Source organism: Vombatus ursinus, unplaced genomic scaffold (assembly GCF_900497805.2).
Source record: "Vombatus ursinus unplaced genomic scaffold, bare-nosed wombat genome assembly UNPS02005659.1, whole genome shotgun sequence".
Lineage (NCBI taxonomy): Eukaryota > Metazoa > Chordata > Mammalia > Diprotodontia > Vombatidae > Vombatus > Vombatus ursinus.
In genome coordinates, this window is record NW_020945437.1 from 18,388,258 (window position 1) to 18,532,436 (window position 144,179).

At 40.2% G+C, this 144,179-nt stretch overlaps 3 protein-coding genes across 4 annotated transcripts; 2 read left to right on the forward strand and 1 right to left on the reverse strand.

The window, feature by feature from the left end:
* The first annotated feature begins 18,279 nt into the window (after positions 1-18,279).
* On the forward strand, positions 18,280-60,152 carry ALG8 (ALG8 alpha-1,3-glucosyltransferase). 2 transcript variants are annotated; one of them, XM_027848251.1, is made up of 13 exons: positions 18,280-18,388; positions 20,479-20,557; positions 25,958-26,151; positions 31,529-31,638; positions 35,296-35,363; positions 36,842-36,968; positions 38,349-38,452; positions 42,178-42,298; positions 45,435-45,574; positions 52,816-52,955; positions 56,554-56,651; positions 58,427-58,499; positions 59,441-60,152. In XM_027848251.1, exons 1-13 carry the CDS (start codon positions 18,291-18,293, stop codon positions 59,667-59,669), a joined length of 1,581 nt encoding a protein of 526 aa, XP_027704052.1. In that variant the 5' UTR covers positions 18,280-18,290; the 3' UTR covers positions 59,670-60,152. The 2 variants fall into 2 exon arrangements, with proteins under 2 accessions (XP_027704052.1, XP_027704053.1); XM_027848252.1 differs by lacking the exons at positions 42,178-42,298; positions 45,435-45,574.
* An 18,248-nt stretch (positions 60,153-78,400) lies between these two features.
* Positions 78,401-88,980, forward strand: LOC114032702 (NADH dehydrogenase [ubiquinone] 1 subunit C2-like). The gene is made up of 4 exons (XM_027848084.1): positions 78,401-78,423; positions 78,778-79,133; positions 86,126-86,269; positions 88,785-88,980. The coding sequence occupies exons 1-4, from the start codon at positions 78,401-78,403 to the stop codon at positions 88,832-88,834; spliced, it is 573 nt and encodes a 190-aa protein (XP_027703885.1). The 3' UTR covers positions 88,835-88,980.
* A 12,015-nt stretch (positions 88,981-100,995) lies between these two features.
* THRSP (thyroid hormone responsive) lies at positions 100,996-106,707 on the reverse strand. The gene is made up of 2 exons (XM_027848331.1): positions 106,248-106,707; positions 100,996-101,773 (listed from the first exon to the last, which is right to left on the reverse strand). The coding sequence occupies exon 1, from the start codon at positions 106,690-106,692 to the stop codon at positions 106,273-106,275; it is 420 nt and encodes a 139-aa protein (XP_027704132.1). The 5' UTR covers positions 106,693-106,707; the 3' UTR covers positions 100,996-101,773; positions 106,248-106,272.
* Between the last annotated feature and the right edge of the window lie 37,472 nt (positions 106,708-144,179).

Below are 144,179 nucleotides of genomic sequence, written 5' to 3' on the forward strand. Positions count from 1 at the left end.
CAGAACTAAATTTCTTTTTTCTTTTGTAAAAAAAAAAAAACTTTATTTGGTACATACATGTTTAGTACAATAAAGTTATTAAATCTTTATCAGAGCACAGTCAAATAAATTAGTGAGATCCCTGATTCTTTCTCAGCAATAGCAGTTTTATTATCAGTATAGTTTTTGAAAGAGATACCTGCATATTGTGTTCGACCTCTAATTTGTTTCTTGCTTTGGATTTGATTGTGAATTCTGATTTACAGGAAGTTTTTATAAATGTTATTAAAGCCTTTTGAACATGTTTAGTAAGAATGAGACATGCTTCTCTAAGGGTCAACATAAAATTTTAAAAATTCATTTATTGGAAATCAGCTTAGAGTCTGTTTATTATCGAAATCCATTAACTTATATTTAACTGAATTGTTGCTGATATTTTTCTAGGTCAGTATGAAAAGTATTTCCTTTTCAAACTTCTTTCATTTGCTTTTGTTCAGTAGAAACTATTCATTTAACTGTCTTTTTCAGATTTATTATATGTACTATAATGTAACTCTCCCCTTCCTGCTTCACTTCTCTCTCTTACCATTCTTTCTCTAATCCATGTGTTTTTCACTAGTACTACTACTTTTGGAATATTTCTGTAGGATAATAAAGTTATTTCCCAAGTATTTCTTATATCTCCCTGATAAGCTTCTTATACTCACTGAGGGTGATATAGATACATATATATATATACACACACACACACGTTGGAGCCCATACTTTATCTTACTAGCACATACAGAGCTTGCAGTCCACTAAAATTGATTCTTGTAGCTATATGTATATGTTTATTTATAGCTATATATATATAATATACACATACATATATATATACACATACAGCCTTCTGTCCTTGTCTCTCTCATTCAGAATTTTTGTAGTTGATTTTTTTACTCCAAGTACAATATTTCATGTTAATTCCTACTAAGTTTCATATTTTATAATTCATACTATTGTTCCAGTCTGAGATCTTTTGTATTGTGACTCTGTTAACTAGCGTATTAACTGTCCATTCTAGGTTCATGCCATTTGCAAATTTGTTAAACATTCTCTTTATACTTTCACCTGAGGCACTGATAAAAACATTGATGTGAAATCAACACAGACTCATAGACAACAACAAATGTTCCATTACACTCAATTTCAAGGGTTTTTTTTAGCCATTCTCCAATTAAAAGGCATTTACTTTATTTTTAATTTTTTGCTATCACAAAAGATGCTACTATAAATATTTTAGTGTATATGGGAATTTTGTTTTTATCATTGACCTTTGTGGGACGTTAAGCTTAGCTTTAGTCAAATAGTATGGACATTTTAGTCAAATTTTTTTGCTTAATTCTAAATTGCTTTCCAAAATGGTTGTGCTGATTTCCAGCCCCACCAACAAGGTACACTATCGTATAATGCTTATCTTCCTACAGTCTCTCCAACATTGACTATTCCCATTTTAACAATTTGTAGGTGTGAGATGAGTGTAAAGTGTAACACAGGTGTGATAACATTGCACACTATCGATTAGTTTTGTTGATTTTTTTTTCTCTTCAAAAATGTTATTTGCTATGCAGGTGGCTTTCTGGAGGGAAAGGGGGAGGGATGCTGGGGAAAATTTTAGTGATGTAAAAAACAAACAAAAGACCTCAGTAAAAATTTATTTTTATAAAAAGGTGAACATAGTTGGTAGAATTGATTCCTAACTATACTTGGATAAGTTGTGAGATGAAGAGAACTAAAAGTCTGAGCCAGTTTCCTCCCTCAAAATAAATCCAATTTTTCATTACTGTTTAGTTGATTCTTTTCCCTCACTTTTTCTACTAGGTAAGTTATATACACTAGCAGCATACAAAAGGCAAATACATAATACAGTAGACTAGATAAAAAAGAAAGTTTGGCAGGCACATACAACTTAAATAGGGAAGTAGTGTGCCAGGTACTATGCTAAGCATTTTATAAATATTAAAGTACTTTACACAGATTATCTCATTTGATTTTCATGACAACTTTGAGAGGTAGGTACTATTATCACTTGCATTTTGCAGTTGAGGAAACTGAGACCAACAAAGTTTCAGTGACTGGCCAGGGTTACAGAGCTAGTAAATGTCTGAGGCTGCATTTGAAGATAGGTCCTCCTCACTCCAGGTCCATCATTCTGTCCAATACGCCACCAGTTGCCAATTCACTCCAAATACAGCACAACCACTTTGAGTTTGTCCTCAGGGCCTTAATTCTGTAATGGCTGACCACAAAGTCTGGCACTGGTTGCACTCCCAGATGTGACTAAGCTTCTTCACTTTTCTAGTCTTCTTACACTTTACTCCTGACATGTCCTCTTTGATTCAGTGACACTGGCTTCCTGGCTGATCCATGAACAAGAGAATCCACCTCTCAGCTCTGGACATTTTCTCTGGCCTTCCTCCATGCCTGGAATGCTTTCTCTCCTTGGCTCTGACTACTGACCCTCCCTGGCTTTCTTTAAGTCCCAACTAAAATTTTGCCTTAACTCAGGTGCTTCCCTCCATTTTTCCTAGAACTATATTTCTAGCCCTAATCTTCCACCTGAATTACAGTCTTGCATCATCACCACCTGCCTCTTATATATAGAAGAAATCTCACAGATTGTCTCATACAACTTATATCTAAACAGATATCCCCTCAGCAGCATCCCTGAAAGGACTTATTCAGCCTCTGCCAGAAGCCAACAGTGAGGGAGAACTCTCTACTTCCTAGGGCAATCCATTCCTCTTTGAGATAGTGCTAATTATTAGGAAGTTTGGGACTTTGTTTGGAAGAGATCTGTTATTTCCTTACAATGAGTCCAAATCTTCCTCTTTACCACATCCACCCAATGCTCCCAGTTCTGCCCACCCAGGCCAAGTCAAACAAATGTAATCTCTCTGCCACAAGAATACAAATACTTGAAGATAGTTATCACGTTTCCCACCAGTCTTCTCTCCTAAAGACTAAAGATCCCCAGTTCCTCCAAGTGATTCTAAAGAGTTAATTATATAAGTAATCCTTTCTTTAGAATCCAAGATGGCTTTTATGGTCTACACTAATGTACAAAAGCTGAGGCTGCAGTGACAACAGAATCGATTCAGAGGATGGGAAGAGGTGGAAGAAGACAATTTTGACCCTCTAATGACTTTTAGTCTTACTGTTCAGGCTCTACCTGAAGAAATTTGAAATGAACATTTAGACTCTTTATGAGCAAGGCAGTTCCCAGGACATACCTGTCTTTCTGCTCTTTGTAACCTCAGGCTCCCTTCTTCCACACGCGTCCGCTGCCTACTCACTCACTCTCCATAAAACCTTCCCTATTTGATAGGATCCTCGCTCATACTTCACGTAACACTTGGCTTGCACCTCTCTAATACATGTATCATATATAATGATGACAACAACAACAACAATAAAAATTATATTAGGGAACCAGGTGACTCAGTATATAAAGTGTTGGCCTCAGAGTCAGGAAGCCCTCAGTTAGAATCCGGCCTCAGATATTTACTAGCTGTGGGAATGCTAGGTAATTCTCTTATTTTTGTTTTGTTTTGTTGGAGGTAATTGGGGTTAAATGACTTGCCCATGGTCACACAGCTATTAAGTGTCTGAGGCCAAATCTGAACTCAGGTCCTGCTGACTCCAGGGCCTATGCTCTAACCACTGTACCAACTAGCTGACCTTGAGCAATTCTCTAAACCTCACCCAGCCTCAGTTGCCTTGTTTTACAGTAAGGACAATAATAGCACCTACCTTGTTGGGTTGTTGTAAGCATCAAACAAGATGCCTTACATTAATCACTTTGCAAAGCACTCTATAAATGTGAACAATTATTATTATCAAAGATGGTGATAATGATGATGATGATGATGATGATGATGATGAAAGAGTGCTTTAAGGATGTCAAAGTGCTTTGCATGCCTTCTCTCTTTCTACTATACTATGATACCTTCCCTCATTTAGTCACTTATAGAATCTCAGAGTCAAAAGGGAAATCAGTGGTTATCTAATCCAGTACCAAACTGAGTAGTAATTTCTTCAACAACATCCCTGACAACTGGTTGTTCAGTTTCTGCTAGATCTCCAGTGACAGAGAGCTCACTACCTCATCTAAAAAGTCCATTTCACTTTCAGAAAGTTCTAATTCCTAGAAAGTTTTTCCTTACCTTAAGCTGAAATTTGAAAAACCCAAAGACCCCAAATACTAAGGTAAGAATTCACCATTAGGCAAAAAATGCTGGGAAAACTGTGAAGCAATATGATAGAAACTACATATACACCAACTTCTCATACCTCATTCCAAGATGGGCTCCAAAGGGTATATGACTGAAACAAAAAAGGTGACTTTATAAACAAATAAAAAGAGCAAGGAAACATTACCTTTCATAACTGCAGAAAAATAAGCATTGTTGAGCTGTGAATTGGACCAACCATTCTGGAAAGCAATTTGGAACTATGCCCCCAAAGTTACTAAATTGTACACACTCTTTCACCTACTGATACTACTAGTAAGCCTACACCCCCAAAGAGACCAAGGAAAAATAAAAAGTATCCATTTGTGCTCAAATAGTGGTTTCTTTTGTGTTGGCACATAACTGTAAACCAAGAGAGTGTCCATCAATCGGGAAATGCCTGAACAAGTATATATGAATGCAATGGAACCCTGCTGTGCTTTAAGAAATGATGACAGGCATGGTTTTGGGGAACCTGGGAGGATTTTATGAACTGATGCAGAGAAAAGTGGACAGAACCAGAACAATCTGTGCGATGCTAAAAACAACACTGTTAAGACAAACAACTTGGAAAAACTTAAGAACTTTGACCCATGCAATGACAAACCATGATTCCAGAGGACTAATGATGCATGCTAATCATTTCCTGAAAAAGAGGTGATAGATTCAAGATGCAGAATGAAATGTACATTTCTGGATGGGACCAATGTGGGAATTTGTTTTGCTTAACTATACATATCATTACAAAGTTTATGCCCTTAATTAGAGAGGGGGAAAGGAGAGAAAATAAATACTTGTTAATTTTCTTAATTGTAATTCAACAAATTAACATATATGAATGTAATGGAAAACTATTGTGCTATAAGAAATTATGAAAGAGCCAGACAGTCTCAGAAAAGTCTAGGAAGACTTAAATGAACTGATGCAGAACCAGAACAATCCATATAGCAATATCATTATAAAGACAAACAACTTTGAAAAACTTGAGAACCCTGATCAGTACAATGACCAATGCTGAGTCCAGAGAATAGATGATGAAGCATGCTACCCACCTTCTGAAAACAGTGAGGTGCAGAATGAGAAATATTATTTGGATATAGCCAAAATAGGAATTACTCTTGCTTGACTATGCATATTTGTTCTGAGGATTTTGTTTTCCTTTTTTTCTTCAAGGGGAAGAGATAAAATGGATTTTTATTCATTAAAAATAATTTAATTAAAAAAAGAAAGATAGTAAGTTTTGTTTTGGATATGTTAAGTTTGAGATGCCAATAGGCATCTCAATTCAAGTTGTTCAAAATGTAGTTGGTGATGTATGACTAGAGCTCAGGAAAGAGATTAGCGCTGGATCTATAGCTCTAGTAATCATCTGCATAGGTATAATGATTGAATTCTTGGGAGCTGATGAGATCACTAAGTGAGGTAATATAAGGAAAAAAAGAAAAAGAGATCCCAGGACAGACTCTTGGGAGAGACACATGGTCAGTGGGCATGAGTTGGCTAAAGATCCAGAAAGGAGTCTGTGAAGAAGCAGTCAGACAACTAAAAGAAGAACCAGGAGAGTAAAATGACAAAAACTTAGAGTAGAGAAAGTACCCAGAAGGAGATGGAGACTGACAGTGTCAGAGGCTACAGAGAGGTAAAGAAGGGTGAGGACTGAGAAAAGGCCCTTGAGTCTAGCAATTGAGAGATTTTTGCAATTATTTTATTTTATTTTTAGGCAATTGGGGTTAAATGACTTGCCCATGGTCACACTTTGACCATGATTTTGAACTCAGATCCTCCTGACTTTAGAGCCAGTGCTCTATCCACTGTGCCACCTAGCTGGTCCTGATCACTGCAAACTTTGAAGAGAACAGTTTCAGTTGAATGCTAAGGTCAGAAGTCAGATCACAAAGGATTTAGAATCAAGTGAAAGGACAGGAAGTGAATGCACTTAATGCAGATCGATTTCTCAATTTTAGCTGAAATTTTATCTCTCCTCAGAGACATAAGGTGATAGCTAGCAGGAACTATCAGATCAAATGTGAGTTTCTTAAGGATGGGGAGGCATGGGCATTATTGTAGTTAGCAGCGAAGAAGGAAGTAGATAGGAAGAAGTTGGAGATAAAAGATAGAGTGGGGATGATAGTAGGGGCAATCTGTTGGAGAAGATAGTGAGAGAAAATGTGTAGGTAGAAAAATTCTAATCTGTTTTCCTCTCGAAAATCCCTCCGATACATGTAGATAACTTCAAATTCAAAACTCCAAGCCTTTTCCTCTTGTAGGTAAACATCTGTAGTTCCTCCAACCAATCTTCAAATCTTAAAGTCTTTCATCATCTTGATGACCTCTACTAGACAGAAGTTAACTGAATTAAGCTCAGCTTATCAAAATATCCCAATAATCACTTCAAATGTTCTTTTTATGAACATCTGTAGCATCCTGGTTACCCCCCACTCAACATTGTTCATCATATCAATATCCTCCCTAAATTTGACTTAACAAAGGCAGAATACAGGGGAGATGTCACCTCTTTTCTTCAGGACATTGTATGTCTCTAAATGTAGCTTTGACAGCATTAGCTTTGGTAGCTACCATATGAATTCAATTCATTTTGAGCTTACAATCCACTAAACTTACCAGATCTTTTTCATACAAACTCTTATCTAGCCATCTCCTCCATCTTGTACTTGAAGCTAATGTTTTGAGTCCCAGCATAAAACTTTACTATTTTTGCTATTAAGTTGAATCTTCTTATATTTGACCCATTGGGTTTTTTCTTTCCTGTTGAGATTTTTTCAGATCTTGGTATTATTTTTTAGTGATTTAGTTATCCCTTTCAGTTTCATGTCATTTTCAAGAATTTACTGAGCCCCTCAGGAAATTTACAGTATGCTGTGAGGTTACTCCTTCTTCTTAGGCAGCTACTTCTACTGCTAGATATAATCAGAGCCTTAATTATAGCTCACCTTTCTATATTGCTGGACAGTTCAATTTTCTCACAATTCTTTGCATATTGACACTGCAATTATTATTATTATCTCACTCTGCAAGTAAGGAAACTGAGTTTAAATGACTTAACTAGGGTTACACAGTAAATGTCAGAGTCAGTTTGCAAAGTCAGGTGTTTTGTCTCTAAGATCAATGCTTTTTCCACTACATCCCTTAGAGGCACACTTTCAGAAATGATATTGCTCAAATTATTCCAAGCCAGCTCATATCAACAACCACTGATAATTATTCCTACCTTCCCCCAGACACACATAAGCCAACTGGCTCCCACTAAGAACCCATATTCTCCTAACTCACAAAGAATGAATCATTGGACCAGTTTCCTGGACTGGAAAAAAAACACACACACTCAAAGAACAAAGGGAAAGTGGGCAAACCAATGCATACTTCAAGGATAGAATTCCTCAGAACAGATTATAGTTATTAACATTACTATTATTATTAATAGCTAGCATTTATTTGGAACCTACTATATTCCAGGCACTGTGCTAAGCTCTTCACAAATATTATCTGTTTTGATTCTCACAAAAACCCTGGGAGGTAGGTGCTACTGTTATCCCAATTTTAAAGTTGAGGAAACAAAGACAAACAGAAGTTAAGTGACTTGTCCAAGCTTATGTAGCTAGTATCTGAGGCTGGATTTGAGCTCAGGTGTTCCTGACTCCCTTCTCAGTGCTCTATCCACTGTACCACCTAGCTGCCAGATTAAGCTCATTGATGCTTTCTTACTCTACATTAAGAGAGACAAGCACTGGCCCTAGAGTCAGGAGGACCTGAGTTCAAATGTGATCTCAGACACTTGACACTTACTAGCTGTGTGACCCAGGGCAAGTCACTTAACCCTGATTGCCTGAGAGAGAGGGAGAGAGAGAGAGATTGCTAGATTGCTTCCAGGAATGAATTCCTTTGTACTTTCCTCAGGTCAAACTACATCTAAGGTATTATATTTAATTCTGGACACCACATTTTAGGAAGGCCATTGATAAGGTGGAGAACCTTTAGAAAAGGGCAACTAGGAAATGGATTGGCTTTGAGTCCATATCATAAAAAAATTAGATGAAAAAACTAAGTGTGTTTATCCTAGAGAAAAGAAAATGCCAGGGGAACTGGAGAGCTGTCTTTCTGTCCTTGAAAGGCAATCTTATGAAAGAAGGATTATGTTCAGTTTTGTCCCAGAGGTCAGAACTAGAAGTAAATGCCTCAAAGTTAACAGAAGGTAAGTTTAGGTTCAATCTCAGGACAATTTCCTAAAAATTAGAAATAGGTTGACTTGAAAAATATCGATTTTTTTTCCCCTTCCCCTCCTGGATATCTTCAGACAAAAACTGGATGATCACTCACCTCTTTAATTCAATTCTAATAAATAATATCTTTTAAGGATCTACTCTGTGCCAACCCCTGTGTTTAGTGCTAAAGATACAAAGATGGAAAACTATTTAATCTTTGACCTTGAAGGAGTGTACAATTAAACAGGAGGGACAAAGCCATATACACAAATGGATATGATAAAAGATAGAATGTAATAGTGGCAAAAGGAGAGATCCAGACAAAGTGCTGGAGGTTTTAATGGACTATAAGCTGAACATGACTCAGCAGGGTGCTTTGACTGCCAAAAAAGTGAATGCTATGCTAGGCTGCAGAATGCGGGGGAGGGAGCAGTAATCATCCTTTGTTGTACCCTCTTTAGACCACATCTGGAATACTGTATTCAGTGTCTGGTGCCACATTTTTTGGAAAAACATTGACAAATTGTAAGACATACAGAAGAGGACAACCAGGATGTCAAAGGCACTAGAAATCACAGATCAATTGAAGAAACTAAAGATGCTTAGAGTACAGAAGATTTAAGGGGGACATAATAGTTGTCTACAAGTATTAGAAGGGCTATTATATGGAAGAAGTATTTAGATTTGCTCTCTTTGGCTCCATATGGAAGACCTAGTAATGATGGGTAGCCCGTGCAGTCACAGGTTTTGACTCAAAATAAGTAAAAAATGCTAACAATTACCAAAGTAATTACCCCAAAGTAGAGCAAACTACCCTCAGTGTAGTAAGCTCCTCTTTACTTTGGTTCTTCATGCAGAGCTCGGGTGACTTCTCATCAGAGATTTTGTTGTTGTTCAGTTGTTTTAGTCATACCCAACTCTTTGTGAGCCCATTTGGGGTTTTCTTGGCAGAAGCACTGGAGTGGTTTGCCATTTCCTTCTCCAGCTCATTTTACAGATGAGGAAACTGAGGCAAACAGCATTAAGTGGCTTGCCCAGGGTAACACAGCTAGCAAGCGTCTGTGGCTGGATTTGAACTCGGGTCTTCCTAACTCCAGGCCTGGCATTCCATCCACTGTGCCACATAGCTGCCCCTTGTCTGAGATAGTGCAAAGAGAATCACTTTCTCTTTCCTAGTCTTAATTTCTTATTTGACTCATCTTGTGTCTGACTTCAAAAGATATTTCACTTTTCTCCTCCCATCTTCTCTTTAGTCCTCCAGATGACAGTCCAGTATGTTTCTTTTCCTTTTTTTTTTTTTAAGAATTCTTCCTTCAAAATTTTTAGACTTTGTTTTTTAATAACCCCTTTACTGGGTATAATTTGAAAGCTTCAATGGATTTATTATTTCCTTATATCATCTTAACATTGAATCATCCTTTACATTTTATTTACTTTTTAATTCTCGATTACTTTGTTTCCTATCTGCATCACCTTGGGCAAGACATTTAACCTCACTGGGTCTCAGTTTCCTTATCTATAAAATGAGGGGGATGGACTACACTGCCCAGACAATAGCTCGGTCTTGATGAATGCCTTTTTGTTTGTTTGGGCAAGGCAAAGGAGTTAAGTGACTTGCCCAGAATCACACAGCTAGTGTCAAGTGGTCACATTTGAACTCGGGTCCTCCTGACTCCAAGGCCAGAGAGCTACCTACTGTGCCACCTAGCTGTCCCAATAAATGCTTTTTGACCTATTAGATTGCCTCTGAAGTTCCTTCCAGCTCTATATCTATGATCCTATGTTCTTTTCCTAGTTCTAGAGTTTTCATGAGGAAAAAAAAATTAAAGTTTCAGATTTTATTGAATAATCAGCTTTCATCCTGATAAAATATGCTCAGTTTTGTTAGTTAATTTATAGTGGGATGCAGGCAAATTTCCCTTACTTTTTAACATATGGCATTCCAGCCCTTTCTTTTATTTCTTGTCTTCCTTGAGAAGTGTTTGGGCCATTTGAATCAATGTTAGTGTGTATAAAAATTGCTTCCTTCTGGATGCTTATAAAACTCATTGACCATGAAGTTCTAGAAATTGGTGATTATAGTTCTGGATGAGATTCAGATTCCTCTCTCTCAGAATCCCATAGATCCAATCAATTTTCACTCTTCCCTCTGTTTCCAATATTTCTAAACAGTTTTCTTTTATTATTGCCTAGAATACTGTATTCAGTATGTTTCTTTATAATTTTCTAGAATACTAATAATTCTTTTTATAAATTCTCTTAATAATATTTTATTTTTTCTAATTATATGTAAAAATACTTTTTAGCATTCACTTAAGAATTTTTGAGTTCCAAATTCTCTTCTGCCCTCTCTCCCCTGCCCCTCAGACAATGAGCAATTTGATGTGCAATCATGCAAAACATATTTCTATATGAGTCATGCAAGAAAACAGATACAAACAAAAACATAAAGAAAGTGAAAAATAATATGTTTTGATCTGCATTCAGACTCTATCAGTTCTTTCTCTGGATTCATCATGAGTTCTTTGGAATTGTCTTGGATCATTGTTTTGCTAAGAATAGCTAAGTCATTCACAGTTGATCATTGTACAATATTGCTGTTACTGTGTAAAATATTTTCCTGGTTCTGCTCACTTCACTCTGGATCAGTTCATGTAAGCCTTTCTCGGTCTTTCTGAAAGCATCCTGCCCACCATTTCTTAGAGCACAATAGTATCCATCACAATCATGCACCACAACTTATTCAGCTGTTTCCCAATTGGTGGGCATCCCTTCAGTTCCCAATTCTTTGCCACCACCAAAAAAAAAGTTGTTTAAACATTTTTATATAAATAGGATTCCAATTATTCTTAAATCAGCTCCTAGGGCTTTGTCCTACCCTACTACTTCCCCACTTTGCATCTGCTGCGCTGCCTGGCTTCAACTTCACAGAACAAGATGCCCCCATACCAGGTACCCCCTGAGTCTCCCCCACCCTATTTTCCTGCCTCCTTTTGTGTGTGGTGTCCTTCACCATTAGATTGTAAGCTCCTTCAGGGCAGGGACTGTCTTTCTCTTTATTAATTACATCCTTAGTACTTAGCACAGTACCTGGCACATAGTAGGTGCTTAATAAATATTTACTGGATTGGATTGGAGCGTCCTCTAGCGATGCTGCTTTGGTTCATACCAATCTGAGCTCTCCTTTATAGATTTTGCTTCATTATTTGTTCACTTCTGTATTTTTTCATTCTGCTTGACCAGGCTATTCCTGAGTGCTTCCCTGTTTCACTGTGATCTTTCCACTGTGTTTTCTACTTTGCCAATTAGCATGTTCATCTTCTTGAATTTTCCCTCTACCAATATTACTTCTTCTCTTATAAATACTAGATCTTTATATCTCTTATTGTGATTCTAAACCACTCCAGAGATCCTTGAAATCTGTACATTATCTTTTCTAGAAATGTAGTTGTTGCTGTGGCAGTCCTGTTCTCTCCTTCTGAGTATTTCTCCTTGGGGTAGCTAGGTGGCACAATGGATAGAGCCACGCCTGAAGTTAGGAAGACCTAAGTTCAAATCTGGCTTTAGACACTTACTAGTTCTGTGACCTTGGACAAGTTTCTTAAACTGATTTGCCTCAGTTTCCTCATTTGTAAAAAAGGGATAATAATAAGCACCTACCTTGAAGAATTGTTGTGAGAATCGAATGAGATAATAATTATAAAGCTTTCAGCACAATGCCTGGCACATAGTAAGCACTATATAAATGTTAGCTATTACTATTATTTTCTTTTGCTCCATACTATTTATTGACTCCTGGAGTCAATTACTTTTTTCCTATTAATTTTTATGTAATATTTTTCTCTAAATTAATTTTTTCCTATTAATTTTCATGTAATATTTTTCTCTTGAGAATTACTTTCCTTTTTCCTCTTTCCTTTGTGGATATTATTTTACTCTTTAAGGCATTTGTTTAAGGCAGTCCTTAGAGTATTTTAGAAATGGGAATGCTTATCATAAAAGCCATTACCCTAAACTCTCTGAGGGTAGAGCCAATGCCATCTTCTTTGTATCCTCCACAGTGCTTCCTGCACTGCCTTGCACAGGGTAGGTGCTCAATAAAGGACAGCTGAATGAAGGAAAGCTGGCATTAATTAGATGCAGGGGAAACATGTTGAGTATAGCTTTCAAGCAGTCTCATCTCTAATTTTTAATGAATGCTGGAGGAGGCATGGGAAATTATTACATAGGCTATACAGACTAGATCCAAATCCTAAAAAACAACAACAAAAATCTCTATACAATCGAGGACATTGGGCAGTGAGGGCTTTAAAGCATGTTCACTAGGCTTTGCTTGGTACCAACCCACAGGGTGGCTTGGTAAGCCTGCTTTCAGACAGAGGTGATGCTGGGGCCCTCTCCCTCCCCGCTTCAGACACTGCGCAAGCATTCTGTTTCTTGTTGGTTCACTAAATGCTGTCTGAGCAGAGAGGGAGGAGTGTTCAAGCCTTTCATAAGCCCACTCAATTCTAGCTCAGCAGCCAGTTAGAAGGCTTTTCTTCCAGGTAGTTAATATACCCAAAGGAAACATGATGTCAGAGGAGATCTGCACATGCTCTGAGTTGGGGAGAAAGGGCCCTTCCATCACCCATTTCCAGAAGCAGATTCACCAACATTTCACATAGATTCCTATTAGGCAGCATATCACACATATAATAAGAATGAGATTCTCATTAGCCAATGCCTTGCATTGAATATAAAAATGATTCCATATTTTTGTAACAGAGCCATAATTAGCCACAACTGCAGCAAAGTCAAGGATGGAGGCACCCAGGGCAGTCGCATTGCAGTGCAATCATGCTGGAAAATTACTACCTTCAACCCCAAAGGAATTATGGAGGAAGACGGGCCTGGGAGAAGGGCACTAATGATTGGTGGTCAAAGAACAAATATACTTTACACTTCTAAATCAGAGGTAACAAAATGCAAGGGTGGTGGTTACTGCACTTAGGAAGTATGTTGTCCAGACTTCTCATTACTATAGTGGTGAGTAACCCAGTCTGTCACAGGGGAGACTAGGGTTTGATTCCTTGATGGGGAGATGTCAGTTACTTTAGATAGAGCACTGGACCTGAGTTTGAATTTGGCCCTATACACTTGGACATTTAATCTCTATTTGCCTCAGTTTCCTCAACCATAAAATATAGATAATAATAGAAGCTATCTTTCAGGGTTATTGTGAGGATCAAATGATGTAGTATTTATAAAGCACTTAGCACAGTGCCTGGCACAGAGTAGGGGAAATATAAATATTTATTCCCTGGTTCCCCTGCTTTTGTCCCCAGGAGTATACACAGACCACAAAGACACATAGATGTTAACTCACGGGGTCAGATCCCTATTTTCTGAGTGCTAGGCCTGAGAGCTCATGTGGCTCTAGGTGAAAATAGAACCTTTTTTTTTTATCTATCAATCAATAATTAATTAATAATCAATAAAATGTGTCCATTTCTTCTTTGGGCCTTGCAGCTCTCCTCTGTAAAACAGAAGAGTTGGACCTCTGAGGTCCCTTCTACCCTACGTTTTTGTGATTTCTGCACTCTCTTCCTGGCTCCTGTTAACCATGAAGACTGCTGGCAGAAAACTATTACTGGACTAGCTGGTACTTCACAACAGAACCCTGAACTCAACACATAGAATGAATGAATGAGCATTTATTAAGTTCTTACTATATGCCAAGCACTGCACTAAATGCTGGGGATACACTAGAAAAGAATAAACCAGTGTCTGCTTTCACGGAGCTCACACTCAAACTGAGGGAGACAACGCATAAAAAAAAAGTTCAGGATGGATAGAAGAGCCCAGCTGTACTAAGGGTTCAGCACTGGGGCAAATGACAAGCCCAAGAGTCCTTCAGTTACCTCTGTGGGTCAGATGACAGTTCCAAGGACCAAAGGGCATAAACACAGGGCAGATGGTAAGGCCTGGAGGACCTCGGGAGGCAGCATGGCAGGGCAGATGGTCAGATCTGGTGATCTACTGTCTCACCGAAGGAACAGAGCTGCCATGTCAGCTTCTAAGCAGTTTGGTTGAGTTCTGGGCAGCCCCAGCCGGGGAAGGGAGAAGACAAAAGGAGAGACTCCTCAGTGTGGAAGCCAGTCTTCCCACTAACCAGCCATCTCAAATGGAATCATGCACAGTACTTTGTCAAAACCCTCAAACATATTAATTACTCCCATTTTCTTAGGGCTTTAAGGTTTACAAAGATCTTTTACTCACAATAACCCAGTATGGAAGATTAGTACAAGCACAATTAGCACCATTTTACAGACGAAGAAACTGAGTTTCTGAGAGATAAAGTGATTTGCCCATGATCACACAGCTAGCAAGTGACAGAAGCAGAAATCAAACACAGGTTTCCTTAATGCTAAGTCTTGCATAGTCTCTGGTACACAACAAAGCAACAGGAACATAATGAGGGCGACATCCTATAATGGAAAGATTCTTGTATTTGAAGTCAGGAGACCTGGGCTTGAATACTGACTCAGTAATTTACTAGCAAGACTCTTCCCTGCCACAAATCTCAGATTCCTCCTGTATAAAAGGAAGATAATAAGGTTTGCATGACCTACCTCCCTGGGTCATTTTGAGAAAAGATTTTCAAAAACTTTCAAGCACTGGAAAATGAGAACTATTTATGAAGGTTTTTAGCAGCCTGCAGCTTCAATAGAAATGCCAGCCCACCTCCTTAAAATGATGTCATATTCTAGAGTATGTTATCCAAAGGGACTTAGAGGAATCTAGAATCTGAATTTTCCATTTGCAGTGTTCCTTGAGATCAATCCATCAAGCTGAAAGCATGGCCCATATTAACCTTCTTTCCAAATACTGCTAAGAAGGACTATCCCTTCCCAAAGGTTATTGTCTAAGATATTTATTTAGCACAAAACATTATTTTTTTTTCCTCTTTCGCTTTTTTAACAGCAAGTTTCTTGAAATCAGGGAGCACATTTTTGTGACCCTTACAGTACAGTGTTGTGTACCTAACTGACATTCAATAAACATTTATGGAGTTGAATAAATGGAAATGCTATATGTCAAGGGCATCCATGTTTTTCAATTTTAGATTGTATGATCAGAAATCCCTTCAATGTTTTAAAAAATTATTAAATTATTGCTCTGTACAGAGCTCTATGCTAAGTTGAAGGAAAAACAAAATTTTAATTAAGACATGGTCCCTATCTTGTAGAGTTCATAGCCTAGGAAAGCTATAACTAAGACAAGGTGACTGGGGCTTTATTGCAGGGTACTAACATCTACAAAATTACACCAGGAAGCCAGTGGAAAATTACATAGTAAGAAGGGCCACTGCAGGGAAGAATGTACAATATTATAATGCCAATGCATTAAAGAGGTGCAAAAAAATAAAATGTCTGGGAAGTACAAGGGAGAAAGGTCATCACTGACACATATGATCAGAGAAAAAAATATATTTGGACTGCATGAATTTAATTACATAATTACCTACATTCAGCTTTGATTATAATTCTTTATTCTCCTACAGGTCGTGCCTCTAACTCTACAGACTTCTCTTGAAACATTCCTCCACCATGACAAGGCCTTCTCCCATTGGTGAGTTCCTTGGGGCAGGAGAAGAGTCCATTTTGGGGATGGATCCAGGCTAGTCCTGCTTCATTCCTCTTCCTACTGTAATTCTGACTCTATTGACTTGGCCTTTATGCACCCACGTGAGTATCTTCACCCACCTCCCAGCTTTTCGGCTCTCTTATAGGTATTGTCTTCCACCTTAGAATGTAAGCTCCATGAGGGCAGGGGCTATCTTTCTTCTTGCTGGTTGTGTCCTTAGCACTTAGCACAATGCCTAGCACTGTCTGCCCCATTGCTAGTTGATCTACGCCTTCTAAAACGATTCCTGGTAGCAATCCATGACATAATGGTAGCTTCAAGAAAGTGGTTATGATGGGGCGCTTGGGTGCTTGTGTTCGGGTGCTTGTGCTTGGACTTGGACCCCAATTTCTCCCTAGTCTCAGAAACACTGTCTCTGATAATTTCTTCCCAGCCCAAGGACACTGTGCCTAACAATTACTCATGAGTGGGCCCCAGCAAGACCCTTATCTCTCTCCCTGGTGCAGCTACACAAAGCTGGGTGAGAGAGTGCTGAGCCGCTCAGGCCCCAGCCCTAAGATCAAGTCTCTGGAAGCCTCCTAATTCCTTAGTAAGCTCCTGTCTTGTGAGAAAACTTTCCATTGTCGCAGAGCAATCAGGACAGAGAGAGAGGTGTGTCTTGTCTGGCCCAAGGAGTCCTGTCCCTGGCTGGCCCAAGGACTCTTCCTCCTGCCGGATTCCCAAGATCCATGCCTCTGACGTCTCCCTCCCCGTCTGGTATACTCCCTACACTTTCCCATCCATAGCTCCCAAAGACACCTAGACCTTTGGATTGCCTAATCAGTATCCCTGGCATTCCTTTCCCATGCCCTTTTCCCTATAAACCCTAGCTCCATCCTCAGTATCTCACAGGTTCCTGCTGAAAAGCATAATAATAAACTTTTTGCCAACTTGACTTAAAAAAGCTTGAGTCTGTGAACCCATTCCAGATGACCCCGTCCTATACTTTGGTCTTTGAGGGGCCTCAACCTCTCAGACTGCAACAGTTAGACCTCCATTTAATATAGTGCTTTGAGGACAGCTAGATGAGTCAGAGGATAGAACACTGGGCTTAGAATCAGGAAGACTCATCTTCCTGAGTTCAAATCTGGCCTCAGATACTTTCCTAGCTGTATGACCCTAGGCAAGTCACTTTACCTTGTTTGCCTCAGTTTCCTCATTTGTAAAATGAACTGGAGAAGGAAATGGCAAACTATTTCAGTATCTCTACCAAGAAAAACCCAAGATGGGGTCACAAACAGTCGGACACAACTGAAAAGACACAACAATTCAGTGCTTTATGTGTGCTAGCTTATTAAGTTAAAAACAAATTCGCAAATATTGAAGCCATGGGCACACACTGAGGTCAAGGAGAGATATTAGGACCCCAGGGTTCACAGATGCCCATCCTCTAAATTAATCCCTTTGAGTTTAGTCTTGAATGGTCACTTGAGTGTATATTTCTGAATTTAGGTCATCCTACATCCAAATCATCAGTCAGTCAGTAAACATTTAGTAAGCACCTACTGCGTGCCAGGCACCGTGCTAATCACTGTGGATACAAAGAAAGGCAAAAGATGGTCTGTGGGCACAGTGGGGTGAAGGGGTGATGTGTTGTATTTATGTAAAATCTCAACCACCCCACATTTCACTCCAACAGAGCCGAAAGGCTGTGGATTTAGAGGCAGAAGCCCTGGGTACAAATACCAGCTTTTCTCCTCACTGTGTCCTTGGGCAAGCAAGCCTCAGTTTCCTCATAGGCAAAATGAGGTGGTTGGACCATACGGCCTGCAAAGACCGTCGCAGCTCTAAACCTATGATCTCCCCGTAAAGGTCGGGGTTGCGTGAGTAGAAAAGGGGATGGGAAGCACCACCGAGAAGACTGCGATGACTTGCGTCTGCAGCTGCAGCCCAGGGACTGCGCAGGAGTCACGAGGAGGCCCAGGCGCAGGTGCAGCGGAGCCCTTCTCTGACGGGGCTGAACCGAGGTGGGGGATGGGGGTAAGAAGGAAAAGAAGGGAGGGGGCTGGTCAATGCGGGAAATTCAAAACAGCCCATCCCCCCCCTGCGCCCGCTAAGAACGTTTCTGCGCATGCGTCCAGGCTGTCTCCTGGGCGCTGTCTGTGTTCCTGGGAGCTGCTGATAAAGTTGATTGAAAGAGCGGGAGCGGGCCACAATGGCGGCGTCCGGGGCCGCTGTCAGAGGCGGCGGCCGGGCTTTCTTGTCGCTGGCGCTCGGGGTGTCTCTGCTCAAATGCCTCCTCATACCCGCCTAGTAAGGGGCTCGGAGGGAGAGCGGGCCGGGTCCTGAGGGCGGGAAGGCTTGGGGCTAGGGGGCCGCGGCCCGGCCCCACCCTCACCCCTGGCTCCTGGGCAGGGGAGGGAGGGGGAGGGACATCCGGGTGAGGGGATGGAGACCCTCGATCCTCGGGGGCCGCAGCGTCTGCCCCCCAGTGTTCCCCGGCCTCCCCTGCCGCTTGCCGAGGAGGTCTTGGGTTCAGATCAAAAGCTATCAAGTTCCGAGTCCTAGGTTTACAAGCGGGAAAACTGAGGCAGGAAGGTGAAGTAACCCATTAAGCCCAGGGTCACACAGCTAGTAAGTGCCTGGGGGTCGCGTTTTAATCCGGGTCTTCTTGAGTCTAAGCCCGGCCACACTAAATTGCCTCAATTTTTTGCAATCCTGCAAGCATTTTATTAAGCCTTTGCTGTATGCCAGTGCCCTAATAAGCCCCGGGTACAGACGAAACCAACTCTGACCTTCCTCCATCCAAGCTCCCTCCCAGCGCTCACATTCCACGTTGTAAACTCCCTTTTAACTCTAGTGCTCCACCTTCTAAGGCCCCTCCCAGCTCTGACACTATTCAGAGGGCCCTTCCAGCACTATCCAATCTGTCAGTAAGCATCTATTAAACACCTTTGTTTAATAGGATTGTAGAGTGCAAATTAGCCTGAAGAGATAGGTTAGAGCCAGACCATCAAGGGCTTTATTTTTCTTTTTTACATTTATTTTGCTTTTTTAGGTAATTGGAGTTAAGTGACTTGCCCAGGGTCACACAGCTAGTAAGTCATCAGTGGCTTTAAATGCTAACTTGAAGAATTCATATTTGACCCTGGAGTCGATCCGTGTATATAGTTAACCTCATTAGGCCACAATTTCTTCTGTAATATGACTATGTTGACTTGGATGGTTTTTTGCAACCTTATCGTGGTCCATGACTTTTCTCTCTTTCCATCAGCCCCCACCTCTAATGAGTTGTCAAATCTTTTCAACCTACATAAATATCTCTTGCATCCGCCTACCTCACTTACACAGCCACCACCATCCTAGCTCATCTCTTCCTCACCTCTAGCCTGTACCATTCCAGTAACATCCTAATTAGATTACATGCTATCTGTCACACTGACATTTCTAAAACCATATCTGACCATGTCACATTTCTCTTGCCCACCAGGGTAAAATACAAGTGTCTCATTGTGGCATATTTAAAGCCTTCCACAATCCATCACCCCCTGAATTTATAATCTTATTTCATATTACTCGTCATGCATCTGTTTCAGCCAAACTGGCCTGCTAGCTAATGTTCCTGTACCACATTCTGTCCTCTACCTTCATACCTCTGAACAAACAGTTCTGCATATGTAGAATTAATTCCTTTCCAACATCTTCCTCTTAAAATCCCTAACTTCCTTAAAAGGGCCTTCTTCCTACTTTAAGCTTTATATAATTTTATTTAACTTATGTCTTTAGAGGTTTTTGAAGTGTGTAGGCCTGCTTGCTCCAATGTGAAAATAACCCCAGACCGCTGTGCTTTTAGTCCTTATATCTAATTTTGTAGGCTGTTTTCCTATGCTTTTACTGTCACCTGACACTTCTCTGTACAGCAAGATTTTTTTATTCCTAGCTTACTGTATACTAAGAAACTAATAACTAAGCTTGTCAGAATTGTGCGTAAAATAGTATGACTAGCCTTTGAGTGAAAGCCCTTCACTTGGAATGAAATGTCTGGGATTTATGGTGGTTGTTTTGCCTGGTTAAAGGCAAAAACCCTTTATTCATGGGTTTATGATTAGGTTTTAGGATGTTGAGGTTGCCCCAAGTCTGACCTTTAGATAAGTGAATTGTTATAGTGTTATATTGCAAAACTAGTTATAAAGCTAGATATATATATGTATATGCATATGTATATACATGTATATATATTTAATGTCTTTTTTATAGGAGAATAAATTTTGTATTAGGAAATATTATAGCCCCTTAATGGGAATATGAAACCAAAGTACAGTATAAGATTCTTTATCATAGGTCTAATTTCTTTATGAAATGGCTTTGTTTTGTTGTTGGTTTTTTGTTTGTTTGTTTTGTAGTTATTCTACAGATTTTGAAGTACACAGGAACTGGCTTGCCATCACTCACAGTTTACCAGTATCACGATGGTACTATGAGGTAAAATTTGTTTTGTTTTTAAATGTTAAGCATATGTTACCTTTCTTCCAGTGGGGGATTTGATACAACCTAAATATGCATAAATAAGGAGAAAATAGTCTCCAGGAATACCTAATTCAGTTACAGAACCTCACAATTTCTGAGTTGGAAGGAATCCGTAGTTGATACCTGAGCGAGAATACCCACAAATGGCCAACTAGCCTCTACTTGAAAACTTCCAGTGAGGGTAAACCTGTTTACTCCAAAGATAGCCCGTTCCACTTTTGACAAATTTTTAGAAATTTCTTTGAAACATCGAGCCTAAATTTGCCTCCATGTAACTTTTACGTGTAGCTCCTACTTCTGCACTTTGGGGCCAAACAGAGCAACTCTAATTCCTTCATGCCAGCCCTTCAAATATCTGAAAACAAATACCATAAGATCATAAATCTAGGAAGTGGAAGAGACCTGAGTCTAGTCCAGTTGCTTCATTTTACAGATGAGGAACGTGAGGCCCAAAGAGGTTATATGACTTGCCCAAGGTCACACAAGTTAAGCCTCAGAGGCAGGATTGGAAATAGGTCTTTTGAGTTTGGAGTCAGTCAGCTTTCCCTTTATTGTGCTGCTGTTTAGCATGCTTTTATATCCTCTCAAGTCTTCTCTTCTCCAGACCAGGCAGATTCCGTGCCTTAAACGAATTCTTTTTTGAACATGGATTCAACCTCCTTCATTATTCTAGTTATCCAATTTCTCTTCCATTAAATAACAAAATAAAAGTTTAATTTGGTTCTTTTCAGGATTCTGCTTCTGAGTAAATCACTTCAAAATTTCTTAATAATTAAAATTGAAAAAGTAGGGGCAGCTAGGTGGTGCAGTGAATAGAGCACCACGAGGACCTGAGTTCAAATTCCGCCTCAGACACATAACACTCAATAGCCATGTGACTCTGGGCAAGTCACTTAACCCCAATTGTCTCACCAAAAAAAAAAAAAGTGGAAGAGTAGTAACATTTTGCATTCTGTCTTCATTCTTGGATAAGGGGGACTGTCCTTGAACTTTATTGTTGAAGCGTCATAGTTTGCAGTAGAAAAAGCAATGGTATACACATGAGGAGGCCTGGGTTTTAGTCCTGATACTGCTAATAACTAACTGCATGACTGTGAGTGAGCTACTTTACTCTTCTGGGCTTCAGTTTGCCTTCTGTCTCCAGCCTTCACCAAGAGCTCTTCTTCCTCATTGCCCTTCTGTGTATTCCTGTGTTTGGCATCTTTATTTTAAAGAAGCCTAGGGCTTTCCCAAGAAACTAGCTCCTCTTCTCAGAGGTGGCCCAGGGGACTTCACCTCCCGCTGTAGGGCTCTTTTTACCCTATAAAATCAGGCAATTGGATTAGATATCCCCTAAAGCAACTTTGCATCTGACAGTCTCTGACTTTCCAATCTGTGTGGTCATTTGTAGTATTTTTAAAAAAATTTAATTAACAAATATGTATTTTCTCTCTTTTGTATCCCCCTTCCTGCATTGAAAAAGAGAGAAACCAAACCCCTTTAACAAATATGCAGAATCAAGTAAACCAGATTCTTTTATTAGCCTTGTCCAAAAAATATATGTCTCAATCTGTACCCTAAGTCCATTACCTATCTTTCAGGAGGTAGGCACTATGTTTTGTCATAGATCCTTTGGAATTATGATTGGTCATTACGCTTATCAGATTTTTTAAGTCTTTTGAAGTTGTTTGCCTTTAAAATGTTGTTATTATATAAATTGTTCTCCTAATTCTGCTCACTTCAATCTGCATCAGTTCCTATCACTTCACAATTATTCCAAAGTTTTTCTGAAACTATTCCCTGCATTTCTTATAGCACAATAATATTCCATTGAATTCCTTTATCATCAGCATCATCATAGCTAGCATTTATGTAGGTTTCAAAGTGCTTTACAAAGGTTATCTCATTTTATCCTCACAAAAACCCTGGGAAGTAGGTGCTATTATTATCTTCATTTTGCAAATGAAGAAATTGAGACTGAGAGATTAAGTGACCAATTTCTTCAACCATTTCCCAATTGATGGACACCTCCTTAGTTTCCAGTTTTTGGTTACCTTGAGAAAGAGCTGCTTTAAACATTTTTGTCCGTATAAGTTCTTTTCCTCTTTCTTTTATTTCTTTGGGGTATAAACCAAGTTGAGGTATAGCTGGGTCAAAGGGCACATACACTTTGGTGGTAACTTTTGGAGCATAGTTCCAAATTGCTTTCCAGAATGACTGGAGCCATCACAACTTCAATGGTATCTTAGTATGCCTTTTTTCCTGCAGCTCCTACAACTTTTGTCGATTTTCTCTTTTTCAAGAACACACAGGGAGGCCAGGTTGGGGTACAAACAGCAAATTATGTCAGCTTTGGGAGAGAGAGGGCTGTCATCCTTGACACATCCAGAGCCTCTTGCATACTCTGGGTCCTGTGTTTCTGGGAAATATGGCAACTCAGAAGGACCAGTTCAGGGGACCCCTTAATATTCATTAACATTCCCACCTGTTGGTCAAAGGTGACCCCTGGATACACCAATGACCATCAAAAGAGCACTTGGTAAAACATTACCATGGGTACTACCTGGGATAGTCCTGATTACAAAGTGAGGTCAGAACCATTAATTGAGCACAGTACAAGCCATAGTAAGAATGTCCAAAATCTCTTTTCTCTCTTTCTCTTTCTCTCTCTTCCTCTCTCTCTCACTCTCTCTCTGTTTTTCTCTTTCTCTCTCTCTCTCACACACACACACACACACACACACACACACACACAGCTAGAGTTAACATAAACTATATATCTATAAGTAACATGTATACAATTCAGGTTCTACTTATTTTGTTTTACATGCATTAAACGTTTTAAGGTCCTAATATACCTCTTTGTTCCCTAAAAGAGATAATCATTTAGATACTATTGTCTTTTTTAATATATTGCCTTTGCCGCTCCATGAGCAATTAGCATTTCCGTAGTTATTTAGGTGTGTCTTTAATTCTGTAAACAGTATTTTGTGGTTGTATTCATATAGATCTTAAACCTATGACATCCTATACCTGTGGTTCTGTGACCATTCTTCACAGTTTGGAAGTATGTACACCTTTTTTTTTTTTTTTTTTGAACTGTAAATTTAAACAGATTAAGTTTGTCAACAAAAAGAAACATACAAAATATCTTCTATAAAACCCTCAGCATTTAACAAGATAGAACTAAATTAATGAACATAAAACAAGCAGTTTGTTGGTATCAATATAGTTCAACACAACTCTGAAACTTACATTGTCTTTTTTAAAAATTCAGTTTTATTTTACTTTCAGTTCTAAATTCTCTTTTCCTTTCCCTTTCCCAACCTATTGAGAGGGCAAGAAAAACAAAATCTATTACAGTATGTATAGAAATACAGAACAAATTCCTGTATTAGCCATGTCCAAAAAAAGAAAGAAAGAAAGAACAGAAAATACATTTCAGTCTTTACTGAGTCCACTAACTCTCTATCTGGAGATAGATAGCATGTTTCATTAGGAGTCCTTTGAAGTTGTTATTGGTCATTGTGTTGATCAAAGATCCCAAGTCTTTCAAAATTGATTATCTTTTTGCATAAGTTCAGACAAGTCGTTCTAGGTTTCTCTGAAACTATCCTTTCATCATTTCTTACAGCACCATAGAATTCTATCACATTCCTATGCCATGACCTATTCAGCTGTTCCCCAATCGATTGGCATCTCCTCAGTTTCCAATTCTTTTGTACCACAAAAAGAGCTGTAATAAATATTTTTATACATATGGGTCTTTCTCTCATCTCTTTGGGGCATATAATAGCATTGTCATGGGATTTAAGGGTATGCACAATTTAATAGCTTTTTCAGCATAGCTCCAAATTGTTCTTTGGAATGATTGGACCGGTTCACAACTCCACCAACAGTGCATTAGTGACATACATTTTTGGATATGGACAGTGTGGAAATTTGTTTTTCTTGACTATGCTTATTTGTTAAAAGGTGGTATGTTTGTTTTTTTTAATTTTTCAAAGAGAGGGAAGGTGGGTGGCAGAAAAATTCTTGATAATTTTTTAAAATTCGATTTTACATAAAAATGGGAAAAGGACCCACGTATACAAAAATATTTATAGCAGCTCTTTTTGTGGTAGCCAAGAATTGGAAATTGAGGGGATGCCCATCAATTGGGGTGTGGCTGAAGAGGTTATAGTATATGAATGTAATGGAATACTATTGTTCCATAAGAAATGATGGGGCAGGTGAACTTCAGAAAAACGTGTAAAGACTTACATGAACTGATGCTGAGTGAAGTGAACACAACCAGAATATTGTACACAGTAACAGTAATATTGTGTGGTGACCAACTTTGATAGACAGCTCTTCTCAGCAATGCAGGGATCAAAGACAATTCCAAAAGACTCATGATGGAAAATGCTGTCCACATCCAGAGAAAGAACTATGGAGTCTGAATGCAGATAGAAGCATACTATTTGATCTCTCTCTTTTTTTGGGGGGAGGGGGATGTTCTTTCTCATAGTTTTTCCCTTTGGTTCTAATTCTTCTTTAACCAACATGACTAATGTGGAAATATGTTTAATATGAGAGTACCTTTATAGCCTATATCAGATTGCTTGCCATCTTGAGGAAAGGGGAGGAGAAAATTTAGAACTCAAAATCTTATAGAAGTGAATGTTGAAAACTAAAAATAAATTTTTTAAAAATTCAATTTTAAAAAATGTCATAGGGTCCTAGAATGTTAGAGATGTTACTGGGTGCCATACAGAGTTTGGATAAGATATAGTCTCTGCCTTCATAGAGTTTAAAGTCTAGTTGTGGGGTAAGGCACAGGTCAACATAAGACATATAAAAAAGTGTAGTATAGTGGAAAGTGCTGGACTTAGAGTCAGCAGAACTAAGTTCAAACCCTGCTTCAAGTCCTTACCAGCTCTGTGACAGTGGTCAGGTCACAGTGGTCACAAAGTTCTTTCACCGATAAAATGAAGAAAATAATGTTTATACTACTTACCTCGCAGAGTTATAATGAAAATACTCTTGACAAATCTTAGAATGCCCTGTATTGCAGATGTAAGATTATTGTTACAACAACACAGTTTTACTTAAGGCGTGCATTGGTCCTAAACAAGTACTCTGTGACATCTGAAAGGGAAAGTATCACTAAATGAGATCAGGGAAGGCTTCCTGGAGGACATGGCATTTGCATTTAACTCTATGAGGGGCTTGCATTGTATTGGTTTATATCCTACTTAAAGGTAGTTTGATTTAATTTTACTTTCTAAAAAGTGATGTATTTTTAAAAGATTTCCACTTTGCTTTTATTTTTTTCATGTCTGATTTTGAGTGTCTGTTTGTGTGTGTGTGTGTTCTCTCTCCCTTTGACTATAGGCAACTTCAGAGTGGACTTTGGATTACCCTCCATTTTTTGCATGGTTTGAATATACACTGTCACACATTGCCAAAGTTTTTGACCCAGAGATGCTGAATATACAGAACTTGAATTATGCCAGTCCTAGAACAGTCCTTTTCCAGAGATTTTCTGTCATCTTTACAGATGTCCTCTTTATATATTCAGTCTACGAGTAAGTCTAAGTATTATATTCTTGTGTGGTGGAGGGAAAAATAGTGTTTCACAGTTTAATTTGTTCTGATGTCATATGTTTTAACAACAAAGTTCCTGTGGCAGCAAGGGCTCCAGAAATTCTAAACTATGTGGTATATTATGTAGAACGTGTAGTTGAAGTAAAAAAAAAAAATTTGTAAATTTGTATTTGGTGTAGGTCCCTGCTCTAGACATTTAGCTGGATAAATTAGACATAAATGAAAATAACAAGCTGTTGAAGGATGTGACACAAATTCAGGTAATGATATTCAAAGTAGAAAATCACAAGGACTTAAAAGAAGTAGGGCGGGGGCAGCTAGGTGGCGCAGTGGATAGAGCACCGGCCCTGAAGTCAGGAGGACCTGAGTTCAAATCTGGCCTCAGACCAAACTCTTGACACTTACTAGCTGTGTGACCCTGGGCAAGTCACTTAATACCAATTGCCTAAAAAAATAAATAAATAAAAGAAGTAGGGGGAGAAGTGCTGTATAAAGTCTAAGAAAATTATTAGTGTTTGATCTCAGCTTCGAGTGTAAAATGTCAGAGCTGGAAGGGACCTTAGAAAACATCTAGTATACTCCCACCACCCACATTTTGCAGGGAAGAAAACAGAGGCCCAGAAAAGGGAAATTACCCATGGTCCAGCCCATGGACACATAGTAAGTAACAGAGACAGAATTTGAGCCTAGGTTAGGATAATAAACCTCTTACCCTTTCCAAGCATGCCATACAGCCTCTTCCTGGAAAAGGCTTTTTTTTTTTTTTTTACTGGAGGACTATAGTGAAAACGACAAAGGAAAACAAAGGAAAAGAAAATGTCAAGTATGGTCAACTTTGGCTAGTGACATCATTTGCTTTTTAGAGGGAAATTTTCCTTTCAACTTATGAAATTACCATTCCATATACAGTGTCTCAGTAGCTGGAAGGAATGGGGTCTGAACTTTCTTCTTCAGTCAAGTGAAATTAAGGCAGCTAGGTGGTATAGTGGATACAGCCATAGGCCTGAAGCCAGGGAAGAATTGAGTTCAAATCCAGCCTCAGACACTTACTAGCTATGTGACCCTGGGCAAGCCACTTAATCTCCCATTACTTCTTTTCTTCATCTGTAAATGGGGATAATAATAACTTCTACCACCCAGGGTTATTTTGGGGATCAAATGAAATTTATAGAAAGAGCTTAGCACAGTGCCTAGCATATAGTAGATGCTATATAAATGCTAGCTATCATCATCATTATTATTACTATTATTATTACAAAGTATGTATGTATGTTACAAACCTTTAAAACACTATATAAATATAAGCTATTATTTCTTTTAAACCAAAGATCTTGATTTACCTCCCTGGGAAATTATACATCAGACAGCAAATACTCATTCATTTTTATTCAACAGATATTTTTAAAGACCTACTATGTGTAAGGTCCTATACTAGACACTGGTGAAGAAAACAAGATAAATAAAATATGGTCTGTGCCCTCAAGGAGCTTACAGTCTAGAAGAAAGCTAAGACAGGTCCACAGCTAACTATAATGCAAAATAGAATATGAGTGAGTATACTAGGGAATTATAAAAAAGGGGAAATCAAAAGTCATATGCTACTACTAGCTAGAGGGATCTAGGGAATGCTTTCATGAAGAAGGCAGTAATTGTACTGACCTTCAACTACGTTGAATAACTTTAAATGTTTTTCTACCCAACAGTTAGGATAAATTAAGCAAAGGAGAAAATAGAAATAATTAAATTAATGTGTAGTGCCTCCAAAATTTAAAATTATTTTGTTTGAAACGTGTAAGTTTCTAGAATATATAGCTACAAAAATCCATTCTACATTCAAGTATAAGTGATTTGGATATTATTCAGATAATCCAGAGTTGACAATATGTCCTGTTCTTAATTTTGTCAGTATAACTGTAAAGTAGTCCGTGATAACCTGTTTTTCCACATTTTCACTTTTAAGAAGATACGAAACATACTGTGCCTTCCAAATTCTCAGAATTTTATGGTTAGTTTAAAAATAAAAAGGTCTATGTTGAAAATATTCATTAGAGGCAACATGGCTTAGAAAAAGTAGAGTAGAATTGTTTCTGAGGTCTTTTTCGGTCTTCATTACTGACTAATTGGACATGTTAGGTCATCTTTTCAAATCATCCTTGAGCCTCCATGTGACCAATCAATAGAAAAAAGGAATGGAGGAGCTATTTTTAAGGAAGTAGTTCACTTAGATCATAGGATTTATTGCTGTTAGAGACCTTAGAAATCATCTAGTTCATTTTCCAGATCAGGAAATTGAAGCCTAATAAAAAGAATGATTTGCCACAGATCATGCAAGTAGAAAGTAACAGACCTGACATTTGAACCCAGGTCCCAGGATTCAGCTATCCATATATCTTCTTGAAATCTCCCCCAATTATCACTAAAGAGCGGAGCTGTTCTTAAATTTGTGACTTACCTTGAGGATAATTTTACTCTTCAAAAGGTAGAGGAATCAATAAGGCTTACTCTTCATTAACAAGGAGAAACTGGTTGTTTAAGAAGGAATTGTTGAATATAGGAATTTTGGAGGCAAGTGACCACTCTATCATAGATTTCATGATAGAGAAGGAGTGAAAAGCTATGCGTAGTCTTATGTGCGTCCTAGATTTGGATAAAACAGATTTCCAAAGGTTCAAAATAAAGATAAGGAAGACTTGATGCCTAATATAATTGTGTCAAACCCAGATATATTCAGGGACCACTAAACCATACATTTGGATCTCTGCAGGCTGCCTCTTAACTTGGAAAACCATATATTAATATTATTTGTGTTTTCTTGTATTATTTATTTATTCTCCCTGCCCCCATTACCTTTTAGTCTGGCATGGGTCACACTTGGCAGTGTAGTAGATTGCATTGCATATGGGCCACTTTTTGACACCTCTGGCCTAATATTTTGCACAAGAGGTTGATTCAGGTGGAATAATAAGTTTTCTCGAGATTGAATTCTGAATTCACATGCAGAAAGTATTCCATTGAGAAGAGAAAAGGATAAACTCTCTAAAGAAACCAATGTGGATGTACAGGAGATCCATCAACAAACTCAGATTTTAAAAATATATGTAGAGAAAATGGATGTAAAAAAGAATGAATACAAGCAGTAATACAGTGTTATGAGAATTGTGTTATTAGTGCTAAACCACAGGAAAGGCAGAAGCTGGTGACAAGTCTACCAATAAGGAGTTTTTTTGTTGTTGTTGTTTTTTTAGTTTTATTAAAGGTAAGAGAAAGATCAAAGAGAGGACAGGATCACTGCTTTAGGTGGACAGTAAATTATAGAAAATGGTGAGAAAGGAAACTCTTCAACTCTTATTATTTTGTTTCTGTTTTCTCTTACAAGGAAATTGGTCCTTAGTTGAAAAAGAACAGAACAAAAATGGTTAGCATGTATTGAAAACCCACCAGAATACTGCCTTCTATGCATTGGCCCAGACAAACTACATGCTAGAGTACTGAAAAAAAACAGTTAGATGGGATTGCTGAGCTAGTTGGTAATTGCTAAAAGGTTTTGAGAATGGCACATATGCTACAGAATTTAAGAAGGGCAAATGTCTCATTTCTCAAAAGAGGAATACAAAGTGAACTCTACAAATTATAGACCTGTGAGTTTGACTTTTAAAAATTTTTATTGATATCATTTGTATTTCCAAATCTATCATTCATGTTTTCCCTTCCCCGGACAGCCATACCCTCTGACAAAGAATAAAAAAGAAAACAGTTTGACAAAACTAACCAATGCATTGTTAGAGCATCATATCTTAGATTAAGAGCTAGAAGAGACAATCTGATAGTACATTGTGTTTCACGCTCATATTCCCCACAAATTGAGCAAAGAAGAGATGGTGGCACCTTTTCTTTTTTCTTCTTTGGTGTCAGAGCTTGTCTTTTTCCTAGTAGAATTCCAGAATACAGTATTTCAGTGATTTGTAAGCACTTAGAAACTGAGGAATCTCTGGTTACTAAAAGTCAGTATAGCTTTATCAAGAACCAGTCAAGCCAAACTAATCTTATTTCCTTTTTGGGATAGGTAACCAAACTGGTAGGTCAATAGAATACCTCAGATATAGAATAGAATGCTTAAATCTTAGCAAGACATTTTATAGTCTTTTTATGCATATGGATTAAATGGAGATATATGGAGTAGAATATAGTGTAAAAAAAACATTTTTTTTTAACTACTGGGCAAAGAAAGAGGTCAAAGAAAGGATTTGAAAACGACTCAACTAAGAAGGGATTTGACAAGTACCCCTATTCAGAGGAGTGGGCCTTAACAGTTGGTGGAGAAAAGAAGTAACTCTTCAAGTCTTATTTTGCCTCTCTTTTCTCTACCTGAATGTGAACTGAACCCCAGAGTACTAAAAGAACTGATAGTTGTGATTACTGAACTTCTGTCAAGTGATCTTTCAAAGGTCATGGTGTAGCTCACTGCTGAAAAATCATGAAGAATGGGAGACGTGCTATAGGACTGAAAAGATCCTGGGAACAGAGTTGAGTCTATAAATTTTAAACAAATAAGCTTGATTTCAGTTCCTGGAATTGGCTGGAAGAACTGGAGATACTTAACTTGAAGACTCAGAGGGGACATCATAATAGCTGTCTTAGGTGTTTAAAAGAGTAATAGATGGACTTGCAAAGAGGAAAGTTTGGGTTTAATATAAGGAAAAACTTTCTAAAAATTAAACCCATGCAGAATTGAAATGGACCACCTCAGAAGTCAGTGAGTTCCCCCTCATTGGAAGTCTTCAGGCAAAGACTGGATATTTTCTTACTGGTCATGTACAAGTTGGACTAGGTGACCTCTAAAATCCCTTATTGCTTTTCGATTTTCTGATTATTTGACTCCAATTCCAGTGACTTTTCCATTATGCCCGGCTACTTCTTAAGCATTTATGTTTCCATAGAAGCATTTAAATGTAAATTAATTAAAAGCTAGTTGACTCCTTGTTCAGAATTCATGATTTGGATAGAAGTGGGACTGGAAAATCTCTGAGATTTAGTGAGGTATAATGGAAACAGTCCTAGACTTAAAAGTCAGGAGACCTGAATTCCACTCTGAATTTGGACATTTCCATGCTCTATTGCTTTGGGCAAATCACTCAATTTCCTCATCTGCAAAATAGGGATGATAATATTTGTACTATCCCCACAGGATTGTTGAAAAGAAGTAAACCTCAAAAGCTCTTCAGAAATATGAGTTGCCATAAGTTTTTCCTTCTAATTCTAAAATCCTGTCATCCTGTAAATTCTAAAATAATAGCCTGTTTTTATAATAATGAAGTCATTGATATTTCTGCCTTATTCCTTCCAAATATTTTCCTGTAGGTGCTGTAAATGCATAGAGGGGAAAAAAGCTGGGAAAGAACTTACAGAGAAGCCAACATTTATTCTTTCAGTCTTACTTCTATGGAATTTTGGATTGCTAATTGTGGACCGTATCCTTTTAATTTTGTATATGTTTCCTTCACTTATCTTATGTACACATTGGGTATAAGATTAATACTTTCTATTGATGATCATAGTGAAATTTGAGATTTTTCTATTGGATTATTGAGGGTTAGTAGGGTTGGGTAAGTTTCAGTTTTCTCTCATCACCAAAAATGTAGTAATTATTCATTATGTTTATGTCAAAAATTTTATTACCGGATCTAATGCAAATCAAGCAGATGTATTTTCCTCCTACCATCAAATGGGCTGAGGAGGTTGAGGTCAAAATTTCTGGTCTAGTGGGGCATAGTGAATAGAGTGCTGGACTTGGAGGTGTGTGACTTTGGGCAAGCTGCTTAAAACCACTGTGAACCTGTTTTGTCATCTGTAAAATGGAGATAAATAGCACCTACCTCCCAGGATTGTCATGAAGATCAAATGAGGTAACATGTAAAATGCTTTGCAAACTTTAAGTAGTATATCAATGTAGCTTAACACGTTGTTGTTACTATGGTTAGCTATCAGCAGGAAGAGCACTGCATTTGATTTCAGTCAATCTGAGTTGAACTCCCACTTAGTAGCTATGTGACCATGGGCAAATTGCCTTAGATTTGTCCCCTGCGCAAAGATAATGAATACTTGTATTACTCACTTCTCAAGGCTGTCATGAGGAAAGTGTAACTATGAAGTGCTCTCTCAATGTAAGCTATTAATATTCCTCTCAAATTCCGAGGCCTGCCGATGTTCCCGCTGTTCTTGGTTGAATGGTGACAGGGTAAAAGTGGAGTCATCCTGTTGTACTTCCCTGCTATCTTGTTGGAGCAGAGCTATGCACAAACTTCCCTTCTCGGCTAGTCTTTAAATTTTAAGAACAAAGAGTGGTTGGACTATGAGGAAGAATACACTACAAATCTTTTGGTTCTTTCGATGAGAGGTATACAAGGTACCATCAGGAGTGCTGTGTCCCTGCTGCACTGGTTCCTTATGTGAGGTTTAAGGCGAGGAGGCCTGGGATCCAAGGCCAGCTGTGACACTCAATGGCTAGTTGGCCGTTGGCAACTCAGCCCAAAATGGGGCAATAATATCTGAGCTCTCTACCTAAATTATGAAGAAAGCTATTAATGTAAGCATTAAAGTGAAGTGGAAATGTGAGCTAAAGAATGGGTGGTGAGGCCAGAGTCTAATTCTATAGCAAGTAAAATGTCAGCATCTAAATGCAGACCTCCTGCTGTATGATTTCCCATGTGGACCAAAATTTTGCAATGAATGGAGCTATTTTTTCTGCATTTGACTGTGATTAAAAATAATGTGTTTTCTACATTGGTTATTAGTATCAGTTGTTAAGTTTGTCTGACCTTTGAAATAGGATCCATAGAGTTATGGATCTAGAGCTGGAAGGGAGCTTAGAGATCATAGAACCCAGAGCCCTCATTATACCAGAAAGGGAATTAGGGCTTAGAGAGATCCATTCATCGTAGGGAGGTCCGTGCAGTTGTGTGCCTACAGTTTGACTAGCAGCCTCGAGAGAGAGAATGCCAGCCCTCTGATTCCAAATCCTGGGTATTTCCACTGTGCCGTACTGTTAATAATAGACAGCATTTCTGTAGCACTCTTCAAGTTGGCAACAACCCTGTGAGGTAGATAGTTTAAGTATTATTATTCTCGTTCAGCAGCTGAGGAAATTGAGGCACAGATGGATTAAGTGACTTACCCACAGTTACACAGCTATTAAGTGTTAGAGGCAGGATTCAAACCATGTCTCTTCTGTCTCTACATCCAGCTCTCTTTCTACAACACCATAGGGTTTGTTAGTGTCAGTGGCATTTTAGCCTTCCTGTGAAGGCAGTCATTTTGCTCTGAATCTTGCTTACTCTTTGTGTTGGCAGAATCAGTCTATATGTTTCTCTTATGTCACAGTTTAGTACTTAAAGGTTCCCTGATTTAATCAGTTTTGAGCTTTCCTTCCATTAATGCAGTTTGCCATTCTCTCCACTCCTTAGCAGTGGGCAGCTAGGTGGCATAGTGGATAGAGTGTTGGGCATGAAGTCAGAAAGATTCATCTTCCTAAGTTGAAATCTGACCTCAAACACTAACTAGCTGTATGACCCTGGGCAAATCACTTCACCCTATTTGCCTCTGTTTCCTCATCTATAAAATGAACTGGAGAAGAAAATGGCAAAACCACTGTAGTATCTTTGCCAAGAAAACCCAAACGGGATCACAAAGAGTCAGACACTGCAGAAAAACGACTGGGCCCTTCCTTAGCAGAAGAGGGTCTTCATAAATTGCTGTGACTAACCCTTCTTTGGTTAGGAGCTTATCCGTGTTTACATAGATTACTCCTCAGACACCAGATTAAAGCCATTCTGTTGCTGGTTCCATTTTCAAGGTTTTCCACACTGAGGAGGACCTGCTAGAGCTTGTGCTCTACTTGGCTTAGCCTTCCGGGGCAACTTCCACACCATGATCATTCATTGGAGGAGGACTTAATGGAGGCATAATTGTTAATACCATTGGCAGAAAGTGGGAAATTTTGTTCAGTGTGTCCCTTGTGACTCCTGTGTATTTCCCAGGAGAGCAATTGCTTTGACTTCCTGGTCCCCATGCATTATCATTATTAGATCAGCCCAGATGAAACGGAAGAGCTAAGTGATTTACCCTAGGGAGTGATCGGTCTAAGAAAAGGTTAATTGCCATTTACCAGCTGTATTACCTGGGGCAGAGGGTATCTTAAACTCACGTCTTCCCACTTCAAGTCCAGTTCTTCCACTACACTGTAAGGCTTTGATGGTGGACCAGCCTGTGATCTCAAAACTGAATGAAGTAGAATGATTATTCAAATCAAATCAGTCAAAATATGGAAGGTAGAAGGAAACAGTAAGTTTGAGGACAGTAGGGGAGGCAGAGATGATGATATAAATTTATTAAATAGAGATGATGATATAAATTTATTAAATTATGTATCTAAAGAGGCCATATATAAAGAGTCAAAATGAGACTGTGCCCAAACTTGTATATTAAAGGTTTATTATTAATCAAAAAACACTTTTTGATTTTGACAAGTCAAAATCTATTGATGCTGAATTTAAGAAAGTCAGAATTGAGACTCTTTGTTTTTTCTTCTCTGAACTGAAATCTAAGGAATTTATCAGATAATTGACCAGAATTCAAAATATTTTGCAAGGAAATTCAGAAAGTGGAGTTAATCTTTACTCACATTTATATAGTATTTACAGTTGACAGAGCATCATCCTTATTACAAATCTGTGATATAGGTTATTTATTATCCTCATGTTAAAAAAAAAAAGGAAGTGGGGTTCAGAGAGATCATAGGAATTAGAGATGTGAGGACCTTAGAAATCATCGTCTAGTCTAGGCTGTGACCTTCCCAAGGTCTCACTGTTTTGGGGAGTTTTCTGAACTTTGGTCCAAATCCAGTACTTTTTCTCTGCCATCCCTGTCATAAGATACAAACTAGTCATCCAGGACTTCAAGTCAGGTGTTCTTGGCCTTAGTCCAATACTAAGTAATAGTTTTGTGTTTAAGATGATCTTTAAAAGCCTATGTTATTGCTGTTCATATTCCTCTCCATTATTTTGGGCATTATGGCACAGTTCATTTTGAATTCAGGATCTCTCATACTCTTTCCTTAATCCAAAATCCAGATATTCACTTTCAGTACAATGGTTTCTTATTTGGATTAATGCTGCTTTCAGTTGCCCGATTATTTCAGGTAACTATAAAATGGATATGGAAATGTATTTTTCTTTTCTTTTTCAAATACAGCTAAGTCTTTTTTAACTCTTAGAGGTTCCAGTGAGGAGGAAGCTCAATAAATTTAGTCAGTGGATTCAAGAAAACTTGCAAAGCTCTTAATGGCTATCCTTCCCAGTGTTCAGATCGGCACCAACTCCTCATTTTTGCGAAGAGGGACTTGAACTACAAAGGGTTTTCATGCCAGGGCAGGTCCTGAGCGTTGATACTGTAGTATTCAGATTTAGGATCCTGTGCTGCTTTTGCATTCGACATCTTCAGGGGATGTTGAACAATGGAAGAAACCAAGACCCTGGTGGTTTGCTATCCCAGTCCCCTACAAAGTATTCTTATAAGCTGTCTTTTTTAAAGTTATTTTAAATAAATATGACGGTTTGGCTCTAAAACTCGGTTATAAGTCTAAATCATAAAATTAGTGAAGAGACAATTGGAAACTTCCCAGTTTCTTCTCTATTGTACTTCTCCATCTTATTTTGGTCAGATTGACAGGAGAGTGAGAATAAATGAGAAGTCTCATTGTCACATGTTACAATTCTGTTGAGTTCCAAGACTATTAACTTCCTCTCTTTTAGAAACCATCAGCTTTGTTAAAAAGAATGGAAAAAAAGAGTACCTTCAGTTCACTCCCAACATAGTGAGGTACCAGTCTAGTCCTTGGGCTTCAGATGGTTATGGAGATTGTCTAGTAATGTTCTCTGCCTCTGAATCAGTGGCCTGTGCCAGACAAACATCAAGTGTCATCTTTGCCCTGAAAGAATTCAGAGAGGAGATGTGTCCTCAGAGAGGAGATGTGACCCCTACCCAGCTGTAATAGAAACACAGCCTGGGAAGGGCATGAGCAGGGTACAGAGTGCTGTGGGAGGAATGAGGAAAGGTGATTTCTGTCTGAGGAAATCTGGAAAGATTTCATAGAGGACAGGGCATTTCTGAAGGAGGAAGAGAATGGAAAATCCATTCAGGAGCACTCACAGCAGAGGGCAGGGTTGGCAAGCATGAGCATGGAGGGGCAGAGCTAGTGTCTGGTGTCAGGTCCCAACCAGGCGATATCTAGAATAAGAAGGATGAAAAGATAGAATGTAATGGGTCCTTAATAATACCATGTTGTGTGTGACCTCACCATGGGCCTCTCCACTCTCCTTGCAGCTGAGACCTCCTCTGTGGGCCAGGCCATTTGTATACCCCCAGCCATCAGGATGGTCTCACTTCTCTCATGTCCCCCAGACTTGATACCACAATGATATGCAGTACAGAGTAAGCTCTACTATGCATTTTACAAACATGGAAAGGGAGTGACAAGGATTGGATTCTCTGAGTTACTGGGAGGGTATTAATCATAATCTGCACCCACTAAATTCAGTGTACAACGCTAGCTAAAATCACACTGCACCAACCTCTACTGCACACTTTCAGGTGACTTCTCTCTTTTAAATCTCCCAGAAAAGGCATTTGGAAGGAGCATTTCTCTTTGCCATTCTCCTGCATTTTAAGCACATCTACCTTTATGTGGCCCCAGCTTATGGCATCTATTTGCTGAGATCTTACTGTTTCACTGCAGATAAACCAGGCAAGTTTCCGAGCCATCAGCATTGTTTTTTTGTGGGGTTTTTTGTTTTTTTGGTTTTTACTGACTTCTTCTGGCCTAGGAATTAGACTCTACCTGCAGGCAGGACTCTGCCCTTTTCATGCACTTTTTCTTCCTTCTGTTGCCTCCACATCATGGGAGCTGGAATGCAGTTATAGGGGAGAAAAATGGAATTTTGGAACCAGATGGCATATTAGAGATGATCTAGCCCATCTCCCTGATCCTATAGATGAGGAAACTAAGGTCCTAGGAGATGGAAGTGATTTGCCTAGGTTCACATGAATGGTAATTGTTCTGTAGGATTCATAAGTCTTGAGCTTGAACTGTTACTGTAAGTAGGCATATCAGACCCCTGAGTCTCAGTTTCTTCATCTGTAAAATGGAGAGAACAATACTGTACTTGCACATCCCCAGAGCTTAGAACAGTGCCTAGCAGGTAGCGAGCACTTAATAAATTTCAAACTGAATGTCATAGGCTTCTTAAATTTCAAATGTGCAAAACAGAACTCTTTACTTTTCCCCCAAACTTTCCCTCTTCCAAACTTCCCGATTACTCTCAAGGGCAGCACCATCCTCCCAGTCACATAAGCTCAAAACTCAGTTGTCATCCTTGACTCTTCACTATCTCTCACACCTACCTATCCATTTTGTTGCCAAGCCCTGTCAATTCCAGCTTTAGAACATCTCGTGTAGCTGCCCACTTCTGTCCTCCACCACTGCCAACCACCCTGGTGTGGGCCCTCATTACCTCACAGCTGTATTACCACAATAGACTTTGGTTGGTCTTTTGGTTTTGCCTCGAGTCTCTCCCTACTCCAGTCTGCCCTCCTTTCAGCTGTCAAATGGATTTTCCAAAAGCTCATGTCTGACTGCGGCACCCTTCTATTAAATAAACTCCAGTGGCTCCCTAAAGTCTTCAGGCTCAAATATAAAATCCTCTATTTAGCATTTAAAGCCCCACACAGGTTGGCCTTGATGATCTCCAGTTTATCCTGTATATATTTGTTTGTTCATAGTTGTTTGCGTGTTGTCTCCCCCATTAAACTGTCAACTTTTGAGGGCAGGGACTATTTTTGCCTTCCTTTGTATTCTCCACACTAGTAGGTACTTAAGTGCTTACTAACTGACTAAGAAACATCATTACCCAAATGAGATATCATGAAAAGCTTCATGAAGATGTTTATTAAGTGTTTGATATGACAAACATGAATAAGACATGGCCCTCACCTGCAAGAAGCTTCTAGGCTAGTAGGGCAAATGAGATGAGCACACAGATAATTTTAATACAAGTTTCAGCATTTTAGTATATGCTGTGATATGACATCTCTTCCTCTTTGTTAATGATAATGTTCCTTTTTGTAGATGGATCTGTCACATGGAGCAGTTTCAGCTTTCTCCGACTAATTGCCCTTGGTTTCATCGTTTGCTTTGTTTCTGCCCTTTCTTTGGGTCCTTTTATAGCCATGGTAAGTATCTTCCTTATCTTGTTTTTAAACTATACCTATATACATATAAAGCTATAAATAAAGATTTGTATATTACATATATTAGGGTAAAGTCTGCCAAAATACATCATTCTGTGAAACTTGTTTACTTAGGATCCTAGCATAGATAGCTTAGAGATCAGCTATGTGACTCAGTGCATAGAGTGCTGGACCTGGCGTCAGGAAGACCTGAGTTTAAATTTGACCTTTGACACATCATAGTTGTGTGGCCCTGAGTAAGTTGCTTCCCTTTGTTTGCCTTAGTTTCCTCAAAAGTAAAATGAGGATCCTAACAGCACCTACCTTTCAGGGTTATTGTGAGGATCAAATGAGACAATATTTATAAAGCACTTAGCAGAGTACCTGGCATGTGGTAGGCATTATATAAATGCTTATTACATTGGGAAGTATTAAACAAATTACATAAAAATGCAATGCATCCTAGATAGTGCTAATTTGTGGTTTTCTAACTATGGTTCTCACTATGTGACCCTGTTTCCATTTGAATTTGACACCACTGACCTAATCCAGTCTCTTAATTGTATAGATGAGGAGTCTCAGGCTCAGAGAAATCAAGGGCCCACAGGGGAGGTAGCAGAACTAGAATTAAAACCTAACTCTCTGACTCCGAATCCATTGATCTGACAGAACATCGGCGTATGTCCAAAAACAGACTCAAATGGGGCTCCTGCTCTGACCTCTCAACTCTCAAACTTGATGGCGAGGATCCAGAGTTGATGCCATTTCTGCCCATTGCGATAGTGACAGTAATGCCTCACATTTTCCTTACAACCACACTGGGCGAGTGCAAGGAAATATTTTGATTCCTATTTTATAAACAAGGAAAACGGAAGCTATAGAGGTGCAGTAACTTGCCAGAACTAAAATTTTGAACCTGGTCTCCTAACTCTTGAGTTCATGTTCATTCCTTCTGTAGCAACATGTTGAAAATAGATCTTTGGGTTGGTCACTTTCATAATTATATATTATATGTATACATAATTTTAAAAATAATAAAAATTTAATATAAATTTATAGTTCAGTAGTGAAATAAATACAACTAATTTAACTTTTTTTTAAAAGACCTTCCTTATACAGATTTCTATAAGCTATCACTTATTCCCTTCTGTGTCAACTTTCCTTGTCTTTGCCCATTTCTCCCCAAATTTGTACCTGTGTTGTTCTGTTTTATAGGTGCAATTCATGTTTCTGTTAATCTTGAGCTTCTGCTTTCCTAACATCATTTGTGAGTCTGCATGTCTGCCCTCTAATACACCATTGCTCCTAAGTTGGATAGTATTGTTAGGAGGAGTGAACAATGCTCGCATTTCTTTAGGATTTCTTGTTTTTCTTCCCAACAACCCTATGAGGTTGGGAGTTGAAATCTTGTTATTCATGTTTTAGAGTTCAGAAAACAGAGCCCCAGAGTGATAGTTGACTTACATAAAGTCACACAACTAGTAAATGAGGAAGCCAGGCCTTGAAGCTGGTTGTTCTGACTCCTGGACCAGGATTCTTTTTACTTCATGAGGCTGGCTCTTCTAAATCATGGCTATATTCCAAATAATGTGGAGGTCTGTGTCAAAAGATGTGATTTTTTTTTTAATAACTCTTGCAATGTGTTGGTAGGTAGTTGACCATTAAAAGGTTTTGCTTCTGGAGCTAGAACACGGAACCTTCTGTTTCCAGTATAGTGATCTATATCAGACTTTTTCTGAGTAATTCCTGAGGCAGAGAGGAAGTGAATGACCCTTGATCATGCTTAACCTATCTAGTAGTTCCCCTCTCTTTTACCACCCACAAACATGTGAAAAGCCATGGCTTGTTCCCAGTATTAATTTGGTAGTCATCGTTTGTTCAGGTATTCTAGAGAACCTTCTTGATGTTAATGTTGTGTTGTCCATTTTCTATTTGGGAAAATTTTGGGGTATGCTTTACGCTGTGGTAGATAGATGACACAAAATAAATGATCTTTAACAATAATAGGGAAGAACAAGGGAGGAATTTCAATTACCATACTCCATTTGCCTTCAAAAACTGACTCAAAACCTGCCTCCAGGAAGCCTTCCTATAGAGATGGGTTTAGCAGAAAAAGCACTGAACTACTATTTAGGACGTCTGGGATCTAGTCCTGGCTCTGACAATAGTTTTATAACCATGGTACATTATTTAACCTCTCAGTGTCTCTTACCTCATCAAATAGAGATGTGTTCCCCTGAGATTGTTACAAGTTATCCTGAAAGTCTCTGATGCCTCATTGTGGCATTGATCACAGGATCATAGATTTAGAGCTGGAAGAGATCTTACAGGCCATTGAGTCTAACCCCTTCATTTTAAAGATGTGGAAACTGAAGCACAGAGAGATAAGGTGACTTACCCAGGGCCACACAGCTATGAACGTCTGAGTAAGGATTTGAACTCAGATCTTCCTAAGTCCAGTGCCCTAACCACTGTGCCATTTAGGAAAGGTCCTACCAATCTGGAAAAGGCTTTGAGGACTAAGCCGGGAACAGGCTTGTGTGTGTCCTCTGAGGGCCAGTCACTCAAAAGGGCAGAGAGGCTCACCACCAGGGTTGAAGGTTTTTTGACCAAAGCATCTTATGAAGACAGCAATGAGACCAAAGAGGGGCTTTGATCTGCATTCATGGAGGAAGTACCACACCAATGAAATGTCCATGTTTCTTCACTTATTCCAGTATATGTGGGTCCAGTGCAGTAATGGATACAAGAACTCATAGAAGGGCTGTTGCATGGAAGAGGGGTTAGATTTGTCTCCAAAGGGCAGACTAGGAGCCGTGGGTAGAAGTTGCAAAGAGGCACATTCAGACTTCATGACGAGAACATGTTCCTAACAGAGAGAGCCACCTCATAGGGGACCAGATACCTGAAAAGCATTGAAGCTTCCCTTCCTCACAGGGCCTCGAGCAGAGCCGGGAAGACCACCTGGCAGGCAGGCTGTGCTAAGGATTCCAGCCTTGAGGATGGCTGGGGGACCGTCCAACCAGGCATTATCCTTGATGGTAGCCTTTGTTGTCGTTATTCATAACTTGAGCTTTTGTGTGCTCATTCCATCCTGGTAGACTGCAACATTGTGCACATTGCTCACTGACTATTCCTCCGCTGAGAGGCCAAGCATCTTGGGAGCACCGATGGTGATGGCATCTAGCCTCTTTTGCCCTTGTGGTCCCCTCCCTTGAGAGACGGTAGACATTGAGTCTTTCTCATCTTGACGACCCTGAAGTCCAGGGGAGAGAAATGAGCCTTTACCTTTTCATAGCACTCCTCCTTAGAGAGTTCCATGTGTTAACTCATTGAAGTGTCCATCTGACTCCATCTCTGTAGCACTAGAAAGAACTCCCTCTCAGTGGCCCAGTGAATGTCATTCCTGGTATACAGAGGAGACTAAAGCAGCAGCTCCCATAGTCACATGGTGCAGAAGTCATGACGTGAGCCTGGGTCTCCTAACCCCATGTCCAGCTCTCTTCCCTATACATCCTGCTTCTGTTCAACCCAAGGAATAGGCAAGGCAAGTACTGTTGTCACCATTCAAAGAGGAAACTGAGGCAAAAAGAGTTTGGATATGCCCAAAGTAAAGCCAAGACTAGAAACCAGATTTCCCAACTTCATGTCTTTTCACTTCATCAGTCTGTCAGCAGTCCCTACATTTTTTCCTCTATTTTTAATCAATTTCTTATTCCTTTTCATAGAACCAACTGCCTCAAGTAATTTCAAGGCTTTTCCCTTTCAAGAGGGGCCTCTGCCATGCCTACTGGGCTCCAAACTTCTGGGCTTTGTATAATGCTTTGGACAAGATGCTCTGCATTATCGGTATAGTTCACTTAAAAGTCTTGCTGCTTAGCACTCATGCCTGTCCTATGGGAGGAATGTTGTGGTCTGGGGGAGGGTGCCAAGCATTTGTTTCCTGGCACAGTGTAGGAGCATGAACCGAATTACAAGCGTCCAGACAAAGCAAGAGGATTATCGGGGGAAATGGCTCCTAGAACTGAGAAGGGGGTGCAGTAAGCAACACACTGAGAAAAATCCCTGCTCTAGTTCTTCGTAGAAATGATGTTATTGATCTCCTTGGGGGATAATGCAATTTGTAAGGTTCTTTGAAAAGCCAGTTTTTGGTTGAAGAAACAAATATTCAGACTCAGTGAACTCTGCTTCGAAGCCTTAATAAATGAAGAATCAAAAGAGAGAATGAATGGAATTCAAATAATTTAAGTTGTGGTTCTATGTAATTTTCCTAAACATGTAGAGTATTTAAGCTGTCCTAAAGCATGAGACGAGAAGAAATGGGAAAGTTGAATGATGTGTTTAAATTTGAATTTGTGAGGTAAAGGTAATTTATACTTGATAGGGATGTCATTGACTAGATATCTTCTAGTAGCTGTGTACCTGTGTACTCAGTCTTTATATAACTATTTCTAAATAAGTTCTCTAAATTTACTACCACCAGCCAACATAGTGAATAGGGACTGCTTGCTTGGGTCAAGAAGTATTGATCCTAAAAAAAAACTGAGAGACGAGAGAGGTAAGATAATACCGACTTTTCAAAATGATCTACCTTGATTCAGGAAGCTAGATTGTGTATTGCGTAGAGTACTGGGCCTGGAGTCAAGAAGACTTGAGTTCAAATCCAGCCTCAGACACTTGCTGCTATAGACACTTGACCTGTCTGCCTCAGTTTCCTCAACTGTAAATTGGGGATAATAATAGCACCTACCTCCCAGGATTGTTGTGAGTGTTAAATGAGATAATATTTGAGAAGCATATTTGAGAAGTGTGTGGCTAGTAGGAGGTACTTAATAAATTCTTGTTTCCTTCTTTCCTTCACTCACAGTGTGTACTCATTGATGGGGCTGCCCCCCTGCTTGTGATGAAGGAAAGGCAGCCCTGTCTTCGGTTAATTTCAATGGAATACCTCAGAACATCTCCATAGTGACAGTTGCTAATATTACGAAATCTAAGTTGGAAGGGACCCAAGAGGTCATCTAGTTCAACTCACGCCAGAACAAGAATCCCCTCTCCAACGTGCCACACCCAACAAGCAATCCTACAGCTTTTGCATATAGACCTCCTGTGAGGAAGGAGCCTACTACCTCCAAAGGCAGCTGGTTACACTTTTGGATAGTTCTGTTGGAAGGGAAAGAAGGAGGAAGGGAGAGAGGGAAGGAGGGGAGAGAAGAGGAAGGTGGGGAAAGAGGGAGGGAGGAAGAAGGAGGGAAGCAAGAAATGGAAGAAGGGGGGAGGGAAGGAAGGGAAAGAGAAAGGAAACAAAGAAAAGAAGGAAGCATTTATTAAGTCCTTACTGTATTCAAAGCACTGTGTTAAGCATTGAGGGAACAAATAGACAGTTCCTGCTCTTGAGGAGCTCACATTCTAGTGGTGAAACAGCACATATAGGAGTCAGAAGGAAAGATCCCATGGTCCTTGCAGTGCATTGGTAAAGCAGATGATAATGCATCTTTAATGTTATTTCTACTGATAAAGCCATATCCATTTCTGATGTTGAGCCATTGACATTGCTACTTCTTGGAAATCTTTGCAACTTTCTACCTGATGCTTCCTTCTGAGTTGACATTGGCCTGTTGATAATTACATTTGAATCTAGTCATTCAACAAGAGTCTAGTACACTTAACTGTACTATTAGTTACCCCATAGCAGTCTCCCTTGTCCAGGAAGAGAACATGAGAGATTTTATCAGATGCTTTACTGTACACTAGGTGTACTATGTATATAACATTCCCCTTTTCTGAGTCTAGTTACCTAGTCAAAAAAGGAAATGAGGTTAGTCTGGCATGACCTGATCATTGTTGGCTGGCTTACCAACCCCAGTGATCAAAGCAAGTCCTGGGTTTTACCCTAGATCCTGAGCTTTGATATATGTTCTTATTATTATTCAGTCAAGCATGATTTTGGATAACACTGTCTTCTGCCAAATTCAGTAACTCCTGCACAGCTACACATTAAAATGCTCCCCCTCATGTATTTAATCATGCATCTGTGCCAACTCCCACACTCCCCTGTAGTTTAGATTGGTCTGTTGTGATGCAGTGAATTTATACTCAGGATTCTAGGTTTCATACATTAAAATTCTGCAGTGATGATCTTAAATGTTAGGAGATTTATTCATGATTACTGTTATGACCCCTACACTTGTAGGGGATCCTAGTTTTTCAGACCTATTGTATACTGCATCTTCAAGAACTTAGTGAGATGTTGCTGTAAAGGAGGTCAGAGAGCCCCAGAGTATTCATGTGACAGTTCAGGGAAAGAACACAGTGTTGAGGAGACTGAGGCCAGGGGAAAGAGCACTAAAATTAGAGGCAAGTTCAAGTCCTAGCTTTGTGATCCTGGGGCAAGTCATTCATCTCTCTGGACTTTAGTTTCCTCATTTATAAAACATAGATACTGTGCTATGTACTTCACAGAGCTGTGGCACTGTATAAAATGTCAAGTACTATGGAAATCATGCTACTATTCTTCTTTGATTACTTGTCTAGCTTCTGATTCATTATTGATTTTCAGTTCCACAGGCAGGGGAGCAGAACAGTTCTACAAACTCTCCCAGATTCTCCTGCCTTTCCCCTTATGTTGTTAGTTTGTCTGGAATGAGGCAGAAAGAAGTTCTGAATTATCGTGGGCTTTGGTTTTAGATGGTGGGTGTTGGAGAAGGATTGGGCAAGTAGTGGCTAAGGTAGATTGCCATTCATTCAGCCAGCTCCCTGGAGTCTACCATGGATACCCAGGCAGCGAGGGCTTTCCATTGCTCTATTCCACATGTATTCAACGCAGTGATGATGCAATTAACTAGGCAATATAGCTTCAAATTCAGTTATCTATGAAATTTTGGCTGTAGAACATCATTAAGAAACAAAATTGTTTCTTCAGGAAATGGATTGTTTTCTTAGATGCTGTGATGCCTGTTTTCAGAGAAATGCTTTATATCCTTCGTAGGCTTGAAATATAATCTTCTTGATCCCAAGAAGATTGCCAAGGCTTCAATGACAAGTGGTTTGGTTCAACAATTCCAACACGTAGTCCTGCCCTCTGTGACTCCATTAGCAACCCTCATTTGCACTGTGATAGCCATGTTGGTAAGCATTGAATAGATAATACTAATTTCTTGGATTTTCTCTGTGCATTTTACTTATTTCATTAAACTTCAACTTTAAGATACTTGTTTCTGCTCTCTGAAACAAGATATTTGTATGGATCTGTCTTGCTATCTATCTGAGGCAGATACCCAATATACTCTTGTTTGTAGAGGAAAATATCTCTAAGGATAGCACAGCTTTGCTGTATTACATTTCACTCATGTAATACCTGCAGAAAAAATTCCCATGAATGTAGCATATGGTGCCTGGCAATTAGTAGCATTTCATAAATATTTATTAATTGATAGTAGAAAAGTTCTACTCCAACATCTTAGTGTGGAGGAGAGGTGACCCTGAGATCTTCAAGATCTATGCCTATGGAGTACAAGCTATTACATAATCTGCCAAGCTAGAAAGGCTGTGGGCATGGTCCTAGTAACAGACTGTGTCTGCTGCATGAGGACCAGCTTATCTGTGTACAGAGAGGTTCATCTCCAATAGACTAGCCACTAGGTGATGAATTCTTTGGCCATGACACCCTTGAAACAAAGAAAAAAATAAAATAGTCCTCAGTCCTATGGAGCATCCTTCCATTTCTACAATAACAATAGCAGCAGGGGGCAGAGGGTTCTTAGAAATACAGTTTTTAGACTGTCTTTAAACATTAACTTAATTACTAATAGTCAAGTTGTGTGATACTTGTCTAAGGACCAGTTTGTTGACATATTACATAGAGAACTGAATCATCAATGTTGTCATTCTCATTATAAATGAAACAGAAGATAAAAGGAGGTCTCCTTAGAGAGACAAATAAAATATTTGAAAGAATTGCTTTTGTTTTGTACCTAAACGCAGCACAGAACATAATTTCATTAGACACTCGGTCATTTAGACTCACAGTGCTCAAGATGAACATAACCAGCAGACCACCATGAAGGCAGTTATGCCTTCTGTGCCAAAATCTAACACAGGAAAAGAAGCAGTAGAGGAATTCACAAAGAATTCAGTAAAACCCTTCAAACCATCACAGATGGACATATGGGAAGAGAGTGAAAAATGTCAAAAAGTGTATTTCAAGATTAAGAAATCAGAGTCCAGAGTTTTATATATTATACAAAAGCTTAGCTTGAATATTTTTTTTTCCCCAGAAGAAAGTCAGACGGCACTGAAACTACCCACAGAAAATTACAGGAGTCATTTCTAAAGAAGCTCTTTATGTTCCGTGAGACCATTGACCTCAAAAAAGGAAGAATACACCACTTCCCAAGGTAGCCCGTTCCACCGTTAGACAGCTCTAGAAAGTTTTTTCATATAACAAGCCTAAGGACTCCTTGCAACTTCCACCCTTTGTTCCTGGATTGGCCCTTTGGCATCAGAGAGAATTGGTCTAATCCCAGTTCTACATGACGCCCCTTTAATTACTTGAAAGCAATTATCATATCCCCCCCTGAGTCTTCTCCAGATCCATCATCTCATGAAATGGACTCAAGGCCTTTCACCTTCCTGGTTACTCTCTTCTGGACCCTTTCTAATTTATCAATATTATTCTTAAACTAGCATGCCCAGAAAACAACACACTACTTCAGATGTTGTCTGACTAGGGTAAGGTGCAGAGGGACTAACACCTCCTTATTCCTGGAAGCTGTGCCTCTCAGTGAAGCTCAAAATCACAGCTTTTTTGGCTTTCATATTGACCCATTAACTCTGCAGCCCACTAAAAAACTCGCATCATTTTGAGACAAACTTGAATTTAATCATGCCTCTGCCATCCTGTACTTGTGAAGCTGATTTTTTTAATGTAAGAGTAAGATCTTACATTTAACACTGGTGACTTTTGTCTTATTAGATTTAGCCTAATTTCTAGCCTTTCATGATCTTTTTGAATTCTGTCATCCAGTTTGTTTACTATTCCTCCGAGATTTGTGTCATCAGCAAATTTGATGAACTTGTTATTTATGCCTTTATGCGTGCCACTGATTATGTTAAATAGCACAGGTCTAAGCACAGGTCCCTGGGCACTCCACTAGAGATTTTCTGCCAAATTAACATTGAACCATTAACGTCTGCTCTTTGAGGCCAAGCATTATCATGATTTCTAATGGAAATTTAACTAAATATAAAGCAGTAGCTATGGAAAGACCAAAAGAGGCCAGAAGCTTCCTTTGCCAGCAAACTCTTGATATCTTTGCCAGGCAGGGAGACGTGGCAGCCAAGTTCAGCCACTATTTAGAACATAAAGGCATTTTAAAACTTTATAAAGGAATTTTGTGGAAGTATTACCCCATAAAACAATGAAAAGCCACAGAGAGGAAAGAAGAGTTTTCAGAAAGCTTAGTATTAGGACCAAGACGAGATCATCCCAAGAGCTTTTCAAGATATATGGGAAAGAAAACAGTAGATGAAAAATGTAATAGATCTATTAGCGTTATCTGTAACAAACTTAATATCTTTATTGATGACAACTGAAACTCTGTATTTGAACTATAACCTCTCAATTACTAATGGAAGTGGAGATATGAGAAAGTAGAAATGCCCTTAAAAACAAACATAGAAGGGGCAGATAGGTGGCACAGTAGATAGAGCACTAACCCTGAAGTCAGGAGGACCCAAGTTCAATTCCGGCCTCAGACCAAACACTTGACCCTTACTAGTTGTGTGACCCAGGGCAAGTCACTTAACCCCAATTGCCTTTAAAAAAAAAAAAGAAGAAGAAGAAGATAGGAGGAGTAACGAGACAAGACTAGCTATATGCAAAGGCAGTCTGTGGTGAAGGTAGCAATATTTTGAAGTTATTAATGGATCAATTCTTAGTAATAATTAAGAAGATAGTACCCACTAACCCATATTTATCTCTATAAAATTTGAAAATGAAGTTATTGAAGTTAACCTTGATGAAAATATGAGGAAAGAATAGTATGACTTTTAAAAAATTTTCCTGAGCAGACCATACCTTTACAGTTACACAGTTCAATCAATCAGCAATCATTTATCAAGCTCCTACTATATGCCAGGCACCCTAACAAGCACCAGGCATACAAGTACAAAGAATGAAACAAGCCCTACCCTGAAGGAGCTCCCATTCTAATGAAGGAGACAACAAGGACATAAGTAGAGATATAAATATAAAGAGAATATGTACAAAGTAGTTAAATATAAGGTAGTTTGGGAGGGATGACACTAGCAGTTACGGTAATGAGGAAAAATTTCATGCAAAAGATGATACTTGTGCTGCATCTTAAAGGAAAAGAAGGACCCTCCGAGACAAAGGTGAGGAGGAACTGTGCACTAGCCATGGAGGTGGCAAGTGTGAAAGTATGGAGACAGGATATGGGGTGTCATGTCAAGAACAGAGAAAAGGCCAGTCTGATTGGTCAAGGATCAAGGGGAGGGGAGGAGAGTAACCCCTAGTGATGATGAAAGATAGATTGAGGTCAGTTTGTATAGGGCTTCAAGAACTAAACAAAGGAGTTTTTATTTGATCCTAGAGGTAATAGGAAGCCTGAAGTTGATTGTATAGAGGAATCATATGGTCAGATCTGAATCACTTTGGCAGCAGTGTATTGAGTGGACTCAAGTAGAGAGAGAATTAGAGGACCAGTTAGAAGGCTATTGCGATAACCTAGGCCAGAGGTGATAGGGGCCAGAACTAAGGTAGTATCTGTATGAATAATGTGAAAGTGGTATTTGAGAGATACTTTAGAGGTATAAATGGCAATATTTGACAACTCATTGGTCATATGAGATATGGGAGAGTAAATAGTCAAAGATAATACCTGGGTTATTAATCTGGGAGACTGGCAGGATGATGGTACTTTTGACAGAAATAGTTAACTTTAGAGGAGAGGAATATTTTGGGGAAAAGATAATTCAGTTTTGGACATGCTGAGTTTAAGATGTCTTCAGGATTTTCAGTTTGAGATGTCAAGTAAGCATTTGGTGATACAAGACCAAAAGCCAAGGGAGAGACTGGGGTTCAATATTTAGATCTGGGTGGTATCTGCAAACAGATGATAATTAAACTCATGGAGGCTGATGAAGTACAGGGAGAGCATAGACAGAGAAAAGAAGAGGTCTAGCCTTTGAGGACCTTAGTGAACACCCACGGTTTAAGGAGTGTGAAATGGATAATGAGCCAGCAAAGGGAACTGTTAAGGAGCAAACAGTTGAGTAAGAGAACCAGGAGAGAATAGTGTCACAAAAACTAGGAAAGAGTATACATGAGAAAGCAGGTGGTCAGCAGTGTCAAATGCAGCAGATAGGTAAAGAAGAATGAAAACAGAAAACAGATCAGATTTGTTACTTAAGAGATCTCTAGTAACTTGGAAGATACCACATCATCAGTTGAATGATTAGGTCAGAAACCAGATTGCAGAGTTGAGGAATGAGAGAGGAGAGCAAGTGGAGATAGCAAATGTAGACAGCTTTTTCATGGAGACTGCCTGGGAAAGGGAAATGGAGGAGATATATAGGGGTTGGCAGGATCTAATGAAGGAGGTTTTTTTTAAGGAGAGGAGAGATTTTGGCAATAGGAAATATTCAAGAGAGGCAGAAAGGGATGATTGAAGATACACTCTGGTGAAGAAGATGGAGAGGATAAGATCAAGGGTAACAGCAGAAGGGCCATTTCTTTGTCAAAAACTGGGGTGGGGAGGGGAGGAAGGAGTGAAGGAGATGTCAAAAGATTTTTGAGGATTAAATGAGATAATATATGAAAAGCACTTTGCAAATTTTAAAGTGTTACATAAATGCTATCATTATTATAAGATGAAGAGACTGAGAGAAGAGGGAACTTATATCAAATTTTTCTCAGTAAATAAGAGGAAAAGTGTTCAGCCTAAGAGAAAAGGGGGTGTGGGAGACTTGAGAGAAGGTTTACAAATAGCTTCTGTGGGTAGTGAGTTAGTGAATCACTTAGCTGAAAGGTACAACAAATACAAGATCCCACTGGTCTATTATTTATTGATTTTTCTAGTATTCTACAAGTATGTGACCAATTCCACAGTAAAATGCAACCTTAATAGTAATAACTGACATTTACATAGTATCGTTTGACTATCACAGTAACCTCATGAGGTAGTTTTTACAAGTATTAACTCCATTTTACAGATGAGAAAACAGATTTAGAGAAGCTGTGGTTTGTCCATAGTCATATAGTTAGTAAGTCAGAGGTAGAATTCAAACCCAGGTCTGCACTGACTTCAACTTCAGTGTTCTTTTTGCTATACCACGTTGTCTCTACAAATTGTTACCTATACATATGTTAAGATCATTTAAGATTCTTTGATAGATTAAATAACAAATAACTTTAATCAGTGATCCTCTGATTATCAGTATCAGACAGTACATAAAAAATGGAGATATGCATGTCCAGGCAAAGCTGTTTGACACGGTGATGGAGGATGTTCAGCATAGAATCCAAGTAGAAGATGAGTGGGGATGTCTTCCAGTTGATTTTGTTTGTGGACGATATTGTACTGATTGCATCAAGCCCCAGAATACAAACAGTATTAAGAACATCTTTATCTGACCTCTATAACCATTTTTAGGGAGTCAGTACTAACAATCCACACGAAAGAAATCAAAAGAAGGCAGAGGGCCCCTAATCTGAACTAGGAGGTACAGGTGAATGTGCATTCCCTTGAGCTGATCCATAAGAATATGTGTCTTAGCCACATGCTGCAAACAGAAAATGAACTGGGCCCCGATCGAGTTGGGGGAAAGGAGCAGGCTGGATCACACTTCGGAAATTGTAGAGCATTTTCAGTGGGCCCAAGCTGTTTCTTGAAACAAAAACCCATATTTTTAACTAACGTTTTTTAGGTGATGCAATGTGACTGTGAATTGGGGAATACCATAATCTAAAGATGGTGGAGTAAGCAATAAATTACTGTAACTCTCCCATACTCGCCTCCAAACAACCATAAAATAGAGCCCCAAAACAAATCCTGAAACAGCAGAACCAGCAAAAAAGATAGGGTGAAACAGTCTTTCAGTCCAGAAAACTTGGAGGATCAGCAAGAAAGGTCCATCTCACTCAGCAAAAGGGGAGCATAGTCCAGGATGGGAAGTGTCCCAGCAAGCCCCACTCAGCAAACTCATGGGAGAGCCTGAGCCCCAGTTTGGTGGAGCAGGCAAACACTAACACCAAGACCCCTCACGTGCCTTAGGATAGCCAGGGGAACTGCCAGACTCCAGCTCAGAGAACCACCATGTGCTTCAGCATAGCCCCGGTCAAACAAGTAGATGCCAACCCTAGGGGTGCCTAAGCAAACAGTCAGCCACCAACCAGCACCTCCCCCACCATGCTTCAGCCTAGTCACAGGTCAACAGGCAGCCTACAGAGGCCAGACATCCATGTGCTTCAGTGTAGCTACAGGGAAACACAGAAACACCCCACCGGGCCTCAGCTCATGCCAGATACCACCACTAGGACCCCAGATTGGCACCATGTAAACTTTCAGATCCCTTCAGACTCTGGCAGCACCAGCCGACCCCCACCCCACCCCCTCAGTGCAGTACCAAACATAAGGGACCCTGGTGGGCCTTGAGACAACAGCACCACAGTACCAGGTAAACAGCTTGGGCCTACAGCCACTAGCACAGGAAACCTGAGACAGTGCCCCTTCCACCCCAAGTGCAGAGCTCAAATTTAAAAGAAGAGAAAAAGGCCTCCCAAAAAAAGATGAGCAAAAAAACAACAAAAAAAGAATCTGCCCATAGAAAGTTATGGTGACAAGGAAGACCAAGAACAAACTCAGAAGAGGACAGCAGTGTCAAAACACCTATGGGCAAAACCCCAGAGAAAAACAGGAAGTGGTGTCATGCCCAGAAAGAACTCGTGGAAGAGCTCAGAAAGAAGCTTAAAAATCATATAAGAGAGGTAGAAGAAAAAATGGGAAAAGAAATGAGAATGATGCAAGAAAATTATGAGAAAAGCCAACAGCTTGGAAAACTGCTTAAAAAGCAGAATTGGCCAAATGGAAAAGGAGATACAAACATTATAATTGACTTTTGACAAGTATGTTGGTTTTATAAAATAAAACCTTTTTCCCTTGCATGGTGTTTTGTTTTGTTTTTTTTTTGGTAATAACGTGTTGGAATTGTGATCAGTTTTCCTAATGGATGACGATTGTCTCTGAATTATGCAGTATTTCATTGATTATGCAAACATTTAACCAGCTTGAAAAATGTATCTTAAAAGCCTATGATACTGAAGTCTCATTTTTGCCTGTTGTTTCTAGCCCTCTATTTTCTGTCTTTGGTTTAAACCCCAAGGGCCCAGAGGCTTTCTTCGGTGTCTAATTGTTTGTGCGCTAAGCTCCTTCATGTTTGGATGGCATGTTCATGAAAAAGCAATACTCCTAGCAATTCTTCCAATGAGGTAAGCAAACTTCACATCTCTTCCACCACCCATCCCTTTATTCATATTATTGTTGCCACAAGTCATAATGTAACTATTATCCTTGGTTTCATTTGCCTATTCCAAATATATATCTTAGAATATATAAAGACAAACTTCTCCCAATAGTTAATCCACAATTCATTCAACAAATATTTATTGAGTCTTTACTCTGTCCTAGACATTTCTGGGGGACACATGGAGATGAATAAAACATTATCCCTGCCCTCACGTAGCTAACAGCCTAATACAATGGATAAGATAAGAATACAACTATAAATCATAAGAGAAGTTTACACAGTGTTGCAAGGGGTTGAAAGACAAAAAGTCTTTGAGTTGGAGGAATAAGACCATTTCTGTCAAGTAGTTAGACAGCCACTGGTTGAAGACCTTCAGTGATAAATCATCCTACTACTTCCTGGGGACAACTCACTATACTTTTTGACTATGATTATTGCTTCTTTAAGCTAAACATTACTAGTTTCTTAGTTACCCTCCTTTAGGCAGATCCCAATTTTCGTATCATTCCTAAAATCTGATCACCAGAACTAAAAACCATATTCCAGATGTAACTTACCAAGGGCATTGTACAGTGGAATTACCAGCTCCCTTTTTCTGAACGTTATACCTGTCTTGATGCATTTTAAGATCACGTTGATGTTTTTGACTGTGAGGTCCCACTGTTGACCCATATGAAGCATTCAGAAGGGTAAAACCATCAGATCTTTTTCACATGAATTCTTGTCTTGCCATATTTACATCAATTAATATTGGGTGGGGGGGAAGCAGGGGGGAGGTAGGAGGGGAGAAACCAAGTTGTAGACTAATCTACCAATATGGAAACCCTGACAAAAAAAGGAAATTTGGTTAATCTGGTATGAAATGTTCTTGAAGTCATGCTGTTTCTTCATCTGTTTCCCATTTTGTCAGAAATCAAGCTCACTAACCTATAGTCTGAAGATTTTACCTTCTTCTAAACTTTTTTGAAAATCAGGATATTTCCCCTTTTCGGATGCTGTAGTCTCTCTTATTCTCCATGATTGTTCAGAGGTCACTGGTGAAAGCCCAGGAATCATGTCTACCAGTTTTTTCAGTACCTTAAAATGTTTTTCACTTACTTCTGGTGACTTGAGCTCATTCAGAGAAGTTTATCTTAGTTTTCATCTCCCTCTTCATCTCAGACTCCTAGCCTCCCTGTCTTCCTTCAAGTCTCAGCAGAAGTCTCACCTTCTTCAAGGAACCTTTCTTGATCCTCCTTCATTTTAGTACCATCCCTCTGAAATGATCTCCAACTTATCTTGTCTAGATCTTGTTTGTACATGGTTGCTTGTAGACTGTCTCCATTAGACATTCTCAAGGAGAATGAGGACTGTCTTTCGCTTTCTTTTATATCTCCAGCACTTAACAATATGTGTGACATAGAGTAGGTGTTTAATCAATGCTTGTTGACTTGACAGTTAACCGTTTTGTCTTAACCTTCAAAGTTTATTTTATCCAATCTAAAGATCATTCGTCTTGTTAGATTAAAACAGAAGTATTGTTGATCTTTTATATGCATTTGAAGCCATGGCTTTTATTTCTAGATATCTTCTTAGATATTAACTCCTATGGATTTCTGATCATCCCTGTGGATATTCTTCCTGCATTGTGCCTGGTATTTTGTGTTACCTTCATCAACAGAAATGTATAGGCCATTTTCTACTTCCTCTTCCATTTTCAGTTTATTTCTAATCCATCCTCTGCTCCTTCAAATGGGCGTGAAGATTAGATTGCCTTTAGTTCTAGCTCTGCCATCAACTTTCTAAGATAAATCACTTAACCTTTCACTAGCTCTAAAATTCAGGAACCAAATGAGATAACGGATATAAAAGTACTTTGAATACTGCAAAATGTTATACTAGGGTGAGGCATTTTCTGTGAGTGCATGTGGATGACATAACTAAGGTAAAATTAAGCACATGTTCAAAATACTGTGAGGCATATAAGGAAACATTGGCAACTTTCTATTATAGAAGCTTTGAGTACAACATTCAGACACAGTAAAGAGGATCTGTAGTGATGCATACTTTATAGGTAAATAATATCCGTGAGAATTAAACAATCACTTGAGTTATTGATTCTCAGTATCCTGAAGAGGATTTGTCCTATTTGTCTGTTAGTCTGTCATCCATCTCCTCCTTATTCCCTAGTACAGGCCTTTTGTTGCCTTCTTTCCTAGACCATGCAATAACTTCCTGACTTGTCTTCCCACCTCCAGAGTCTCCCCTTCAATCTTTCAGAGGAGGGGAAGGTCACATCTGTCTTGTACATGCTGAGCTGGCTGAAAACAGATCATCTCAAAAGATTGAAGGGCTAGGTACTTTAGTGCACCTTCCATTCTGTTCCAGTAGGGTTTAAATTACCTACTGTGACTTTATCAATTTCAAGTTTCCCCTAGGAGCAGTAGCACCGAGCTGCTACTGGACTTGAAATGAGTTCAAATCCCACCTCTGTCACTTACTGCCTGTGTGACCTTTGTAATGTTGCTTAACTTTTGGAGGCCCAGTTTCCTCATCCTTAAAATGAGATTAGAGTAGATGTCCTGTAAGGCCCCCTGTAGCTCTGGAGCTATGATACTATGATAATAGGGGGTGGAGAAGGGAAGGGAAACTTTCTCTTTGTTTTATACATTATAGACAGTGGTCATGAAATCAGTTATCCTTCTGTTAGCCTGTCATCTTGCCCATCCCCAGTCCTGGGTAGCCCTACCCAGAAATGTCAACAACAGCAAGCATTTTCTGAATTCTTATAGCACTTTGTAACTCTCTTATGAATCTATTACACTCCGCCTTATATTATGTTTGTATGTGTGGCTTATTTCCCTTGCTAGATGGTAAGTTCATTTTTGCATCATCCTCAATTATCCTCACCGCCACCACACCCAACACCTGACACAAGTTCTTACAGTACAACCCAACAAGTATTTACTGAGTGCCTACTGTGTACAGAGCCCTATGTTAGGCATGATTGGGGGTGATGGAAAGCACAAAGCTTCAATAAAATGGCATCCCTGCTTTCTAGTAGAGGGATTGGACACAGAGGCTGTAATAGACAATATTATATGATAAGCGCATTAGAGAGTTTAAAAAAACAAAGATGATTATTGGCCAGGGAGACCAGAAAAGGCTACATGGAGGAGAAAGAGCAGGAAGTGGTAAACAGTCAACAATCAGTAAATGTTGAATAAATGAAAAATTACTATCCTGAACTTGTCACTTACGTTGAAAAAATGTTATCTGTTTGCGTCAGTCAAGAGAAAGTAATAACAATTCACATTGATTAGAGCACTTTAAAGTTTATAAAGCACTTTCCTCACAGCAACTATGTGAGGCAAGCATTTTCATCCTCATTTTACAAATGAAGGAACTGCAGGTCTGAGAAGTTTAAGAAAATTTAAGAGTTAGCTCTAGTCAGTGTGGGGCCAGGACCCTAGACCAGGTGACCAGGCTCCGAGTAGAAGACTCTTTATCCACATTCTTTAAAAGTGATTTTGGGGGATTGTTTGTAGGACGGTTAATCAACATGAGAATCTTTATTCCAGCCTTTTGTCTGTGGGAAAGCCACAAGATGCTGCGATTTATCTGCTTCTGACCACAACCGGCCATTACTCCCTCTTCCCGTTGCTCTTCACAGCTCCCGGTAAGTGGGCTTCCTGCCTCTGGTCACTTTGCAGTGAGACTCATTTCTGGCTTCATGTTCTGTCTTCACTTAATGTAAATGGCTCGTCCCCAAAGAACTTCATTGTCTTCAGTGGTGAATCATTCATTCCCTGCCGTGCTAGCACACCCTCTAGTTTACCTCTTACCCTTAAAACCTTATACTCCCATAGAAATGCATAATTAAAATGATAGTCATTGTCCCCATCCAGCAATGTGAAATGTGTTTTATGAAAACACTCCTTTAAAGTCGTAGATCTAGTGCTGGGAGCGCTAGGCATCTCAGGGGCTGTTCAATCCAACCTTCTGAGACCCAAAGAAGTTAATAGATTTGCCTAAGGTCACACAAGTAGTGTCAGACAGAATTGGAGCTCACTTCCTCTTGACTCAGGAGATAGTCTCATATTTTAGATAAAACAACACTCTAGAGGGTAATTACACCAAAAGTTCCATTTCTGGGTGATCAAAATTTAAACTAAAAAAGTTAAACTAAGAGGAGAATGGAAAAATTAAGAGATTCTATCATGCTGGAAACTCCTTTTGCATCCTCTTCCTTACAAGGGTGGAGAGAGGTAAAATGTCTATACAGCATCCATTTCCTAATTGGACAGAATCCCCACTCTCTTCCACTCATCAAGTAGAGGGTTTCATGGTAACAGCTAAAGGAGCCAGCTACAATCCAGAGCAGTGTCCTAGAGCAGTATCACAAAATCATGGTGAATTTTACTTAGACTATCTCTGATTATACTTATAATGTATACTAACAATGTATACTAACACAATATCTTATGAAATTATGTTCATAGAGATGGTGTTATTGAAAGTATAACTAGTAGTATTATCTATCTACAGTGTATCACTGTATATCTAGAGCAATATTCCCATCATTGTGTTGTCTTATTGATTATAACAAATATCTAACCACCTAAACTAGTCTTTCCTACACTCAGAAATCTTCACTGGCTTTCTGTTGTCTCCAGAATGAAGTTCAAATTCCCTTAGCACTCAGATGGGGGTAGCTAGGTGGCGCAGTGGATAGAGCTCCAGGCCCAGAGTCAAGAAGACTTGAGTTCAGATGTGACTTCATACATTTATTATTTTTGTGACTCTGGGCAAGTCGCTTACTCTGATTGCCTGACAAAATGGATCCACTGGAGAAGGAAATAGCAAACCACTCCAGTATCTTTGCCAAGAAAACCCCAAATGGGGTCATGAAGAGTCAAACATAACTGAAGCAACTGAACAGCAACAACAAAAGCATTTAGAACTCCCACAATTTGATAGTAGTTTGACTTTCCAGCCTTATCTTATCCCTCTTCTCCAGACCCCTACAGCCCAGCCACAGGGATCTGCTCTACCTGCCAAACATACCCTGTGTTGTCCTGTTTCTAGCCTTGGCTCAGAACCTATACCTGGAATGCCCGTTTTGAATTCCTGCCTGTTCTTTAAAGTCCAATTTAAATGCTATCTCCTCTAGGAAGCCTATCCTGATTCACTCTCCCTACAGTTACTACCAGTTTTTCCCTTCAGACCTCACATAACATTTTGTTACCTTTCTAATGCTCTTAGAATAGTGTATTGTGTATTATGCTTAAGTTTTTGTGTTTTATCTCTCCACTAGATTATAAATTCTTTAAGTGTAGAGAGCTCGCTTTTCCAAACTTTTTCTCCAAAAGTAGCAATATGTTATATACAGTAGGCATTTAATAAATATTTATTGATGAATGAATGAATGTAATCTGTACTTTTGTTTTTTAGAATTCCCGATTAAAGTGTTACTCATGCTACTATTCACTGTTTATAGTTTTTCATCACTGAAAACTTTGTTCAGGTAATCTGAAAAAAAATTATTTAAAATAGCATTTACTTTTATAAAATATGCTGCTTCTTAGGTGATTAAATTTATCCTCTCCCAAAATCAATACATTATGAATTATAGCAGTTTTTAAGCAGAGAGTTTGGAGGGACATGCTCCTTTAGTGAATCATAAACTCATATGTGTTTATGTGTGACCCATATATATCAAAATTCATATTTCACTAAGTAGGTAAGTGATTGTGAAATGAGTTGGTTATGTCTGATCTAGTATCTCTGATGGTCATTAGATTCTTCCATCTCCATAGCTCACAGCCAACCCCCTTATTAGCATCTCAGCAGAATTGTAGTAAACCAGGGTTGGGAGATATGGGGATTAAATTGAGAGTGCTGAGGAGTATTTATGATTTACTATTGACAATATTATTCTTTCATCTATTTTTCCATATATGAAACCAGAGTCAACTTGGTGTTTTGTAGAGAACATTAGACTTGAAGTGAGGAAAGCCAGATTAGAGTCTCAGCACTAATACTCGTGTGGTGCTGGGCAACTAAGCCTCAGTGTTCTTATCTGTAAAATGAGGACAATAATGCTTATTTTTATCTACCTCATAGAGCTGTTGTGAGGAAGTACTTTTGAAAGCATTAATGTGTTATATAAATGTATATTGTTATTTTCACAGACCTGAAAGGGAATCTTAGAGATTTAATCTAACATTTTTATTTTATAAAAGAGGAAACGGAAGCAGAAAGAGGGGAATAATTGACTGATGTTGGTATAGGACAGAAGTGCCTAGAATAGAAGCCCTGGCTCCTACCCTAGTCATCCTTGCGTCACACCACATAATTTCTCCTGTTTTATTTCTCCATACAATGGAGTTTGAAAATTTGAACTGGAAAAATATTCACTCTAAGTATTCACAGCCCTAAACCAGCCTTTTCTTTTTTTTTCTGTAGAAAAGAAAAACTTCTTAATTGGATGGAAACCATCTACCTCGTTGGCTTGGGGCCCCTGGAAATCTGCTGTGAACTTGTATTTCCTTTCACCCCCTGGAAGCTAAAGTACCCCTTCATTCCTTTGTTCCTGACTTCAGTATATTGTGCAGCAGGCATCACATACGCTTGGTTCAGACTGTCTGTTTCAATGTTGCCTGGCCCTGCTGTCAGCAAGGCAAAGCTACAATGAATAAAGGGACTGCTTGGATGACTTCCAGGCAATTACCTCATGGAAAATTAACCAGTGTTCAAAAAAGGCTGCTGGTGGCAGAAGCCATTCATTTCGGTGGGTCCTGTTTTGAACATGTCTGCACTATTCTTCCAGACTACCCACTGATGTTTTTCATTCAGATAGGCTTTTTTTTCCTTTCTTTTTTTTAAATTAGAAAATACTGGTGTTGCCCACCACAACAGCCTGATTGTCACCATGGTGAGAAGTCACTTGCCCTTCTGAAGCTATGAAACAGAAACCCTGCCGCCCTTAAAATTGTCTGTTGGAGAGATGCAGATTGCTAAGCTGAAGATAAATCTCGCCCAAGATAAATAATAGGTTCAAATCCAAACAGCTTAGTTATTTATAGCCCTCCAAATAATCGCTTGTCAGGGTAGAAAACATAATTACAACCACACGCTGGGGGAAGATGTAAATAAAATACTGCTTTATATTTCTGCATTAAAGTTTTTGGCTCATTGACAGCTAGGTTTCCCATTGGGATACATCTAAGCAGATGGTGGCCTGGTCACACTGGGTACCCCTTGTTCTAGGAGTCCTTTTAAATGAAATAATAGCATGATACAAATGAAGGGTGTGCGTATAGGGCGGGGGTTATGTGGTGGGGGAAGGGGGCTTTCTTAAATAAACTGTTCAGCCAGGAGAAGAGTGACAGGAAATAAATCGGATCCAGTTTGGCTTTCTGCTTATGTAAAATCAAGAATGTAGGTTGCTATTTGGTAATTCTGCCAGCAGAGGGAGCACACTGTAGAAGCAGTAGTGTTCTCAAACATTTACACAGTCCGTTAAAGATGATCTTTGAATCATAGAATGGTAGAGCTAAAAAGGACTTGAGAACATAGAATGTTATGGCTGGAAGGAATCTATTTAAGTCCTTCATTTTATAGATGAGAGATTTGGGGACAGTCTGTAGAAGTTAAGTGACTTATCCAAGGTCACACAGCTGTTCATTGGCAAAGGAGAGACTAAAATAGTCTGAATCAACTGTGAAACAACTAAAGTTATTCATAACATAGGAAATGGGGGGCTGAAGTGGCACTTCATTGTTGCCTTTAAGTATTTGAAGGACTTCAGTATGGAAGAGGGGTTCAATGTGTTCTCCTTGTCCCCAGAGGGCAAAGGTAGGAACGGTGGTTGGAAAGTACATAAAGGTAGATTCAGGTGTGACATGGGAACACTAACAGTTACCCCAAAATGATTGCCTTCAGAGGTAGGTACCCACTATGAAACTTGGAAGACTGCTTGCTAGGAATGTAGTATGTATTGTTGGCCTAGATGGTCCCTTCCTGAAGTTCTGTAATTTTGTCTTGCCTACTCTCTTTTATACCTTCATATTCCTTCCTCCTGAAGCTTTTGAATATCTTTGGATTTTTCCTTTCAATCTGGATCTGTGATTTCATTCATGTGGGACTCTTCTGATGTAAAAACAATACACACACCCAAAACTCCCCTATAAGTCGTTGTCTTAGAGAATTGCCTGAGACCCTGAAAAGTTAACTCCTTGCCCTTGGTCACATAGCTAATACTTCAAAGGCAGTGCTTGAACCCAGGTCTGCTTGATTTCCAAGACTGGCATTCCATCCACCACACTTCTTACCATAAACCTCTGGAAGAGTATGGCCAAACTTTACCTCATCTAGTGTGTACATGAAGAGGTCACAGGTTTCCAAGGACACAAACCTATTAAAATATCCCGAAGGACTTTCTTGCCTGCCAGCCACTGATGGCATAAAGAAGGGTATTTTGCCAGTTGGAGAAGTTTGAACTTCGATTTGAAGAGAACTACCCAGAACACATGGCTGCCCCTTAAATGTCAACCAGTGTGAACATTGCCAGTCAAGAGACCTATGCCTATTTTAGTTGGTCACATTTTTGCCAGTGAATGTCCAGATGCCAAAACCCAACTGAAAAAGATGATTGTGTCAAAAACTGCATCTGGATTCATTTTTCTGACAAAGCCAAATTATAATTATGTTTTATAACTTATGTTGGAGAGAAGTAACACGATATTGATGAATGTCTCATCCTGTCATTACTGAAAAGAACAGATGGTTTTCAGCCTTCCCTTCCTCCTCCTCCTCTTCCTCCTCCCTCCCAGAAAAAAAAATTAGTGAAAATGGTTAAATTAGGATACTCATCTCCAATTTATATTTTGAGCTTTACAGGACTGAGCAAAATCTAGAACAAGAAATCATCCATACCCAGTGAAACTGGACCCTTACATTTGAGAGTATTTTTTTTTTAAAGAACAGAAGAAGGGGGCAGCTAGGTGGCACAGTGGATAGGGCACCAGCCCTGGAGTCAGGAGGACCTGAGTTCAAATATGGTCTCAGACACGATACTAGCTGTGGGACCCTAGGCAAGTCACTTAACCCTGATTGCCTCACAAATAAATAAATAAAAAGAAAGAACAGAAGATGAAGGTTTACTTGCCGCAACACCGGAAGGTTGACATGAAGCACATCAAATAACGGCTTTCGTTGCTGATTGAGCTGAAAGGGACCTCTAACATGTTCTAGCTTAAAGCCTTCATTTTACAGAGGATATAACTGAAGCCTGTTATGCAGACTTGGGACTAGAACCCAGTTTTTGCCTGGGTTACATTAGTTTAATGCTCTTTCTATTATACTAAATTGTTCTTTCAGTTGACTGTTTGCTCCCCATTCAACTAGATTTAGGTTTCCTTGATATCTTGTCCTGTCTTCAATATGACCTCTGCTTTTGGACCTCATGAATCTATCAGTTATAGTCCTTGACTGATATCATGTCAACCTTCTGTTGACATGATGCTAGTAGTTCTGCGCTGTTCCCCATTCATAGCCCTACCACCTCTATTACTTAGTTTTCACATGTTACTTCTAACCCTAAGCAACACAGAGATGACCCTAGTGTCTCCAGAAACCATGGCAGTTATGACTCATTTCTGCCCAACAGCAGACTAGACATGGTGATGGTATTGAGTTATTTGAGTGGTGTGCAAATCTTTGTGATCCCATTTGGTATTGATGAGGAACTGAGGCAAACAAGGTTAGGTGACTTGCCCAGGGTCACACAGCTAGTAGGTGTCAAGTGTCTGAGGCCAGATTTGAACTCAGGTCCTTCTGATTCTAGGGCCAGTGATCTGTCTACTGCACCACCTAGCTGCCCCTCTGACACCTCTTGTTTCTACTTGTTCTATATGTATGAAAGTACCAAATAATGTTAAATGAAATTCTATGGTTGAGACAGCACCATTAATATAGTATAATGATTCCAAACTTGCAAATGATTAATTTAATTAATTTAACCCTCTACCCCAACACACATTCCAGCCATTGTTGTTCTCATGATTGCTTTGTGAAACAGCAAATACTCTGTCACTAAAAGTGTTTGTACAAAGAATGAACAATAACCTCTAAAATGTACAACCAGGTCTAAAATTTTCTGATTATGATTGATTTGTGGATGATTTAGCTAGAGATGCTTAATTCCTGTGGACAAGCTAATATAAAAGATGACAACCTCTTTGTAGCTTCAGTACACTATGGAACCTTCTTTGTATTTATGCTGGCATCTTTAATGCAATTTTCTCTGACGCTCATTCCTCGATGATGTAGATATTTCCCATTGTTTTTCAATCCTGAATTTAAATATACCCTAGAAGCTAAAATTTCTCTGGTTCTCACATACAAACATGATTCTTTTATACCTAACTTTTTTTTTTTGGCCTGTCTATGGAAATTCCCATCACTTTCACAGTGGTGCATGTTCCTGCTTATTTATAGTCATATTCTTTTCGTTTCTGGTTGGATGTATTAGATTTAATTAGATTTGGAGAATTTTTTCATATGGCTATCGATAGCTTGGATTTCTTCCTATGAAAACTACCTGTGCATATCCTTTGATCATTTATCAGTTGGCAAATTGCTATTCTTGTATATTTGAATCTGTTCCTTCTCATTCTTGTTGTTGTGTTTCAGTTGTGTCTGAGTCTTTGTGACCCCATGTAAGGTTTTCTTGGCAAAGATACTGAAATAGTTTGCCATTTCCTTCTCCAGATCACTTTATAGATGAGGCAAATAGGGTTAAGTGACTTGCCCTGGGTCAGACATCTAGTAAGTGCCTGAGGCCACATTTGAACTCAGGAAGATGAGCCTTCCTGATTCAGGCCTGGTGTTCTATCCACTGTTCCATCTAGCTGCCTTGAATCTGTCTTTTACGCATATTTAAATGGAACTTTCATCAGAGAAACTTGATGCAAAGATTTGTCCCAGTTACTTGTTCCATTTCTAATTTTAACTGTATTGGTTTTGTTTGTGCAAAAATTTAAACTTTGTTATTAAAATCATCTATTTTATGATCATCAGGGTTGTTATAAGGATCAAATAGATACTTGTAAAGTGCTTAGAACAATGCCTACCACATAGAAGAAGCATAAATGCTTCTTCCCTTCCTCCCCCTCCCTGTCATCTATAATCTCTACCCTTTGTTTGCTCATGAATTCATTACTTCTTCATAGATCTAAGAGGTGATTTCTTTGCTCCTCTAATATATTTCTGATGTGACCTCTTACAGCTAGGTCATGTATCCATTTGGAACTTATCTTGGTAAATGGTGTGAGGTGTTGGTCTGCCAAACTTCTTTCCAGCTGTCCTACCAATCTTAACACTGGTTTAGAAGAGACAGAATATTATAGTGGAAATGTACTAGATGTATGGCTTTGGGCAAGTCACTTCTCTCTGGGTCTCAGGTTCCTCCTCAAAAAAATTAGGTTGGACGACCCTGGTGATCCTTATAATTTTGTAGCTTGTTTTGGCCCATTAACTTATTTAGATTTTTTAATTTAAAGATAATAAATAGACCTGCTTTCAAATCCCAGAAGTATTTATTATGGACCCCAAAATATAGACATACATACATATATATATGTATATATATTTAAAGTAAAACTAGTATGCTATCCATGGGTATTGAGATGTTACCAATACTACACAGATAAGCTACACTAAGACAAGAAGTCTAGTGCCCATGTGATATTGAAAGGATGCTACTTCCATTGCATTGTCTGGGCCAATGATGTCTCTATGTCACACGGTCCCTACCTGTGAATTCCTGCATAGGCACTATGAACTTTAGCTAGTCAACTTCAAATCAGTTAACGTTCAAGGTCAGAGAATGGGCCCTGGAGCTCTTTTATGGTGCTTCTGGAGTCAACATTAACACCAACCTACCCCTTTCAAATAGTGCCCAGTGGTTCTGGGTGTCACGGATTAATAAGGACATTCATGAACTAGAGCTTATACAGAAGAGGGCTTGGTGAAGGGGCTTGAGTCCAGGTCTTATGAGGATTAATTGAAGGAATTGAGGATGTTAAGCTTGGAGAAGAGAAGACACAGGAGACATAGGCACTGTTTTCAAGTATACGAAGGACCATTAGGTAGAGGAGGCACTAACCTTGTTCTGTTTGGCCCCAGAGGGCACAACAATACAATGGGTAAAAGAGGCAAATTGAGGCACAGGAAAGATTTCCTAGCAATTGTTGTTCTTGTTGTTTAGTCATATTCAGTCATGTTCAACTCTTTGTGACACCATTTGAGGTTTTCTTGGCAAAGATACTGGAGTGGTTTGCCATTTCCTTCTCCAGCTTATTTACAGATGAAGAACTGAGGCAACCAGGGTGAAGTGACTTGCCCAGGGTCACACAGCAAGCAAGTATCTGAGGCCAGATTTGAACTCAGGAAGATGAGTCCTCCTTATTCCAGGGCTGGCACTGAGAGGTTTCCCCTTCTTGGAGCTCTTCAAGGCTTGATGACTACTTGTTGGGTATTTCCTTTGTGTCTGAGTTGGCCTAAATGGCCACTGAGATCTCTTCCAACTTAAAATCTGTGATTCATTGGTTGACATTGTTGGAATTTGTCCAGTGTGCCCTTATGGAATATCTTTATCAGGGTAAAAGTGTTCTGTCAGCTGACCAAAATCCTGTTAGTAGGGTTTATCCAATCAAGTTGATAGACAGAATGATAAATGCATGGGTGAAATTTCCCTCATTGGATCAATTTCAAATGTTACAAGCAGTACTACAACAGAGTATATGTGAAGGGTGTTGTGTATATCACAGACTTAATTACTTTATCTACCCAATATAATGCTTTAATCCCAATTTCTTGTGCAATGGATTTCCACCTTGAAATTAGTCTCTATGAATGATACTTCAGCACCAGATGTAACTGTGCCACTGTCATCTCCAAAACTTGTCTCCTGTCAATTAAAGAAAAAATCATACCCACCAGGATGTGGCCACTATAACATCTCCAGAGCAGCTGAAAGAACACATGTTTCCATTGTGGTTGGTGGTGACTGGAAAAGTATTGATCCATTCTGCTCCTGAAAGAGTGCACTGGTCACAACTTTTTTTCATTAATAGCAGCAGCTAACTTTTAATGCTTTCTGGTTGCAAAGTGCTTTAGATATTTTGTAATTTAGTCTTCTTGATAATTCAGGGAGGCAGCCTGCCATGATTAGGGTGGTAGCCTCAGAGTCAGGAAGACTTGTAAGTCTCACCTCTGACATATTCTGACTATGCAAATCACCTAACCTTTCAGTACCACTGGCAATCATGTAAGACTGAAAGTTGCAGAACAGTTGTCAGTCTGCCTTATAGAGGGAATTTTCTCGCTGGGAGTTCTCCACATCAGTGAAATTATGTCTGAAAGAAAAACTAACAACTTAGGTGGCGCAAGGAAGCTAGGTAGTGTTAGTGGAGTCAGGAAGACTCATCTTCCTGAGTTCAGATTTGGCCTCAGATACTTACCAGTTGTGTGACCCTGGGCAAGTCACTTAACCCTGTTTGCCTCAGTTTCTCATCTGTAAAATGAGCTGGAGAAGGAAATATTATCTTTGCCTAGTATCTTTGCCAAGAAAACCTCAAAATTCATGACTGAAAATGTCAGACATGACTGAAATGACTAAACAACAACAAATATCCCTTTTTTATAGAGGAGGAAACAGGCTCAAATGTAGTACAATGAAAAGAACACTGGACTACGAGTCAGGAGAAATGGGTTCTTGTTCTGGCCCTGTTTGGTAACTCAAACTGTGACCTTGAACAAGTTATTTCTCTCTAGGTTTCAGTTTTCTTGTCTGCATTGGGTGCCTCTATTGTGGACTCCCATAATCACTCTCTGAAATGGTTTACTCTCCCCAACCTGCACTCACTGGCAGGTCTAGGTTCCCAGAAGAAGCCCATCACCACTCAGCTCTCAACTGCACTCAAACCCTCTCAGGGTCCTAGGGGTTGCCCTATTGTAAAGAAATACACTCGCCCTAGTCACTATCATAGCTCTCCAGTCCCCATTTATAAAAACTAAACCCATCACAGCAATGATACATAACCATTTACTTAACAATAAGGAATAAGGTAAAAGCAATAATAATCACATCACAGGTACTCATATAAGGCATATGTATAGGAATATTAAATACATTACAGTTCACACATAAACCTGGATCATACTCTCCTATCAATGCCCTCAGTATCTGTGGGGAAAAGTAGGCACACACAGAAACCTGGCAGGGAAAGAAGTGAGTGAGGAAAACCCATCTCCTTGGATAACTCAACTCTGGAATTGTAAATTTCAGTATCCTCTTTCTGTTTAAGGAACTGTCCCTAACAGTCCATTGATGACTGTACCTTCTATGTTGAACAGATGCTTCCGCTGAGATAAGCTGATTCATACTGTTCTTTACTAACACCTCACTGGGTATGTCTCACCAAAGCATTCGAACTCTGCTTCAGAGAGCACATCTCCAATGGGCTGGCCACATTGCTCCAATGCAAAATGTAGGCTTGCCAAAAAGACTATTTTATGGAGCACTCACACAGGGCAAGCATTCACATAGTGGTCAGAAGAAGCAATACAAGGACACTCTCAAGGTCTCTCTTAAGAACTGAATTGATTGTGTGACATGGGAGACACTGGCACAGGACTACTCAAAATGGCATGCCCACATCAGGGAAGGTGCTGTGCTCCATGAGCAAAGCAGAATTGAAACAGCTCAAAGGAAATGCAGGATACGAAAATTTAGAGAATCCACCCCAAATGTTCACGAGGACAATTTGTGCCCGACTTGTGGTAGAGCATTCCGAGCTCGTGTTGCTCTGATCAGCCACAGCTGGACACACTGACACTTGATTCTTTGAGAACGAAGGACAACAACCACCCACCCGACCAGGATCCAGTGGGTCCGGCTTCACACTTAGCTCATTATCTTCAGTTGACATTTTGTTATGCTCTTTTGGGGAAAGGTGACAGCCTTTGTCCTAGAGCCGGCAAACGCCTCTCCAACTCTGCTACTTTTTAAGATTCTTCTTCTCCTTTACCTCTCAGCAGGAAAAGATGACAATGCAGAGAAGTATCTTGTTCTTCTCAGCAGAAAATCATACTAGAGAGAAGGGTATAGTCTCTCTACTTAGGGAGTAGACTAGTCTCTTACTGGGCGAGCAATCTGCTTGACAAGTGACTAGGACAGAGAGAGGGTTACCTCTTTTTTGGTTTCCTAAAACTTGAGCACCATCATGTTGCTCCGCCCATGCCCATCCAGGCTCAGTTCCAGTGGCTCCCTGTTGCCTCCAGGAGCAAATACAAAGCACTCTGGCACTCAAAGCCCTTCATTCCCTAGCCCCTTTCTACTTCACTCTTCTTACAATTTATTCCCTGACATGTACTCTGATCCAGTGACACAAGCCGCCTGTAGACATTCCACAAATAAGACACTTCATTTCTTGGCTCAAGACATTCTCTCTGGCTGTGCCCCATGCCTAGAATACTCTCCCTCTTCTGCTCCAACTATTCACTTCCCTCCCTGGTTTCCTTTAAGTCTCAACTAAAATCTTACCTTCTACAGGAAACCTTCCTCATCCCCTCTTAATTCTAGTGCCTTCCCTCTGTTAATTATTTCATATTTATCCTGCACATAGCTTGCTTTGTATATATCTGTTTGCATGTTGTGTCTCTCATTAGATTGTAAGCTCCTTGAGGACAGGTACTATCTTTTGCTCTTTTTTGTATCTTCTGCACTTATAGTGCCAGACACATAGTAGGTGCTTAATAAATGTGTATTGATTGATTCAGACTCTGAGTTCTCTGCAAATAGCTCTTTTTTTTGTGAGGCAATTGGGGTTAAGTGACTTGCCCAAGGTCACACAGCTAGTACATGTCAAGTGTTTGGTCTGAGACTGGATTTGAACTCAGGTCCTCCTGACTTTAGGGCCAGTACTCTATCCACTGCGCCACCTAGCTGCCCCTAAACAGCTCTGTCTTATGGTTGGTAACTGAATTCATTTTCTATTCATGATCAGGTAAATTACATTTCTTCTATATCACAGAACAGTTCTGATGTTTACATTTCCCTAGTTATTAACCTAAAAGCTCTCTAATTCTTCATATGCAAATCACTGAAGGATAATGCACTCATTCACTCCAATGTTCTATAGTTTGTCATATTCAGTTGGGCAATTGTTGCTTTAGAACTCCGAATAAAGCAACTTCAGGACCAACTTTTCTTAGAACTCTGAGCAGATCTATATCCCAGACAAATAAACTGTCAAGGCAGACAGCTCAGCAACTGCTTTTCTCAAGGCCAACTTCTGTTCCAAACAAGTGAATTGTCAAGGGTCATTCCCTTACATGTAAAATGGGAGGGGGCAAGGTTGAACTAAATTTCTAAAATGCCCTCTGTAACATTCTATGGTATTTCAATGAGTAATTTTCCATAGGCATACTGGTCTTCTAGTCCAACACTCTTCCTTCCAACAAAGATCTTAAGCAAAGAAAACCATATATTCTGAGAGGCTCGTTATTACTGGCATCTTCAGAATGGCTGACTAATGCAAAGGCTAAGTATCTAAGAAACCCTAACTTGCCATATCCAATTCAACATACATTTGTTAAGCACCCACTTTTCATGCACTAGAGATACAAAAATCGAAAACAATATAGTCCCTATCCTCAAAGAGCTTATGATTTATTAAGAGAAATAAGACATATACAAAAGCAATACAAGGTAAAATGTGGTATAGTAAAAGCTGGGATATTTGCCCCATCTCCTGCCATCACCACTTTCCCATTTGAGTAGGTAGAAAACATAAATATATCTGCCACAAGAGATATACACGGTGATAGCTGAGGCTGGTAACCTAGAAAACCTGAACAAGGTCGGGGGGAGAGGGAGAGAAGAGGTGCAAGAGGCTTGCAAAAAAGAGTGATGGTAACCTAAAGAGAATTTTTGAAGACATTTTTTCCCACGTCTTGCACTGAGAGATGGCATGAAAGGATTAGAGAATTCTATATGAAGACTAATAGCACTGGCCTAAGATGAGCGCGATAGCTGGTCATTCTATAGTGCCACAAGGGATATGGAGAAAAAAAAAAAAGAAGAGTGAAACTTTTCTTAATTTCCCTCCTCTCTGAGCAAAAGAGAACAAAAAGGAAGGAATGGGCTAATACAGGACTTGTGAAGAAGTGACTCTGTCAAAGAAATCTATACTCAGTACTGGAGATAACTGAGGCTTTACATACATTGTTAGAACTAATGGTTGTTTATTCTAGGATTTCTATTTCTTCCCTTTTTTAATGAAACTCTCTTTGGCATTTTACATTGAACTCTGAACTCACTGTATTGATCGTTGCATTGATAACCTCTGGGTCACTGTATTGATCCCTCCTGACAGAGAAGCGATGGGCTCAAGATGTAGAGGGAGGCATACACTTTGACACATTCAGTGTGGGAGTTCATTTTGCTTGACCGTGCAGATTTCTTACAAGGGTTTTGTTTTTCTTTTTCCCCTGGAGGAGGGAAAAGTGGAAAGGAGAGAAAACAAATGTTTGTTTATTGAAAAAAAAATACCTAACAAAATCAGGAGGGATTCCTCTGCATTACTATGTACTTGAAAGGAGGGAGTTGTACTATGCACCTGGTTCTCCAGGTTTCCTGTGTGGAGATGATGAGCCAGTGCAATGAGAAAATGCTCCCAAATATTATTGAGCCCTTTATGTCATGTCTAGTCTGACACAAGAGTTTTCTGGGATTGCTCATTTGAACGTTTATCATTTGCATTTGTGGAAGCTGAATCTCAGTAGTACTCTTTGAAAATATTTGGACAAGTTATAGGCTTAGTGGGCAATGCATGGTGGGGAAACGATGAGCCTAAGAGATGTTTTATGGTACATTAGATCTGTGCATTGAGATGAATTCTGAGCTATACACCTCTTTCCTCTCTATTTAGAGGTAGAGGACCGTGGTTATGAAATGCTCTATATACTGCCAGAGTTGTTTTGACATTTGGCTTTGCTTTGCTATTTTTCTTTATTCCAAGATAAGACTTTAAGGGAGGGGAGGTATATTGGAAAATAATCGTGGGATAAAAAACAAAAGATGTGGATAAAACTTTTTTTAAGCCAGTCACCCATAGTTATAAATCTTTATCCAAGAACTGAAACATGTTATAAGTCACTCTGAGTGAATCCCAAGGAAGTTGCCATTATTGTCAGAATATGTTGCTGCACCCTAGAAAAAAATGAGAAATTTGGACCCTAGTTGATGTTATGTTGCTGAGATGCAACGGAAGTGACAAGTGTCTAGAGAGATTGCATTTCATATGTGACTCTTTGCCTCAAATGTATTTCTTGTTGAATTATGCTTTCTAATCCTTTTTGTTAACCACTTCCATTTTATGGGTGAATTCGTCATGTTCACATTCACATTTATGTGGTTAGTGTCTATCTCTCTACATCCTATTCTTTTATGCTTTTTCTTCTCTTTGTTCACCACCCACTTTGCAAAGGAAAAAAAAGAGTGGTAAGAGAGAAGTGTGCTCAGTACTAGTGCTCTATGCTTGATGCAATCTGCTTCTGCTCTGCTGCCCCTCCTCTCTTTCCCTTATGTAGACCTCAATCATAGGTTCTTACCCTTACTTTCTTTCCTTTTAAAACTTTCTTGACAATTCACTTGCCTGATGTTACAGTTTATTTTGCTTATATTTCAAAGTTTCTACTAAGTTCTAGTCTTTTTATCATAATAGCTTGGAAGTCTTCTATTCAGTAAAGGTTCATTTCACCGCTTAAAATTATATTCAGTTTTGCTGGGTAAATTATTCTTTATTATAAGCCTATATAGCTTGTCTTTTGGAAAATCATATTCCAAGCTCTGTGATTATGACTATGACTCCTTGGTACCTGAATTCTTTTTCTTTCTGGCTGTTTGCCATATTTTTTTCCTTTGGCCTGAAATCCTGGGTTTTGGCTATGAGGTTCATCTGGGCATTTTTCTTTCATGATTTCTTGAAATATGATGTCCAAGACCCTTGAAATATGATGTCCAAATATGATGGCTTTCAGATAGACTCATGATTCTTAAATTGTCTCCTCTTGATCTATTTCCATGTCAGTTATCTTTTATATAACATCTCATTGTTTCTTCTGTTTTTTCAATCTTCTTACTTCATTTTGTTGTTTCTTGTAGTCTCATGGAATCATTAGCTTCTAGATCATTCTAATTTTCAAGCAGTCTGTTGGTAGAGAAAGGTTTTGTATATCTTGTACTAAGCTGTTACTTATTTATTCAGTTCTTAATTCAAATAAGTCTTTTCAAGCTCTCACTTCTTTTCCAATTCTTTCCTTCAGAGTTCATTTCATTTGTGAAATTTTTTTTGACTCCTTCATTTCTTTCAAAAATTCTTGTTGGTCTTGTGGTCAAGCTTTTTTTCTCTTGTGGCTTTGTCTGTAGATGTTTTTCAGTTCATCTCTTCTGGGTTTATGTCTTAGGAGTTCCTGGCACCATAAAAGTTGTTTATTATGGAATTCTTTTTTTTTTTTTTTTTTGCTTAATCATTCTTCTAGTCTTACTTTCTTGAATTAGGGCTTTGTGTTGGAGTCTGGACTCTGTGTTCTTCTGAAAAGAATGTCAGGGCCTTATTTGATTCCATTTTGTATTATCAAGAGTCCTGTTAGTGCTTTCTCCAGGCGTTATGTTCAAGGATCTCAGGGACAACTCATGCTAGGAATCTGCAACTTTCAGTATGCCTTAAGTTGTCTGATCTAGGGCAAAATCTGGTTGCTGCTCTTAGTCCAAGCTTTGTGATTCCCTGATTCCAGTTTGAGTTTGGGTGATATAACTGTAAAGCTGAACCTGGTTGGAGTTCCAGTACACTGAGCCCCAGCCCCTGTCAGCCAGCTGGAAGGCTCTGCAGTTTCAGGGCAACAAAATTGCAAGCCCCTTTTTGGCCTGAACATCCTTTCTTGGTCACTTAGCTAGAGCCCTCAGGATGGGATGGAGAATGAAACGGAGACGGCACTTTAGGGTCAGTATCCCACAGTTGCACTCACTTCTGTTCCTGCTCTTTCCCTACGACATAACCTCAGACCAAATCTGAGCTGGATTCACTGGATATGTTACGGTGGCACCTTGCTGCAGGTCCCCTCTTAAATCCACACTAGGTCCACAACCCGGCATGGGATCAGACAGACCCAGCTACATGTTGGCTAAAATTCTCACTTCCTGGACAGTCATGCCCTGTCCCTATTGGGTTTGACGTTGCTCCCCACCTGGGAACATAGCCACAGGTCAGCTCCACACCTAACTGCAGATCCCCTTCCAAGACCAAATGCTGTTCCTCTTCCACGGGCTAGAAAAATGACTGTGTTTTCTCTTTGGATTTTCTGATGAATACTCCATCTGGTGCTCTTCCCAGTTACTCAAGTAAGAAAGGGAGAGGGAAGGAACAAATACCCTATCATTTTCAACAGTAATAAAGAAAAAGGAGAAGTCTAGGTCAGGTATTATAAGAAAATTGAGAGAGAGGTCACTTTCATCTGGGGAGATCGGGAAGGTTTCTTGGGAGGATGTTAACCTTGTGTTGGAGCTTGAAAGAAGAAATGAACTTCAAAAGGCAAAATAGTGGTGGGGTATGGGGAACTGGGAGCAGAGGTAGGGGGAGGGCTTGGCTAGTGCATGCAGCTAAGAGAGGGCAATACAAGGTAGGGGGAAGGCTAGTAGTTCTGCTAATTAGGTAGAATGTAGAGTAATATGAGATAAGGCTGGAAAGGTAAGTTGGAGCCAGATTATGGAGAACTGAATCAGATAATAGAGGTTATTACATTTTTCTATTATACATTGTCTAGGTCTGTCTTTTGTCTCCATCTCATTCCACTTTGCATTATATTTATGTAGCAGTGACTGGGGTTAGAAATTGCTTGGAGAATAGGGGCAGCTAGGTGGCACAGTGGATAGAGCATGGGCCCTGAAGTCAGGAGGACCTGAGTTCAAATCTGGCCTCAGATCAAACACTTGACATGTACTAGCTGTGTGACCCTGGGCAAGTCACTTAACCCCAATTGCCTCACCAAAAAAAAAAAAAGAAGAAGAAATTGTTTGGAGAAGAAAACTTGTGTATTTCCTCTCTAGTCCCCTTTCTCCTTTGAGTAGAACCCCTCTTTCTCAACTCTTCTCTTCAGATATGTTTCTCTCTCTCTCTCTCTCTCTCTTTCTCTCTCTTTCTCTCTCTCCCTCTCTTTTCCTATTTCCTTCACCCCAAAGGGAGAAGTGTTCCTTAAACCTGCAATGGAAAATTATTCTCATTTTTGTAAGTTAATACAAAATGTGTTTGAAATAAACAATTCTTCCAGGAATTAGGAAAGGCCTCTTGTAAGAAGTGGCATTTGGGATGAAGGTGAGGAGGAAGAGTATTTGAGTGATGGAGGAAGGGGAATAAGCATTTATATAGTACCTACTATGTGCCAGGCACTGCGCTAAGTGCTTTACAAATTTTATCTGTTTTGATGCTCATAAAAATCCTAGAAGGTAGGTGTTATTCTTATCCCCATTTTATAATTGAGGAAACTGAGGCAAACAGAGGTGAACTGACTTGCTCAGAGTCACACAGCTAGTTAGTATCAGAAGCTTAATTGGAACTCAGGTCTTCCTGACTCCCAATCCAGTGCTCTATTCATCGCACCACTAACCCTAACCCTAACCCAGGAGATGGGGAGATGTAAAGGCAACAAGCCATAGTCCGGTCTGGCTGGATCACAGACTGTGTGAGAAGGAGTGATGGGTAATCAGACTGGTTATTATAATAAGGATGAAAGAATTAGCATCACGTAGTGAAAAGAGCCCTCGTTGGTAAGTGAAGACACTAAAATTCTAGTCTCAACTCTAATTGAGTAGGAATACCTCCAGACTCATGGGCCAGCTTCTGTTTTCCCTCTCTGCCATCTTACCCAGTGATACAGCATCCGGAGGCTCAATGATCATCTCTCTGCAGATGATTCCCAAATCTTTATGTCCAGCCCTAGTCTCTCTCCTGAGCTCACATCACCCACACCTCCACCTGGATGTCCCATAGGCATCTCAAACTCCAAAATGGAGCTCATCATCGTCCCCCCTGCCCAATAACAGCCCTCTTCTGTATTTCCCTGTTTCTGTTGAGGACAATATTGTTCATCCAATTACTCAGGTTCTCTATTCTTCAGTCTGCCTCATCTCATGTGTCCAATCAAATGTCGAGTCTTATTGATCCTACCTCCATAACATCTCTCACATCCATCCCTTTCTCTTCATTGATGTGACCACCAGCCTACATCAAGCTCTCATTACCTCTTGCCTGGACTATAGTAAATCTCCTAATTGGTTGGCCTTCCTGCCTCGTGTATCTCCTCTCACCAGTCTACCCACCACGTACCATCCAAAATGACATTCCTAAAGCCTGGGCCTGACCATGTCACTCTTCTGCTCAATAAACTGCAGTGGTTCCCTATTTCCCATAAGATTGAATACAAACTACTTTGTTTACCACTTAAAAACCCAAATCCAATCTACCTTCTGGCCTTATTATATTCTATTCTCTTTCATACATACTGCATTTAGGTCCAATTAACCATCCTTCTGTTGCTCTCCCACAACCTTCTATCTCTAGTCTTTGTATCTTAGAACAGACTGTCCCCTCATGCCTTGAATGCAGTCCCTGCTCACCTCCCCTCTTAAAATTTCTAGTTTTCTTCAAAGCTCAGCTCAAATCCCATGAGCCCTTTCCTAATTCCCTCCACATCCCCACCCCACCAACTGCTAGTACCTTCCTTCATCAAATTACCTCATATTTATTTTCTACTTGCCTATCTCTGTCAGACAAACTTAGACCTGGGAAAGACTTTAGCTTAAAAGACCCTAGCTTAAAAAGGCCAAGGTCTCCCACTGCATCTAGGGCCATCGCCAGTCGTCCCTGATCTATGTCTTGTCACTGGGTTCCAATGACTCTGGAAGAAAGAGCGAGGTGGATGACTTTGCACAGCTCTACCTCATTGAAAACCAATATGCTTGCAAGTCAAGACATCACCCTTGTGAAGTTATTGGTACTCTTTGAGAATTAGAATGAAGGACAAACAATACCACCTATCTCTGAAGGCAACATGATAAAGTCCTGCCTCTGACCCAAACTGGCTGTGTGACTTGGGGTAAGTTACTTAACTTCTCAGTGCTCTAAGCAGCTCTCAAAGACTCTAAGGAAGACTGCAGAGAAGGGTGGTGACCTGCACTGGGAGAGGGAGTTTCCTCACACAGGAATGGCCTATAGCCATAAAGTCACAGATATAGTCCTTAAGCCTATTCTATCTCTGTAAACCTTCTTGTAAACCAGGCCACTCTGCAGCTGCTGCCCAGCCTAAACAAGATGCCCCTCCCGGGATAAACTCACCACCTCTAATCTCATCACCTCAAATGGAGGAGGAGTTAAACTGAATAATTCCGAATCATAGACTCATAAGACATTTGAGTTGGATGGGATCCAAGAGGCCATATAAGCAGACACCCCTCCCGTTTAAATGTTTTCACTAAGAACTTAATCATCAACAAATATTTGAAGAATATGAAGAAAAAAGCAGGATAGTGTACAAACCCATAAACATATTACATATAGTTTATTTTTTAAAGTGTATATATTAAATTTAACAAAATAATAACAAAGTTGTCCTCTTTTATCACCTTCTCAATGTCTTTGCTGTACTTTTAAACTTTAATTATCCCATTGATGCTCTTTTTTGGAGAGGAATCTGTGTCACTAGCCATTAACTCACACCCCCTCCATAGAAGTTCATTTGTAAGAAATGAGAATAAGCAAGCAAAACAAATCCTCAAGTCAAACAAAACTGGCCATGTCTGAATACACAGTGTCCCAAAAGTCTTAGTGCAGAATGGGCTCTACAAAGTGTCCCAAAAGTCTTGATGTACACAGAGTGTTCCAAAAGTTTTAGTGCAGAATGGATTACATACAAAAGTCTTAAGCTACCAAAGCTTAAAAACTGCACTAAGACTTTTGGGACACCCTGTGTATAATCCATTGTACACCTCTACTCCATCATTTCTCTCTCCAGAGACAATAGATTTGTGCTTTCTCATCAGTCTTCTAAAGTCACCACATTGACCAGAGTTCTGAAGTCTTTCAAGATAATTTTCTTTTATGCTGTTGTCTGTCCTCTCATTTTACAGATGAGGAAACAATCCCCAAAGAGTGATTCATTTGGGACTAAGACCAAATTTCCAGTCTCTCAGATCAGAGCTCTTCCCACTATACTTCAATTCTTTCTATATTTTCAGAAAGAAATTGATAAGCTGGACAGTACCCCGAGAGGACAACCAGAATAATAATAGCTAACATTTACTCTTACTATGTGCCAGGTATTGTGCTAAGCACTTTACAATGATCTCATTTGATCCTTACAACAACCCTGGAAGGAGGGTAGATGTTAGTACTACCCACATTTTATGACTGAAGAAACTGAGGAAGAGATTAAGTGACTTGCCCAGGGTTGCACAGCTAGTGTCTGAAGTTGGATTCGAGCTCAGGTCTTATTGACTCCAGGTTCACCTCTGTATCCATTACACTTCCAGCTGCTACATAGTCAAGCTTTAAGGTCTTGTCATAAGAGAAGTGGTTAAGAGAACAGAGAATGTTTTGCTTGGAAAAGAGGTCTCTGGGGTACATACTAGCTGTCTCCAAGTATTTGAAGTGCTGATGGAAAAGAGACTAGACCCACAGCCACGTTGTGTGACGACTAATATTGACAGACTTAGCCCTTCTCAGCAATGCAAGGATCTAAGACCTCTCCAAAGGCCTCATGATGGAAAATGCCATCCACATCCAAAGAAAGAACTATGGAGTTTGCATGCAGATCGAAGCATACTATTTGCTATTTTTTTCTTCTGTTTTGTTTTGTTTTCTCTTTCTTGTGGTTCCTTCTATTGGTTCTAATTCTTCGTTACAACATCACTAATGTGAAAATATGTTTAATAGGAATGTATATGTATAGACCATATCAGATTGTGAGCCGTCTTGGGGAGGGTGGTGGGGAGGGAGGGGAAGAAAAAATTTAAAACTCAAAAGTTTATGGAAATGATTGTTGAGAAATTAAAATAAATTAATAAAAAAAAAGATTGAGAGACTAGACCTGTTCTATTTGTCCCCAACAACAGAAGTGGAAGTTGCAGAGTGGCAGCTTTAGGCTGGATTTCATTGGGAGCTGTCCAAAAGTAGAGCTGGCTCCCTCGGGAGGTTGCGGGGTGCAAGGCTAGACACCTCCCCCCGCCCCATCTCGCGTTCTGCAGAGGGGATTCCTGCGCAGCCGCAGATGGGACCACGTGCCCTCCCGCTGAGGTCCGTTCCCATGGCGACTCTTCCTATGAACGAGTCCTGAAATGAGAGACGGGATAATCAGGGAATGGTGTGTAAAAGTGTTTGGGCAGAAGACAAGTTTTTTCTTTTACCGCTCTTCTCTGTATGCTGAAATGTTCATGTGTGTTAGTAATTATGTTCTTATTAAAATGGTTTTTTTTTAATTTCATAAATGTTTTCGGTTGAAATGTAAAGTCCACGTAGCCCCCTCTGACGTGCCCTTGAGGGGCTCACCAAAGGAGATGGGAAGTCTGTGTAAATAATTACTACACACAGCAGAGGTGATTTTAGTACTAACTTAGGAGTCAGAAAACTTGGCTTTATTCCAACTCTGCCCTCCGCGGGCTTCACGGTCCTGCTTTCTCGCAGAACCACTGCGGCCGCGTCCTTTTCCCTTCCGCCAGCAGAGGGAAAGGGGGCGGGCCTTTTCGAACGGCGGAACCTTGGTGCGGCGGCCCCGGACGTTGCGCAGCCGGGGGGACGCCTTTTCTCGGTGCACCGCGCGGTGCCCTTCACCTTGGCCAAAGGAGGAGGCGGCGGCGGCCGTGGGCTTGTCGAGATGAGTGTGAGGCCCAATTCCATCCCGCTGCAGTTCCTGCCCGATGAGGCCCGGAGCCTGCCACCGCCGAAGCTGACGGACCCGCGGATCCTCTACACGGGCTTCATGGGGTACTGCGCGGGGCTGTTGGATAACCTGCTCAATCGCCGGCCGGTGGTGACCGCTGGTGAGGACGCGGCTGGGGCGCGCGTGCACGAGACTGGGGGTGGGAGGGGGGTGGGAGGCGCGTGCACGAGTCGGGGGTCCGGGGCTCGGGCTCAAGTGCATCTGCTGACCGGGGATTGAGAGGCGCGCATGCACGGTTCTGGGCGCGTGGGGGCGGGGAAGTGCTTTGGAAGCCTGCGCCTCACTGGACCAGGGCCCTGGGTTCTAGTGTCCTCCTCTTCGTTTGGGTGTTTGGGTGGGTCACTTCCCTGAGAGGCAGCGTCTGCACGGTGAATGGGGAGGGGGTGTCAGAAGGGGAGCTGAGACTCCACAGTTAGTGGTTGTCACTAATGTGAGCTGTGACCCCGGGAAAGTTGTTTCCCCTCCCGGGGTTTCTCTGTCTTGGTCTTCTTGTTGCTGTTCAGTTGTGTGTGACTCTTTGTGACCCCACTGGGGGTTTTCTTGCCAAAGATACTGGAGTGGTTTGCCATTTCCTTCTCCATCTCATTTTACAGATGTGGAAACTGAGGCAAACAGGGTTAAGTGACGTGCCCAGGGTCACACAGCTAGTGTCTTGAGGCCAGATTTGAAATTAGGTCTTTCCTAAATCAGGGCCTGGTGCTGTATCCACTTCACTACCAGTTCACAACCTTAACCTGGTTGGCCCCCTCTTATCTTTCTAGTCTTCTTATACCTTACTTCCCTCCAGGAACTCTATGATCCAGCTGCATGAACAACTTGCAGTTACTCACATGTGACATTCCCTGCCTGACATTGTGCCTTTGCACTGGCTGTCTCCTATGCCTTGCTCCTTCCTTCTTCCTTTGGGTTTCCCAGGTTATGAAGAGCTTTAAATGCTTTATGTGCTTTATATTTGATCCTAGAGGTAGTAGTCAGCTAGCATTTATTGAGTTGCTATAGTGCCAGGTTCCTTGGTACGCAACGAGTTTATTGAGTGGGGGGTTATAACATGATCAGACCTAAGCTTTAAGAAAATTATTTTGTCAGCTGAGTGGAGGATGAATTGGAGTAAGGAAAGAGTTGAAGCAGGAAGGTGACTACAGTAGTCTAGAAACAAGGTGTCTCTGAGTGGAGAGAAGGGGCAAATGAGGAGTCTTGGTGCCTGGGAAGATGATAGAGCCCTAGAATACGAAAGCTGGAAAGAGGTGAAGGTTTAAGGGGGAAGATAGTGAGTTCTATTTTGGACATACTGTCTTTGAAATGCTTATGGAACATCCAGTTTGAGATGTTAGTAATGTAGGGCTAGGTCTCAGGAGAGTGACTAGGGCTGGATATATAGATGTGGACATCATCTGTGTAGAGATGATCCTTGATTCCATAGGAGCTTAAGAGATGACTAAGTGAGATAATGTAGAGGAAAAATAGAAGAGGCCCAGTGTAGAGCCTTGGGGGACCCCCATTGTCACATGACATAGATGAAGATCCAGTAAAGGAGACTGAAGAACAGTCAGACAGGTAGGAGGAAAATCAGGAGAGAACATTGTCACTAATGCCTAAAGAGGGGAGAATATCTAGGAGAAGAGGATCAAATATTGCAGAGAGGTCAAGGAGGATGAGGATTGAAAAAAGGACATTAGAATTGGCCAGAAAATATTTTGGAACTTTGGAAAAGGCATTTTCCATTGAATGATAAGGTTGGAAGCCAGGCTGCATAGGGCTTAGAAGGGAGTAGAGAAGAGGGAGTAGAGGTACCTACTTTCTCAAGGAGCTTAGCCAGAAAGGGAAAGAGACAAATGGGGCAATGGTTAGCAGGGATGGTCTGTTCAGGTAAGGGGTTTTAAGGGTGTGGGAGACATGTGTGTTTATAGGCATTGGGGAGGGACACAATAAATATCTCTTGAAGAGATTGAGAATGATACTGGAAGCAGTCTCCTGGAAAAGGTGAGAGGAGAAGAGATTGAGGGTGCCTGAAGGGGGGTTTTCCTTGGCAAGGAAAAGGGACTCTTCATCTGACATCTAAGTGAAGGACAATGAGGGAAAGCCATCTGAGTGATGCATGAGGAGGAGAATTGGAGCCTGGGAGCTCTCAAAGAATGGCCTCAGTTTTTTTGGTTAAGTGTGAGCACAGGGTGTGGGGGGAAGCTGTGGGAGGCCTGGAGAGAACAATCACTGTGGAGAGTGATCTTGTGCCATCCCATCTTCCCCAGCAGATTGCCCCTTCTATCATCCTCACTCTCTCACTTATCTTCAATCTCTCCCTTTCTCCTGACTGCTTTCCTGCTGCATACAAACATGTCCATGTCTCCCCTATCCTCAAAAAATAAACCCTCACTTGATCCTTCCATTCCCACTAACTATCCTCCCATAATTCTCCTGTATTTTGCAGCTAAACTCCTTGAGATGTCCGTCTAAAATAAGTGCCTCCATTTCCTCTCCTCTCACTCTTTTCATAACTCCCTATGATCGGGCTTCTCACCTCATCATTCAATCAAAACTGCTCTCTCCAACGTTACCAGTGATCTCTTAATTATTAAATCCAGTGTCTTTTTCTCAATCCTTGTATTTCTTGACCTCTCTGCAGTCTTTGATACTATTTTTCACCCTCCTCCACAATCATTTCTCTAGGTTTTCAGGATTCCCCCCATACTCACACTTCTCCTCTTACCTCTCAGACTGCTCCTTCTCAGTCTCTTTTGCTGGATCCTCATCCAGATCACACCCCCTAAACACAGGTGTTGCACAAGGTTCAATTCTGGACCCTCTTCTCTTAGTTTTTTTTACTATGTCACTTGGTAATTTTATCAGCTACCATGGATTCAAATTATCTTCATACTGATGAGTCACAAATCTTCTTATCCAGCCCTAATTTCTCTACTGACATCTCCAGTTGCCTATTAGACATCTTAAACAGGATGTCTCTAGGATATCTTAAACTTATTACACCTAAAACTGAACTAATTATCTTTCCCCAAAATCTTCCTATCTTCCAGACTTCCCTATTACTAACCCTAAATTCGTTTCTGACCCTAACCCTAAATGCGCACTGCCTTCCCAATCTCTCAGGTTTACAACCTATGTGTCATTCTCAACTCCTGGCTTCCTCTCTCACACACACACCTTTCTCTTCACCCCCAGCCTCCATCCAATTTGCTGCCACAGCTTTATGATTTCACCTTTGTAAAATCTCTCAAATATGCCTTCTTGTCTTTTCTGATAACTACCACCACCACAGTACAGACCCTCATCACCTCATGTCTAGACTACTGCAACAACCTGCTGGTGGGTCTGTAGAAATCTTACTTAACATGTCAAAAACTGAACTCATTATCTTTCCCCTCAAACCCTCCCCTCTTCTTAACTTTCCTATTACTGTCAAGGCCATCACCATCCTCCCAGTCACCCAGACTCATAACCGAGATGTCTTCCTCAACCTTCAACTCCTAACTCTCAATGCTTTTTCTCCCACCCCCCCACCCCCAATATCTAATGTGTCGCCAAGCTCTGTAAAGTCTGCCTTTGGAACATCTCTAGTGTATACCTTCTTTCCTCAGACACCACCACCAAGACAAGCCCTCATCACCTTAATCTTGGACTGTTACGGAAGCCTTCTGGTTGGCTTTTCTGCCTAGTCTCTCCCAACTCCAGTTCATCCCCCACTCATCTATTAAAGTGATCTTCCTAAAGAGCAAGTCATCTCCATTCAATAATCTCTAGTGCATAGATGTCAGACACATGACCCACCACACTCCTGAGTGCAACCCAAACCAGATTAAAATGTAATTGGGAAATAGTAAAATATTTGGGAGAAAAAAAAAGCTTAATAAAACATAAACATTATTTTTATTTCATTATAATTTTATTTATGGACCTTTAACGGAGGCAGTACTCTCTTCATATATCTTTTTTAAAATAATATTTTATTTTTTCCCCAATTACATGTAAAAACCATTTTTAACATTCATTTAAAAATTTTTTTGAGTTGCATAAACAAAGCCAATGCAACCAAGATTAGGAGGGAAGCAGAAAACTGGGAAAGAATTTTTACAACCCTTATCTCTGATAAGGGCCTCATTTCTAAAATATATAGAGAACTAAGTCAAATTTATAAGAATACAAGTCATTCCCCAATTGATAAAAGGTCAATGGATATGAACAGGCAATTTTCAGATGAAGAAAAAATGCTCTAAATCACTATTGCTTAGAGAAATGCAAATCAAAACAACTCTGAGGTACCACATCACACCTATCAGATTGGCCAACATGACAAAACAGGAAAATGATAACTGCTGGAGAAGATGTAGGAAAAGTGGAACACTAATGCATTGTTGGTGGAGTTGTGAAATGATCCAGCCATTTTGTTTGTTTGTTTGTTTTGTTTTTAGGCAATTGGGGTTAAGTGACTTGCCCAGGGTCACACAGCTAGTAAGTGTCAAGTGTTTGATGTGAGGTCGGATTTGAACTCAGATCCTCCTGACTTTAGGGCTGGTGCTCTATCACTGCGCCACCTAGCTGCCACAAAACAATAGTGCTTTTTTTTTTTTTTTTTTGGTGAGGCAATCAGGGTTAAGTGATTTGCCCAGGGTCACACAGCTAGTGTCAAGTGTCTGAGGCTGGATTTGAACTCACGTCCTCCTGACTCCAAGGTCAGAGCTCTAGTCACTACAACACCTGGCTGCCCTATGATCCAACCATTTTGGAGAGCAATTTGGAACTATGCCCAAAGGAATATAAAAATGTGCATACCCTTTGACCCAGCAATAGCACTTCTAGGGCTGTACCCAAAGAGATCATACAAATGGGAAAAGGACCCACATGTATAAAAATATTTACGGCAGCTCTATTTGTGGTGGCAAAGAATTGGAAATTGAGGGGATGCCTATCAGTTGGGGAATAGCTGAACAAGTTGTGGTATATGAATGTAATGGGATACTATTGTGCTATATGAAATGATGAGGGGGGAAGCTAGGTGGCGCAGTGGATAGAGCACCGGCCCTGGATTCAGGACGACCTGAATACAAATCTGGCCTCCAACACATAATACTTACTAGCTGTGTGACTCTGGGCAAGTCACTTAACCCCATTGCCTAACCAAAAAAAAAAAGAAATGAGGAGCAGGGGACTTCAGAAAAACTTGGAAAGACTTGTATGGACTGATGCTGAGTGAAGTGAGCAGAACCAGGAGAACTTTGTACACAGTAACAGTCACGTTGTGCTATGACTAACTTTGATAGACTTAGCCCTTCTCAGCAATGCAAGGATCTAAGACATCTCCAAAAGGCTCATGCTGGAAAATGCTGTCCACGTCCAGAGAAAGAACTATGGAATTTGAATGCAGATCAAAGCATACTATTTGCTCTTTTTTTTTCTTATGTTTTGTTTTGTTTCCTCTTTCTTATAGTTCCTCCCATTGGTTCTAATTCTTCCTTACAACATGACCAATGTGAAAATACATTTAATAGGAATGTATATGTAGAACCTATATTAGATTGCACACCATTGAAGGGGAGGGAGGGGGAGAAAAATTTAAAACTCAAAAGCATATGGAAGTGATTGTTAAAAACTAAAAATAAGTTAATAAAAATCTAAAGAAAAAAATTTTTTGAGTTCCAAATTCTCTCCCTTTCCTCCACCTTCCCTGAGAGGGTAAGCAATTTTATATAGGTTATACATGTGCAATCATGCAAAATATTTCCATATTAGTCATGTTGTGAAAGAAAATAGACCAAAGACAATCCATGAAAAAATAAAGTGAAAACTAGTATGCTTCAATCTACATTCAGACTTCCATCAGTTCTTTCCTGTAGATGCAGATGACATTTTTCATCATGCATTCTTTGGAATTGCCATGGATTATTGTATTGCTGAAAGTAGCTAAGTCATTCACAATTGATCATCATACAGTATTACTGTTACTGTAGACAAAAACATAGATAATATTTAGTTTTCTAAGTCAATATGCAGCTGAGATCTTTATGTACAGTTGAATAGCCCCCGTTTCTATTTGAATTTGACACCACAACCGTAGTTGGTTCCCTATGGCCTCCAGGATCAAAGCTGAACTCCTCTCTTTGACTTTTAAAGTCCTTCATAACCTGGCCTCTTCCTGCCTTTCCAGTCTTCTTACACCTTCTCTCCATGGACTCTTCAATCCAATGACCTTGACCTCCTTGTTTTTACGTGAAAAAGACATTTCCAAACTCAGTGCATTTTCACTGACTGTCTCCCATGCCTGAAATTCCTGCCCCCTCATCTCTGCCTCCTGGCTTCCCCCACTTCCTTTAAATTTCAGCTAAAATCTCACCCTCCACAAGGAGCCTTTCCTAGTCTTCTTAATGTTAGTGTCTTCTGTCTGAGATTATCTCCAATTTATCATAGACACATACACACACACACACACACACACACGTATCTTGATTGTACATAGTTGTTTATATGTTGTCTCTCCCCATTGGGTTGTGAGCTTCTTGAGGACAGAACTTGTTTTTGTCTTTCTTTGTATCCTCAGGCACGATGTCTGGCACATCGTAGGTGCTTAAGAAATTCTTGACTTGCATACAAATTTTGGTTCATTTCAAAGGAACTCTTGCATTTTGTGTTATGACAAGCAGATTCTTCTTGTTTCCCCAGAAAAAAATTTCAGGGAATCTGAGATATGAACAGATTTGACCTTATTCTTTTAGAGTTAAAAGTGACTTTAGAGATCATCTTAACCAGTCTTTCTCATTTGAAGATGAGGAAACAGAGGCCTCCGAATGAAAGATGATTTGCCCAAGCTAAATTATGCAGATAAATATTGGAGCAGGAGCTGAAACCGGGCCTCCACTTGTGTTCTTTTTTTCTATGCCAGTCATCTTTGTATCTCCTACCGTGCCTTGCACAGCAGATGCCCAGTAGCAGAATGAATGAATGGATTGGGAGATTTTTATTCAAATGCTTTGAGAGTAATAGGGAAAAAAAAGACTGCCATTTGCATGATTTTTAAATGCAATTTTTTCTTCATCACAAAACCTGATTTCCATTTATCTTTTGGTTTTGGTTTTTCATGAATTTCAGGTTTACATCGCCAGCTCCTGTATGTCACTTCATTCTTTTTTGTGGGATATTACCTTATTAAACGCCAAGATTTTAAGTATGCTGAAAGGGACCGTGATATGTTTCAGTATATGAAATTGCATCCAGAAGATTTTGAAGAAAAGGGTAGGTATTTTAATTTTCAGAAAATGCTGAAGTTAAGTATTATTTAACTATACATGAGACTATACATGACTATACATGAGACTATGTAATATGAAGTATGTGTCATAAAGTCATAGAAATAAAGTCCTTTAGTCTGTCCTGGTTGATATGAGCAAAAATTTTCAAAAGAATTACATAGTCTTAAAAAAAAAAAAGAATTACATAATCTAAATAGCCACGTGAAAGATGGTTCCATATCACTAGTAATAAGAAAAATGCATATTAAAACAATTCATAGGTTGCATTTCATACCCAATAAGTTGGCAAATATGACAAAAAAGCAAGAATAATTAATATTGGGGTCAAGCATTAGCCTTTTGGATTGACCAGTCAGGTCTTAGGGACGGCTTCCCTGCCTTTTAGGGAAAAACTAGCCTGCCTATGTGGCAGGGCGTTATATATTATATTGCTTCTACCAGAGCAGAAAGAGGGATGAGACTGGACTCCTTGGGAATGTTGGTTTTATTTGTATTCTATTGGTGTAGTATTAATTTTTGTCCCGAATAAATATTTTATTGTTCCAATGTCCTTTAAAGCCTGAGCTTGCCAGTATGCCTACAAAATGATTTAGGTCCCAGTTAACACCAGAAGTTCCCAGAATTATATTGATCTCTGTGAGCCCAGAGTCATTTTGGAGCTTGAGTTACATTTGATTTAATTATCACAACAGCCCTGTGAGATAGGCAGTGCAAGTAATAGTGTTCCCATTTTGTATATGAGGAGACTGAGGTTCAGGTTGTTTCTTGCCTGAAGTCACACAGCTGATAAGTGATGGAACAATAATTATAACCCAGATCTTCTGGATATACAGTCTAGTGTATTAAGTTTGTTTTCAAACAAATACTTAGTGGTTTTTATTTAGACAAAAAATGCTAGTCTTTTAAAAAAAAATTATTTCTGGGGCAGCTAGGTTGCGCAGTGGATAGAGCTCTGGCCTTGAAGTCAGAAGGACATGAGTTCAAATCCAGTCGCAGACACATGACACTTACTAGCTGTGTGACCCTGGGCAAGTCACTGAACCCCAATTGCCTCACCAAAAAGCAAAAAATATATATATAATTTCTGAGTCTAACATAGTAAACAAACCAATATAAAACAGTATTCAGTATACAATTCTTTTCATATTTGTGTGCCTTCATGTATATAAGGTTCTTCTGCTTTCACTTTCTTTTCATTATTTTCTATGTCCTTTCACATTCATCATTTTTCATGGTGCCATAGTTATCTGTTACATTGATGGTCCATAATTTGCTCCATTGTTCCCCTTTCTTGGACATTTAGGCGTCCAGTTTTTCACTCTCATACCACTATCAGCATCCTTATTTACAGGCAGTTAGACAATTTTAGAGCTCAAAGAGATTTCAATTATCATCTAGTTTGACCTTCTCGTTTTTTTTTTTACTGCTGCTTTTTGTTTCTATATCCCATTCATTTCCAGATCTATTCCTTTCTTCCGGTGAGCCTTTCCCTATAAAAAAAGATTTTAAAAGGAGGGGGTGGTGCAGGGAAAGCCCCACAAAACCACCCAAACATCACTGTCTGATAGTATATAGAATATTCTACACACAAAGTCCTCCCTAAACCACGTAAAGCTAGTGAATATGCTTTTTCTTAATTCTTTTCTGGAGCCAGAATTAGAATTACACGGCATTCAGTTTTGTTGTTCTTTCCATTTGCATTATTATTGCATTAGTGATTATAAATGTTATTTTCCTGATTCTGCTTCAATTCCTAAGTTACCCAATGTGTCACTAAATTCTTCATGTTTATCTAGTGTGCTGATGAAGTAACATTCCATCTCATTCATGTGCCACAATTTGTGCGACTGTTGGTTAGTCAGATGGAGCCCCTCACTTTTCAGATAAAGGGACTCAGGTCCCACAAAGCCAAAGTAACTTCCCCAAGATTCTGTCAGTACATGGTATTGTAGCCTGGCATGGGATCCAGATTTGAGGGTTTGTTTGTTTTTTTTTTTTCTTATAACATCTTTAGAAAAAATTTACAGGAATAGGAATGTGGGATTAGCGGACTTCATTAGTTTGGGAAAGCTAAAAGATTCAGTTTAAAATCTGGTGTAAATATTATGTCCTGCTGTAGTTCTGAACAACTGATGGCTGTGAGCCACTTATTTTGGAAACCAGAGCTCAAAGACATTTGAATGTGCCTGGCTGCTTGCCCTCTCCTAACTGATGGAGTCAGTGCTTCTCTTTCTCCTCCCCCCTATCTTCCACACAGCAGCACTGCAGTCAAACTAATAACCTTACCTCACCCCCTTCACCCCCAACCCAGTACTGTAAAGGCAAGCAACAGCAAAATCTTTCTAACCAATTGCTCTGGAAAATTTCTGAGTGACACTTTTAAATATGTGTATTCCTATTAAAGTAGTGACACCTTTAAATACATAGAGAAAATTTAAACTAGACTTCTAATGAAAATATTTAAAGTACTCATCTTATATTATCCTTTTCTTTTGTAGAAAAGAAAACTTATGCTGAAATTCTTGAAGACTTTTATCCAGTTCGCTGAAACTTCTCACCCTGTCTGCTCTTATTTCTTTCCCAAGAGCTTTTGTTCATGAACTCAATGGGATGGATTTCTAATATATCTCAAATTCATGTGTGATGAAAAAATTAAGATCTTCTAATTAAATGAGTGACATGAATACATAACTATTTCAGTCATCTACCCTCTTATGTGTGTTATGCCTTAGTACATATGAGCAAAGTATGGGAGTAAGATGGGGGTGTAACTATGTTTGGGTTACAAAAGGCACCTTGCCAGACTCCAGGCATCTCTCAGTTTCTGGAACCTGATCTTGAAGGACATCCTTAAGAGTTACTTAGAAGAAACTGCACCTATGTTGTGGAAAAGACATCTGCATTCTAATGAATGCACTGATATGAGGTGAGATTGACCATAGCTACCCCCAAGACACAGTTAGTCAGCTGTTATTAAGTGTTTACTATGTGCCAGGCACTTTGCTAAGCACTGGGGATAAAAAGAAGCAAAAACACAGCTCTTGCCCTCAGGGAGCTCACATTCTAATGGAGGAGTTTGTTGTTCAGTCGTTTCAGTGGTGTCCAACTGTTTGTGACCCCATTTGTGGTTTTCTTGGCAGAAATACTGGAGTGGTTTGTCATCTCCTTCTCCAGCTCATTTTACAGATGAGCAAACTGGGGCAAACGGGGTAAAGTGATTTGCCCAGGGTTATACAGCTAGTAAATGTCTGAGGCCGGATTTGAACTCAAGTCCTCCTCACTCCAGGGCTGGCACTCTATCTGCCAGCTGCCCCAGTGGAGGAGACGGTGTGCGAATAACTAGAAGGTAATCTTGGAGAGAATACACTAGGAGGGAGTGGTGTGGGACTGGGAATGACCTGAAGAAGGTAGAATTTGAGCTGAATCCTGAAGGAAACTAGGAAAGCCGGGAAGTGGAGAGGAGGAAGAAGGCATTCCAGGCATAACAGACAGTGAAAAGGCACACAGATGGGAATGGCGTGTCATGTGTGTGGAATAGTGAGTAAGCAGTGTAGCTGTTTAATTTACTGTGTGGATAAGGGAGTGGATTTTAAGAAGACAGCAAATGAGGAAGAGGCTAGTTTGTAAAAGTCTTTAAATGCCAAAGACAGCATTCACAGAGCATTTGATCATGGAGGTAATTGGGAGCCATTGGAGTTTATTGAGGGGGGTGGGGCAAGACTTATGCTTTCGGAAAATCACTTTGTTACCTGAGGGGAGAATGGATTGGAATGGGGAGACTTGGCAAGAAGGCCAATGGGCAAGAAGGCCAATAGAAAGGCTGTTGCAACAGGCTAGGTATAGATGGTGAGAGCCTTCACTGTGGTGGTTACTATGTGAGTGGAGAGAACTGTCTATACAAGGGGTTGGGAAGATAGAAATGACAAGACTTGACAACACATTGGATATTGGTGAGAGGGCAAGTGAGGAATCAGTTGTTTCAAGGTTGTAGGCCCTGGTGACTGGAAAGATGATGGTGGAAGGTTTGGAATAGCCACTGGAGTGAGTGAGATCACAAATCAGTTAGGGTGATATAAAAAGACTGGCTAACTGCATTGAGGACCTGTTTAAGGTTCTGTTAACAAATCTGTAATGGGCCAAGTCATCATGATTTCCTCCAGCTCCATTCAGTAGCATATGAATAGGAATGAAGGAGGTCCAGGATCCAGGTTGGGTTGGATCTAGGGTTGCGTCTTAGCAAGGTGTAAACAGTGGTTGGACAAGGGAGCAAAGAATTTGAATGTAAAGGATAGTATCAGACTGATTGATCAAGAGGTCAAGATAAGAAAGGCCGGATGGTCTAGCCAGTGCAAGATTATGGCTCATAAAAGAACTGAGGAATGGAGACACTGGAGATCACACTGAGGATGCAGAACAGGGTTAGGGTCATAAGGCATAGGGAGAGAGGGAATGACAAAAGATTATGATCAGATAAAAGAACTTTAAGTTCATAAACGTGGAGGTGGAATTCTTATGGGTGATGACAAGATCAAGGTCCATGCAGCTGAGGTGGAACAGAGGAGAGCTGTGAAGTTAGTGTATTTAAAGGAGCCTTGGTATGTATGTTGAAGTCCTCTAGTAGGAGGGCAGGAGTTATGGTGGAAATTCTGTAGACCAGGCATTGAACTCAAGGGAGAAGGAAGGAAAATATCCTGGAGACTGGAGAAATAACAGATTTAAGATCTAGCTTTACAAGATGCCATCTGAATCCTCATCGTGGATTCAGGGCTACTTAGTGAGAACAAACCTCCTAAGGATTTGGGGATATTGCCTTCGTTGGTCAGAGGACTTCACTGCTAGAGAGTACATAAAAGAGAACATTGTTATACCCCTATTGAGCTGTTGGAGAAAGTCACAGAGTGACCTTTAATAGGTATGTTGGAGCAGAGCCTCCTCAATTGATCCCAGGCAATGGTCAGGGATTTTTATGGAGCAATTGATTGATGCATCATTACTTCATATTACTCAAGGGCTTGTGATCTGAAAGGTAGGACACCTGTTCAAAGAAGAGATGAATAATGAGAAATATGTCAAGGGGATCCCATGACTGCCTTAGTGAGATTGTCGAGATTGCCTGACCTTCCCAGCAATCTACGTTCACATGGAATGGGTTTAATTATGGATGTGCTATACAATTCCCACTTGGCAGCTGCTGGCATTTTGTCTTTGCAGGATGAATTACTGATTTGTCTACATAAATACTTTTACCAAGATCATAAGCAATAAGTCAGACTTAGCCTAGGGATTCCACCTCATAAGAAAGTTCCAATTCTTCCAAGTAAGATGAGATTCAATTGTCTTTAAGTTAACAACTATACCAGCAGATACTGGGATTTGTTTGCAGCATTGTAGATGACAAAACATTAGCATTCAGTCCATAGGGTTCAGTTTCCCAGAAACAAATACCCAAATTTGCAATATAAGCAGCCATTAGTTTTGGTAACATTCCATATAGTCCTGCTACTTGTGAATTACATGTTCTTCAAACTATGCTTTTTATGTTCTTAAAATTGATTCTATATACTCATTATTGCAAAGGAAAAAAGATCTGAATTCATTACCAGATTCTAATAAACTTCTCTAGAGCTCCATCCTCCCATCTGATTGGAAAAGAGGAACAGAACTTAGATAACTTTTGATGATTTGTGCAGATATTCGTATCTAGTTGTATAAATTTTATATCCACGAAGCCTTCTTAACATAATCTGAAGTTTTAAAATACAAATCCAATTTTCTAATTACCGTGTCCAGAGGACTACTGATAGCATTTCTGGTTTCAGTTTATTTTTAGGCTTAACATTTATAAAGATGTTCCAGCCACCTGAATTTATTAGCTATAAATGCACTTGTCCTTCATTCTGTTGGAAGCCACTCATTTGGGATCATGATTAGTTAAGGTCTGCTTCACTCCTAATTGTACTTAAATTTTTTTCTATTTCTGACAGTTTTTTTCAGTATATGGACCATTTCTAGATAATTCTTATTGCCTTTTAACTTTGCAAAAAACAAAATAATTCTTGATGTATCAACATCTACACCGTTAAATATTTAATCATTTACCAGAGATCACCATGTCTCCCAGACAAATGTTTCATAGTAGAAGGCTTAGAATCATAAAGCTATTGTAGTCCTCAGACCGAAGAGGATTCTGACTCCCTTAATATGATAGAAGCATCACTAGGTATCATACCCAAATATTAACAACATAGCTTATAATACTTAATAAAAACCATAATACTTGAAACTTATAAGCAGCATCAATGTCAATGATCTGAACATTTGAAATATAAAACATGAAACAACTTAATTCCATCAAATACCAGTTAAATTGAATACATTTCCAAATTTCCTACATTATTAAAAAAAAAAAACATGCACTTGTTTTTGAGTTTTGACATTCTGTAGTGGTTGCATTGGAAAAAAAAACAAGGAGCAGCTAGGTGCCGCAGTGGATAGAGCACTGGCCCTAAAGTCAGAAGGACCTGAATTCAAATCTGGCCTCAGACCAAACACTTGACAATTACTAGCTATGTGACCCTGGGCAAGTCACTTAACCCCGGTTGCCTAAAAATTTAAAAACCAGCATAACATGTATAGCCTATATTGGATTGCTTGCTGTCCTGGGGAGAGGAAGGGGAAAGAAGGGAGGAAGGAAAATTTGGAACTCAAAATCTTTCAAAAAATGAATGTTAAAAATTGTCTTTACATGTAATTGGAAAAAAAAATACTATTATAAGAAAAATAAAGGGAAAAAAACCAGTATAAACTATCAGTAATGTCACCACTGCAAGAATATAATACTATTGTCCATCATTTACTATGAACAACTGTGCCGTGGTTGATAATTGTCCCCTACTAATCTATCAGGCCCAGCATAAATCTGAACTTTAATTGCTCAAGTCTAAGATTGCTCCATGATTCCAGCTTCTTTTTCCAAATCCACATAAAGATACCAGTTTTTGTGAATTTAGAATGGAAAATCATTAGGATCTTCCCCAGAGCCCTGGCAAGCAGTTGTTCCTCTTTTAAATGTCTTTAAATTATAAACTTAACAAATGTGAACTACTTAAAATACAAACAACAGAAAAAAGGATTGTATGTGAAATCATGAACGTCTCTTATGTAGGCTTTTAAGTATATATTAAATTTGACATGATAATAACAAAACTGCCCCCACTTACCTGTGTTCCCTTCTAAACTGAGAGAAATTGGCTCTTCCGAAAGCCTCCTGCACAGTTGGCAACGGGCAGAAGCTTTTCTGTCTCTTATTTTGCTCTAACTTTGATCTTACTGTTCAGTTTTATGAATAGCTAATAGTTTGCAAATGTCTTCCATTCAGGCCAAGTATGTTGCAAGTAACTGGATTTCTTTTTGTCTATAATATTTCACTTTCCTATTAGTAAACTTAATTTCTTAATCTTAAAGTTTTCTGCTTCCAAATCATGTCATGTGTTTCAATGTATCATTAGGTCTAGTTTTTTCTTTTCCTACTGTTTCTGCATGTCATGCAATTTAATACATTTATGTATACCATATTATGTGTATTATATAAATCACACAAGTTTAATGGACCTATTTTAAAGGTTTGTTGTTGTAATTTTTAAATATGCTAGTGTTCAGGCTGCACTGGCTTATTTTGGCTTTTTGCAAAGTTTCTTGAATCAATCACATAACTTTATTACTGGGTTATCCCAAATGGAAACTTCCAGCTTTCCAGTTCTCTTTTTTCTACCCACTGTCCTGGTGCTTAGCCACCCGAATTACTATTAGATATGTACATACTTTGCTTCAATGTGCTAAGCAATTGAGTGCCACCAAATCATTTACTTAAATTGACTCTTTCCCCCAAAAATTTCCTTTCTAATTTTGGAGAAGAAAAATTAAAAGACAGGAGCTGCTAGAAGGAAGAGGAAGAGACTAAATAGCTTCTAATAATAAATTGACTTATACAGTTTGCCTTGAGAAATGATAGGTAGGGGCAGCTAGGTGGCACAGTGGATGGAACTCTGGCCTTGGAGTCAGGAGGACCTGAGTTCAAATGCAGCCTCAGACACTTGACACTTACAGCTGTGTAACCATGGGCAAGTCACTTAACCCCGATTGCCTTACCAAAAAGCCAAAAAAAAAAAGAGAAGGAAAGAAAGAAATGACAGGTAAAATGAACTTTTGGTTCTACGGCTCAGTCTTCAAAAATGCCTGTCAGTTACATAAGAGATAACCAAAATCAGTACAGGATCTGCGGGACTCCTTTACCCTACAGTCTCCATGAGAAAAGAGAGAATAAAAGAATAGGTGTCCTCAAAAATAGTTGGATTTCTTCATTTCTATTTCAACAATACAGAGTAAGTTCTGAGAAACTTCACTGTGAAATTCAGTACAAACTTGATTTTTGTTTCCATTGTAATTTACAAATTCATTTTCAAAAATTCATTTTATTTGATTCTTAAATATATGTTATCATAAATTTAGTCTTTTCAACAAATCTCAGAAGCAAGAGAATGTTGTTTTCTCTTGGCAATTGACATAATCTGCCTTAGCCCTGGAGCAACTCGATTAGGGGAAAAGAAGACCTCAAATTGGGAGAATTCCTGTTTTTATTTGAAACTGATTAGCAGCAGCAGTTAATCATATACATGTGTCTATGAATATATTTTTATTGTTGTTCAGTCCCTTTCAGTCATGTCTGACTCTTCGTAACCCCATTTGGGGTTTTTGTGGCAGAGATACTGGAGTAGTTTGCCATTTCCTACTCTAGATCATTTTACAGATGAGGAAACTGAGGCAGACAGGGGTTAAGTGACTTGCCCAGGATCACACAACTAGTTAGTGTCTGAACTGAGGTCTTCTTGACTCTAGGCCTGGTGCTCTATCCACTGTGCCACCTAGCTGCCCATATGTGTGTGAGTGTTCACATGCATACACACACACACACGGATATATACATGAAAGTTAAAACAAACACTAGCAAGCATTCAATCATCCACGGACTCATAAAGATTAACAGGAGTTTCTGAAATCCATTTCGATTCTACCTTTGTCAGGCCCTCAACATTAAATTATTTGGGCTTTAGGAATACCATTTCCATCTCCCACCTCCCAACCCCTCCCTCCTCGGTCTCCTATTGTTGTTCAGTTGTTTTCAGTCACATCTGACTCTTTATGGCTTCGTTTGGGGTTTTCTTGGCAAAAACACTGGACTGGTTTGCCATTTCCTTCTCCAGCTCATTTTACAGAAGAGGAAACTGAGGCAAACAGGGTTAAGTGACTTGCCCAGGTCACACAGCTAGTAAGTGTCTGAGGCTGGATTTGAATTGAGGTCTTCCTCACTCCAGGTACAATGCTCAATCCACTGAAGCATCTATGTGCCACTTCTGCTAATGGTTTATTTCTTGGTTTGCAATTTTTTTTTCAAGTGTCCATCTTTTATCCAGATCGAAAGACCTTTCCTGGAGTCATAAATTCTAAAAATGAATAGAGTATGCAAACAATAAGCTGGCAGTGTCTTTCTCAGAAAGGGCAGGGGTACTTAGTGCCAACCCCTCTCAGGTTACAAGATCACATTTATATAAATCAGGAAGGTGTAGTAGAAGGACAGACAGCCGTAGCTGACTGTAGGCCTGACAAAGAGCCAGCAGCCAGGGCCAGGAAATTCTAGGGCTGTCTGACAAAACTAACAGACATCACCATTGTCAAGACAAGAAAGCCTGCAGCTTTCCAAGAGACCAGAGTGCAACTAAACTCACATCTTAAGACCTTCAGTGAATACCAAAGCCACCGCATCACAAAGGGTCAAGACCCCTGCAAGCCAAATTCACCTAAATGCAGTCACCAGAGACAGACACATCAAAACCCTGTGTCAACGGATCGAGGTGGCACAGTGGATAGAGGTGTGGGCCTGGAATCACGAAGACCTAAATTCAAATCTGGCCTCAGACACTATCAATTTATTAAGCACCTACTATGTGACAGGCACTCTGTGACATTGGGCAAGTCACTTTAACCTCTGTTTGCCTCAGTTTCCTCACCTGTAAAATGGGGATAATAATAGCACCTACCTCCTAGAGGTGTTGGGAGGATCAAATGAGATAATATTTGTAAAGCACTTGGCACAGTTCCTGGTACATAGCAGGTGCTATATAAATGCTAGCTATTATTATTATACATCTCAAACAGTTAATAAAAACATACCAAGTACTGACATCACAAGCTAGCTTCAAACTGGAAGCACCACCCTCAAAAGCCAGAACCAGCTTACATTGAGTGCTATAAATAAAAGAGGGAAATCCCAACAGGGATCTGTTGGGGCCCTTTTCTTTTTTAGGCAATTGGGGTTAAGTGAATTACCCAGGGTCACACAGCTAATAAGTGTCAAGTGTTTGGTCTGAGGCTGTATTTGAACTCAGGTCCTCCTGACTTAAGGGCTGGTGCTTATACTGGGATCCTTTTCAGAAGAATGTGTTGACCAAGCCATACTTGAATTTTTTGGCAGTCCAATTGAGGCAGCCTAGGAAGGAATCTAGCCCTCACCAAGATGGGCCCTGGAATGTTGATGTGGGAAAACAGCTCCTCCCCACAGTTATATCTGTTGATGTAACAGCTCCAAAATTGTTGAGGATTCATTTACCACTCTGCATTCTCTGACTTTGCCAAGGCGTTTTTATCACTTGTGGCCGAAAGGAAAGTCCCAGATCATGGACACACTAACCAGATGTCTTAGCCAAATGAACTGAGCTAATTATAGCTGAAGAATTTTTAATCTTTTGAGAACACAGAAAAATTAAATGAGGGTGGTACAAAGTTGGGAGATTAATGAAGGCATACAAAATAGTGAAGCTCAGCAGTAAGTGGGAGTTTTGGGAATACTCTGAGAAAAAAGTTACGTATTTGCAAATAATTGACTTGTGGCAATTTGAGTAGGGATGTTCTGTTGTTCCAGCTACTGGCAGAAAGGGTTCTCATGGGAATGGAAATTTCTCATAGTCCTTTAGGGTAGCAAGGTCTAGCCTACCCATAGTCCTCTGCAGTAACATCTCCTCTCCAGAAGCATAAGGACAAGGCAACCAGCCCTGATTCTACCAATGCCTGATCATCTGCCATCTTGGTACTTGATAGTCAATAAACATTTATTATTGATGTGAATGCTGAAATAGACCTGTCCCTCTGTCGGAAGTCCCCTTTTCAGGGGCTATTTTTCTCTTCCCAATGAGAGTTCTAAGACATTCTATTTCAGTTAATGTAAATGTTGTTGTGTTGTTCAGTTGTGTCCAACTCTCCGTGACCCCATTTGGGGTTTTCTTGGCAAAGATACTGGAGTGGTTTCCCATCTCCTTCTCCAGCCCATTTTACAGATGAAGAAACTGAGGCAAACAAGGTTGAGTAATTTACCCAGGGTTACACAGCTAGCAAGTGTCTGAAACCAGATTTGAACTTCCAAGCCCAGTGTTCTCTCCACTTCACCACCTAGCTGCCTCTAACATAAATGTAATCAGGCTTTATCTGATTCTTACTCTCAATGGAAAATCCCAAAGACAGGTACACTTATTAATGAGATAGACCTCCACCCAGTGATATTTAAATACCATTAAATGGCTGGGGTATTTAAATCACATTGGGTAGAGGTTTATCTCCATTAATTATTCATATTAATACATAATTATGTATATTTATAAATAAAATTAATTATTAATCATCTCCACTAATTATTAATCTCCATATAATTATACCAGCCCACTAGCGGGGCAGCTAGGTGACTCAGTGGAGAGAATACTAGACCTGGAGTCAGAAAGACTCATTTTTGTGAGTTCAAATTTGGCCTCAGACACATATTAGCTGTGTGACCCTGGGCAAGTCACTCAGCCTTGTTTGCTTCAGTTTCCTCATCTGTCAAATGAGCTGGAGAAGAAAATGGCGAACCATTCCAGTATCTCTGCCAAGAAAACTCCTAATGGGGTCACGAAGAGTCAGACACGACTGAAACGACACAAGTGAGCGAGGAGAGTGGATTGGAGAGGAGTTGAGGCACCTTAGCCTCTAGACCAGTAGGAAGGGTCACCCAACCTTAATGTTGAAAAACAGAAAGGTTATTCAATTTAGGGAGAAATTTCAATCCCGCAAGCCACCAGAATCTCTGTTGGATACTCTCATGGAACTGATGGGACAGAGTTGTAGGTCTGATGCATGAGTCTCACTGGGTGTGGACAGGGTGCCACAACCAAGGGGGAATCCCTGTCCTCAAACTTCACGGCTAGACCTGTGAGCTCTGCAGAGGAGACTTGTAACTAAACTGAGCAAACCCGATCTCATCTTTCCCCCAAACTCTCCTCTCTTTCAACTTTCCTGCTTCCGTCAAAGGCACTACCATCCATTCCTTGAGGTTCATGACCTAAGCACTGTCTTTGACTCCTGCCTCTCCCCCGCCACCCCGTGCATCCAGTTCACTCACAGAGCTGCCACCTTAGTTCAGGCCCTCATCATCTCTCATCTAGACCATTGCAACAGCGTCTTAACCAGTCTCCTTGCCTCTCACCCCTCCGGTCCATCCCACATGCTGCTACTGCCGGAGCGATTTGCCTCATGTCCAGATCTGACCATCTCACTCCCCTACCCAACCAACTCCACTGGCTCCTTGCTGCCTCTGCTTGGTTGGTTGGTGTTCGTTCTCGAAGAGAACCAAGATGGCACCACTATGCTGAGGTCAAGGTACAGTGTGTCTGACTGTGACTGACCAGACAAATACCAGATCAGAAGGCTCTAGGATACAGTATAAACTCCTCTTTTTAGACTTTAAAGCCCTTTACAATCTGACCCCAGTCTTTCTAACCTACCTGGAGATTATTCCCCCTCCCACAATCAGAGATCCAATCCAACTGGCCTTCTCTCTTTTCCCCATACAGGGTACTCCATCTTTCATCTCCTTGCCTTTGCACTGGCCCTTCCACATGCACTGGCCATCTCACCTCTTCCTCATAAAGTCCCTTTCTTCTTCCCTTGATGTAGAAGCAGCTTCTACATTAGTCTTTCCTTATCTCCCTGATAATGCCCTCCCCCTGAAACTACCTCCATCTTTTAACAACTTTATATTTATCATTTATATCTTTATATTTATCCGTTATATAAGTATATATGTACTGATTGCCTCCATTAGAATGTAAGCTCATTGAGGGCAAGGACTGTTTCATTTTTGTCTTTGTATTCCCAATTCCTAGCACAGTGCCTGGTGCATAGTAGGTGCTTAATAAGTGCTTTTCCATTGATTGTAACCTTGCCTCAACAAGGATAGGAACACAGGCTTTTTTTTTTTTAATAAATTTTATCTTCAGCTCTACATCTCCCTCTCCCATATATCTCCTCCTCCCCCACTGAGAAAACAAGGAAAACAAAACCCCTGTTATAAATATGTATAGTCAAGCAAAAAACAAGCATTGGACATGTCCCCTCAAAATATACTTCAATCTAATCTCTGAGTTTATCACCTCTCTCTAAGGAGGTGGTTTTCGTGTTTCATCTTCAGTCCTCTGGAATTGTGGTAGGTCATTGTGTTGATTGGCATTCCTAAGTCTTTCCAAGTTGTTTGTCATTACAATATTTCTGTTATTTTATAAATTGTTCTCCTAGTTCTGCCCAGTTCATACGTCAGTTCACGCATCAGTTCACACAAATCTTTTCTCATTTCTCTAAAAGCATCCCTTTCATTATCTCTTACAGCATAATAAGCACTAATGTACCTTGGGGGACACTGAATATGTGAACTTGTCAGACGTGGAAATACTATAATTTACTTATTGCTTCTTCTTTCCTTTTAATAAAACTTTCCTTTGATAGATTATGGACAGTGTGCTTTCAGGTAAGAAATTGTGCCAGTCTCCTAAGCTGGCTAGCAAATAGATATTTTTTTCAACCACAGACCACATCAAAAATGCCCCAAAAGCTATTAAACTGTGTGTATCCTCCCCATCCATTGATATCACTACTAGATCTATACCCCAAAGCGATCAAAAAATGAGGACAAGATCCCATACATATTAAAATATTTATGGCGGCTCTTTTTTTAATAGTAAATAATTAGAAACCGAGGGGACGCCCATCAGCTGGAGAATGGCTGAATAAGTTATGGTACGAATGTGACGGAAAACTCTTGCGATATAAGAAACAATGAATAGGATGGTTTCAGAAATTTGTCAAGACTTCCATGAACTAATGTAGAGTGCAGTAAGCGGAACCAGAGGAATAATTTATACAATAACAACAATGTTATAAAGATAATTAACTCTGAAAGACTTAGTAACTGATCAACATAATGACCAACTACAATTCCAGAGGACACATGATGAAACATGCTATCCATTTCCAGATAGAGAGCTGGTGGACTCAAGAGGGCGGATGAAAACATATTTTCTTTTCTTTTTTCTTTTTCTCTTTCTGTTTTTGGACATGGCTAATGCAGAGATTTGTTTCGCATGACTATACATATTTGTAATGGATTTTGTTTTTCTTGCCTTCTCAATGGGTGGGAAATGAGGGAAGGAGGGGGACAGAATTTGGAACTGAAAATAAAATGAAATTTTAAAAAAACGGACCACATCTTTTTTGCTTTTTAAAAAGGTTTTATTTTTTAATTTTTTGTTTTTTTTTTACATCATTGTCACTTTCCAGTAATTACAGCTAACAGAACTCTGGCTTGTGACATTTCCTCCCTTCCCCGACTCCTCCTTCAAACAAACAAACAAAAAAAAAAAACACTTCGGCAAAACAAACACTTATCAACTGTGACTCGCTGTATACAGCATTCCATATCTGTAATCCACCTTCTGAGAGGAGAGAAATATGTTTTTTCTAGAAGGTAGGGGGTCCCCAAATTTATGAATGAAGATTCAAACCAAGAAAAGTATAACATTCCCCCAAATTGACCCAGACATGTTGCTCTGCTGGAGGGTTTCGCACACAAAGGTAGGAAGATGTGGTTCATAAACTCTTTAATACAGATCATCGGTGGTTCTGGGAGGGGGGAGGCGGGAGTGGGGCTGGCAGGCTCTCCTGACTCTTTACCTTAAGGAAATCCTACCACTTTTAACCTCAAGGTAGTCACCATCAGGAAGTACATGAGAGGCAAAAGCTAGAGGACATAAGTAGGATGGGAGAAAAAGCAGCTTCAGGCAAAATAAAGATGAAAGGGTCTCTTCCTGTCCCCTGCAAACCCCCCACCAACCCCACTAACTTGACCCGGGGGAGTCAGGCTTGGAGTTGGTCTTCAAAAGTGTTGACAAGGATCTTCTGGTTCCTGGCAGATATGGTAGTGAGGAATGTCCCAGATGGGTAGCCAGGGAAGCAGCACACTTGACCGAGTAGTCTTCTCTGCAGCCCCCAGCAAGCGTCCTGGCACAGTGCCCGTGAGCCTTTTATTGTTCATGCCTGGGGCTGCTGTCTTCAGCCAAACAAGTTGTGGAGAAGTCTAGGGGATTAGATAAAAAAAGAAAACACAGGTCAGTACTTTCCTCCATGTGATGAGATCGTACACTGATTAATACCCTACCTCAATTCGCACACATGCATTGTCGCCAAGAGTTTGGCTTAATCTAATTCAAATTCAGGCAGATCATGATGAAATAGAAAGAGCGCCGGCTGGCCATCGAATCAGAAGGTCTGAGTTCCAATTCTGACGTTGCCATTTATTGGAGGCAGGGTTATGGACAGGTTGCCTCCTCTCTCTCAACTTCAGTGTCTTCAATCTACAAACATGGTGTTAATACACTTATCCTACTTGTCCTGTTGTTGGGAAACTACCTTCCACCAAAAGGGTGTACATATGGGCAGTTATTAGGAAAACTATTTGTGGCACATGTTTTGAGCCATCATAGCCTGCATGAGTAAGGCTAAGGGAGGTGATAGGTCCTATAGCTGTAGATTTATCTGTAGAGAAGACCATAGAGATCTTGTGATCCAATACTCTCATCTATAGATGTGAAGATGATAACTTGACACAGGACACATGAATAGGATTATGTTATCTTCATTTCCCCTCTGTTTTCCCTCCCCTTCTACACTCTGCCTGGTTCTTACTGTCCGTTACTTTCTCTGCCAGAATTTCCCCTATTTCCAGAATTTTCAGTTATCCTGCTAGTAAATGGCAAAGCTAGAATTTAAACTCAGGCCTTCTGACTCCATGGCCAGGGCTCTATCTATTTCATCTTGCCTGAATCGAATCTTGATCAGACCACATCAATCACTTGATCAACAATAAGTGATCAAGTAATCGTTATTAGGGGCCAGGAACTACTAAGCACCAGGAATACAAAGAAAGGCAAAAACACAAAAATAGTCCCTGTCCTCAAGGAGCTTACATACTAATGGGAGAGATGACATGGAAGGGAAGGCTCAAGGAGTTGGGGAAACTGGGAAAGCCTCCTGCAGACGAAGGTGGCAGTTGAGCTGAGTGTTGAAAAAAGGCAGGAATGTCAAGGAGTGAAGGTATAGAGAGTGAGCCAGTACAAAATCCCGGAGATGGGAAATGAATGTTGGGGAGAAGAAGAACAAGAATGGCTGGACCCCAGAGTCAATGGTGGGATGCAAAGTCTAAGAAGACTGGAAAGGGAGGAAGAGGCCAGGTTGTGAAGAACATTAAATGCCCAAAAAAGCACTTTCTATTTGGTCCTGTTAGGTAATCACGAGACACTGGAATGCCATTATGAACAAGGCATTGATAAGCTGGAGCACATTCAGAGGAGATTCAACCAGCAATATGAGGAGACTCAAAAACATGCTGTCTGGACATCAGTTAAGAAGGTGGGATGTTTGTGCCTGGTCAACAGGAGACTTGAGGGAAGAGGGTGATAGGATGACTCACTTCCAATATTTGAAGGGCTATTTATTATGGAGAAGTTGTACTGATTTCAGCCCAAGATCAAGAAGAATTTTCTGACAAGTAGAGTCCACGTAGGACAGCAAGAAAGGACATGGAGTCAGGAGAGAAATAGTTTTGAGTTTCAATTCTAATACTTATTAGCTGTTTGTGACCATTAGACTGTCCTCTTAATTTCTCTGACCTCAGTTTCTCATTTGTCAAATGAGAAAATGATTTTTTAAAATGATATGATGTAGATAATAGTAATACCCCCTACTTCAAAGGGATGTCAATCAATCAATAAGCATTTATTAAGCACCTACTATGTGCTAGGACTGGGCTAAGCACTGGAGATCATGAGGAAGGCATTTTTGGGGGCAGCTCGGTGGTGCAGTGGATAGAGCACCAGCCCTGGAGTCAAGAGGACCTGAGTTCAAATCTGACTTCAGACCAAACACTTGACACTTACTAGCTGTGTAACCTTGGGAGAGTCACTTAACCCCAATTGCCTAAAAATAAAGAAAAAATTTTTTTAATTTTTTAAAAAATTAAAAAGGAAGGCATTTTTTCAAATCTTATAGCACCACAGGCATTATTCTAATAGCCATGGGCTGCCTTGTAAGATAATGAGTTCACTGTCATTGGAGGTCTTCAGGGAGACTGAGTGATCACTTTTCAGGGCTATTACTGAAAGAATTCCTACCCAGATAGAAATTAAACTGAAAGACTCAGCAATAAAAAAGGTAGTGAATTTTTTTTTTATCTCTTTGGGAACACAGGCATAGTATTTAAAAACACCTAAGATCATGAATTAGGGCAACTAGCTGGTGCAGTGATTAGCTCTTCCTAAGTTCAAATCTGACCTCAGATATTAACTAGCTATGTGACCCCAGACAAGTCATTGAGAGACATGATTATTAATAACCAGTGATTTGGGGAAATTCAGATTTCCCTCTTTTTCTTTTATCCTCATTTCAGGACCTCAGTCTGAAAGTTGAGCTAACCTTCTCTTCTATCCAGACCCTACCTAGGTGGGGAAGCCATTGTGTTCTACTCATGTTTAGGTGGGGATAAATTCTTTGAATAGATTGCCCAAGGCTGGGGGTAACTTGGAAGTAGATGATGTTATCAAAGTTCAGGTCCAGCCCCTCATTGTAATATTAATTCTTACATTAATTGTTAACCAATCAGAGTTAATTGTCACCCTCTGGAACACCCTTCTTCTAATAGGCATATAAGGGGTGAGCCCTCTGCCATGATTGTCTTTGGTCTAACAGAGAAATGGCCAAATGACCATTCTTTTATTAAAATTATTAATAACATGATTAAATTATTATTAATTAATAAATAATATTTTATTAATAAAATGATTAAATTGCCCAGAAATTCTATCTCTTGAATGTTTGGTTTGTTTTTTTTTTTTGCTTTTTGGTGAGACAATCAGAGTTAAGTGACTTGCCCAGGGTCACACAACTAGTAAGTGTCTGAGGCTGGGTGAGTCTTCTTGGCTCCAGGCCCAGAGCTCTATCTGCTGTGCCACCCAGCTACCCCCAAAATGTTATATAAATATGTAATACTGTTGTAACTCCATACAAGAAGCTGTTCGGAGCACAAGACCCAAGCCTCCTGGTGTTAGTCACACAAATTGCAGAATACCCAGGAAGAAATGAACAGCTCTGTGCTCACAGGAAGCATAATTTTGTGAACCGCTGTATATAAAGTGATAGGAAATAGAACCATGTGAGAATGTACTCATAGAAGAGGGCTACTGGGTCAACTCCCAGTTGTGTGTGTGTGTGTGTGTGTGTTCATGTGTATGCATGTGCATATGTGTGTGTGCATGTCTGCATGTATCTACTTACGGGGTGCCTCTGGAGACAGGAAAATCCTCCTGTGTTGGCTAACCCAATGGTCTCAAACTCCAGTTGCATATTGGTTTTAAATGCCTATCTTTGTACTTCTGATATTGAATTCTTTGTTTCCTTACACAAAGACCTGTTAATTCAATGCTATTTGAACAGAGAAGAAAAATCCCACATAATATGAGTTGAGGGGCAGCAACAGCCCTATTTGGCTCTAAATCATTGATGTTTCCCAAGGTGGAAATGAGGGCAATATCTGATGGGTAGATTTAGCCTTCAAACCTATCTTGTAGGCCACCTTAGGGTTAGGACCAGTATTAAAGAGCTGTCAGGGGTTGGAGAACCCTAGCTAACTGAGCAAATAGCAAAAAAGGTCAGCGGAGGTGGTGTGGAGAAAAACAAAGATGCCTGAAGGTCCAGGGGCTAGGGAGGTAGCTGATACCCTGGGCCTAACTTAGGAAGGCTTGCTGTCCGTCATACAGGCCGCCTCTGGGAGTGCTGGAATCATGAAGATAAACAAAGACACCTTTGGAACTGCCAGGAAAAGTCAGAATGAGAGCTGAGACCTTGGATGAGTCAGGGTTGCCTTGCAAAATAATATCAACAGTCATAGTGGTCATACACAAAATGTTAAAACTCCCAGACATTCTGAAATTGTATGACAGCAAAAGTATTGTGAACAGTGTAAAGGACTTCCTGTTGTTACAGGGAGTAAAACAGATTTAGGGATAAAGGCACCAAAGAGGTGAGGAGAAAGAGAGAGAGAGAGAGAGAGAGAGAGAGGAGAAGAGACAGAGAGAGAAAGATACACAGAGACAAAGAGAGGAGAGGGACCACAAAATGTTAGAAGTGGAAGGGACCTCAGACGCCATCAACCCCTTATGTTACAGATGTGGAAACTGAGGCCTGGAGATGCTAAATGATCTGCCCAAGGTCTTAGCTGAACCTAAGCATCCTAATGCCAAATTCAGGGTTCTTTCTACAACATTACTTCTGTGACCTTGGACAAACCTCTCTGGGTTTCAGTTTCCTCATCTATTAAATGAGGGTTATATTTGCCCTACCTACCTCATAAAGGGATTGTAAAGAAAGAGCTTTGTAAGAAGCTATCAAGGGCTAGATGCTCCTTATTCTACTATCCATGTTCTGCTCCTACAACGTTTCCTTCCTCCTAGGTGAGGGTCTCCATCCAGACTCCCCTCGGCTTGGGCTCAGTGACTCACCTAACAGAGAGCAGGATACTGGGATCTACAACGTCAGTCCAGTTATTTCTTCGTATTTCTTTGTCACTTCATTGGCCTTCAGGGTCAAATGGGTGAGGATGTGATGGAGACTGGAGAAGTGAAGATGAAACTGAGCTTCCAGGTCCAGCTCCTCCCCTCTCTTCTCTTCATCTTCCTCTTCCTCCTCATCTGAGTCAGTGATCTTGGCCTTCCACTCTTCCTTGGGCAGAAGCCCATTGTCCACATCCACTCGGATGGACTTGAGCATGGTATAGGAGCTGTAGAGATCGTGGATACCTGTCTCATTTGTGGGGTCTTCTAGGACCATGTCCCTCAGGAGGCTGGGAATCATGACCACCTGCTCCATGTTCCTCACGGTGGCTGAATACCTGTCCATAACAGTGAGCAGGCAGTTTCTGGGATAGGATTTATTCAGGACCTGCATTGCTGGTTCTTCCAATGTATCTGCTCAGGGAGATGCTAGTGGATTTGCAAATAGCCTGGTTATTTATAGACTGGTCCCCAAGGTTCAGGGTGATCAGGAGGGAAGAGGTTGACAGAGGGCACTGGAGAGTGGAATGGGTTGCATCTCAGCCAATGGACAAACACATCGCTATCTCTAGCCAATCTCAGGAACTCTAGAGTGGAGTCAGGTGACTGAACCATTCTGGTCTTGATAAGGCAGTTGGTTATTTTCTCTCTGGAAACCTTCTGCTTGTAAACAGAAGGCCAGGGCTTCTGGCCAATATGGCCCAGCTTCTGTGGCTATGTTGCAATTAGGGATGATGAAAGATTTTCAGTTTTACAATACATGCAACACACTAGCCTAGGGTCAGGAAACCTTCTTTCCTGATGGAATCTGATTAATACTTTCCCCCACTCTGTTACCATTTCCTTGGGCAAATCATCTCTTCTTGGTGTTTTCATCTGTAAAATTAGGGGATTAAATTAATCAGAAGTTCTGAACCTTTCTTGTGTTATGGGCTCCTTTGAAGGTCTGATGAAGCCAACCCACCCCTTATCCAAATCATGTTCTTAAATGCAAAAAATAAAATACATGAAGATTACAAAATAAAACCATTATAGTGACATATAGTAATAAAATGGAAAAAATAAACCCAAGTTCACAGATGCCAGAGTAAGACCCCCTTAACTGACTGATTTTTAAGGTCCCTCTAGCTCTGATGAGGTATAATTCTGGAAACGGGCGAGCCCTGAGCTTTTTGAGTCACTGGGGACTTTTTTTGGACTGGGGACTGGGGGGGAGACAGCTCAAGGAGTAATTAGAAGCACAGAGCTGGAGTCAGGAGGGCTGCCTCTGGCAGCCCTTTGTGGGCCTTGTGTGAGCTACCTACCCTCCCCAGTCCTCAGTTTCCTCACCTGTAAAATGAGTGTTGGACTAAATCATCTCCAAGGTTTCTTTCAGCTCTAAATAGTATGATGCTATGGTCCATTCCAGCTTGAACATTTTGCCCTCTTGGTCCCTAAACAACCCCAACACACTGCACCCTAATGGTCTTTCAAGCTTATCTGCCAATAGTCTATCTATCTGTCTATCTCCATCCCTCCATCTCTGTCTCTATATCTACCTCTATCTTTCTATCTCTAGCCATCTCTCTGTCTCTATATCTCTGTCTCTCTGTGTCTCTGTCTCTCTGTGTCTCTGTCCCTCTGTCTCTCTCTCTCTCTCTCTGTATCACCTCTCTCTTCTCTGTCAATCATTTGTGTGTATGTTTCTTTCTGTGTCTCTGTGTGTGTCTCTGCCTCTATTTATCTATCTATCTATCTATCTATCTATCTATCTATCTATCTATCTCCTAAGGCCCTGTCTAACTAACTTTTTATGTACATAGAATTTTCACAGTTCTGACAGTCCATGACCATCAGAATAATGGCCATAGAAATGGAAGATACTGTTCAATATTCTAAAATTTTCAGTTGTCATTACGGTTATTCTAATCTAGACAATAATGGTCTTTTGCAAGGCACCAGGTCATAAACAGTCTAGAGCAGAGAGGCGTCACATGTACATCCACAGGCCATGTGCAGCCCACAACACTCTGAGTGTCACCCAAACCAGATTAAAATGCAATTGGAAACTATTCAACAAAATAATTATAAATGCAATGCAACATAGATAATGTTGTCATTTAGTCACTTTTCAGCTATATCTGACTCTTTGTGGCCCCATTTGGGGTTTTCTTGGCAAAGATACTGCAGTGGTTTGCCATTTCCTTCTTCAGCTCATTTTACAGATGAGGAAACTGAGGCCAACAGGGTTAAGTGACTTGCCCAGGGTCCCACAGCTAGTGTCTGAGGCCAGATTTGAACTCAGGAAGATGAGTCTTTCTGACTTCAAGCCTGACATTCTATCCACTATGCCAGTTAGCTTCCCAACTAATATTATATTTTAAAACCAAGTCAATATGTAGGCCATAGAGATACTTTCGTATGGATTAGTGGTCCTCATTTCTACTCGACTTTGACACCACCGAACTAGCAGTCCATGGGAGGAGTCTACTGTCCTTGAAGCTTTTTATTGCAGAGGACCCTGATCACTGAAGTGGCCTTATAGGTATATACTTTCTTGTGTGTGTGTGTGTGCGTGTGTGTGTGTGTGTGTGTGGCAACTGAAGTTAAGTGACTTGCCCATAGTCATATAGCCAGTAAGTATTATGTGTCTAAGGCCAAATTTGAACTCAGGCCCTCCTGACTCCAAGGTCAGAGCTCTATCCACTGCATCACCTAGCTGCCCCAAGGGATATCCTTTCTAATGTCATTAATTGCTTTCATGAAAATCATCTTCTTTATGGAGGTAGTTAGTTCTTTAGGAACAATTTAATAAATGGAATGTTGCAGAGAAGGGAGTTGGGGGCAGGGAATAAGGTCATTCACATCTGAATTGGACTTCAAGGTTTGCAAAGTGCTTTTCATACATGATCTCCTTCAATTCTCATGATAACCCTGAGAGGTAGGCTATTATTATCCTGATTTTACAGAGGAGGAAATGGAGGCTCAGAGGGGTTAAGGGACTTGCCCAGGGTCACACAGCCAGTAACTGTGTCTGAAGTAAGATTCATATGTTAACAGGTATGTGAGGGGTATCAATGTGAGTGATTACGATGATGATTATTGTCCATTGAAGCCCAGAAGATGTATTGTCCATGACTTTCCTAGAATTTGGCACTGGACATAGGATTCTGGATGGGCTCTGAGCAGGGCAGAATCTTCTATCTTTAGTCTCATCCTCATCTTCCTTGTAGAGCATCTGTCATATAAAGGTAGGTGTCTTAACACAAGCTGAAGCAGCTGGACTCCTCTTCCCCTGAGTGAGGTCTGTCTTTGCATTCCTTCACTTCTGGCTGTGACCCCCAGTCTCAAACCTCAGGACTACCAGACATCCAACCCGGCTTTGAAAGGCAATGCGGAACGCTGGATTTGGACTCAAGAGAGCTAGATTCTAATGCTGCGCTCGCTCCCAAGAACTTGGCCCCCATTTTCTATATCACCTGCAAAATGGGCTGATGACATTGGCCCTGCCTATAATCTTGGAGTGGTTGAAATAATTGAAATTGATGTGAGCAGAAATTTTGTAAAAGTTGTAAAAATCACTGTCCAGATATAAAGAGTTATTTTATTCTCACCAGCTGGAATATTTGGAGTAACTGTGAATGTTTCTCTTAGAGCAGAGAAGATTTAAGGGGGATATGATCTTGTCTTAAAATATCTGAAAGGTTTTTTTGGTCTGTGTTTTCTTTCACAGCATGACATATGGAAATGTGTTTTGCATGATTACACATGTATGTCAAATTGCTTGCTTTTTCAATGAGGGGGAGAGAAGAGGGAGGGAGAAATTTTGGAACTCAAAATTTGAAAAAAGAATGTTAAAATAGTTTTCACATGTAATTGGGAAAAAATAAAATATTAAATTTAAAAAAGAAAAAATATCTGAAAGGTTGTCATGGGGAATAGGTGGTAGAGTTTTTCTGGGTGGTTTCAGAAGGGAGAATAGGAACCAATGAGGGGGAGGGAAGTTATAGAAAGTAGATATAAAGATATTAGGAAGAACTTCCTTTTAATAAGAAGCTTTCAAAAGTGAAATGGGCTGTCTTGTGAGAGAATGAGTGCCTCGTCAATTGAGGTATTCAAGGAGAGGCTGAATGAATACTTGTCAAAAATGCTGGGAGACTGGACAAGGACATAGGAGTATAGATTTAGAACTATAAGTGACCTCAGGGGCCCTGGAGTCCAATTCCCTTGTTTTGCAGATGAGGAAACTGAGGTATAGCGAAGTTCAGTGACTTGACCAGAGTCACATAGCTAATAAATGTCTTAGGTGAGATTAGAACCCAGGTCTTCCTGCTAATAAGTCCAGTGCCCTATCCATTATGCTGAAAGGCTTCTAATGAAATCCTGTAAGCTCTAAGGTGGCAAATACCCCATGGAGGATTTTTGGGAGAGTCTCACAGGATGAGAAGGTTTGGAGGGGTTACCATATGCACTGTTGGAGGGACTGCCCGCATTAATGACATTAAGGATGCCCTGAAGTGGGAAAGCTTGAATTTTATGATTCCAAGACTTCCTAACCATAGGATGTGATATATCTGGGCAGACCATTGAAATGTGACCTAGGATTACCCTGAGATGGGTCTCATAGGCAGATGTAACTCTCGGTTATCCACCAGGTCTTCAGCCAAGTCAAACAGAGGGTCTGAGTGGGCAGCCAAAAGCTGAGACTGAGTCTCCTCTGTGGACACTGATTCCCTAGCACAGTTTGGTCTCCAGTTTTGCATTTGACTCCCCCTTTGGGAGAGCCTCCCACCCATTCTCCCTCTCTGTGAAGCCTAACATTTGGGTAAAGGGAACTGACCTACAGCCCAGAATAGGGGAAAACCTGTAAGTGTGAGAAGGACAGCCTACTTCCTACCATGGGGATCTTTTAAAAAACATTTATTGGAATATACTAAAAATACTTATTAAAATATATTTACCTAAATATTCAAAATATGTTTGTTTATTAAATATCATTATTAATAAAACATTTATTTTGAAAAATAAATAAATTTTATTTATTAAAATTTAAAGATAAAATACAATTTAAATATATTTATTCAAATTTATTGTTAAATTAAATAAATTTAATAAATATTCAAATATACTGAAATGTCTAAATATTTTAACTAGAGTTTTGTTTTTCTGTTTAATGTTTATACCTACATGATGTTTTATGTAAGTATAGAAGCCCATTTCTGCATGAAAACAGAATTCTGCTCTAGACTCCTAAGAGATTTCATTCCTAAAGTTGGTGTCCCTTAGTCTATCAAGAGTCAAGTCAACTAGAACTTACTATGTGGCAGTCACTGTGCTAAGCACTGGGCATACAAATACAAGCAAAAAGAAAAACAGCCCTTGATCTCAAGGAACTTATATTCTAACAATGAAGAAAACTTATAAAAGGAAGCCCAAAAAATAGGTCTGGGGCTGGGAGGGGAAGGTAGATGAGGCACAGTGGAAAAGTCCAGAGAGTCAGAAGCAAAGCCAGGAGAGGAAGGATGGCTGGCCTCAGCCTTTCCTCAAAATGAAGGTTCCAGGAGGTTCCACCTATGGGTGAAGGGGTCCAAGGGAGAGGAGGGATCTTCCAGGATGAGAAGGCAGTTAAGTATTTCCTATTTATCCTCTATATAGCTTGTTCATATCTATCCAACATGAAAACAAATAGATACGAACAAGTTATATAGAGGATAAATAGGAAATGCTTAACAGAAGGAAGGCGCTAGAATTAAGAGGGGTTGGAAAAGGCTTCCTGTAGAAGGTGGGATTTTAGTTGGGACTTGAAGGAAGCCAGGGAAGCCAGGAGATGAAGAGGGAGGTAATTCTAGGCACGAGGGACTCCCAGAGAAAATGCTCAGCCTAGAGAAATGGAGTGTCTTGTTCGTGGAATAGCAAGGAGGCCAGTGCCACTGAATTGAAGGCTGAGCATGGCAGGCGTAAGGTGTCATAAGACTGGAAATGTAGGAAGGGGCCAGTTTATGAAGGGTTTTGGTGGCCAAACAGCAGATTCTGTATTTGGATTTTCAAGGGAGCCACTGAAGTTTACTGAGTAGAAGGGAGTAATAGTCAGACCCAGATGTTAGGAAGATCACTTTGGCGGCTGAATGGAGAATGGGCTGGAGCAGGTGGAAAGACTCATGGCAGACAGACCAACCAGCAGGCTATTGCAATAGTTGGTGTGAGGTGATGAAGCCTCGTACCAGATTGGTGGCAGTGTCAGGAGAGAAGGGGGCGGATTTAAGAGATGTTGCAAAAGTGAAATTGACAAACGTTGGCGTCCAATTGGATATGAGATCAAAGATGAGACCGAGGTTGCAAAACTGGGTAACAGGGAGGATACCCCAGATCGGGGTGGGGAACCTGCGGCCTTGAGGCCACATGTGGCCCTCTAGGTCCTCAAGTGCAGCCTCGAGGCTGCAGTTTCCCTACCCCTGCCCAGAACATAGCAATAAGGAAGTTGGAAGTTCAAGGGGGCTCCTGGCTCTGATATTTTATATTCTAAGATCTCTTCTAGAAGGCTCCTTCCAGCTCTGACATTCTAGGATCCTATGAATGTATGCTAAGTAATTACATTAGAAGTAATTGCACTTAACTTTTTTAATTAGCAGCTAGGTTTGGATTTTTTTTTTTTTTTTTGCGTTGGATCATGCCATCGGAAAAGTTTGCTTTCAGTGACCTCTCACCCAGGCTGAGCCCGAGAGGTTCACATGATTAGCTCTCATGTCTCCCAGCTGGGTTTGCACAAGGTCCACAGCCAGGGCATCAGGGCCCCAGGCAGTGCAGGTACTCAGTGCTACCCCCACTCCAAACCTGGAGGACTTTGACCCCAACTCATCTGGTAGCCATTGTGGTCTGTAACACGGGCTTTGAAACCTTCAGGAGGACTGGGAGCTTTTGGGGTGGGAAGAATGGGGAGGATGGGAGGAGGAAGGAGAACAAGCATTTATATAATGCCTACTATGTACTAGGAATTTTGCTAAGCAGTTTACAAATTAACTTAGTACTTTGCATTTTCCTGCTAGAGGTAGACCGTAAGGTAGACTCGTGAAGACTAGGAGTAAAACACCCAGTTCTCTACCTGTCTGACAGCTCCTTCTCCGTCTCTGTTGCTGGATCTTCAGGTCATGCCCCAACCACTGGTGCTTCAAGGGCTCTGTCCCGAGCCCTTTTCCCTTCTCCATCTATACTACTTCACTTGATCGTCTCATCAGTTTAATTACCATCTTTATGCTGATCATTCTCAAATCTTATCCAGTTCTAACTTTTCTGCTGACCTCCAGTCTCATATCTCTAATTGTCTTTAAGACATTTTGAACTGGATGTCCAATAAATACCTTAAACTCAATGTGGCTGTAACTGAACTCACTATCCTTCCACACTGAGTACAATGTTAGAGGTGGAAGGACCTATTACAGATAGATTATCTAACCCAATCTCCTCATTTTACGAAAGAATCAAATGTGACCCAAAAAGGGAAGCTACTCAATTAGTGGCAGAATCCAGATGGAAATTCAGGTTTTCTGGGTCCCACTTCTTAGGATCTTACACTTCTACAGGGCATATACTGATAGGTGGTATTTCTGTAATGATTTACCAGGTACTTCTCTCTACACACGATCTCATATAATGGTGAGGGTGGAGGCATATTATTAGCAGTATTTTACTGATGAGGGAACTGAGACCCAGGGAGAGGAAGCAACATGCTTACGGCCAGAGACAAGCTACTGGCAACTTCAGGGCTAGCTAGGACTTAATCCTGTCCCAGGGGGATTGAGTCACCTCTTCCACAGCACTGAGTTACTTCTCATCTACTTTGTGCAAGGCCTTTGGGGGCCTTGTTTGGGGAGCAGCAATTAGTCTGGCTTTCTTGAAGCCCAGAACTAAAATCTTGCAGGCAATAGGGCCAGGGGCCAGAGAGGGAATTGGCCACCCCTTGGGTCACACTGGGGAGCCAGCAACCTATTCTGCCTATACAAGGTCTGGCCCTGTGCTAGAACAGGAATAGGCATGTAACATGTTCCAGGAATTCCCTTAAGAACCCAAAACAAAAGCTCAGTGTGAAGACCCAAGTCCAGGGGAGCTGGGAAGAAGGCCAGTTTCCCCATTCTGCCCCTGTTTCCTCACCTCCAGGTTCTTCAACCACATTCTAGGAATTTAGAACTCTCAGGCTGATGCAAGGTACGATTTTCCTCAAAACCACCCTAGAACAACTTCATGGGTTTCTCTACACGTAGCAGTCACAGCTGGGAAATCTAATGAGTTATATTAAGACAGTGGACATGAAGTCAGTAATCCTGGATTTGAGTCTTGGCTGTTTGACTTTGAAAATGTCTTTTCTCTCTGAGCTTCATTTCCCTCACCCAGATGTGGCTTCATCCAAATGGGCCCAGGGAGCTGATTTCCCAAAAATAGGCTCCTCCACTGGACTCGCAGAGAGCCAGACTCATGCTGGGGTGGTCTGACTCCAAAGATTAGAGCTAGGCTTTTTTTCACATTTACTGGCTTGTCATCCTGGAGTTGAACTCCTGGTGAAATATCTAAAACAAAACTTAGGTGTGGTTCCTTTCTAAGGTCTCCGCAAAAGATGTCAACAGGGTTCCTCGAGGAAAGGTTCTCAAAGAGCAAAATAGATATCAGGCACAGGACAGCTATTTCTTTCCTCCACTATAAAGTTCTCCAAACACTAAAGACTCATAAGCACTCCTTAAAAAAAACCTAAAAGGGGCAGTTAGGTGGCACAGTGGATAGAGCACTGACCCTGAAGTCAGGAGGACCTGAGTTCAAATCCGGCCTCAGACCAAACACTTGACACTTACTAGCTGTGTGACTCTGGGCAAGTCACTTAACCCCAATTGCCTAAAAAGAAAAAAAAAATACCTAAAAGCATAAAATCATAAACCTATGGACTCCTTCTCACAGTTGTTTTTGAATGCATAAAATACATAGGAAACCAATGATATTGAAATAAAGATATATTTTTGTTCTATCCAAGTTCATGGATCCCCTGAAACTATCCCAAGTTAAGAACCTCCACCTCAGAGGGATCCTATACTCTACATTTCAAGGATCCTTTCAATTTTAACCTTCTGTGTTCCAAAGCTCCTTCTAGAGCTGATATTTTGTGTTGTTCTCTCATATTCTATGCTCCGAAGTCTTTGATTCTATCACTCTAAGATTTCCCAGGGATGTCATTTTATAGACTGGAAGTCCATCAAGAATTGACTGTAACCAGGTAGTTCAAGGAGCACATTTTCCTTCAGAAAAGGCTATGGGTTCCTTCAGGGAAGTGCTTCAGGAAAACTTGCATCACCCTGTTAGTTCCCAGAATAGAATTGGGCTTCCTTGAAAAAGTTGGAAGGCTGGGACCAGAATGGAGGAACTGGCCAATATCCCAGCTAGTCTTGCCAATGGCAGAAAGAGTTCTGGACAAGGGGTCAGAAGACTTGAGCTTGTATCTTGGCTTTGCCATGTAGTAGCTGTGGGGCCATGGGCAAGGCAAGCTGCTCTGTATTGGGTGTATAAAAATGAAAAGTTTATAATCACGTGCTAATAAGGGAGATAGAATATGTACATAGATAAATGTGATACAGAAAGGAAGTGATAAAGCCAAAGTCTAGGTGGGGTGAGGATATAAACAGAGTATCATAGGGAATTTAGGCATAGGGAGATCATTCAACTAGGGAGATTGGGGAAGAATTCATACCTTCATCCCACTTTGCTGCCTGAAGTGGGACTTGATGGGAAGAATTTTGATCTGTGGAAATGAAGAGGAAGTGATTTCTAGGCATAAAGGATGAACCATGCAAATGTAGAGAGGTGGGAGAAGACAAGATTAAATCAAGAAACAGCAATTAGTTCAATAAAATGTGTGAAGGGGATTGTGAATTTACCCCATGGGGGTGGGGGGAGGTAGGGACAGGATTCAGAGCTGATTTAACAGTCATTCATGTGTGCCCCGCCCCCCCAGTGACAATAGACAGTGACAATCTGGAAAGTGTCCAGAGAAGGGTGACTGGGATGGTGAGGGGACTTGAGATCAAGACCTGCGAGGAGCACCTGAAAGAAGCCGACATTTGCCACTACTAGATCTGTGTCCCATAGAGATTTTTTAAAAGGGGGGGGAATAAAAAAATAAAAAATAAATAAAAAGGAAGGGAGCCAGGTGGGCAGAAAAGGACCTACTTGTACAAACATATTTATAGCAGCTCTTTTTGTGGTGGCAAAGAACTGGGAATTGAAGGGATGCTCATCAATTGGGGAATGGCTGAACAAATTGTGGTATACGATTGTGATGAAGTAGTATTATGCTATAAGAAATGATGAGCAGGCTCATTTTAGAAAAGCCTGTAAAGAATTACATGAACTGATGCAAAGTGAAGTGAGCAGAACCAGAACATTGTACACAGTAAGAGCAATCTTGTACAACAATCAACTGTGGATGACTTAGCTCTTCTCAGCAATACAATGATCCACGATAATTCTAAAGGACTCATGATGAAAAATGCTGTTCATCTCCAGAGAAAGAACTGATGGAATCTGAATGCACATCTTCACTTTCTTTATTTTTTGTGTGTTTTTTTTCTTTTGATCTGTGTCCTCTTTCACAGTATTACTAGTATGGAAATATGTTTTATGTGATTGCACACATATAACCAAATTGCTTACCATCTCAGGGAAGGGGCTGCTGAGGGAGGAAGCAAGAAAATTTGGAACTCAAAAATTTTTTTTAAATGAATGTTAAAAATTGTCTTTACATGTAATTGGGAAAAAATAAAATATTATTTAAAAAAAAGAAAGAAAGAACTTGGCATGTTAGGCTCTCAGGAAGGAAGGCTTAGGAGAGGTAGGATAACTCTCTTTGAGTATTATTTTGTGGAAAAAAATTTTTTTTTTGTATGGCCCCAGAGGGCACAACTAGCAAAAGTGGGTGGATGCTGCAGAGGTAGATTTAGGCTTAATGTCAAGAAACCTTCCTGACAATTAGAGCTATCCCACTGGGCTGCCTCAGGAGGTAGGTAGTGAGTGCCCCTGCCCTAGAGGGTTTCAGGTGAATTGGGAATGACCATTTTTAAGGGGTCATGTAGATATGATTCCTCCTAGATGAACTCTGAAATTCTTTCTGAGTTTGAGATTCTGTGGAAAGAAGAAACTGACATGAGCATTGAGAGGGCTTGCCCAACGAGTATTGTAACATGGCACTCAAGTTTGTGAAGTATTCTGTATTTTTATGCTAGTGCCTTCCCACTATTGAATGTCTCTGATTTATCTTATATATAGCTTGTTTATATATAGTTGTTTGTATGTTATCTCCCCCATAAGATTTTGAGTTCCTTGAAAACAGGGATTGTCATTTGCCTTTTTTTGGTATCCCCAACTCTTAGCATAGTGTTCGGCACATAACAGGTACTTAATGATTGCCTATTGATTGATTGGTTGGGTAGGTGTTGGGGATGAAGGAGAAGGAAGAGTCAAAAGTGACTGAAGTTTTGGACTGAGATGATGGTAGCACCATCAATAGAATTAGGGAATTCAGAAGGAAAAATAGGGAAGTTGGGTGAACATATTAATAAGTGAGAGAGATGTGGCACAGTGAGCACTGATGAGTACATCGGGTGTGAGGCTGGCAGATCACGCTGTTGGCACTGCCTGCCAATCATGCTGACATAGTTTCAGTTTGACCAGTTCTTAACCCTGACCTAGATCTTGTATATGACACTTGCCCCCACCGTGTGGTATATCAATATTTATCACTGACAGACATGTTAATAAGTAACTGTTCCATCACATGTGCAGGACTCTGCGAGGCATGCTCATGTCTGGTGTGAGAGAGAGATTTCAGGACACAGCCAAAGGCCATCATGATAATGAACACCAGAGATCAGAGAGGTTAAACAATCTTTCTAAAGATACTGAACCTTGGCTGAGCACTGAGGAGGCACTTGGGGTTCTAGCTTCCTAGTCCCATCCTCTAGCTATGATGATTTCATATGAAAAAAAGGAAGTATAATTCAGGGCAACAGAACACTGGGACAGACTGGGAATCCAGAGGCCTGGTTTTCTATTCAGATATCAAGAGGGCAAGTTACTCTGATTTAGATTCTAGACCAGGCTTTTGCTCCTACTATCCTAGGGTTCTACCATTTCATGCCTCTGATGTCAAGGCCAGATTGCTCCCATCTATTTCCCAATTTTCCCATCCCTCCTCCTAATTTCCCTACTATACTCCTAGACACCCATCTAGAAATCTCAGTCACCCTTGATTCTTCAGTGTCCCTCATCCCATACATTCAACTAGCTGCCAATTCCTATGCATTCTACCTCTACAATATCTCTCACATCCATTCCATTATCTCCTCTCCCACCTGAACCACCCTGAGAGATCTTCTTTTCCCCAAACTACTGGAAGAGCCTCCTGACTGATCTACCTGCCTACAGCTCTCCCACTGCAAATCCGCTTTTTTAAATTACTTTTTAGTCCAGACATAAAAGCCAAATAAAACAAATATTTCCATATGCAAAGTAGAACAGAAAGAAAATTGTAAACAAAACCACAAATCTCCATCACATACAGCTTGATTTTTCTTTTAAGTATATAACAAATTCAACATGCAAATTTCAAAGCTGTCCTGTTTGTGTTTCCTTCTGATCTTCCTTATGATCTCTTTTGTGTTTCTAAAAATGCTTCAATGACCCTCTTTTCTTCTGTGTTTTTTTAAGCAACTCTATGCCTACCTCCTTTATCCCTCCAACAGTCCCACCCCCAAAAAAATGGAAAAAAAGAAAAACAAAACCCTTATAAAAATATGGATAGTTAAGCAAAACAAATTTCTACATTGGTCATGTCTAAAAATATGTTTTGATGTACACCGTAAGTTTATTATCTCCCTGTCAGGAGGTAGGTAGCTTGCTTAGTCATGGGGCCTCAGGAACTGTGGCTGCATCGAAAATATTTAAGTATTTCAAAGTTGCTTTTCTTTACAAATACTGTTGCTATTGTATGAATTTTTTCTCCTGGTTCTATTTGCTTCACTCTGCATCAATTCATACAATCTTCCCAGGTTTCTCTGAAGTATTCTCTTTTATTATTCCTTTGGAGAAGGAAATGACAAACCACTTCAGTATCTGCCAAGAAAACTCCAAATGGGGTCACAAAAAATTGGACATGACTGAAACAACTGAACAGCAATTTGTTCAATCAGTGGGCACCCCTTAGTTTCCATTTCTTTGCTATAAAAAGTGCTACTACAAATATTGCTGTACACATGGGCCCCCTTTTTCTCTCTCTTTGATCTCTGAGGGCATATATAACTTGTGCCACATAGGCATAGAACTATTACAGGGTATTCTTAAACCTTTAGTCCCATCCCTCTCTCTCTTTTTTTTGGGCTAGGCAATGGGGTTAAATGACTTGCCCAGGGTCACGCAGCTAGTAAGTGTCAAGTGTCTGAGGCCGGATTTGAACTCAGGCCCTCCTGACTCCCGGGCCGGTGCTCTATCCACTGTGCCTGTACCACCTAGCTGCCCCCTTCTCTCTCCTTGATCTCTTTGGAAATTAGGCCTAGAAGTGGTATCATTGAGTTCAAAGGTATGCACCATTTAGTGACATTTTTGGACTTAGTTCCAAATTGCTTTCCAGAATGACTGGATGAATCTGCAGTACCACCAACAGTGAATTGGCATAATTTTCCAACGACTGCAACCCACCCCCCTTTTTTTTTGCATCTTTGCCAATCTGATGAGTGTGAAGTAGAACCCCAGTGTTGTTTTAATTTAAATTTTTTGATTATTAGTGATTAGTGATGTGGAGCTTTTTTGATATGTTAATCCATTCTTCAAAAGTAATTTTCTCAATACACAGTTCTGACCATGTCATTCCCCAGCTCAAAAATGTTGGGTGACTTTATTGCCTCTAGGATGAAATATAACCTCCTTAGCATGGCACTCAGAGCCCTTGCCAGTCTAATTCCAGTCTACTTTCAATATTAGTTCATTTCATTCCATTTCACATATACTGACCTGTATAGAAACATCCTAGGGAAGAGAAAAAGGTTCAAACTCGTACTGAGTTTGTAGTCTAGTAGGATTTTCAAGGCTTTTTCACACATAGTGTATCCTAGTCATGCTTCTTGCATTAGTAGAATTGATTTTTCTGGACTACTTTATCAGGGACCTCTGGGAGATAATGCCTAAAAGCAAATAAGTGGCTATGATAATCTTGGCCCAAATAATATGCAGTGTGGCTCTGTGAGAGACATATTGATAAGAATTAGCTGACTTGGGCAGCTAGGTGGCGCAGTGGATAGAGCACTGGCCCTGGAGTCAGGAGGACCTGGGTTCAAATCCAGCCTCAGACACTTGACACTTCCTAGTTGTGTGACCCTGGGCAAGTCACTTAACCTCAATTACATCCAAAAAAAAAAAAGAATTAGCTGACTAAGATTTATGAAGCACCCTGTATCCATTCATGCATTTGAGATATACAAAACTCTGTGAACTACGTACTGCAGATATTGTCATTCCCATTTTACAGAGGGAAAGTAAGGCTGAAATTCGATTGGTGACTTGACCATAGTCACATTCCTAAGTATTAGAGTCAGAACTTGAATCGAGGTCTCAGCTTAATCTGAGCCCAGTGCACTTTTCACACAGAGGCTCAGCTAACATCCCAGTTTCCTCATGGGACAGCTAATATTTTGGAGTTGGGTGTAATAGCTAATCACCTTTCTCACTTCTGAATAAGCAACCAGAAGGTGGCCCCTGCTGAGCTGAGATCCCCATGAACTGGCTCTGTAGCAATCAATTGTCATAGTTTATATGTCTGTAGCATGTTTAGGCTCCAGAAGTGCAGCTATTATTCCACACAACCTCCCTCCCCCCACCCCTGCCATTTGACTAATGAGAAAACTATCATCTCAGTGATTGACCAGGGTCCCAGACCCCTCCCTTGAAATCGTGTCTCCTGACTCCAGGGCCGGTAATCATAGAGACCACAGGATTTAGAATTGGAAGGGATATTAGAAGTTATTAGGTCCAAAGGTTCATTTTACGGATGAGAAAAGAGAGGCTCAGAGAAGTTAAATGACTTGCTCAAGATGATACAGCTTGTGTCTCAGGGCAGGATTCAAACCCAGTTCTTGACCCCAAATCGTACACTGTATCTCCTAGGCATGCTGCCCCTTTCTACCACCCCAAGCTGCCCCTGATGGAAGAAACCAGTCTGCCAGACACTATCTATCCATGAGCCTGGCATGATCTGGTTTTCCATTCAATAAATGTCTTAAGGAAAGAAAAGAGAGGCAGAGAAAAGAAAAGAAAAGGAGAAGAGAGGAGGAGAGGAGAGGGAAGAGAAAAGAAAGGAAGAGGAGTGGAGAAGCAGGAGAAGAGGAAGAGGACAGGATAAGAAGAAGAGAAATGGTTTTGTTCAGTCAAGTCTGATTCTTTGTGACCCCCAGAATTTTCTTGGCAAGGATACTGGAGTGATTTCCTTCTCCAGCTCATCTTACAGATGAGGAAACTGAGGCAAACAGAGTCAAGTGACTTGCCCAGGGTCCCACATCTCATAAGTGTCTGAGGCCAAATTTGAACTCAGGAAGATGAGCCTTCCTAACTCCAAGTCTGGCACTCTATCTACTGTGCCACCTGGCTGCCCCCAGGTGAAAAGGAGAGGAGACAGTATATTCATGGATAAACTTATAGAGAAGGAATAAAGCTCAGGACTGGGTGCCAGGAGCGCTGGAACCTACTCCCAGGATCACCATTAAGTCTCTCTACGGCCTTGAAGAAATCTGCTTCAAGGGGCAGCTAGGTGGCGCAGGGGATAGGGCACCGGCCCTGAAGTCAGGAGGACCTGAGTTCAATTCTGGCCTCAGACCAAACACTTGACACTTACTAGTGTGTGACCCTGGGCAAGTCACCTAACCCCAATTGCCTAACCAAAAAAAAAAAAAGAAAGAAAAAAAAAAGAAATCTGCTTCAGTTCTATAAGAAATGAGGAGCAGGCAGATTTCAGAAAAACCTGGAAAGACTTAACACGAACTGAAGCTGAGTGAAGTGAACAGAACCAGAAGAACATTGCTCACGGTAACAGCAACATTGTGCAACCATCAACCTTGGTAGACCTGGCTCTTCTCAGCAATACAATGATCTGAGACAGTTCCAAAAGACTCATGATGGAACATGCTGTCCACCTCCAGAGAAAAAACGATGGAGTCTGAATGCAAATTAAAGTATACTATAAAGTAGAATATTTTCTTTTTTCTTTTTTTTTTCTTTCTTGTGGTTTTTCCCTTTCGTTCCAATTCCTCTTTCATAACATGACTAACGCAGAGAGATGTTTAATATGATTGTGCATGTATAGCCTATATCAGATTGCATGCCAATGGAGAGGGAGGGAGGGAAAAAAAAATTAGGAACTCAAAATCTTATAAAAAGTGAATGTTGAAAACTATCTTTACATATAATTGGAAAGAATAAAATACTATTGAGGGGGGTGGAGAAATCTGCGTCAGCTCTTTGGATCTCAGCACTCTTGTCTGTGAAATGAAGAGGTTAGATTAGACCTAGAGCATTTCTGAGGCACTATCAGTTCAATTGTTCTGTATTCTAAGGCCTCTTTTTTTTTTAAAAAAAAAACATTTTATGTTCTCAGTTAAGAGTGGGAGTCAGTCCTTCCCCCAAACACAGAAGGCCTGGACTTCTCTTATATCAACTAGTTCATCAAAGGTCTAAACGAGGTGTGAACAAGTTATGACATCATGAAAGAAGTATATTGTTTGAGGGAACCTGGCACATCTGGGACCATGTATATATATTGCAGCAGTTTAGAGTCACTTAAGGCACTTCAAAAAGAGCATTCCAGCTGCAATGAATCAAGCTGTGGTCAAGGAAATTGGAGGGGTGAGGTGGAAGGGAAGGTTAAGTTCTCTGTCTTCTCCTTCCTCATTGACCAGAGGACAATCCTTGAAAGGCAGGAAGATGTAGACTTCCCATTGGTGTCAGTACCAGTATCTCCATAAGAAGGAGAAGAAGGAAGGAGAGCAGTCATTGATGACATCAGAAGCCAAGAGATACATGGAGTTACATAAATTTTTAAAATATATTTAAATATTTAAAACATATTTAAATATATTTTTTCCAATTACATATGAAAACAATTTTTAACATTCACTTTTTTTAAAATTTGAGTTCCAAATTCCTTTTCTCTCCCTCCCTCTTCTCCCCCCTCCTTGAGAAAGGCAAGCAATTTGATATAGGTTATACATGTACTTTCTTGAAAAACACATCTTCATATTAGTCATATTGTGAAAGAAAACACAGACCCCTCCACCTCCCCCAAAAATAAACCATGAAAAAAAATAGCGTGCTTCAATCTATATTCATACTCCATTAGTTTATTTTTTGGAGATGGAAAATTTTTATTATGTCTTTAGGCACTGTCTTAATAGCTAAGTCATTCATAGTCGATCATCATACATTATTGCTGCGTACAATGTTCTCTTGGTTCTGCTCATTTCACTTTGCATCAGTTCATGTAAGTCTTTCCAGGTTTCTGCCTACTCCTCATCTCTTACAACACAATAATATTCCATTACAACCATATACCACAACTTGTTCAGTCATTCCCCAGTTGTTGAGTATTACTTCAATTTCTAGTTCTTTGCCACCACAAAAAGAGTTGCTATAAATATTTTTTTCATATAGGTCCTTTTTTATTCTCTTTGGGATACAGACCTAGTAGTATTATTTCTGGGTCAAAGGGCATGCAGTTTTACAGCTCTTTGGGCATAGTATTAAGGTTAAATTGAACCAGAAATCCTCGATCCTTTTTGTGTCATGGACCCAGAGGTGTGCTAGTAAATGTTTAACAACTGGCTCTTTGAAAAAAAATTTATGCAGGACATACTTTTAAGTTTAATCAGCATTATTATAATTTTTCTCCATCAATTTTTTAAGTCTAAACAATCAACAAAACAATAAATTGTCTTGATTTTTCTGGTTTCCAAAATATAAATGTTCACACTGAAAATTTAACAATCAGGACTTTGGGGTTATATCAGCAACAAGATGGAGGATTAGCCATTTTCTCTGATCCCCAGGACCTCTCAAACCTCTCCAAAACAGAAGTTATGTACCAAAGATAAAGCAACTTCAACCATCTCCATGGTCTAGGACACCTGAAACCCAAAAGAAGGTTAAAAAACAAACCATGAACTGGTGACTGCCTTGGGCTCTGTTACCACCTCTTCCTCAACAACTGACCACTCTACCAGCCCCAAGGCTGGTCACCCAAGGACCTGACCCATGGGCTTAAAACGAAAGCCAACCTCACACTCTGGTCTGTCTTCCTTCTTTCCAGTCAAGTAGAGATCTGGGATCCACGCTACAAAAGTTTGCTGGGACCATGGTGGTCAGTGCTGTAGAAGAATCCTGTGCCACAAAAGATTTCGGAAATGCAGGAGAATAGAGGAACAAAGGAAATGGGGAAGGACATGTGTCTGGGCTTAAAATAAAGCTGAACCCCGCACAACACACCGCCTCCTTCCAGAGCCACAGAGACCCAAACTCAAAACTATAGAAATCAGCTTAGGTTGCAATAGCATCAGTGTGGCTGTGCTCTGAACTCCTGGGTCAGAAAACTGAGTATCAGAGGGAGCAGAGCAAGATACCAGGACAGGACACTGGGTGGGGTGGGGGCTGGGCCTAATTTTGGTCCCCCAAAAGTCACTTGGGGCAGAGACCTAGGCTGGTGAACCATGAATATTCCAGCCTGAGAGGAGCCTGAGAAGCTTTGAAATCCAACCCCCAGGGAAACCACCATCAGAGAGAAAGGAGTCAGAAAGTGAGGAAAAAAGGAAAATAAGGGGAAAAAAGACTCAAATTACCAAAGATCTCAGGAAAAAGAAAATCCCAAATCCTTGAATATAAGCATGAAACAGGGAAAATATTCAACAGAGAAAACATTAACAACAGAAGGAAATATGGCCCTCCAAATCTAGTAAATGAGTTTAGGCATCTATAATATTGCAAAACAAAGGGAAATGATCCAACACTTAATGAGAAAGAGGACCCCACGGAATTTGAGAACACAGAACCACAACACAATGTTCCTGAGTGGTTTCAAAGAGAAATAATTGTGAGAGCAGAATTTATGGCCTAAAAATAAAAAATAATGGGCAGAATAGAAAAACTTGAATCTGGAATGACAAGACCAAAGAAGCAAAAGAGAGAGCTACCACTTGGGAATTCAAATAGACAGAAATGAAGGATAATCTAGAAGAAGAGAAGCAAAAAAACCGTAACATTAAAATTTAAAATGTTCTCTGATCCTGAAGACAGGATGTGTAGAGACTACCTAAGAATCATAGGTCTCTCAGAAGAACATGACAGGCCAAAAAACCCAAACACCATAATGCAAGAAATAATCAAAGAAGACTGCTCAGAACTTCTAAACACAGAAAATTAAATAACAATCAAAAGAATTCATTGACTAGGTCCAGAAAAAAACAAAAACAAAAACAAACAAACAAAAAACTTCACAGCTGCAAACTCCAAGACACATAGTGGTTAAATTTAACAATTTAATTCAGAAACAACAGGTTCTGCAAGTGACTGAGAGAAAGACCTTCGAAAACAGAGAAGGCCCAGACGTCTCTTGAGTCAACCAGTCTATCAAAGGTATAAACAAGTCTTTGAATGAGTGAGGTACTTTGATTGTTGGATGGAATCAAATGACATCACGCAGGAATTATATTGGAATTGATTGAGGGGAATTGGACACATAATACAAGACTATTCTGCACCCACCAAAAATATAGGAGGGAATGGAATAATGTGTCCTGCAGAGCACTGGAGCTCAGGATGCAGCCCAGTGTGAATGACCCTGAAAATCTGAGCTTAACCCTAAGTGAAAAAGGATGTACATTCTTAGAAAAAAAACAAACCTCTACCCCAAGTGACTTATTTGTTTTTCAAACACCCCAGACAAGAGAAATGCAGGAGAGATGAACAAATGCAGAACCCAAGGACACCAAGAGCAACAAAATGACAACAAAGAGACCAATAAGAAAATTCTTTCTAAATGTACACAAAGAGTCAGGGGTGGGGGGCAGAAGTTAGGTGGAAGTAACAATAGAGATGAGGCAACTATGTGGCCCAGTGGATAGAGCACTGGACCTGGAATCAGGAAGACCTGAGTTCAAATCTGGCCTCGTATACCTACTATGTGATCCTGGGCAAGTCACTTCACCTCCATTTGCCTTAAACCACTGCAAACCATTCTAGTATCTTTGACAAGAAGACCCCATATGGGGTCATGAAGAGTCAGACACAGCTGAATGACTGAACAACAACAATAGTAGAGAAGCAGAACTGGGACACCATGGATAGAACCTTGCAACATCTTGCCTATGGGTGAATCAATGTTTTTTGTTTGTTTGTTTGTTTGTTTTTAAATGAAATTACATTACAAAATAGGAGGTGGATATAAGAGGAGAGGGAAGTGGGGAGGCGGACACAGGGAAGTGTGTGAAGTTCTCTGATCAAATCTAGGGTTTGGCAATGAAGGGAAGGGGACCCCTGTGGTCTCCCGGGAAAAAAAAAACCTGCAGGTGAGTGTGTGAAGAAGGGGAAAGCAATGAGAGGGTGGAGGAGGAAGAGGGAGGCTTTGTTTTGGTGATGAGAAGGGGTTCCACTAACGAATGCTCCTATGGGTAAGGAGAGATGGGGACCTTGTGGTGGCATTGTCTAGGAGATGGGAGGCTTGTTCTATCTCGAAAGTAGGAAGTTGGAATTCTTAGAGGCAACTGGATCTTGGGGGAGTACGAGGGAATAGACTCAGGGGGAAGATTTTGAGGCAAATGGGAAAAGAAGGTAACCACGGAGAGTGTTTTCATATGTATGTGAGTGTGTGTGTATACATATATATATACACACACACATGCATATATACATATACATATATTATGTATACACACATGAATATATAGATAAATGGATATCTTTTTTTAATTTACATTTTTTTCTCCATGCTGGCGAAAGTTCCAAGGGAGCTTAACGTTTTGTAAATATTTTAACTATCCTTCATGCCCGCTCCTTTATGAATTTACAAAGCAAAAGAGATCAAGAGCCCAGATTTTGAACAGTGCCTTGTCTCATCAGTCTACTAGATCCAAAAACTATATTTACATTTGCAGCAGTCTCTGTATAGCTAACTGTACATGTTCAGAAGGGGTAAGAGAGGGCAGTGTTCCAAAGAATAAAAATAAAATAAACCAAATAAAGTAATTCAAAGCCAAGCTGCTCTCAGAGCAATGGAAGCCTTCTTCTTCAGGCAATGATGGCAGAGGAGAGAGAAAGAGAAGGCCCCAAAACTGCAGCATTTCTCCCACAGGCACACTCTGACCTTCCAAACTATGGAAGGAGAACAGAGGTCAGTAAATTGGTGTATTTGGCAATTTTAGGAGGAGAGGATTCCACCATGGGGGCACTGTCCTCTCTGTCACCTGAAGGAATTGGCACCATTCTGGGAATGAGGCAGAATGGAAAATGAGAATTTGTGGGGCAGTGGCAGAAACTGCCTAGGGGGGAGAGCCCAGAACACAGACCTCAGAAGTTTTGATTCCATGAGGAATCAAATCTCATTGGAGAATGAGACTATATAATTAGAGGAGTCAGGAATCAAAGAATGAGGGTCTAGAATAGACAGAAAGAGAGGATAGATAATGAAGAAAGTGAGAGAAATCCTCTCTGGAAAGGAGTGCAAAAAAGAAAATTTAAAAACTAATGAACAGGACTAGATGAAGGGGAAGAGAAAATGGAGAAGACTTGATTTAGACTTTGATGGACAGGAAAAAAATGAGAAGAATCAGATAACCAAAAATCAAAATGGGATAAGCAAGGAAACTACATTGTGCAGAAAGGAACCATAGACAACAAGCCAATATCAACAATTAACCTAGACACTCAAAAAATTGAATGAGTTCTAGGAGCTGGCTCCAGCACACTCCTACATGTACTACTTTGCCTATCTGGTGAAGCTTATGGACACCCGCAGTTTCTGCAGAACACTGTTTTTAAATACATAAAATATAATACATAGGATTAGAAAAAATTATAATTAAATGCAGTTATTGAAATATATTTTTAAAAGTTAAGGACCTGTAAACTAGACAAAGTATTTTTTAATTTTTTATTTTTTAAATTTAATTTTTCCATCAGCAAAAATCCACCTTCTTTCTCTTTCACCTTCAACCCCCTCCACACACACCCCAATTGAGAAAGAAAGGAAAACAAAATCACTATTACATATACGTGTAGTCAAGCAAAATAAATTTCTCAATTGGCCATGCTCCCCCAAAAAATTATGTCTCATTTTGTCTCTGAGACCATCTGCTCTCTTTCAGGCAAGCAGATACTGTGTTCCACTATGGAATCAAGATTAGTCATTACACAGATCAGAATCTTTCCAAGTTCTTTGTCTTTACAATATTGTTGTCACTGTATAAATTGTTCTCCTGATTTTCCAAAAAGTTCTCACTTCCCAGGCTAAAGACCCCTAAGCTAGACACACTAAGGAAAGGCAGCTTCAGGACTAGATAAGTCTGCTGATTCTTGTCACCCAGAAGAGAGAGAGCAACCCCTAAGGAGAAATCCATGAAGTCTTCACAAAGAGTTAAAAGGGCTCCTTGTAATCAAGAGCTGGGAGTTATTCCAGGCCATTTGTAGTAAGTTTGAACCATTTTTCCCTTGGAGTCTGTAGAGCTTGTGGGTGAGGTGCCAGATTCTTGAGAGGATTGATTTTATAACCAACTGTTTTTATTATACCATCTTAGTAAACATCCCTTTCTAAAAGCTAATTAATTCTAACTGGCTAATTGGTCATCCATGGGGAGCACGCTGGATGGGGAGCAACAGTCCTATGAAACCCAAATCATTCAGGATTACCCCTAGAACCCTGAGAAGAAGTAGTCAGGGACCCTCTAGGACCCCAGATGAAAGACCGAAAACATGAGTGGGATTTGGGAGAGTGCCATACATAGAATATCCTTGGCTATAAAGTCAGTAATAATGTACATTTAAGTGCCGGCCTATCAGTCAGCAGAATGGATTTATAGTCTCAGCTGTGGCAGTAACTTATCCTGGACTTCAGTTTTCTCCTTTTTCACTCTTTTTGTTGTTGTTGTTGTTGAGGCAATTGAGGTTAAGTGACTTGCTCAGGGTCACACAGCTAGTGTCATGTGTCTGAGACCGAATTTGAACTCAGAGTTTTCTCCTTTTTCAAATAAAGGGATTGGAAGCAGTGGGGAAAAATCTGGGTTCAGGTGTTGCTTCTGATACATACTAGTTGTATGACCCAGGCCACTCTAACACCAGATGTTAGAAGGAAGGAAATCTGCATTGGTAGAGGAAGCCCCTCAATGGAAGTTCCTTATACAAAGCAGAAAGGGCATCCGACAGAAACTCAAGGATCATTCTCGGGCTTGTCTAGACCAGCACCTGTATGTGCAGTCACCATTACTATGGGGCAGGAGAGTGAGATCATCTTCCCTCCCCCCTCAAATGAGTCTGAGAAAGAGCCCAGAGTGCCTTGCCACGCTGCCTGGCAATAGCAAGTGTTGTCTCTCTTCAAGTCTACTAAGTGGGGGGCTCTTCCTGCTCAGTGGCCGATCCCTTTTGGCCCAGCCTCTCATCACAGGCACCAAGGGACCAACCAAGAATCTCTGTTCTTACATGCTCTTCGGCAAGAGGCCAAGGCGCATGTATTTCATGTTAAAAGTGGCCTGGTCCCCATCAGAAGGGATAGGGGCTCCTGACTGTATATGTGAGGTGAAAGAGTGAGTTGAATATAACACCAAGATTACTAGGAGGCAGGAAAATGGTGTTGCCTTCAACAGAAGAGGGAAGATAGCCCTACCCTAAACGCTCCAGCTCAACTGAAGGAAGGTTTTTTAAAGTGAATTAGACACATGGGGAAGTAGGCCATTTCTATTAGCTCAGATCTCTTTGTAGACATGACGATTTGGATCTTTGTCTGACCTTAACCCACATTTGCCCATTTTGTCCTTTGGAACCTGATTCTCTTGCCATGTTGGACGTGCGTTCTGTTTCTCGCCCCAGCCTGCTCAGAGTCTGGTGATAATTCACCCTCCACTTGCTTGGCCCTGGCCCAGATCAGAGTCTTGCTCCATGGAGGGTTCTTGGGGTCAGCCTTTGGCTGGGCCATCTCTGGCCTCGCACTTAAGCAGCACCAGGGAACACTGAGGAAGGCTCTGCCCAGAACTAGCATAAGCCTTTGACAGCCACAACAAGAGGAAAAGGAATTGTTTGCACTGCACCATAGGAACACACAGGGGTGGGCCAATTCAGGGAAACAAACAAGAAAAAAAAAATTGATTTCAGGACTGGTGACTACCTTCTTCATTGTGCTACTGTGGCTGCAGGTACATGGGTGGAGGATCTGAGATTACTTGCTGCAAAGACAATCAGAAATATTTGCACCATGATTTCTGCTTAAGTTTGTCCTCAAATGATTCGCATTAAACCTCAGTTGAGTAACTGATGCCAATCAGCACTTTCTCATTCAACAAACATTTACTGATCTCCTATGTGCTCACCCTATGCCAGGTGGTGTGTGTGTGTGTGTGTGTGTGTGTGTGTAGGGTGGACAGTAAGATACAAATGCATGTTTAATGAGGATAATCAGCAGAAACTCCTGATATGCTTTGACTGGGGTACTTTCCATGGAGCCAGGCATGAGCCCTGGTTCCTTCTGAGGTCTCCAACACCAGGCTACTTTTGGGGTTTTTTTATTGTTTCTTTGTTTTGTTTTTGTTTTTTGGCTAGGCAATGGGGTTAAGTGACTTGCCCAGGGTCACACAGCTAGGAGTGTCAAGTGTCTGAGGCCCAATTTGAACTCAGGTCCTCCTGACTCCAAGGCCAATGCTCTATTCACCGTACCACCTAGCTGCCCCAACCAGGCTAAAGAGCATGTAAGAACAGAGGTTCCTGGTTGGTCCCTTGCTGTCTGTGATGAGATCCTGTGTCAAAGAGATTTGGCTACCGTGCAGGAAGAGCTTCCCATTTAGTAGATTTTAAGAAAGATAATGTCTGCAATTGTTTTCTCCATCTGTCAGGTGTGACAAGGCACTTCAAGCTCATTTGACTCATTTGAGAGGGGAGCAGCAATGCTAACTACACTGTCTTGGTCTCCATAAGCCTGATTTCAGTCCTCAAATCTCTAGAGGCCCCTTCTGCTTTGTTTTTCTTTCCCTGAACATGGGTGACTGGATAGTAATCCTGAGATGGATGCTCCCAGCCTTGGCAGTAACTTTGTTGTTGGGTTTTCTTTTGTTTATTTTCTCAATTCAATTTTATTTTCAGTTCTGAATTCTCTCCCTCCTTTCTCCCTTACCCCTACTCATTGAGAAGTAAAGTAAAATTAAATTAAATTAAAACCATTCCGAATATATAGAGTCATGCAAATTCTTGCATTAGCCATGTGCCAAAAAAAAAAAAAAAGAAAAGAAAAAGAAAATAAAGAAAGCATGCTAAATCTGCCCTTCGAGTCCATCACCTCTCCACATGGAGACAGATAGCATGTTTCATCCTGAGTCCTTTGAAATCCTGGTTGGTCATTGTGTTGATCAGAGTTACTAAGTCTTTCAGAATTGATGATCTTTCCTGTATCCCTGAGACTGTATAATTCTCCTCCTGCCTCTGCTTACTTCACTTTGCATTAGCTCATACAAGTCTTCCCAAGTTTTTTGGAGAAAGAAAAACAATCTCCTTCATCATTTCTTACACCATAATAGTATTCTATCACATTCATATACCATAACTTGTTCAGCCATTCCCCAATTAGTTCTTTTGGTTTCCAATTCTTTGGTACTACAAAAAGAGTTGATATAAATATTTTGTACATATAGGTCCTTTTCTTCTTCAATCTCATTGGGTATAGACCTAGTCACTCTATCACTGGGTCAGAGGGCATACACAGTTTAATAGTTTAGGGGCATAATTCTGAACTGCTTTCTGAAATGGGTGGACTAGTTCACAGCACCACCAACAGTGCATTGGCGCACCTGTTTTCCCATAGCCCCTCCAACATTTGTTATTTTCCCTTTTTGTCATCATGGCCAATCTGATGGGTGTGAGGTGGTACCTCAGAGTTGTTTAAATTTGCATTTCTTTAATTATTAGTTATGTAAAGCATTTTAAATTTGGCTATTCATAGCTTTAATATCTTCCTCTGAAAACTATCTCTTCATATCTTTTGACCATTTATCAATTGGGGAATACTTTTTATTCTTATAAATTTGACTCAGTTCCATATATATATATATATATATCTTAGAAATGAAACCTTTATCAGAGAAACTTGTGGCACATATTTTTCCCAATTTCCTTTAGCAGTAACTTTGTTAAGTTGAAGCAGTTGAGAGCCCCTGGGTTCAGGTCCACCTCCATTAGGTGATCTTTGCAACAACTTCTCGGAGATATTCACCTCCACAAGGGAAGCATCGAAGCCAGAGCAGATGGGGAGCCTCTCCCCTCATTAGTCCTTTTATAGTCTAACTCCCTTATTTTAAAGATGAGCAAACCAAGGTCCAAAGAGGTCAAATGACTTGCCCCAGGTAAGTAAGTGGCAAAGCTGGAATTGACCCAAAAACTCTCCAGGGAGCGTAAACTCACTACCTCCCAAAGTAGACCATTCCATTTTTTTTTAATAGCTCTCCTTGTTAGACCTACTCAGTGGGAGGGTATGGCTCTCTGCCCTGCCATGTTGTCTATGCCCACATCCCTCCTCCCCTACCTCTTTTTCTTACTCTGCTAATGGTAAGCAAATCAATGATACCATTACTACTAGACAGAATGTGACAATTTATTGCCCTGTGGTCCTATTCACAATCTCTATAACTACTCATACTAAAACTTCCTTTCTTGACCACATTGTTTATATACCTTGTATCTCCTTATTAAAATTTAAAATCCTTTAAGATAGAAAATGAGTCACTTTTGTATTTGTATCTCCAACAGCAGATATATAGTGGGTACTTAATAAATTTATGTTCACTCATCAATTAAGAAGTTTTTTCTGATACCAATCTGAAATTTGTCTTGTTGTAACTCTGACTTAACTCTTTCCTCTTGGGCCATGCAAAACAAGTCTAACCCTTTTCCCGTTTCTCTCTTTAACACATGAAGAGGTGGTCTATAATATGGTTTTGCATGATTGAACACCTAGAATCTATATTAATTTGGTTGCTACTTAGTTGGAACTCAAATCTTTTTTTAAATGAATGCCAAAAATTGTCCTTACATGTAACTGGGGAAAATTAAGTATTATTATTATTTTTTGGGGGGGGGGGGGCTAGGCAATGGGGTTAAGTGACTTGCCCAAGGTCGCACAACTAGTAAGTGTTATGTGTGTCTGAGGCCAGATTTGAACTCAGGTCTTCCTGAATCCAGGGCCGGTGCTGTATCCACTGTGCCACCTAGCTGCCCCATGAAAAATTATGTATTATTTTAAAAAAAGAGAGGTGGTCTAGGCTGTAGGACAAGATCAGTAGGGAAAAAGGACTGCAGTAAAATGTCTTGTCTCCTGGAGAAATATTCTGGTGTCTCCAGCAAGCGGAAACCCACTGACTATATCCTGAGAGCCCATTTTATTTTTGGATACTTGTGGAATGCTAGAAAGTTTTTTTTGCTAACATCAAGTCTAAATCTTCCCCTCTGAAACTTCCCACTCTTTGCTTAGTTCTGCCTACTGAGGCTGAGCAGAATAAGTCATACGTCTTTTCTTCTCTAAGTTCAATATCCCTAGTTATTTCTTTTTTTATCTTAACTTTTTTCTTTTTTTTAAATTCAATTTTATTTTATTTTCAGTTCCAGATTCTACACACACACACACACACATACACACACACACACACACACACACACACACACACACACACACACACCATGGGGAATCTCTAGTTCTTTTAACTGATTCTCATATGGCACAATCCTTAGGTCTTTTACCATCTCTATTGCCTTCCTCTAGGTACTCTCCAACTTAACATCCTCACTACTTGTGCGGCCTTGGGCAAGTTATTAAACCTATTTAGGCCTTAGCTCTGTCCTCTCTAAAATCAGAAGATTAGGCTACATGACCCCTGAGGTTCCTCCCAGCTCTAAAGCTATGATCCTATGATCTGAGAGAGGAAAAGGGGACACAAGTGAAGTGATTAGGGAGCTTCTAAGTATGGGACAGTATGGAGCTAAGGACTAAGTTATGTGGTATGGAATTTAAGTTGTAAGAGCTCAGAGAAAAGCAAGATCACTAAGTAATCTAAGTAATCAATCACTAAGGGAGGTCTCTGTGGAGGAAGTGGGATTTGAGATGAGCATTAAAGGATGATCAGGACTTAGACATTTAGAAGAGAGAACGGAGAGTTTTTTATTGGTCTTCCTTCTTTTTCTTTCTTTTTTTCTTTCTTCCTTTCTTCCTTCCTGCCTTCCTTTCTTCCTTTCTTTCTTAAGTCACCAGATTTGTGAATTTACTGGCAGTGGTAATGTTACCATGAGTGAAACTCCCTCTACCAACAGAGATAGATACTTCTCCACAATTTATGGCCTTGGACTGCTGCCTGGGGCACTGAGAGATAAGTAACTTTCCCCTGCAAACACAGGAGGTGTGTTTTAGGGGTGGGTCTTGAACTCGATCATTCCTGACTTTGAGGTCAATTCACTATCTGCTATCCCATGCTGCCTCTCCTCTTCCTACTTTTCTAGTGTTTTTAGTGATATCTTCTCTCTTGATGGATGTGAGCTGAGATGTCTGAGAAGGAAAGAAATGGGAAGGGTGTGTCATCCTTTAGACCGAAGTCTGATATCACACCCTCAGGGGGAACTCCCAACTTCATAAGAGGAGAGGGAAGCCCAGGTTCTTACTCCAGGAGAGACTATGAGAAAAGCTTTGTTTGGAGGAAACCCTTCTATCCCAGGTTTGGCAAGACTTAGAGGAGGTAAGACTAGAAAGTCACACAACTGGTTTTTTAACAAACAGATCAGAACTTATGTTCAAAGTGGTATGGTTGGAGGAGAGTTTAGGGATCGTCTAGTCTAGAGGTTTTTAACCTGGATTTCAGGAATGGATTTCAGGGGATCATTGAACTTGGCTGAGGGGAAATCATGCATCTTTATTATCACTAACCTATGGTTTTCTTTGAAATCCTGTGTATTTTATGGTATGCATTTAAAAACAATATTCGGAGGAGTCCATGACACATAAAAAAGGGTGGGACCCCTTGGTCCAGTTCAGCCCTTTCACTTGGCAGAGGAAAACAAAGAGGCTGGTGACCCACCGGAGGCTACGTAGCTGGTAGGTGATGGTGTTAGGACTAACACCTAGGCCATCTCACTGGAAGGTGAATAGTTTTCCACTAAATCACTGCCTCTGCATGAAGGTTTCCCCTTCAAGCTATTTCCTTTGGGAGGCAGAACACTCATTCCACAGAAGTTGCCATTACTCAAACCTTTCTTTGGCATTCCTCTTTGGAATTTGCCATCTCCAGAATGTCCCTCCCGTGTGTCCCTGCTTTCCACTCTCTGGCCACCCCCCTGGTTCCCATTCACAATTCCTCTTGTCCAGGCTACCGCACCAGTCTTCTCACTAGTCTCACTAGCCTCAAGTCTCTTCTTTCCAATCCATCCTCCACACACCCAGAACAGCCCCAAGGAGAAAGAGTGCTCAGCTTAGATCTAGGAGACTTGAGTTCAAGAACCGGCTGTGACACTTGCCATCTGTGTACTTCTGGACTTCTCTAAGCCCCAGTTTCTTCTTCTGCAAAAGGGGAATAATAGTACTTGTGACACCTATTTCCCAAGGTTGTTCATCAGAAAAGCCCCATAGCAAATAAGGAAGATAGAGTGGACAGAGCACTGGACTTGGAGTCAGAAAGAAATGGGTCTGAATTCCACTTCTGACATTTACTAGCTGTTTTACCTTAGTCCTGTAGCCTCAGTTTCCCCATCTATAAAATGGGGTTAATACAGTAGTACCTACATCAGAGCATTGTTCTGAGGTTCAAATGAGATAATATATTTCACTTTAAAACTTTATTCCTAGGGGCAGCTAGGTGGCGCAGTGGATAGAGCACCGGCCCTGAAGTCAGAAGTACCTGAGTTCAAATCCGGCCTCAGACCAAACACACGACACTTATTAGCTGTGTGACCCTGGGCAAGTCACTTAACCCCAATTGCCTCACCAAAAAAAAAAAACACAAAGAACTTTATTCCTTTGTGCTAACAGAATTACTATGTCTTTTTTTTTTTTTAAATTTGGGTTGTTTCTTAGGCAGACTTTTTTATTGTCAAAAAAGTCCATACTTAGAACAAAAATGTTTCTGCTATTGTTCCAAGTGGGGCTGCTGGGCTTAGTAATTTTTAATAGTACTTTTCCCAATTATATGTTAAAGACAATTTTTAGCATTCTTTTTTCTTTTTTTCTTTGTAAATTATTTTATTTTAAACTTAAATACAAAATAAGAAAAAAAGCATTGCTATGTGCACAACAGAACATGAGAGAGGATTCAAAATATACAGCAAAAAATTTACATTTCAAGAAAGCCTATATAATAAATGCTAAACACCATGTTGAGAGCTGTCCGTCTTTTCTTTACTTCCTTGTAAGTTTTGTTTTGTTTAGCATTCAGTTTTACAAAATTTTGAGTTCAAAATTTTTCTCCCCTCTTCCTAAAACAGTAAGTAATTTGATGTAGATTATATATGTGCAATCATGTAAAACATATTTTTGTGTCTGTATGTTGTAAAAGAAGAAACAAACCAAAGGGGAAAAAAATCATGAAAGAAACAAAGTAAAAACAGTATGCTTCAATCTGCATTCAGACTCCATCAGTTCTTTCTCTGGAGGTGGATAGCATTCTCCATCATGAGTCCTTTGGAATTGTCTTTGATCGTTGTATTACTGAGAAGAGCTAAATTAGTCATGGTTGATCATCGTACAATATTGCTCTTACTGTGTACAATGTTCTCCTGGCTCTGCTCACTTCACTTATCATCAGTTCATGTAAGTCTTTCCAGGTTTTTCTGAAATCCACCTGCTCACCTTTTCTTATGGAACAATAGTATTCCATTACATTCACATACCATAGCTTGTTCAGCCATTTCCCAATTGATGAGCATCCCATCAATTTCCAGTTCTTTGCCACCATAGAAAGAACTGCTATAAATATTTTTGTATATGTAGGTCCTTTTTCCTTTTTTATCAGAGCTAATATGTCTTAAAGTGTTACATAAATGTGAGTAATTATCATTGTGATGTTTCTCTGCTTAAATAAAGACTTTAAATGGCTACCTATAACCTACAGTCCAGCCAAATGAAATCCAGGTCCCTGAATGCAGATTCAAGGCTCCAGAATAGGATGCCATCTCACACTTTTGGCCTTCTCTCCCTACCCTCTTAATTTTTTTTACATTGACTTTTTAAAAAAGAGATTGCTATTGATATCATTCTATAGATACCATGTTTTTACATTGTCTAGACTTCCCATGTACCCCTTCTTCCTTTTCCAGAGAGCCATCACTTATGAAAAATAATTTTTTAAAAAAAGAGGAATAAGAGAAAAAATAATCAAAACTGGTCAATATATCAAAAAACAACAACAATATGACATTATATGCAATATTCCATGCTGGTGGACCCTGACTTCTATGAAAGAGTAGGGCAAGTGTCTTCTCACTTCTCTTCTTTGGGGCCAGACTTATTATTTATATTCCTACCCTCTTGTTAATGTGTCCTACTTTTTAGCCAAATTAGAATCCCTTAAATTTCCTAGCCCAGTCCCTGCACATAGCAAGTGCTGAATATTTATTGAAAGAATGATCTCAGATTCTGTGGCACATTCTTCTGAATACCCTTTTGATGGTGAATCTTTCTTTTTTTTTAGTTTGTGAATATTTCTCCCTTTGGAGGATGGATTTGATTTTGTTAATATCCCAAAGTAATCTGCAGCCAAGTTCAGTTAATGACTATGGTCAAGCTGCTGGTACTTTTTGAGATTTTTGAAAGGAAATATGACCATAAACAAGGATATTGGTGGTCCCATATGATGAGACCATGCTCAAAGAGAAGCTACCAAAATATTTTGAGCAATAATGGTCTCACTGAACTAAGTATATATGTCTCCCAAAGGATTTACTTTGAGGGAGACAACCCATTTGCAGGCATGAAGCCTGACCTTCAACATTGCCTTCTCATCACATCTCATATTCCAAATTACACCAGTCACAAAATGTTAGATCTGGCAAAGGATCTTAGGATATAAGATATTGGAGATAGAAGGAATCTATATAATATTGGAACATCAAATAAAAGGAACTTTAGAGATTATTTAATCATCTTTCTCTCTACCACTGCCATCTTACGGATAAGGAAACAATCTCAAAAACATAAAGCAACTTGTCCAAGTTATACTGTAATTTACTGGAGAACCAGGACTAGACATTAGGTCTTTTGACTCCAAATATGCTGCCCTAACCATTAAATTAAGTACATGGGAAGAATGGAGTTCTCTATGTCAAAACTTGAATAACATTTCTTCCATTCAGGGCTTACAAAAGTATTTGAAAACATAGTAGCAAGAAAGCATCCAGCAAGATGGTGCAGGAGAGAGATTGTGTCTATAGTTTGTTCCTTCTCACCACATCAAAAAAAGAAATACCTCAAATTAAATAATACAAACAAGAGGAAGAAGGAAATAAGTTTCTATAAGATAATTTCTACAGAAAAAAAAAACAGGTCTATGTTGTAGGTTGACCACTCCTAGATGAGCTCAGCACTCCTCATTCTCAATGCTATACCCTCTGTTTGGCTGAGTGAACATTTGACATTGTTTCTTGAAGTCTGCCCTTGTCAGTGGTCCAGCCAGACCCCACTATTCCTTAATGGGTGGAAGTTCATGAATTGGACTTAGCCCTTAAGCACTAAACAATGAAGACAAGGATAAGGAAGAATCCCAGAAGTGCTGAGCCTGTGTCAAAGTTATCTTGTATAGAAAAGAAAAGACTTCCACCCAGAACGCCAAGTGAAAGGGGACACACAAAAGATCTTTTTAATATTTAAAAGGCTACTATTCTTGAAGAGGAATAGCCTTGTTCTGCTTGGACCAAGAAGACAGAATTAGAAGCAGTAGATGGATATTGCAAAGAAAAAGCCTTAGGAAGCTTTCATAGATAAAAAGAAAACTTCTTAACAATTAGTGTCTTCAAAAGTGGAATGGGCTGCCTCAGGAGGCAGGGGATTCTAGCAGTCTTCAAGCAGAGGCTGAATGACCACTGGTAAGGTATGTGGTAGAGGGGATCCTTGTTGAAGTATGAGTTGGACTTTTTGGCCTCTGAAAGTCCCTTCCAACTGTGATATTCTATATTTCTTCCTTTTCTGCTTTTATCTAGGGTTAGAGACAGAGTTGAAGAAAGAAGAGCTTTGTTGATTGTTGTGGGAATATTCAATGACCAGGATCATAAAGATTCCTTGTGTCTGAGCTGGCCAGACAAGTCAGTAAGATTAGCTCGTTGATAGGATGCTGGAGTGCTGGGTTTGCACTATCTGGACTATGGGGGAAGGTTGCTACAGGCAACCGGTGAACAGAAATCCAGACTCAACAAAAGATTCTTTCTTTATGGACCCCAAGATGCTGTCTGTTGGCAGTGGCCCACTACCCTGGCTAAGAGGAGGGTGAATGGTTTCCATATGGGAATAGTATAGATCCTGTTTCTTTCATATTATAAGGTTTACAAAAATATTTTTTTCTCAATGGCCCTATAGGATAAATAATGCAAGAGTTATTATTCTTCTTTTACACATGAAGAAAGTGTGGCTCAGAGAAGATCAATGATTTTTATACTACTCCAGACTGCAATTCTTCAAGGAGCCATGATTTCATCAGTGGGTCTTCCCCCCTCTCATGTCAGCTCACATCCCCTGCAATTCAGGTCATTTCAGCAAGCATTAATGAAACAGCTAGGTGGTCCAGTGGATAGGGCAGTGTTGGACTTCCAATCAGGAATACCTGAGTTGAAATCCTCCCTCCAACATTTACTTAGCTGTGTGACTCAGGGCAAGTCACTTACCCTCTGTTAGCCTTAGTGTCCTTATATGTGAAATGAGAATAAACAGCACTTGCTTCATAGGGCTGTTGTGAGTCTAAAATGAGATCATATTTGCAAAATGCTTTGCAAAACTTGAAGCACTGGGGCAGCTAGGTGGTGCAGTGGATAGAGAACTGGCCCTGGAGTCAGGAGAACCTGAGTTCAAATCCAGCCTCAGGTACAACCCTTACTAGCTTTGTGACCCTGGGCAAATCACTTAACCCCAATTGCCTCGCAAAAGCAAAACAAAAAAAAATGCTTAAAGCATTCTATAAGTGCTATTATTATTATTATGTGCTAGGCGCTCAGTGGGGATACACCAACAAAAAATGAAAACAGTTCCTATCTTCAGGAAGCTTACATTTTATTCAGGAATTCAACATATAAAAAAATAAGTAAATACAAGATAATTTAGGGAGGATCATGTTATTCATGTTGTTCATTCATCCTTTGTTTCTGAAGAGGACCAATGACATCATGGGGTGATGTCTTGACTTGCACATGAATTGTATTTAAGTGAGGCAGAGATGCACAAAATTGTCAGCCTCACTCTCTCTTCCAGAGCCACTGAAGTTCAGTGGCAGGACAAAAGTCAAGATGACTAGTGATGGCCTGGGATGTGGTGGATGACCTTGTTGTCTTGGATGTCAGACCAAGCTCTAAGCACTCCACAGTGCCTGCTTCAGCACTTTATGGCAGTTGGAACAAATTGTTCTCATCCGCCCATTCCACCGGGGCAGCTAGGTAGCACAGTAGATAGAGTAATAAATCTTTTATATAGTAACTAGTAATCCATTTTGTTGACTAGTTAGGGAGCTAAAACAAAAAATGGATTTTCCATCCCTCAGCAAGAGAACTTGTACAATTCTCCCATTTTCCATCTCATACATGTGTGAGCATTTCCATGGTCATAGGATTCAGGGCTGTAAGGGACCTTAGTAGTCACTTAGTCAAATCCCCTCATTTTATAGATGAGGAAACTGAGGTAGCAGGATTTGAACCCAGATCATAGTGTTAGATCAGAGCTGGAAGGGCCTGGAAGAGGCTATTAGTCAAATCCTCTTATTTTGCAAATGAGGAAACAGCACCAGAGAAGTTCAAGTAGCTTGCCCAAGGTCACAGGGGTGGTAAGCTTTAGAAGTCCAATTTGAACTCAGGACCTCTGCCTCCAGAGCCAGTACTCTTTCACTGTACTCCCATTGCCTTCCTAGAGGTCATCTAGTGTAAGCCCTTCATTTGACAGGTGAGAAAACTGAGGCTCAGACTCCAAGTCCATCACTTAGTCCTCTCTTTTCCTAAGGAACCCCATGGAATCATTTAAAAAGTCTGATAATGGCACCTCCCCTACAGTTGGAGCCACCCAGGTCTCACTATCACAAGAAACTGGCCTTTTTTTCATCTTGAAGAAGAACTAGTGTGGCTTCTAGTTGATAATTCACCATTAGAGTTGTTTCACTGATATTTAACAAACTTGGCTGAGATACAATAAGCCCTGATGGGTATGGACTGTTACTGTTTACAAAGCATGGCCATGCCCATTGTCTCATTGGATTGCTTAGACAGGATCTTCTCCCAAAGGGAAGAGAAGGGACACAGAGACTGCTAGAATGACTGATGGATCTCCAAGTGCAGCACCTAACACCAAAGAGTTCTACCAGCCCCTGGGATTACCCTCACCTATTCTACACATAATATACATACTCAGTGGGTACTGGGTTATTCTAGGTTGGGCTCCAGTTCCTTTTATTCTCCAAAGAATGAAACCACCATGTACCCTAACTACTGAGGGTCTCTCAGGAGCAGACTTGCCATTCTGGCCAGGGCTGGTGGCCTGGGACTATCATGTGAGCTAGTTCATCTCTCAAAACAAGAACAAAGACTCAGAACCAGGGGTTAAGGTGGTAAGGCAACCTGGGGACATGAATCTGATCAGCCTTTTGCTGTTTCCCACAGACCAGTTCTTATAGCATCCATAACTCAGAGTGGAGCTCTGTCTCTGTTCCTTAAAATCCCAGACAGGGCAAGCAGACTTTCTGCAATGGAAAATGCTCTCAAATTGGAATTAAAAGACCTGCTTCCAATGCTAACTGGCTGTGTGACCCTGAGCAAGCTCCTTAACTTTTCTGAAGTTTGGTTTATCCATCTGTAAAATTATATTAAGTTCCTCAAACACTTCTTCAGCCTGGTGCTCAGTGATGGGGATACCAAGGTGAAAAGTGACATGTACCGATGCAATCATGGCCTACATTAAGAGAGGCTTCCTATCCAAAAGGAGGGAGTTGATAGCTCCATAGTCTTCTACCAGGTTCCGGCCACATCCAAAGTACTGCATTCAGTTCTGGATGCTACATTTTAGGAAGGACCTTGATATACCAGAGAATGATCAGGACGGTGATAGGACTGTCAACCACAGCTTACAAGATCGATTAAAAGACTTGGGAATGATTGACCTTGAGAAGAGAAGACTTAAGGAGAACAGAATTGATAACTTCAAGTGTTCATAGACCCTATAACTAGAAAGCACATTTGAAGGGCTGTCATGGAGAAGAATCTTAATTGCTCCATTTGGATCTAGGTGGCAGAACTCAGATCCAAGGATGGGAGTTTCAGAAAGACAATTTCAGCTTGACCTAAGACAGGGTCTCTAACTGAGCTGTCCACAAATTAAGTGGGTTCTATTGAGAGTCCATATCATGGGACGTCTTTAAGTGGAGGCTTGATGACCATTTGTAGAGGATCTTTGAAAAGGACCTTGTAGAAATTCCTTTTAAGGTACATAGACTAAGATAGCCTCTAAACTCCCTTCTAGATCTGAGATTCTATGATTCTAATAAAAAGTTAGAATTGAATGGGAATTCTAACATGTACACAAATTAAATTCAAATATTAATAAATTATTATTGAACTATGCTCAAAGTGCTGTTCTATGCTATGAAATAAGATATTTCCTTCCCTCCTGGAGTTCATAGTCTGATTTGGGAATAAGATACATATTTGGATATCAATTATGCACGATATCATATGTTAGGTAGAATGTGCTCTGTAAGGGGAAGGGTTGTTACTGACTGGGGATCAGGGAAAGTTTTATAGAAAAGGCAGTATCCGAGTGGGGCTTTAATGGATGCACTGCATTCTTTAATAAGGATGGGATGCTAGAAGGTAGAAAGTGATAGGTGCAAAGAAGAGGTCCAGATAAATTGCTATAAGAAAATCTGAGGAAGGAAAGATCACTTTCCTCTCAGGACATTGTGAAAGACTACATGGAGAAGGCAGAATTTCAGCTGGGTATTAAAGGAAGAGAAGTTCAACAGATGGAGCTGAGGAGAGATTGACCTTCAAAGGGCTGTTGTGAGGAAAGTTGATTCATTCATAATACCATCAAAGCCTTGGTAAATGTTCAACATATTTATTGGAAAAATGCTGACCTGTACTCAAATTCCAGCTCTGATAAATGTACTAGCTGTGAGGGCTTGGGCAAAGTCACTTAACCTCAGTTAATTCAGAAACTCAGTTTCCACATTTGGAAAATCAGAGTAATACTACCACCATTACCAACCCCACCTCCCACTCGATAAACTTCAGTATCTCCCTATCATCTCTAGAATCAAATACAAAATCCTCAGGCAGAGAAAGCTTTTCATAACCTAGCCCCTTCTACCTTTCTAGTCTGCTTGCTCCTACCTCCTCACAAACTCTTCCATCCAGTGACATTGGCTTCCTGCTTCCTGTTCC

Excerpts from the sequence above, each read along its gene's own strand:
- ALG8 (XM_027848251.1), top strand. The coding sequence starts at position 18,291 with ATGGCGGCGTCCGGGGCCGCTGTCAGAGGCGGCGGCCGGGCTTTCTTG. Across the intron at positions 42,299-45,434 it reads CAAGATGCTCTGCATTATCG|GCTTGAAATATAATCTTCTT; the intron begins GTATAGTTCACT and ends TATCCTTCGTAG. Across the intron at positions 45,575-52,815 it reads GCACTGTGATAGCCATGTTG|CCCTCTATTTTCTGTCTTTG; the intron begins GTAAGCATTGAA and ends TGTTGTTTCTAG.
- LOC114032702 (XM_027848084.1), top strand. The coding sequence starts at position 78,401 with ATGGCGACTCTTCCTATGAACGA. Across the intron at positions 78,424-78,777 it reads GCGACTCTTCCTATGAACGA|AACCACTGCGGCCGCGTCCT; the intron begins GTCCTGAAATGA and ends GCTTTCTCGCAG. Across the intron at positions 86,270-88,784 it reads AGAAGATTTTGAAGAAAAGG|AAAAGAAAACTTATGCTGAA; the intron begins GTAGGTATTTTA and ends TTTCTTTTGTAG.
- THRSP (XM_027848331.1), bottom strand. The coding sequence starts at position 106,692 with ATGCAGGTCCTGAATAAATCCTATCCCAGAAACTGCCTGCTCACTGTT.